Genomic DNA, 137,995 nt, shown 5'->3' with positions numbered 1-137,995 from the left:
CTCCCGAGGCATTGGCTGACTGATTGACCCAGTGATCCAAAGAAAATCGGAGAGGCCCGAATCGCCCTGCGAACGCCACGGGAAAGGGAAGTTGGGGAGTTGGCTTTCGATTTCCAGAGCTGGGCCTTTCAATTCAGCCTCCCTCCCCTGAGCTCTCCCCAATCCACGATGCCATAGGGGCTCAAAAAGTCATCAGGGCCTTCGCCAACGCTCGCCTGAGCTCTCCTTTCGCTTCACAAGAAAGGGAAGAGCAGTGGTTACAGCGGGGGAGAGACAAAGTTTTTTTTGTTTTGTTTTGTTGTTGTTGTTTTTGTTAGTCCTCGCCCGAGGATATTTTTCCATTGCTCTTTTAGAGAGAGTGGAAGAGAAGGGGAAAGACAGAGAGAAACATCGTTATGAGAGAAACACATGGATTGGTTGCCTCCTGCATGAGCCCTGACCAGGGCCCTGGCCAGGAAGGAGCCTGCAGCCAAGGTTGCGCCCTTGACCTGAATCGAACCAAGGACCCTTTGGTCCGCAGGCCAAGGAAGAGGCAAAGTTTTGATAGGATCTTGATCTGTCATTTTCCCAGCCTGCGTTCTCCACCCATATGCCTTAGGGTTTTGGGTTGTTGTTGTTGTTTTTGCAGAAGGGAACATGGCATTATAGATTATTTCCCAAAAATTTCAGCCTTTCAAGTATTGCCTGCATGATTTCCTTCCACAGTCCACCTATATTATATTTTTAATTGACTTTTATTTTACTTTACTAACTTTCCTTATTCTTTAAATTAACTTTAAATTGATTCCCTTTTTCTACATAGCCTTGCCCTAAGCAATAACATTAGCGAAACCACAGCTTTGATGTGCTAGTCACATATTTTAATACACTTGAAAATAAATTTATAACTATCCAAATAAAAAATGTACATGTTAGCTAAAAGTTTCTTGCTGCTGCATTTGGAGAAAAACTCCAGAGGTAATAACAATAATAGCTAACATGTGTTGAGTGACGGCCAATGTCCCAGGCACTGTTTTAAGCACTTTAACTATTCCACGTCCTTATGACACCTTAGAAGGTGGGTGTTCTTTATATTTTACAGAGGAGAAAAGTGAGGCACAGAGAGGTTAAATTACTTGCCTAAGATCACCAAGTCAGGATGAAAACTCTACCGAGACTAGAGCAGTGGTTCTCAACCTTCTGGCCCTTTAAATACAGCTCCTCATGTTGTGACCCAACCATAAAATTATTTTCGTTGCTACTGCATAACTGTAATGTTGCTACTGTTAGGAATCATAATGTAAATATCTGATATGCAGGATGGTCTTAGGCGACCCCTGTGAAAGGGTCCTTCGACCGCCAAAGGGGTCGTGACCCACAGGTTGAGAACCGCTGGACTAGAGCCTATACTGCTGGCCTATCAAAGAGGCTAAGTTACTGGGGAAGATCACCCAGGTGGTTAGTCAGTCTGCATTTGAACCCAAGTCTGGCTGACTCCAGAACTGAGCTCTAACTCCTTCCTGCTATTTTCCCAAATCTCACCTCATACAGCCTTTTTAATCTGTCTGCCTCCTTGGAATCCAAAAGATGCTTCCAAGTATTTCTCTCCTCATCCCCTACATCTCCCCTTCTCTCTCCCTCTGGGTGGAACAAAGGTTCTCATTTCTAGTGTTTTATTCTCTTCTCCAAACTAAGTACCCCATAAACCTCCCATGCCTACTTTGAAGGTCCTATCTACTTCCCTCCATTGGACAGAGAACTGCTTAGAAATTCCAACTATTAGCATCGCCAAACTACATTTCCCAGACTGCCATTCTCACCTGGAAAGAGAACAAAAATCCTATGTCAAACCATGTGGCTCCTATTTTGGGGTTGGAAAATCTGGTCACTAGCTTGGATAAAGATTGGTATGCCCATAGACTAATTCTTCTGGCTCAAGACAGACATGTATTTCCCAGGCCTCAATGATTAGAGGACGGTGGGGAGCGGGATGGGGGTGGGGGGGCGGCGTGGTGTGTGTGTGTGTGTGTGTGTGTGTGTGTGTGTGTGTGTGTGTGTGTGTTGGGGATTATTTCAGCAAACAAAACCTTCAATTAGAGGCATAAATGAAGACTTGGCCTAAGACTTCTAAAAGATGGCTGACCCATGCCCAGTAGATATATTTTCTGTCTTCAACAACCCCTACCACCACCACCCCTTCCCTCTCTTCACTTCCTTTTCCTTCCCCTTCTTCCAGATTCTTCTCTTAATTGTACCATTGTGCCACTCCTTTGCTCCCCGACCCCCATGCCCACACCCACTCTTTAACTGTTTAGTATAAAATCCAGCCCACCAGACTGAGGTTTTCTTCCATCCAAATGTTATTTTCAGAAGGAGCCATTGAGGTTGGGGTGTAATTGCAGCGTTGGGCCTCTGCAAGCCAAGCTGAAAATAATCATCGAGGCAGATGGGGTGGGAAGAGTGTGGTGGCCACTGCCCAAAGAGCGAGAGAAACCCAATGGAGTGAGTCAGAGAGAGGCAAGGCCAGGCTGGGCCTGCTGGGCTTATGGCTGGGAGTTCAGTTAAGGGGAAACTTCCCAAGCTGTTGGGGCCTTTGGCTGAGGTCCTATCCAAGGTGGTTCCTGCCTGCACATCACAAGTCCATATTTCCTGTGACAGCCACTAAGCTTCTCTTGCTCTTACTCAATTGGGCCATAGGCGAATTAGCCATCCAGATGGCTCACCCGTCTCTAGAGCAGGGTTCGCTCTATTGGCATGTTGGGCTGGCTAATTCTTTGTTGTAGGGGGCTGTCTTGTGCATTGTATGGTGTTTAGGAATATCCTTGGCCTCTACCTCCTAGATGCCAGTAACACACACACACACACACACACACACACACACACACACACACACAGTCCTGACTATCAAAAATGTCAGGCATGCCAAATGTTCTTGGGAGGCAAAATCACCCCTGGTTGAGAACCACTCGTCTAGAGTGGTTCAGGCTTCTAGAAGGGTCACATCACCTGTCCCAGTGGTGGCCTCACTGCCTCGCATAATATCTGAATGTGTCCTGATAAAAACTAGTGGCTAACTACCATTTCCAATGACAACCGTTGAGTACTCCGGACCCAGCATGAGTGCCAACTGTGCCAGGCACTAGACAAGGTCCTTAGAATAAAGCAGCGAACAGGACGGACATGCCCCTGCCCTCACGGAAATGACAGGTGGAGTGGGGGCAAGACGGGCATTAAACAACCCTGAGTGAGAGGTGTGTAAAGAAGAGAAGTGGGGTACTGAAAGAAAGTCAAAGAAGGTTTCTCACCTAGGCTATGGGGTCAAGAAGGGTGCTTGGGGGAAATGAGAAATTAACCAGTGGGAGATTTGAGGGTGAAGCAGTGTCCCTGAATAGGGACAGAGTGCTCAGAAGCCCTGAGTTAAGAGAGAATGTCGGACATTCAAGGAGCCCAAAGAAGTCTGTCATGGACCAGGCTTAGGAGGCTGGGAAGTCCTTTTGTCCTCTCCCCCCACAGCTTGCTTTCCCTCTACTCCTTCTCCGGGTTTCTAGCACAAGCATATAAACTTAGAATCATATTAAACCATATTTACAACCCCACTTGTCCTTGCTCAAACCCCCACCCCTTAGTCACCCAGTTACCAAGTTTTGTCATTTTACCACCAAAATCTCCTTGTCTCCATTCCCACCACCACAGCCCTAATGCAGGCTCTCTTCATTACTCAGCCGAATTTGTGAAATAGCTTCCTAACGAGTCATCTTCCAGGCTCTTCCTCAAAGGAAGACAGAGATCTGACCATGTCTCCGCTGGCTTGCAAACCCTGCAGGCTTCAGAGGTCTGTTGGAGAGGCTGCTGCCTCCGTGGCTTTTATTCACAAACAGCTCCCAGCTGCCTCCCACCCTCCCACTCTCTAGCCACACGGGACCACTAGCCACACCTGGTGGGCCTTCGCACCTCTGTGATTTTGCTGTTCTCTTTGTCTGGACTGCCCTTCCCCCACCAAAATCATTTGGGGAATTCCCACATATCCTTTAAGACCTAGACAAAATGAGCTCATGACTCTCTCCTATCTCTTCTTAGAAGGCTTCTCGTAATTCTTCCCTCTGTTTTTATTGGGATTTATATGTCGCTGCTGGTTTACCATTTGTCTTGTTCACCCTTAGTTATCTGTTTAAACCCATCCCTCCCCCACAGAGTGGGAGGGTCTCAGAGGCAGATAATGTAGTAGGCACGCTGGCTGATTACCCAACACCCATTGCCCCCTCCCCATTTCCAGAGAGCAGCCAAAGAAATGCAAGGCACAGTGTACTATTTAGTGTAGAAGCTAAACTGTTAATACAAACACACCCAGAGTACAGAGTCTTAGGCAAGCACGTGTGCCCCAGTGAAAGTTGAGCCCTTGCCCAGCTTCCGGGTTGGGCCTCCACCTTCTCAAGAACTGGTTCAGGAACCTGAGCCTAAATTAATCAGTGTGCAGTCGAGACTTCCTGGTTCCTACTCTCCCCTTCTTTAATAACAGAACTCCTGACTTTTCTAGCAGATGGCTATCTTGTAAGACTACACTTCCCAGTCTCCCTTGCAGCTTGATGTGCTTGCTGTTAGTCTAAATTCTCACCAGAGGATTATGAGCAGAAATAATTGTATCACTTCTAGGTTGTGCCCTCACAAGGAATGCGCGTGTGCTCCCCTGACCGTCCTCCTACCCTTCCCCCCAACTTGGAGATGATAAAAACTGAAGCAGTCTCCCTAGACCAGTGGTTCTCAACCTTCCTAATGCCGCGACCCTTTAATACAGTTCCTCATGTTGTGGTGACCCCCAACCATAAAATTATCTTCGTTGCTACTTCATAACTGTAATTTTGCTACTGGTATGAATCGTATGTAAATATCTGATATGCAGGATGTATTTTCATTGTTACAAATTGAACATAATTAAAGCATAGTGATTAATCACAAAAACAATATGTAATTATGTATGTGTTTTCCGATGGTCTTAGGCAACCCCTGTGAAAGGGTCATTCGATCCCCAAAGGGGTCGCGACCCACAGGTTGGCGACCGCCGGGTTGAGAACCGCTGCCCTAGACAAAGAGAAGGAAGCCACGTCTGGAGGAAGATGGAGCCCTCCTAGCAGTCTCTGAAGGTTTTTTTTCTGAACTCTTATATCATATGAAAGAAATATAAATTTCTATTTTGCTTATACTTCTGTATTTGGAGTCTCTTTGTTACAGCAACTTGCCCATACTCTATAAAATATGTAGCGCCTGGCTTCCCTGGGACTCAAACTTGTCCAGGACTGGGCCTGTGACCTAGTTAGGGCCAGCAAGATACAAGGCAAGGTTTGATGAGGGTTGCTGGGAGAGAGCTCTATTGTTTTTAAGAGAGAGCATCCTGGAACAACCTTCTCTTTTTCTCTTCCTCAGGACATCATGGGCCTGGAACTATGGCAGTCCTCTTACTACCAGCCTAAGAATGGGGCTACATATAAGTAGGGCAGAGCTGAGCGAATCTCAGGGAAATGGAGTCAGTTTCTGGACTAAACTCTGAAGCCACTGTCTTCGTCTGCTTGGGCTGCCACAGACTGGGTTGCCTAAACAACAGAAATGTACTTTCTCACAGTCCTAAGGACCAGAGTCCAAGATCAAGGTGCCATCAGGGTTGGCTTTGGTGAGGCCTCTCTTCCTGGCTTGTAGACAGCCACCTTCTCACTGTGACATCACATGGCCTCTTCTCTGTGTGTGCAAGCTCTGGTGTCTCTTCCTCTGCTTTTAAAGACACTAGTCCAACTGAATTAAAAGGCTCCACCCCTATGACCTCATTTAACTTTAATTACCTCCTTAAGGATGCTATCTCCAAATACAGCCATATTGAGAGTTGAGGCTTCAACTTATGAATTTGGGAGGGGGGGCGTGCACAATTCAGTCCATAACACTCACCCTACCTCTGGGCTTGCATTTATGTGATCGAATAAATAGACTTTTGTTGAAGCTAGCTTGAGTTGGTTTTCTGTCACATCTTACCCTACAGCGTTTCACTGCTCTGTATCCCTGCTGGGCCTGGTCCAGAAAGGGTCAATAAATATTTGTGGAATGAATGCCAGTTGCTATTTTCTTCCTTTGCCTGTAATAACTACCTCACAGATCAACTATAAGCATTTCTCTTTCTCTCTGCCCCAGCCAAAACACCTAAAGTAGTCATATGGGCCTCACTTCCAGAAAATTCTTCTTAGCACCGCCACCTCCCTCTCCGCCCCCACCCCCCCATACACACACACACATTGGCTACTTATATGGAGAGCTGAGGATGCAGCTATAAAATCAGGGTTGGGTTAGATACACTCTAGCACACCGTCCAGCAGAAGTGTCCCTGAGTCCCTCCAGCTCTCATGTGCCGTGGCGCTGCCTGAGGCTCTCTCTGAAGGAATCATCCCGTGTCCTTCAGGCAGGAAACCCATCGAGCACTAACAATGTACTGTCTATTGAGGGGCCCCTCTGGGCGCCTGCCCCAACTCCCTGCGGTTCCACAGGAGGCCTCTTCCAGCACTAACTGTCTGGGGTGTTGGGGTTTTTTATGTTCTTTTTTATTTTTATATATTTTATTGGTGTTTTACAGAGAGGAAGCGAGAGGGATAGAGTTAGAAAGATCAATGAGAAAGAAACATCGATCAGCTGCCTCCTGCATACTTCCTACTGGGGATGTGCCCAGAACCGAGGTACATGCCCTTGATTGGAATCGAACCTGGGACCTTTCAGACCACAGGTTGACGCTCTATGCGAGCCAAACCAGTTAGGGCTGGGGTGTTGTTTAAAGTCCTTTCAAACTAAAGTCCCAAGATACTGAAATACATGCTAAATAGACCTCCTGCCCCAAGCACAGAGGAGAACGCTCTGGGGAAGGCCTGGACGGTCACAACATTGTCCTTCCAGATGAGACCAGAGGTGGGCCCTGCTGAGAAACAGGCAGGCAGGTGCCTTGCAATGCTCAGACACTCAGCGGGTCCTGCAGCCAGGACACTCCGGTTCCTTGTGCCCGCTGCTCAACCATCCAGACTGCCATTAGTGCCCACAGTGGGGGCATACAGATCCTTCTTCCACTTGAGAACTTCGCTCATGGAGACGGGAAAGGGCTGCTGCATTCCTCAGCCAACTGCAATGTGGGAGAATGAGATCTCCAGGGAAATGACCAGTGAATGAACCCTGGTCAGCTAGGACCCTCACAGTCCAGAGGTCCTTCCAGGCTGTCCTTCCGTGCTTTTATTTTTATTTTTTTAAATATATTTTGATTGATTTCAGAGAGGAAGGGAAAAGGAGAGAGAGAGACGTAGAAACATCAATGATGAGAGAATCACTGACCAGATGCCTCCCGCAGGTCCCCTACTGGGGATCGAGCCCGCAACCTGGGCGTGTGCCCTGACCGTTTCCTCTTCTGTGAAATGGAGGTCATCACTACCCGTAGAAGCTCTTATGCATGTGAATGCTCCGCCTCTCTCCTTTCCTCCTTCCTCCTCTGGGTCTCCTTAACCTCCACTGACCGCCGTACCACCTAGCTGCGGACCCTCGCTTCCCAGAATCCTCCCACTGCGGCGGCCTCTGAGCCTCGCAGGAGACAGTGGTTTCACTTGTGGCCTGCCGTGGGCCAGCTCCCCTGAGAGCAAAGGCCTCAGAACCAAGTGACTGGGGCCCCACCCTCTTTGTAAACACCAGTTGGGCACCAACTGGCCTCAGGAGGAAAGTGCTCTGCGGGGACCCTCCTCTTCCAGCCCTGCCCGCCGCTGGATGTTCCAGGGGAAGTGCCAGGCAAAGCTGGCACCCGGGTGCCCAGGCCGCCTCCGTCCTGGAAATAGTCACTTAGAGCCAAACCTCGGCTGAAGGTGGAAGGAAGTTAAAAGTCCCCGAGTGCTCCTCTCCTGCCCTCCCACAGCACCGCCCTGGCCATCCCAGACAGGGCATGTTCTCTCTAATTTAATTCTTTAATGATTGTGATAGGCGCACATAAAGAGGACTTGACTGTTGTTCTTTGTTTCTTAAAAATAAAGACAGAAATTAAATGTAAAAAAAATATATTAATCATTTTAATTCTAGGCAATGGGAATGTGTGTTTTAGTGTTCTTTTTCCGTCTCTATGTAAAGACATTTTTAAATGAATAAGATGAATACAGATTTATTGGGGAAATTTTTGAAACTACCAAAAAGTATAAAGAGAAAAATAAGAACCACCAAAATCTCTCTTTTGGACCATTTAGATATTGGGTTATCTCCTTCTGGTCCTTTTCTAGCAAATATTTATGTCATTGTATTCTCTTATTTTTTAATTGAAATATAGCTGACATATAACATTGTATTAGTTTTAGATTTGTTTTATTCTTTCTACAAAAAAAAGGAATCATATTATTTAATAACCTTTTTTCTCCTTAGCAATGTATTTTGAACAGTTTCCCATGCTCTTTTTTTTTTTTTGGTATAGTAAAGGTGGAATGTTATTGAAGAACAAGTGCAGAGTCCCATGTGGGGAGGGGGAAAGAATCTCACAGCACAGGCTCCCACGTGGGGAGAGGGAAAGAGTCCCACCAAGTCCCTTTGTCCACAGGTTATAAAGGCTGCCGTTTTTTTGTGCCTCGATAGCCCCTCTGATTGGCCCATGCTCTTGAATGTTAATATTTACTTTAGAAAACTTTTCTCAATCTTTTTTCCGTGGAAGGATGAATAGATGTATATTTTTTTTATTACTGCGATCCATGTGGTTTTCATGAGGATCAAACCATTTATACCTTTCATTATTTGTCCTTATTTAAAAGGTACAACAGTTTGGTTGTAGAACGGTTAGAAAATACAGATAAGCAAACAAAAGACCACGTAAAATCCTTGTAGCCTCCCCACCCTGAAATAAACTCCGCTTACATTTTAGTTTTAAATCTTCCTGTCCACTTTTCTGTGTACATGTGCAAATATATAAATACACATTTTTTAAAACAAAATTGGAATCCTATCATTCATACCTTTTTTTTTTAAGTTTGATCAAAACTGTTCCTTTTTCCCCATTTGTATTTACTTTAGATGCTTGGCTTATGAAAGGTACTAATATTTTTTTTAATTTTTTTTGGAATTACAGTTGACCTACAGTATTATATTAGTTTCAGATATGCAATATAGTGATTAGACATTTATATGTGTTACAAAGTGATCACCCCAGTAAGTCTGGTACCCACTGGACATCATACTTGGTTGGTTATACTATTTTTAACTAGCTTTTTTTGTTTGTTTACTCAACAATATATCTTACATTATTAGGACTGTTTCAGCTACAAATGACAAAACTGAACGTAACAGTGGCTTAAACATGTTCATTTCTTTCTCTAGTAAATGCCGCCAGAGGTAAGCAGCCCGAACTGCTATGACAGCTCCCTGACCATCAAGGACCCGGGCTCCTTCCAACGTGGCTCTCCATCCTTACTCGTGCCATTCACTCACGACCGAAGGCGGCTGCTCCCGGAGGAAGAAACAAAGAAGAGAGTCACTTCTCTCAAAGGATACTTGCTGGATTTCAGGTGCATCACTTCTGCTTATACCCCACTAGCCAGAACTAGGTCCCACAGCCCTGGGAAATAGGACAGTACCTAAGTAGGGTCCTATTACTACAGCAAAGGGGAGAACAGATTTCGACTTCTCTGCCACATATGACAAACATCTTTCCATGTGTGTAGTTTTGTATCCTCTTTTTTTCCTCTCTTTTTAATGAACATTTGACATCATTAAATATTCTTTTTTTTAACAATTTTATTGATTTCAGAAAGGAAGGGAGGGGGGAGAGAGAGATAGGAATATCAATGATAAGAGAGAATCATTAATTGGCTGCCTCCTGCATGCCCCTTGCTGGGGATCAAGCCCCCTGACCGGAATTGAATCCAGGACCCTTCAGTCCATAGGCTGACGCTCTATCCACTGAGCAAACCAGCCAGGGTTCATTAAATAGTCTTTAAAATTCTTAATTTTAACGGCTGCTCAATATTCCATAATAACACATGTAGCACTGCGCATCCACCCAGTGCCTTATTACCTGATATTTGGATGTTTTGCTCTGATAAATACACCTCTTCTATGAGTAAAACTTGTCAGAGGACGAGATCCCAAGCTTTCTTCTATACCCTGTGGGTGGCCACATAACACATTTTGCTGGAGAGTCAGGGTATTATCTGCTTTAGGAGCTGGTTTATCAGACTGAGTTGGTTTCTACTAACAAATGGAGCTTTTTGGCAACAGGGGTAGCCCGCTACTTCCATTGTCAGGGAAGTCACAGAAGTGGGCAGAGCCTGGTGCCCAGGTTAGAGGGGTGAGGTGGGAGGGAAGATGTGGATAGGGGGGAGGTAGGAAGTAAATAGGAAGAGACCATGGAGCCCAATCCATTCTTCATTCAGGTTTAACAATGCTTTCTGGGGGCCTACTCAGGACCATGCCTGTGCCAGACCCTGGGCATGTCTCAGAAAAGACATGGTCCCTGCTCTCTAGGAGCTCAGTCAACACTAAACTCTCAAATGTTAGAGTTCAACCTGGAAAGTGGCCTGAAATGCACAATCCTAGGGACCACACCCAAAAGTCAAATGCAATAGATGGTGGGCCTAGATTAGAATCTGCAGTTCTTTCCACTCCACAGGTGACCTGATGAAGGTGATCAGGAACCATTGGGGGAGGGGGAGTTAGTCAAGGCTCTGGGAGGAAGTCTCTAACCAGGCAAACCTGGAGTCTCCATGTGCTCAGTAGGTAGCTTGAACCTCAACTAAGCCTTAGGCCACAACAAAATAATGAGGACACCTGTCAGACACACCTGCGCCCAAACCTCAGTTCCAGGCTTTGGTAACTGAGTGACCTCAGGCAACTGAGTTAATCACTCCAAGCCTCCGCTTTCCCATAAAATGGGAATAATTGCAGCGCTTCCCATGTGAAAATAAACAATTAGTGCTAAACAGAGTGTCTGGCACTCAATCAATGCTAGATATTATTATGAAATTACTTAAAATTAGTTTATTAATTGAAATCACCTCCAGGTAAGTAATTACAGCACAGGACTGGAGACAGGGTACGTAAAGGCTTTCATACACTGCCCAGCTCACGGTGGTAGGCATTCATTAAGTGGTTTTGATTATTGTTAACATCCTCGCATCCATTTTAATTCCACACTTTATCATCTCTGCAGCTGTATGCATCACGCAGTTTTATCCTCCCAAGAGAAACAGCGGATTGCGGCACTCCAAAATGCGGCCTTCAGTCTACCCCTGGCGCCTGCCCCAGCGTGAAAGAGATTTCCTCAGCTCCCCTGGAGGGATGCGCAAGCGGTGGGCAGGTAAAACGTGAGTAAGACCCTCATGTTCCTACTTTCAAGTCCCTGCTTTCTCAGGAGCCCAGGCCTGGCCCTGGGCCATTCACCCCACCCTGAGGATCAGGGAGCTGCGGAGGCTGAGGCCGGAAGCTGCTATGAGGTGAGAAGAGACAGGGTCGCTGTTGATAATTACATTTTCAAATGCTCGAGGCTGGCCACGTTGCCATGGTGATGTGGCTCTGAGCACGTGGCAGCCTCTCTTGAGTTGTGAGTCAGTTTCGGCTTTATTTATTGAAAACCAACGCCCTGACCTGTAAAGGACAAAGTGAGGCTCCAGGAGGAGGCCACGGTGTCCTCTGCTGGGGGTGAATCAGCAGCACAACCCGTGGTCTCCTTACGTCAGGAGGCCCAATCCACAGAGGTGACGGGGGAGCCAGCATCTCAGACCGCGGCCCAGGAGAGGAAGCACAGACAGAATCCACACAGCCGGTTGAAAAGCTCTTAATAAGAAGCAGATCTCATTTTCTCAGCGCTAGCCCAAGGGTCTGACTCCAAAAGACTGCTCCACTCTGGTATGGGGGTGTACAGGGCGCAAGGAGAGGGCATCCCCTGGCCCTGAGGTGACCAGCGGTAGCTGACCCACACACCAGTGTGCACACAGCAGCAATGCCCTCTGTGAGGGGCAGGGTCCTGGAAAGACAGGGGAAACTGCAAAAATGCTCTCCCAGGGCCAGAACTCCTGCAGGAAAAGAGGTAAAGGCCACGATGGCTCCAGCAGAGACCTCTGAAGGAGCCTGGCCTTGTCAGCACCCCGGGGAGGCCCACAGGATCAGTAACCGTGACATACTGGAATCTTCTTCCTGAGCTGACACACTGTCCCAGAATCCGAGACCTATCGCTGGAGGAGCCCTTGTGCCTGCTCATTTGTTTGGGTTCACTGTTGATGCCACTAATGTCCTGGTGGGCCCACCTTCTAACCAGCTCTGGGCTCCAAACCCTGGTCCCACCCACTGCCTTCATCAGTGAGCAGGGTGCTGAAGTCAGGGTGAGTGGATTTAAGTCCTCCTTCTGCCACTTGCCAGCCTGTGACTGAGCCTCCATTCCCCCATCTGTAATACGGGGGTGATCATCATACTAGCAGGGGAGCTATGAGGATGAAATGCGATGTTTGCAAATGTTTAATATAGAGCTTGGCTGGCACACAGTACGCGCTGGGTAACTGTAAGCCATTGTTAAGTTTGTTCAGGACCTTATCGTATCCCGCCTGGATAACAGCAGCAGCCTCATAACTCCACCTGCTGATTCTTGTCTTGCCTGCCTCCAATCTATTGTCCACACCACAGCAAAGTGGTTTATCAAAAATGCAATCCTGATCATGCTATTTTCCTCCATAAACTCTGCCAGTGGCTCCCATTTGCTCTCAGGATGGCTCTTAGAATTCCTTGGAGGGGCCTCCAAGGCCCTGCACCAACCAGCTGTAGGCTATCCTTTCCAGCTCTATACCTCCCCACACCCTCCCCACACCCTCCCCACACCCTCCCCACCTTGATAACTCTCAGCCATACCCACTGTCAGCAGTGTTCCCAAAGTGCCAGGCTATGCCATACCTCCAGGATATTTGCCATGCTGTTTCCTTTGCCCCAAAAGCCATTTCTTCTTTTTGTCCGCTTAGCAAACAACTGCTCATCCTCCAAGACTCCCCCTATACTGTGAAATCTCCCCCCCGCCCTCAAATTCAGAGCAGACCACACTCTCCTCTGAGCCACTTCGGTGCCCTCCATGAAGACATTTATCACTTTCATTGCAGTTATTGCAACCCACGCCTATGGCACCTCTCAGCTTCTTGAGAACAGCAGTGATTCTAATTAACGTCCGTATCCACAGAACATACCACGGCACCATAACATTCACAAGAGATGACTGGGAATGAATGAATAAATGAATATAGACAAAAAGCCCTGTTTATAGAACAGGAAACTGAGGTCCAGATAGGATCAGTGGCTTGGCTAAAGGGTCCAGAAGCCCTATAACTCCAGGCCCCTCTGATTCCAAGGACTATGGACTATTCATTCATACAACCATCATTTATTCATCGTATACCAGACACTGTGTTTCTCCCTGGGATACAAAGAACAAGGAACAATCCCAGCTCTCAGGAGCCCACAGGCAGGTGGGATAGAATGACAGGTACACAGACAGTCTGTACACCTTTCACTAAAAGCTGGGAGAGATCTAGAAGGAGCTATGGGAATTCCAGGGCCCCAGTATGGATGGGGGTAGAGCTAAGCCTCTGTTTCTATGTCTTCCACTTCATCTCCCAAACTGGGAGGTAAGTTCCCACAGACCGTCAGGCCAAGGCAGCTGCTCTCTAGGGGCTGTCAACACAGGTGAACAGACACATACAGGTCCACACATACCCAAGACAGGTGACATGGACACGCCTTGCCCCATGGGGCAGGACAAACAGTCACAAGGACACATTTGTGCCTGTGGGCAGTCATCTCAAGAGCCAGCATGGGTGTCAGGATAGATGGAATGAGACAGCAGAGCACTTTCTGACCTTCACACTGCGCAGTCCTTCCGCAGGCCAGGTCTCCTTGGATCCCCACCAGGTGGGGTCCTACAGACAAGGCGGCTATGGTTCTCTCCCCCATTTCCAGGTGGACAAACTGAGACTCAGACAGATGTAAAGGACTTGCCCAACCCCACTGCCTGGTCAGTGGAAGCGCCGGAACTGATCCGTCACTCCCCAACCATTCACTGGGCCTTTCGTCTGTGCCAGGCCCTCTGCTTCCCACCACTGTCCCACTGACCTCCTGGCCATGCCTGGAACAGAACAAGCACCTCCAACCTCTGACCTTTGCTCCTTTTCTTCCCTCTCCTGGTCACTTTCCAGATAGTCACAAGACTAACTCCCTCTGTTGACTCAGGACTCTGTCTCCTCACAGAGGAGAAGATACCACGGAGTCCAAAGCAAGGTCCCTGTCACTCTGGATACCTTTCTTCAAGATGATGTTTTTATTATATGACGTGATACTATGTGTATTGGACCATTTGTTTATGACCTGTCACCCCAGCTAGGACGGGGTAAGAATGTGTCCATTTTGTTCACGACTGCATGCTTGGTGCCTAGAACATTGCCTGGCACATAGTAGGAACTCAATAAATTTTTAGGAACATGAATGAATCAATAACCCTCACTTTTACTCCCCTTTAAAATGATCCCCATATTACATAGTTATAAGCATTAAACGATGTTATAAATGGAAGGTGCTTAGCCTAGTGCCTGGGATTCAGTGGGCACACAATAATGCTGTTGTTGTCATTATGTTCACAGTTTTATGAGGGGGAGACAGGAATAAAAATAAATCACACGGTGTGATAAAGTTCTTACTTCTGAGCCTTCTCCTCCACTTTGGAGTCCGGATAGCAACCCCTCCATTTGCCTGAAGATCAGAGCCCAGAGTTCCTGCCCTGTCTGCGAGGTCACCATTGGGGTCTAGCCCTGGCGGCTGGGAGACCTCTGGGCCCGCCCGGGCTGGGGGCAGCGGGAAGAGTCCAGCCCAGGCTTCAGCAACCCTTGATTTCCCCCTTGAGAGCAGGCCCCACATCAAAGCCAATCTCAGAGGGGCGAGGCCTCTAGATAGATGGAAGATTAAAGAAGGCGAGGTCTCCACAGGCCACAGGGAGAGGCAGTCAGCAGGCGACCACAGAGGGAGGCCTGACACAGCCCTTCTAGCAGCCATCTTGGGGGGCAAGAGACGAGAAGGGGACCCAGGCCCAGGCAAGTAGGACTGGTGGGGGGCACCGTAGCGCCCCATTATTACACAGTCGGCCTGTCCCTCCAGTCCAGGCTTAACCCTTTCTTTGCCGGGCAGAAGCAGAGAGGCCCATCAGAGGAACCCCTGGGTCTCTCCTAGAGAGAGTTTGTTTGGTCATTGGGTTTGGTCATTGGGGTTTGCGCCCTTGAGTGAGGGAGCCTGTAATGAGGACCTCCTGGCCCCAGCCTTCCTCCCCAGGGAAGGTCTGTAATTAGTGCAGGAGGCGAGGCTGGGGAAGCTCAGACAATGTCATTTGAACCAGGATGAGACAGGGCTCAATTGCTAGTCTGCACTTTTTTTTCTTCCTGGTGCCATTTCATATACAAAACTCTGGCAAGATTAACCCTTTCCTGGATGGACTCTGATGCTGGGGTTTCAGCATAGCAATACCAGCCATTCCCCTGCCTTCTTGCCTCCCGCCGCGCGCGCGCACACGCGCGCACACACACCAATTCAGATGAGCCATGGTTTCTGACTCCCCTGACACCCAACAAGCCATCCAACATCCACCATGCAACAAGCCTCCACTGAACATCATCAGATGCTAAGCACCAAGGGGAGGGGACCCAGGGGAAATCTCTCATCTTGCCACCAAGGAGACTTCAATCCTCCGGGCAGTGGAGGAATGCATGCTGGAAACAGGTAATGAGCAATGCAGGACCGAGTAGAATCGGACAGTGAAGACCAGCATGGGCAGGGAGGAGCCACGTGAGGACAGAGCAAACAAGGTGGGCCCCTGGACTGGCGTGCGGGAAGCACTCAGTAAATATGTATTGAGGGAGCCGTCTTCCTGGTTCAGAGCGTTTCTGTAGTCAGAGTCTAAGGGCTGAACCCTCAAAGCCTTGGCAGCTCTGAGCCAGCCCCAGGTGAGACCGACATCAGAGGCTATTGGGACAGGCAGAGACTATGGCTTCCTCCCCCATGCTACTGCAGCACTCGTTCTCGGTCCCTCAGCTACAGCTTGTTTCACGTTAGCCTGCGACTTAGTTGATTACAGATCTGGTCCCCCACCGGACGCCTTCTCGCATTCTGAGGGCTTTGTCTATTCACCTGTGGTCTCAGGTGCCAAAACACCGAGCCTGGCACCCAAGAAGTATTCAAAAATCCTCATTGAATACATGATTAAGCATAGGAAGGTAGCGGCATGGGGAAGAAATCTACCTCTACAGCCTCTCCCAGAGGGGATGCCAATTGTGGCCCCACTGCCCCTGCAAATCATATCACAATCTCCCTACTATATAAAGAGCTTCTAGAAATTGATAAGACAATGCCAGCCACCAATTTATCAAAGGGCAAAGAATAGGAAGAGAGTCTACAGAAAGGGAAACATAATATTCTAAGACATCTAAAAAGACTCTCAACTTCACTAATAATAAGAGAAATGCAAACCAGAAACCCTTCAAAAGTTTGACAATATGCTCTGTTGGAGAGACAGTAGAGAAAACGGCAGTGTTATATATTGCTGTTGGGGTGTAAGTTGATACAAAATATTTGACAGTATCTATCAATATTACAAATGCACATTCTCTTTCATCCAGCACTCCCACCTCTGAGACTTTATCCTATCAATACGCAGTGCTTGAACAAGGTTATCATTATAGCCTTGTTATATTGTTTGTTATAATAAAAATCAGAAACAATCCAATGTCCATCAGTTGGATACAGGTAAATAAATGTTACAATCCTACAATGGGTAGCTATGCACCAATAAAAAAAAAATGAGGAAGATCTCTATGTACTAATATGAGAAGATCACCAAAACATATTAAGGGTGTGAGGGAAATATAGAAGTATATATAAAATGCTCCTTTTCAGTTAAAAGAGAGAGAGAGAGAGAGAGAGAGAGAGAGAGAGAGAGAGAGAGAGAGGGAGGGAGACACACACACACACACACACACACCATAGAAAGATGCCCAAGAAAGTAATAAAATTGATTATATGTTGGTCAAAGGGTGGGAACTTAGTGGTTAGGATATATAGAGATGGGATGGTTACTTTTTGTTGTATTACATTTTTATTTTTATTTTTTGAGTCATGTGATGCATTATCCATTCAACAAATTAAAAAATACAAAATCCAAAACTCCTCTACCTAGCTCTTGGAAGTTCATTCTAGGTTTCTTCCCAACTTGCTGGATAGAGAGGGTTCCACCTGGCTGACTGCCCCTTTCTCGACTTCCCTCCCCAGTGCCTGCCACGGTTCCCCAAGGCCTTGGGTCCCAGTACGTAGCGGCTGTCATCCCAGCTCCTACCTCATGGACATGGACCATGAAGTCAGATCAAGTCACTGTGTGACCCTGGACGAGTGACTTCATTCGCCTCCCTGAGCCTCGGGAGAACAAGGTAATTGTGGCATCTGCCTCCAAAGGCTGTGGTGAGGCTGACATGAGAATACACATGGGAGGTACTCAGCATGGATCCTGGGACATGATAAATGCTGCTGTACAAATGTACCAAACCCACGCTTTATATTCTTTGCCCATATTTTTATTGGATTCTTGGTCTTTGTCTTGTGGATTTCAGGAGCTCTTTGTAGATTTAAAAGATTGAGGTCTGCGCTGCAAGCGGGTAGAGCCCTGGAGGGCAGCGGGGCCACAGTAAATGGCAGTTTGTAAAGGTCATTCTTTCTATGACTATTTCTCCTCCAGGCCACGTGTGCTGGTGTCTGGAGGAACCCCACATCGGAGAGCCCAAGGCTCATCCGGGGGGTCTTTCCCCATTGGCTCATGTCTCTCTGCCAGTGTCCCCGTGTTCTCATGTTGTTCTCCACTGCAGCTCTCAGAACACCCCCTTCCATTCTAGATTAGACGCCTCCTTTGTGCCTTCCCCAGGGGTCCCCGGGTTTGTAGAGCACATGTGTGGTGCCAGCCCCCGTAAGGAATGAATTCACTGGTGGGTAGGTGTAGGCCTACCTTGGGAACCCCTAAGTCTCCATCCAGGGGCTCCCCAGAGGAAAGAGTCCAGGTGGGGAAGCTCACAGGGGTACAACAAGAGATCAGGGCACAGAATATGCACCGCTGGGGGCCCCTCACCCTGATCTTTGGACCCTTATTTATCACAGAGCTTGGGCCCACATCCATTTATTTTCTCCAGAGAATTGGTCCACCCTTCAGCTCTGGAAGCTCCAGAAACGTTCCTCGGAGCATCTGGAATATATATTTGCTTTAACTGGTGATTGCCAAGGCCAGCTCTGCTGCTTTTCTGTTTGTTCAGCTTAGCCCGCGGGGTTGGGGCTGGTCCTTGAGGCTGGGGGAATGCCCAGGGGCCCCAGAGTCCTCTCTTTGTGCATGATATGGGATGGCAGCCCCCACCTAGACATGGTCTTCAAGGAGGAGAGCCTGGATGGGGGCGTTAAGAGTTAAAGGCTGAGTCTGCAAAGGCCCCAGGCTCCTCCTGACTCACCAGAAAGCCCCCTGATTACTGTGCAACTTATCCAGACCTAGAGTCTGGTGCAGTGGAAAGATTAGGTCGAACAGACCCAAGATCAAATTCTCATCTCTTGTTTAATAGCTGTGTGACATTGGACAAATAACATAACCACTCTGAGCCACAGAACAATAAAAATGTTTTTGTGTTTACACCTTGTTTCACTTCAGGATATACTGGTATTAAAGGTATTTGGGAAACCCTACAGACAATGGAATTAGATGGCTTTTCAGAGAGGAAAAAGGATATGGAGAGAGGGAGCTAAAAACATAAGACGAAGCTAGGAATGCAGTTAGTTTGTGAAATGCATCCCTGTTAGATCCTGTTGCAAGAGGTGGGCCCCAGAAAATTCATCTCTGAGCTTCCTGGCAGCTCAAGTAAAAGATGAAATTCAGTGAGCTACAAAATCCAGAGTGTCCATCAGATTAAAAATAGACCCACCACTCAGAAGCAGCCAGCGTTCTGGGGCCCTGAAGTCAAAGGAAAATTTCTCCCCTGGACCTTCCAACAGGAGCAAGTTGTGGAGGGGAAAAAGTGTGTGCAGGGAGGGTGACACTATCTTCTAGGGCAGTGGTTCTCAACCTTCTGGCCCTTTAAATACAGTTCCTCATGTTGTGACCCAACCATAAAATTATTTTCGTTGCTACTTCATAACTGTAATGTTGCTACTGTTATGAATCATAATGTAAATATCTGATATGCAGGATGGTCTTAGGCGACCCCTGTGAAAGGTTCGTTCGACCGCCAAAGGGGTCGCGACCCACAGGTTGAGAACCGCTGTTCTAGGGCCTTTATGTATCTGAAATAAAATAAATAAAACAAAACAAAACAAAATAAAATGTCTGATGGTGACTCTCAGAGTGGCCAGGACATGGTAGAGGTGTACCCACTTCCTCCTTCCTCCTACTTGGTCCTCCATCTCCTCCCAGGTAAGGAGTATCTGAGATTTGTCAACTATTCAATCATTCAACACTTACTGAACACCTACTATGTGCCAGGCCCTGGATGAAACAAATGTGAGAATCACCCTAAAACTAGCAAGTATCTCCCCTGCTGTCCCCAGATCCTGGGCCTCAGAAGCTCTCTCCCTCTCCCTGCCACCCACCCTTTGGGTCTCACGGCTCTGCCCCTCCCCAGCACGCCTATAAACCCCAGGGAACCCCGCTCCTGTGGCTTCCCCCTCATTCCCCACATAGCTTCAGGCTGCTCTCTCAGACCACCACATTCATGGAGCTCAGCCACGTGCAAAAGCATAATTAATATTCCACTCAGTCACCCCCAGCCCTGCTGCCTATTGGAAGAAGATGGAAACCAGATTTGCAGCCGCACGCGGTGGCATGGACGCGCAGGGAGGGGTGGGCCCGCTTCTGGAAGAGAGCTCGCACATTCTCCTCCAGCCGCTCGCACATGCACGAATGGCAGAAGCCCCTCATGGAGGGCCACACCTCCAGACACAGGAGCATCCACCCGAGCTGTGGGCACGCACAGTCACACCACCATGGTGCACACTCACCTCCTGGCCATCGATGCCCAGAGAGCACACGGGCTCCTCACACACAAGGTCCACATTTGCTTCTGGGCAGAGGAAGGCAGAATCATAGCAGTCCAGAGCTGTTAGGATGGGATTTGAGAGACCATCCTGTCTAAAACCCTCATTTTACTGTGAGGAATCTGAGGTCCTGGCCTAACCTGGACTGTCATCGGTCCCCGCTGAACTGAACGGTGCCTGCTTGCCTTTTAACAAAAGCCTTTGATTTCAATGTCTGAGGCTGCCTTTCTGATTCCTAGTGAGGAGCCACTTGAGCCTCATCAGCCTTGGAAATTGGGGAAACTGAGGCGTAAGAAAGAGGGACGGGGGAGGGACTTGGCGAGTCAGTAGGTCATAGACAGAATTAAGCCTGTGACTCTCCATGCCCCTGCCCTTCCTCTTAGTCCCCCACCTCTAGCTCTGCCGGCCCTAGGATTTACAGGGGAGCGTCCCCAACAACATGAGGACTCCCGAGGCAAGAGGAAAGACTGGTTTTGTCGATTTTTCTCCTTTGGCTTTATGCATAGAGAGCAAGGGGGATGGAGGGCTGTATGTCTGAGTGTATGACTTCAGGGTGGGAGCCAGTGGCCTGGGGTATAGAGGCATCTAGAAGTAGTGTTGGTGCAGGTGGTTTGAGGTAGAATAAAAAGGGTGAGTTCAGAGCAGGACTGAGAGCAAAGCAGGAAGCGGGCGGGGCTGTTCCCCAGGCGGCAGGCGGGCAGTGCCAAGGGGCGGACCAGCCTCCTGTCCAAAGATGGGACAGTAGAACAGAAATTCAGGGGAAGAGAAGCTAAAATAATTACCAGGAAAAGGAGCTGGAAGGGAGGCAAATATTTTCTTCGTCCTTAAGGAACTTTGGTCTTCAGAGAATTTGCAGGGGGGAAAGAAATCTATCTGTAAGGCCCTTCTCCAGGCAAGGTGGCTGGTGATTCACTGGCTGCTAAGGAAGGCCCTGCACCGCCCTCCCCTCCGCTCCTGCCTCTCCCTAGTGAGAACACGCAGTTCATCTGGGGTGAGTGGAAAGGGCCCTGAGTGAGGAGCCCGCAGGCCTGGATTTCAGAGTTATCTGTGCCCATCACAGTTGGGCAACCTGAGTCAAGCCTCCTATGGCCCTAGGCCTTGGTTTCCTGTGAAATGAAGGAGTGGTAAGTCCTACACTCTCTGAGCCTCGGTTTTCTTAGCTGCAGATTGGGGATGATGATAATACCGCGTTCCACTGAGTCTAAGATGCCTTCAGCTGTACGATGCTCCCTTCTTTTACGTACATTAGGAAGGAAAGAACGCTGTCCGTTCGACAATAACGTATCATTGATTGTGAGACACATTCTGATGTCAGAGACATTAAAATGGGCATCTCGGAATCAGTGAATATGGTACTAATCTCACAAGCTTGTTCCAAGAATTAAACCAGATCATATAAGTTCTTTACTGCCTGGCACAGAGCAAGTACTCAATAAATGTCAGATTTTCCTATGCTTCATGGTGGAGCAGGGGGGAAGAACCACAGGCCAAAGGGATGAAGATGTGTGAGAAGCCCACCTTCACCCTTCTGGCAAGGTGCCACCCCAGGGACTGGATGTTTAGCCCCAGTTGGAGGGGGGGACAGGGAGAGCAGCCCTCAGGCCATTTTAGGAAGCCACAAAAGAACAAAGGGCCCATCTGTGCCCCGGAAGTCAGCCTAATCTCCAGGATGGATATGTTTTCTTTTCGCAGAAGTTCCTGTTAGAGTGTGCCAAAGCCTTTTTCCCTCTACAAGCCAGACAAACAAGGCAGGTTTACTTTGGGCGACCTTCTCACCACCACCCGGGGCCTGCCTGCCGAGTGTAAACATCCACCCTTGCACCCTAGTGGAGGCTCCGGAGGGGAAGCTGGACAATGGGAGTGCCGGGCCTCCTGAGGAGGCAGGCCCTTGACCCCCAATTCCCCGCCACGGACTCTCCTGGGAAGGGCACATGTGGAAGGTCCTCAGAGAGGACAGGACCTTAGGGATCATTAACACTCTCCCCTTTTATAGATGTGAAAATTGAGACACAGAGAAGGACAGTGACTATCCAGGGGCATCCAAGTGTGGTAGTCCCCACCAAGCACCGCCCCCCCCCCCCCCCCACACACACACACACCTCACAAACACCAGCACCAGCCCTGTTCACAACTTCGCCTGGCAGGAGCCCTTCTCTCTACCCTGCCCTTGCGTCTGGGACTGACAGGAAGCTTATCTCTGTCCTTGTCTCCTGTGCGTCACTGCCTGGGTTGGGATGTCTATGCATTTCGCTTCACAGCTGGAGCAGCTGCTGGTGAGCAACAGCCAGATGTTCCTGGAGCCCATAGAGGAGGGGCCACAGTCTGTGCTGTTCTTGGCCTGGAGTGTTTGGGGTGTTTGCAGAACCAATCTTGACCTCCTCCCCCTGCCCTTCGGATGTAGAGAACTGGCTCGAGGGGGGCTGGGTTGTGGGACCGGGCCCAGGACTGGAGAGGGAGCAGACCCTCCCTGTTGACACCTCACTTCACTGTCTAATTTCCTCTCCTGGGAAATCATTCAGAGACAATATGGAAGGGAGGCGCTGCTACAGAAGGCTTCAGGTGGGCCATCTAACCTGAACTAGCACAATTCTTTTCTGCACATCCATGGAATAGAGCCTCGAGCTTCGGTATGACCATAACTACTGGGTCTGTGCGGAGCATGGGGTATTACATGCATCATCTCGCTCTCATGCCCCTTCCAGTCTTTCTTTCTCGCTTCTATTTGCTGTTCCCTCTGCCCTCAATGCTTTTCCCTCCATTTTACCCCATAAATGATTCCAGTTCATGATTCCGTTCTCAGCTCACATGTCACGTTTTCAGAAAGGCCTTCCTTGCTCACACAGCCAAATCACACTATTGTATCTCCTTCATAGTCCTTATCACTCTTTCAAATCATCATCTTAAAGTGCCCCGCAGGTTTTCTTCACTCATTCTGGAATGCACCTTCTCAATCACCACCGTGTCTGTCTCTAGTGCAGGGGTGGGCAAACTTTTTGACTCGAGGGCCACAATGGGTTCTTAAACTGGACCGGAGGGCCGGAACAAAAGCATGGATGGAGTGTTTGTGTGAACTAATATAAATTCAAAGTAAACATCATTACATAAAAGGGTACGGTCTTTTTATTTTTTTTAGTTTTATTCATTTCAAACGGGCCGGATCCGGCCTGCGGGCCGTAGTTTGCCCACAGCTGCTCTAGTGTCTGGCCAGGAACTGACCATAGGTGTTCATTAGTACCTGTAGGCTATGTGGGTAAATCCTCTGCATTCTCTTCTTTGCTGGACTTTGCCATCCCCTCATCCTAGAAAAACAATGATCATGCTCCTACCCCATGCCAGGCTCCGCACTGCCTAGTCCCTCTTCCTGCCCACCCCACCCCTTCACCCCCAGGATTGTTCTTGAAGATCCTGCCTCTCAGACTCCACAGGAGGTGCTGGAACCAGAATGTCTCCCCGGGATTATTTTCAATGGTTCCTGGGGTGTTCACCTGGGTAAGAATCAGGAAAGAGAAGACACTCTAATCCTATTTCTCTAAAACTGTATAATCTTCCCCAATCACTTAAATGGTGCCTGTGCCTGTGATTACAGAGCAGGCTGGGAGGAACACAGGCACAGTCTCTAGCCAACCTCGGGCAGAGGGGCACTTTTGTTCCTCCTGGGGGCCCGCGGGGACTCCAGCTCAGGAGCCAGGAATCCAGACACCTGCTGGCACAAGCTCCTCGCCACAGGCTGGCTTGTTCACAGAGACCACTGTTGCCCAGATATAACACATTTGAAAAAAAGCGCCCAGGGTCTCAGCACCCTAATTCTACCTGCCACTGTTACGATTTCCTTGGGGCTCAGCCTCACTTCTCAGAGTGGCCTTGCCGGTGAACTGGTCCACACAGCACGGGCTCTCTTCCCAGCTCCTCAGGAACAAACTCTCCAGGAGGCCTGAGAGCCAACAGCCATGTGACAGCCTAGAGAGGCAGAACTTCATCCTCCAGAACTATGTCAACCGGGTCAGGAGATGGGGGGAAAGCCACACGCCTGTCCGCCCACCCCAGGCAAGCAGACCCCTGCCATCTCAGCCTCAGCCTGTGCCCTCTCCCAGGCACTGAGAGAGTCATTCCAGTGACACCCCTGGCTTAGCGGCAATGACATCTCTGCCTCTTAAAGACCTTTTGGTTCCTGAGCTAATTAGAAGCCCCAGACAGCAAGGACACACTTAATCCCATTAATGACTTCTGCTCAGGAACCGTGTGCCCCACCCTTGGCGGGAGTGCCTTTCGGAACCACCTCCATTTGCTCAGGTGCCCGCTGATTGTTTATCAGCCCTTTCAAGAGATTAAGCTGTACTCTGAGCGGGACACTTAGGTCACGGATCCAGGGGGCCTGGGAGTGTCCCGTGGCCATGGGGCGTGCTGCCAGCCAGCGTCTGGGCTCACGCAGACTCCATGGCCACTGTGCTCCACGGTCCTGCTCTTCCGAACCATTCGGCGCAGTGGTTCTCAACCTTCTGGCCCTTTAAATACAGTTCCTCATGTTGTGACCCAACCATAAAATTATTTTCGTTGCTACTTCATAACTGTCATGTTGCTACTGTTATGAATCGTCATGTAAATATCTGATATGCAGGATGGTCTTAGGCGACCCCTGGGAAAGGGTCGTTGGACCGCCAAAGGGGTCGCGACCCACAGGTTGAGAACTGCTGCATTAGGGGAACTTGAGGATGGGTGAGAAGAGGGGTCCTTGCTGCATCTCTGCTGGTCACCTGGTCCTCCCCCCCTCCCCCGCCCCCGTCCCCCACAGGAAAGGTAGAGACAGTCCTTGCCCTGAGGGATTCAGAGTCCAGTTAGGGTGATAGACACAGAACAAACAATGACAGTAGCACATTATACGCATCCCCTGGAGAAAAGCACACGGTGTCCTGCGAGTGTAATGGTGGTAAATGCTTCAGCCTGGGGGTCAAAGAAGGCTCCCTGGGGGAGGAGACGGGAGCAACCTGCCCACTGCAGATCTGTGAAGGGGCCTGTGAGATGGGCTCCCCTGCCTTGCACTTGGCTCAGGTTCTAGCGGGGAGTGGGGGGGGGGGGGGGAGGATGGAAATAACTCGGCTTCCTCGTGAGCGTGTGGGAGAGTGGTTAGCGACGCCTTACAAGATGCCGAGGCTCCAGGACCACCGTTCGTTATTGGCTCCAAGACGACTTCGCTTTAGGCCTCTGTTTTGAGAGCCATCCGAGAACAGAGGTTGGCCAAGAAAACCAGCTTGTCTCTTTAAAAGAGGAGGGACGGCTCCCCAGGCCGCGCCCTCCTCATGACTATGAAATTATCGTGAATATTGATGCGGGGGCGTGGCGGATTGGCCAGCTGTGTCACCAGCCAGGGGTTCCCGGTTTCGCGGAGGAAAGTGACAGAAGCCCAGCCGAGGGAGACGCGGAGAGAGCAGGGCGCCCGACAGCCACCAGTCTCGGGGGAGCGCTCCGCTCCCCCGCCCCCGGCTCCCACCCAGTCCGGGGGGCTCCCCAAGCCCTCAGCCCCGCTCCCGGGCTCCCCATGGAAGCCAGCTGTGCCCCCGGAGGAGCCGGAGGAAGAGGAGTCGGCTAAATGCCCGCGGTGCGCCCGGCGCCCCGGAACCCTGCCTTCCGCGCGCCCTAGGTCCCCCGCGCCCCCCGCGCCCCCTGCCCGGGGCCGCGCCGCCCCCGCCCGCCCCGCCCGCGGGGTGAGCCCCGGACCTGCCCCCGCGCGCCCGCCAGCCTCCAGCACGAGCTCTGGGCCGGGCGCGCCGCCGCCCTGGAGTGAGGGAAGCCAGCCCCAGGGGTCCCCGGAGCCCGCCGCGATGGACGCCGTCTTGGAGCCCTTCCCGGCGGACAGACTGTTCCCCGGATCCAGCTTCCTGGACTTGGGGGACCTGAACGAGTCGGATTTCCTCAACAATGCGGTAAGGCGCAGGGTCTGCGCGCCCCTTCCACACTCCGCACCCCTCTGCGCCGCTCGCCTCCCCCCCCAACCCCCGCCCAGACGGGGCTACACATCGCTGGGCAGAGCGGAGGAGGGGGCTGGAGCAGGGGCCCCGGAGGGGCACGTGCTGAGAGCTCTGGATTCGGTGGCGAGGTCCCGCAGCACCTCCCTGTGCCGCGCCTGGACCCGAGCCTCAGAGCTCGCGCCAGGACGCGCCCCTCCTGGGGGCTCCGTCGGTGAATACACTGGCCTCCGCCGCCTGGGGAAGGGGACGTCGGCGCCACCCGACTCCCCGATGTGAGCCTAAAAGGCACAAATCCTGCCCCCGCCCGGGGTTCCAGGACCAGATTGCGCGCAAAGTGGACCCGCGGCTGGTTCTCCGCTGGGAGGCGCACAGGGGAGCCCTCGAGGGGCCAGAGACTCGACGCCCCCTGATCCAGACTCGGGTTCTGAGCCAGACCCGGACACCTCGGGGCGCTGCCGCCCCAGAGTCAGGAACGCGACGCCCCCAGGAAGGGACCTGCCGTTCCGCTGGTCAGAGCAGCACAGGGCGATCGATCGCCCAGAAAGAGGGAGGTCTTTCTCCCCATCTCTGTGTCTCTAGGTCTGTTTCTCTCTCTCCTCTCGCTGACTCTCTCTCTCTCTCTCTCTCTCTCTCTCTCTCTCTCTCTCTCTCTCTCTCTCTCTCTACTGTCTGTGTCTGGGCTTGTCCTTTTTCTCCTTTTTCTCCTTTTTCTCCTTTTTCTCCTTTTTCTCCCTTTTCTCTCTTCCCCTCCCATCCTAAGGAAACGTGGCTTCTCTCTCTTCCTCCCTCCCTCCCGCCCTCGTTCAGGCTCAGCCCAAAGGCCCTGCTGTGGGGGAGGGGTGTGGGCTCAGTAACAGGAAAAAAATATGTGGGTTCCGAAGAACCTTCCCGGTTAAAATGTGGGCAGCTTGGAGAATCTGGTAGTATGCCCCCCGTGTAGTGAACCTCCAGTCTGTTCTGCACACGTGTGTGTGTGCACACACAGGCACACACACACACCCAGAGATCATCCCAGGGCCTCTACTTCCTGGCCTCTACCTGCTGGGACTAAGATTAACTTGGCCAGACAAAAGCCAAGGGCATAGAAATGTAAAGGGTTGGGCATCTTAGACTTTCACCGACACTGCCCCTGGCTGCTAGACTGATGGTCGCAAAACCAGCCAAGGGGCAGGAACCTGAGCCTGGGAGGCATGGGGCTGAGGTCTCCCTGACCTTCATTTGGCAGCAGAGCTGGGTCGCCCTGCTCTCTGAGGAAGGCTCCTGGTCCCAGTCAGGGGGCGCACTCTTGGGCAGGGAGGCCACGTGGAGGAGGAGAGAGGACTTGAACCTGTAGTGGGGGAGACCTGGGTTCTAGTCCTGCCTTTGCTTCTGCCTCCTCCTGGGAACCTGGGCCACACCACCAGCTCCCCTCCTTGGGCCTCGGTTTCTTGTCTATAAAATGGGCACAGGTTGGATCAAATCTTTCTAAGGATGGTCTGACACAGATCCTAGGAATAAAGTAGCAGGCAGCTGGGGTTCCACGCACCTCTCTTGGAGTTGGTAACAGATACTGGTCAGAGGGAGGGGGTTGTTGTTTGCACCCTTGTAGCCAAGGGAGGTGGTAGAGCCCCTCTGTGAGGTTCCCTCAGAGCCCTCAGCAGCTGAGTTGGGCTTTTCTTCTGAATGAACTCTGCCGCCTACAGCCTCTTCCTGCTGCTCCATTCAGCCTTGCCTCCCCAGCTGCTCATCTGGGCCTTGGTCCAGCGCAGGAAAGGAGGCACGATCAGACAGTGGTATCCAGCACTAGGACTGGGGAGGGAAAGCCCTGCTAGAAAAGCTCTTGACCTTGGTCCTAGGCCAGGCCAGGAGAGGCAGGGCCAAGGCAAGGATTGCTGAGAGGAGAGGAAAACGAATTCCGGTGCTGGGAATCATGGAATTTGGTTCTAGCTGTGCTTCTGCCACCAGCCAGCTAGGCAGTTCAGACAAGTGACTTTTCATGCTCTGGTTTCCTCACCTGAAAAAATGGAGATACAGAACCTTCCTTCGCCATAGTGTAATTGTAGAGATTCAGTGACAGATTTAATTAAAGACGAATCAGGACTCTGCCTGGCAGGTAAGTTTCCATGGTTAACTTGCTCCAGAAACTTGATAGAGTGACAGTAAGAACTACTCAGGTAGGAGTTGTTGGGTGACCCTCTCTGGTGCCTCCATTTAAGTGTCTACGGTCCCTTTCAGCTGAAACTCCGTACCAACTCCTGCTTCATGCTGCATGAGGATAGGGAAATGTTTCCAGGGTTAAGGATGGGAAGGGATGGAGTCTGCATGCTTCTCAGTCTGGAAGATGGAGAGCAGGATATGCACTATCCTTTAAAATGCAGATAAAGGCCATAAAGCCATGCGGAAAGTGTATGTGCTCTGTCGCTCCGTGCAAAAAGCAAACATCAGAAGGTATGCTCACCCTGCACACTACCACGTAAGAAGCACACATTCGCTTGGCCAGAGACGGGAGAATGAGCATGCGGTCAAGTCCAGTGTGCTGGGAAGGTGGCGGGGGAGGGAGCTTTATTTTTTCTTTTGTGAAGATCCTGTCATGCAGTCTTGTCTGTGTGATTCTCAGACACCCCTCGGAAGGGGCTGCCCTTCCTGCCAGATGTGGGACTTCTCCTCCCCATACCCTCCACGGTTCCTGAGGTGGCCGCCCTCGAGCCCTCTTCCCTGTGCCCTGTGGTCAGCCCCTGGACAAGTATGAGAAAGGGTCTGGTGCTCGGAGAACTGGGATAAAGGACCAGAGGGAGAACAGGTCATACCTCCAGATGGAGACACTGGTTCTGGGTGCTTCTTGCCTCGTTCCTCTGGCTCAGGGAAAGGGGTGACTCTGATTTCTCCAGGGGAAAAGGGCTTTGGATCCCAGAGAAGGCCCAGCTGGGAAGGTGTTGGGGGGTGGGAGGAGAAGGAGGAAGAGAAGTTCTGTTGTCTCAGAGGGGAGCAGCAGGAAGCTTGGAGGATGTTTGCCCAGCACACTCATTTACCTCCCAGCAGCTGGGGAGGCCAGGTATGGGGATGACCAAACCCAGGGACCAGCCCAGGAGAAGGGAGGTGTGGGGCTAAGCCTGAGCACTGCTGCCCAGGCCCCCAGCCTGGCTTCTCCTGGCTTCTCTCTTCACCCCCACCCCCACCACCACCTCCAGGCTTGGGAGGACTTAAGGAGATTAGAGAAGTATGTGCGTTTGGGTGTTCCTATGTCTGTGTGTGGGCCTTTAACAGCCCTTAAAAGGGGAGGGGTATATGTGTGCGAGCCCATGTGCGTACATGTGTGCTTCTCTTTAAATTCTCACCAATGAGAACGAGGACCCAAGGGCCAAAGCACTCTGGTCTCAGAGTAGAATCCACGGGAAAAGGACTAATGGAGCAGCCCCAATCTTCGGGCTCCTATTCAGGAAGGGAGAGCTCCCCGAATGCCTACTCCTCTAAAACACTGAGTTTGTTTTAGGCAGGTTTTGTTGTTTTGTTTTGTTGTTTTGTGCTTCCCCTACTGAGATATGAGCTCCTTGAGGGCAAGGGTTTATCTGTCTTGTTCACTGTTGTACCCCAGTGCCATGTTCAGTGCTTGGCACAGAGTAGGCCTCAACCAACCATTACTGAATGACTGAAGGGGGGCCTAGGCCGGACCCCACATTTTTAGGGAGAGGGGGAAAAAAGGTGCTTAAGCTCATCTACTCCCAGCCATCAGTCCTGCAGCCTGCACTGTGTCTGAGATTCAGGCAGGTTCTCCATGCTTTCCAATGAGTTGTCATTGCCTTGAGCCATCCCCATCCTATGTTTGGTACAGACACTCGTAGCTCCTGAGACAGGATAGTCTAGAGCTGACTGAGCCACAGCAAATTTTAATTTGTAGTTTAGGCCTCAGCTTTGAGCATTGGCTCTAGGGCTTCCCTCTTCCCCATTTTCTTCTTGTTCAGGACTCCTGGATCCAACTTAAAATTAAGTATTTTCCTGGCCCTACCTCAGGGCCTTTGCACGTGCTGTTCCTGACATCTAGAATGCTTCCCCTTCAGTTCTCTCTGTCTCATCTTCTTCACTTCAAATGTCACCTCTTTAGAAAAGGTTCCCCCAACCACCTCAAGTGGGACTCTCTGTTATTTTCTGTTCCAGTCCTTTGATTTCTTCATAGCTCTTATCTCAGATTGCAATTATTTTATTGGCCTGTTGTCCATTTTCTCTGTGAAAAAGAAAGTTCCATGAGAACAGAGACCATGACAGTGTTGTCCGTTGCCATAAACCTAGCACAGTACCATGGCATACAATAGGTGCTTAATATAGTAAAATTCCACCAGAAGGCAATAAGCAGAGTCCAAAGTATTCAATCAGGTAAAATGTGAGGTTATGGTATTACAGGATCAATGAAAAACAATAGATTTCAGTGGGTCTGTTCTCTCACAAAAGGCACAAAAGTCAAGATTGTGAGATGTCACTTACCACATGCCACAGACCAAACTGAGAAGGTTCTAAAGGAGCGCGAGGCAGTCAGCCCTTTAGGTAAAAGTTTGCCCCCCTTTGTTTGAGATGGGCCCCAGGTGTAGGACAGAAGCCACGGCTTGGTCGCATTGTAGTGGGCTCTGCTCCATTTCAAGGATTTACTCTATTGGTAGAGAAAAATACTTCAAACCGGGGCAATCCCAATAAGGGAAGGGGGAGAATGTTTTTAAAAAGGAGAGGGAAGCCCTGTGCTCAACAATAAAGATAAAAACTAAAAAGACAGACCTGTGTGCTCAAGAAGTATACCCATAATTCCTGAAGGGGCCCTGAGGTTCTCCGGGTCCTGGCCTGCTCAGCCCTGAGGGTGATGGAGAAGCTGGATCCCAGGAAGATGCTGTCTGTACCCTGATCTGCTGTGAGGTCCCTCCGGCTTCCCTGGACCAGCTGGGGATTTGCTTGGTCGTCCCTCAATACATCTGTCCCCTCCTTTAGCAACTGGCACAGGAGGTCACAATGCAGAGGGACCTCCAGCCGCTCACAGCTAGAGACAGACAGAGGGAAAGAGACAACAGCAGCACTGTGGGGTGCCGTGAGGGAGCAGAGCATGGTGAGAGCCCGGGGAAGGGCACAGATGAGCCTCAGGCCATGGAAAGTTTCTCAGAGGAGGGAACCTCCACACTCTCCCTCCTCAGTGTCCCCATCTCTACTGGCAAAGGGATGACGGAAGGCATTTTAGCGGGGTGGACTGGGGCTGTGTATAGGCGTCATTGTCCCTATGCAGATGAAAAACAGAATCAGAGAGGAGGGGGACCTCGTAACTGTGTTCTCGGGCTGGGATCCCATGGAGCCCAGGAGGGGAGAGCACCATCTCTCTCTTGCTATTGCACTGGTTTGAACTTTGCTCTCCAGAGCAAGGGAAGTTTGGGATCTCAGGTCTCAGAGGAGCCCCACCTTCATCCTCTTTACTCCCATCCTTAGGGCACTGTGGGTGCCTAGAGCAGTAGGAGCAGAGCCAGCAGGTTGCCTGGCCAGTGAGAGGAGGGGCCCCACATCCCATGCTCGCTCGGAGATGCTGCTCCCAGCCTGCCTGGGAGCTCAGACCTTTGCTCTCTGCAGCTTCCAGGACTCCCTGGGAAAGTCTGCTATGTCTAGCCTAGCCTGACCTGGCTACTGTGCCAGGAGAGGGTAGGATGAAGGACAACCTCCCCCCCGCCCCCCCGGCCCCGTTGTGTCTTCCCTCCCTGTATCATGTGCCTCCTGCAAGTCTTGGTACTGAGGCCCTCCCCGAGCATCCCTCTCTGGGACCTGGCTTGCCCCTGAACCTCCCTCAAGAAACCAGCTCCAGATGCTGGAGAACAGGCTGTTCTTCTGGACGTCTCAGTGCTCCAGGGGGCAGGATGGAGGAGGAAGATTTGGGTGGAGTTAAGTCAAGACCATGAGCATTGCTTTGGCTGGAATGCTCTGTAACCCCCTCGGACAGACTAGGGGAAGCCAACGTAAGTGGCAGAACCCTTGACCAGGATTGGGAAGAAGGTAGGAGAGGGTGTATCTGGTTCAGGAGAAGCTGGGAGAGGCAAGAACTCTGGTCATCAGAGGAAATATCCTGATCCCCATGACCTGAACACAGTATCATCAAGGCCAACCTGACAAATAAGGCAATCATGGGTTCCCTGCTGCCGGGTTCAGTGTACCTCCTCTCCAACCCTCCTGGGAAGAGCCCTCACTGAAGCATCCTTGGCCTTGGCTCTTGGCCCAGGAACCACTTCACCCGTCACAGAGGGGCTGACACATCTGGGCTGGGCTCTGTGGTCCACATAACAGCTGGACAGCAGCAGCTGTCCGCCATCCCCTTCCAAAAGAATAACAAAAATGAAAGCAGCAGTGGCGTGAGCAGGCTCTTCAGGCCCTTGAGGAGAGCCAGGAGGCAGTTTTAAAGCAGCAATGGAGGGGACTTGCTTTGGAAGCAGACAGGCCAAGCCTTCGCCCATGTCCTCAGCCCTCCTCGCCTCACTGCCCTGATTTTCTGTGTGACCTTGGGCCTTGGCGTCCTCATTTGCTGAACTAGACTGTGAGTTCTTTGAAGGCAGGGAGTGTCAGGCAGTTATTTTTATCTATTGCCTAGTTATAGCCATAGTGACTGAGTGCTCAGAAATGTTTATTTATTGGAAGGAAAGAAGGAAGGAAGGAAGGAAGGAAGGAAGGAAGGAAGGAAGGAAGGAAGGAAGGAAGGAAGGAAGGAAGGAAGGAAGGAAGGGAGAGAGGGAGGGAGGGAGGAAGGAAGGAAGGAAGGAAGGAAGGAAGGAAGGAAGGAAGGAAGGAAGGGAGGGAGGAAGGAAGGGCAGAGATGGTGGACGGATGAATGGGTGGGTAGATGCATAATGGAAGATGGACACTTCTACACTACCAACTTTGATGGTACTTTTTAAAAAGTGGATTTTGTTTATTTATTCAAAGAGTAAATCTTAACCTAAATCCCACATCTACCTTTCACTTTACCATGATGGCCTTTTCTATTACAAAATAGATTGTGCACATAAAAGTATATATATATATGCATGTATATGAATTATAAAGTATAATAAAAATGGATACCTGGGTCCAAACTACCAGCTGAGAATAGACTCAGCTCTGAATATCTTGTATCTCAAACCACATGAATCTGGCCTGGCCAGTGTAGCTCAGTAGTTGATCATCGGCCTATGAACCAGGAGGTCACGGTTCAATTCCCAGTCAGGGTACATGCCCGGGTTGCGGGTTTGATTCCCAGTGGGGGCCATGCAGGAGGCAGCTGATCAATAATTCTCTTTCATCATTGGTGTTTCTCTCTCCCTCTCCCTTCCTCTCTGAAATCAATAATATATTTGTAAATATATATTTTTTCTTTTCTTTTCTTTTTTTATTGTTTTATTGCTTAAAGTATTTGTAAATATATTTTTAAAAGACCACCCATGAATCTGGGGAAGAGGTGAGCAGTAGACCATGAATCCACTCCACTCTGGGCAGATTCTGATCAAGAATCTCCTGAGATGAGGTGCCTACTCCCAGACCCAACTTGACCAGACAGCTAGTCCACAGGAGAGATGGCAGGTACCTCAACAAGCCCTGAGGAGCCGTTAATGGCTGCCTTTAGCTATTCAAACTTGGGAGCAAATTCTAGTTCTCACTGTTTGTCATCTGTGTAAGCCTGACAGGTGCCTACACCTCTCCCAGCTTATGTTCCTCATCCATAAAGGAGGGATGACCATAGAACACAGGTTTCTTGTGAAGATCCGATTAGATAACTTTTGGAGAATGCCTAGCACAGGCCTGGCATGTAGTAAATCCTCTGTAAACAATAGCTGTTGCTGCTGCTTTTCTGATTATTGCTGTTGTTGCCTGAACGGAAGGTCCCCAGCACTGGACAGCCCTTGGAGGAATGTCTTACCTTCTCCATCCCTGTGCTCACCCCGAGCATCGGGATTTTATTTTCTGATGTGTCTGACCTCTCTGGAGCCGGAAGGCTCTATGGGGAAAAGCCAAAAGATGCCGAGCCTGTGTTTTTGGGGGAATAAGGAGACGGTGGCCAGGTGTGAGCAAAACCAAGGCCTCAGTGAACAGCCAATACATGGAGTGGAGGGCCCATATTTGTATCTAGTACTATATTTGGGATAGGGCAGCAAGAAATCAATCGTTTCTTCAACAACTAGTGTTGTTGTGTGTGCTTAAGAGCGCAAGCTCTGCAATCAGAGCTTGGTTTCAAATCCTGGCTCAAACTCTGACCTGAATGAACCTGAGTAAGCTACTTCTCAATGCCTCAGTTTTCTCAGCCATTAAATGGGGATACTAATAGTACCGACCCTATCTTCTGAAACTTTAATGAGATAGATGCTGCATCGAAGGAGCTAAAACAGTTCCTGGGACATAAATAGAGGCAGTTATTGTCATTACTCTTAGGCATACTGTATGATGGGCACTGTGTGAGGCCCTGCAGAGCGTTTCAGGATGAACTCCATCCTAGATTCTACCTTCAAGGAGGTTCAAGTTTAGACAGAGAGATGGGCCCCATTGTGCATAACTGGAGTTCAAGGCATGATATCAGCCAGTGACCTAACAGTCGATAAGTGATTCGTTGGTACAAGCGGGAGAGGACTCTTCCAGCTGGGTGATCAAGGAAGGCTTCCTGGAGGAAGCAGCATTTGCATTAGGACTTAAAGGATGATAGGAGTTGGAATGAAGAGACAAAGGGCAAAGGCATTCTAGGCACAAGGAATGGCACAAGCAAAGATCCTGCAACAATGGAACTCACAGCAGTTTCAAGAAACTGGGAGCGTTCATCCAATGAGGCTGGAGGGAAGACAAAGATGAGTGGCTCCAGCTATCTGGTAAGTGGAATGCGGAGCTTAGGAGCTGGGAGTGTTATCTGTAGGCGGGAGGGAGCCAGTGATAGTTCTGAGCTAGACACAGTGGTGGTCCCAGTGCTGACTGAACTGCCTCAGTGCTGGGAGTCCATTGGAGGGATGTCAGCTGTCAGCCTGTCCAGATGAGGAAGGACCCTCTCCCAGAGGGGACAGAATTGTGGGCCCTTCCCAAACCCAGAGCAGCCCAAGGCAGCAGCTGATCCCAGGTCCCTTCTCTCCTCTTCCTTCCACCCTCTGCCCTGATGTGACTCTTGCACTGGGCCAGGAGTACCAGTCCTCTTCTGGCTCTTTCATCCCCAGTGCTGGGGACAGGCTGACCTGGGGAGTCCAAGGCAAGCCCACCCTTGCAGCAGGACAGGCTGTCCCTCTTCATGCTGACAACCCTAGGCTCAACCATGTCCTTCCTCCTGGCTTAACCCTGGGACACTAATGGGGTTCCCCCCACCCCTCCTACAGTTCAGGAGCCTCCATTATCAGGCAAAGCATGTCCCTATTGGCCCCAGGGGAATAGAAGGATCTGAATCCTCCTGAGCCCAGCCCAACCTGTCACCTCACCTCCTCGGCCTTCCCACCCATCAGCTGGGACAAGATGCCCAGAGCCCCTTTTGTCATCCTCCCCGAGAGGAAGTCCAGCCCTGCCCTCTGCTGCCCCAAAGCCTTCACCCCTTTCTCTCCCAGGGCTGTAAATCAGTTCCACATTTGGGATCTGGCATGTACTATCTGCCCAGAACTTTCCCCTCCGTTCGCTCAGGCTCCCATCTCCCCCACCCCACATGGTCAGCCCATAGGGTCTGCAGAAGGAGAAGGGCTCCTGCATTCAGTGACCCCCTTCAATGGTCTTGAGAGGAAGCTAGGCTGTCACTGGACCAGAGGTTCAGTGGGCCAAAGGCCCTCCCAGAGAGAGATGAAAGAGGAAGGGGGTGGGGTGAAGGCAGAGCTTGAGCAAGCGTATGAGGGGATGAGGGGTGGGGGGTGGCGAGGGAAGGAGGGAGGTAGTTCCCAGCTCAGCACATTCCTGAGACATCTGGACGTGCTGGAAGGGCCCCAGCTGGCCCGCACGGCTGTGGCTCCAGCTTCTCTGCTCTGTGATGTCAGGACCCAGCATTAACCCCTCCTCTCAGAGTCCCACTGGCCTAGGGGCTGAGTGCTGGGGTCTCCTGCCCTGACCCCTGGCCCTCAGTGAGCAAGCAAGAGGCCTGTGGGGCTGTGGAAGAAATGCCTGCCCCAGCGGAGGGCCTGGACTGGTGGTAGAAGGCAGACGCTGAAGACCCAGGGGTTTGCCCAGGGGACTGACTCAAGGAGGTTCCTTCTTTGGGCTGATGCCAGCCCCCTCCCTTCTTGGAAGGAGGATGAGACAGAGGAAAGACTCTGGAAATGGCGGCTTACCTTGAACTCTCAGTTTCCCTCTCTGTAATAATAACAGCTCCGTTTAATGCGAGCCTTCTCCGTGTCCCACATTGTATAAAGCTCTTCACAGCGGTTATTTCATCCTCACAGCAACCTGGCGGGGTAGACAGAATTACCCCTATTTTACAGCTGGCATGGAGGCTCAGAGAGCTTAAGTAACTGCGCCAGGCTGCTCAGCAAGTACCAGAGCCAGGATGCGGACCAGGTCTGTCTGCTTCCCTTGCTCATGACCATTGTACTACTTTGCCTCTGCAAATAAGAGAGGGATCTAATGATGCCAGAATTTCTTTCAGCTCTGCAGTTGTAATTGTTTCTTTTGGCTATCGTGGCACTCTTCAAGAAGGGCAGGGGAGGCATTAGTCACACACTGGGTGGGGGGAGGAGGGCAGAGGCCTCTGGCTGTGAAGCATCAGATGGGTCAGGAGCCTTTGGAGGTCCCCTCCCTTGGAGCCCCAGAGAGGGCCAGACCCCAGGAGCTGGAACCACAGCCTGATCCCCAGCCGAGCCCAGGGGTCCCACACCTTCCCTGAAGGAAGGAGTAAATAAGGAGAGAGGATGCAGCTTCTTCCAAAAATAAAACCTGAGGACAACTCAGACAGGCTGGGATGCTGAGGAAGCCAAAGGCCGAATGCTGAGTGTGCTGAGGAGAGGGAAGAGGCCAAGGGAATTCCAGCCAGAGCTGGGTGGCAGGTTCCAGCCCAGGAGGGCCTTCCAGCTGGCCAGGGGCCGGGAGAGCAGCTCAGCCGGTTGGCCACTGGGCTCTGTTTATACTCTTTGGCCTGGCCTAAGCCTGGACAGCTCTTCCAGCTCTGAGTAGGGGGCTGTGGTCCCCAGGTACCTGGTCTGGCTGTGGCTTAAGAACAAAAAGGCCTTGAGGAAGAACAACCCAATAGGGAGGAGCCCAGGGAAGGAGTCCAGGCGCATGGAAACTCTGCCTGGAGCAGGAGCAAGCTGGCATCAGAGTGGAATTCCAGGCAGTCATTCCTGGAGGCTCAGCTGCAGAAAAAAGGCCTCCGTCCGTCCGTTAGATCACTGGCACATTCCTTCATTCACCCACTGATTCAGTCAGGCAGTCACTCAGCGAACGCATCTACCATGTGCTGGGACCAATGCGAGGCTTTGGCGATACAGATGAGAATTGGACACAGCAAGACATAGTTTAGAGGCAACCTGGCTAAAGCATTTCGAGCTACACTAAGGAACTGGGAAACTATCCTAAGGGCAGTAGGGAGTCACCAATGGATAATGAATGAGCAGAGGAGTCTCACAGTCATATTGGTGTTGAAAATCCCTCTTGATGCAAGGTGGAGAATGCTCTGGTGACAGAGCAGAGTTCAAACCTTGACCTACCTCCATAAATGGGGTAGTCACACCACTGGTGAGAAGGTCTTTTCCAAGCAGGACCTGGGCTTTGTTCATCTCTGCATCCACAGGTCTGGGCACAGAGTAGGTACTCAGTAAATACTGAACAGATGCATGTGATGAATAAATGAATGTGAGTAGATGCCTCTATTCTCTAGCGGCCCCCAGTACCAGCCCTGGCACTTAACGCCAGTGTCCTGAGCTGTCCCGCAGGGCTCCTCTGGCCACTGACTATGGCCCAACATCCCCGGCAGCCAGACCGTGGGCTGCTGTGCCATTAGTGGTGCCAGTCACAGCTAATCCCAGCCCTGGGCGGCAGCACTCACTGCCATCACTTCCTCCTGCCCAGACAGTACCTGGCACCTTCCCCAGGGTTGGGCCACAGCTCATGGGCTGCCTCGGGGCTGGTCGGGAATCTGCAGGCTAAGGCTCCACTTTCCTGAGGACCCATGTCCTGCCCAGTGTCAGGAGGGGGAACTGGAGGGCCAGGCTAACAGAGCTGGGGGCTAGAAAGAATGCACCACTCCCCAGGACCCTGCTCTGCACAGAAGCAGCCTCCGGTGGGTGCCAGCCTGCCCTTTCCTCTGTCCCTTCCTTTCTCTAGTGCACATGCCCAGAAAACCTCAATCCCCGTGTTGCCCCAGAGGAGCCTGGGACTACCAAATCTCCCTTGCCGAGAGTCACATGACTCAGTCATCTCAGGCACGTGGCTTGGCACAGTCAGCATTTAGTTCTGTGGTCGTGTGAGATGTTGCGTTTGCTCATGTGAGGGTGTGCATGGCCGCATCTGTGACTTTGTCTGGGGTGACTGCCCATGTGTGCACATATGGGAGTCTTTCTGTCTAGTCACATCTGAGGACTGTGTCCTCATTGGGCCTGTTAGCGCCTGCCCATGTCAGCTGACTAGTGGACATGCAATACCCCTGTGCCAGGCTGTATACGGAACTGCCTAAATGTGTCCAGGGGATAGATCTTACATTGGATAGTGTTTCCCTGTGTAAATAGGAACCTCACAGCCCATATCTGTATAGCACGTGCACAGGAGTGTGTGTGTGTGTGTGTGTGTGTGTGTGTGTGTGTCCACCACCCATACACACACAGAAGTATTTCTGCTTATGTGGACTTGGGCTCTGTGGTCAATAGTTCAGCCGGGGGAAAATATGAAACCTCAGCAGCCGCCTGCCCTGGGCCTGTGATGGGGGGTGAGGTTGGAGGTTGGAACAGTGTGCTCCCCTTAATCCCATGCCCTGCCAGGAAGACTCAGAGAGAGGCCACCTCCTGGGACAGGGAGAACTGGCTCCATCCCTTCTCAGTCCTGGGAGAGGCCAGGAGAGAAAAGGAGCCCACTTTCTGAAGAGCCTCAATAGGAGCACAGATACAAGGAATGGGACACTGAGGCCTGAGGAGGAAACACTACCTGTCCCTGGGGTCTCCTGAGTCTGAGTCCAGGGCCTTTCCCCTTCACAGGACTGCCTTCAAGTCCAGGTCTGAGAAGGCAACCCCCAGTGCCTGAATGGTGAGGCTTAAGGAGGGGGGTTGGGGGCTGACTGACAACCCAGGGGCCCACCTCCCCTCTGCTAAGCCCCTCCCTGCTCTCTCTTGACCCTGCCCCGCACACATATACATACTCTGGACACAGTGGTGACTCAGACTGATGGCCCTTCAGCCTGAAATGGGGGCAATTTTCTAGTGACTACCAGGCAAGTAAGCGTCCTGGAATGTATGGGTCAGTGTGTGTATGGGGGGCGGAGAGTGGGGGCCCGGTCTGTGGGGAAAGGGAAAGGGAAATATAAGAAGATGCTCCTCCCCCTCTCCCCAGAGCTCACTCTCTCGGAAGGAATGTCCGGGCTCGGGGTTCCCCCCTCTCCTTATCCCACAGCTCAGCCTGACCCACGCTGGCCTCCTCCCTCTTTTCCCGAAGCACAGACTGAATCGGCCTGGGTCAGGGAAGGGGCAGAAACCAGGGGCAGGGGGCGCTCCGAGGCTGCCTCGGGTCCGGGGAGACCCTTCTCCCACACACACCCTCTGCAGACAGCTGCACCCCCAGAGCGCTTCCCTCTCTCTGCACTGACCCAATGGAGGAATTAGGGGTGGGAACAGGGGAGCTTCAGACGGTCCTCCTGCCGGCCCAGGAGGGTCCCCCTTACCCCACCAGGCACCACGACCTGGCTGCCCCTTCCTTGGGCCCGAGTAGGATTATTGAAGGATCGGCATAAGGAACTGAGCTGGAAACGCTGCAAAGACACTTAGGAATTGGGGGCTGGCCTCCCCTTCGGCCGGGGTCGTCGGAAGAGACGCTTCCTCTCCATTTCCCCCCACTCCCCTCTCCTCGGGTGGGGGTCGAGAGAGCGCAAAGGGGTCCTGCCTCCGCTCCAGGGGCAGAAAGGGACCAGGGCCAGAACCAGAACACCCTGCCTTCGGGTCCGCGCGGTCCCTGGAGCCCGGGACCCCCCTCCGCGCAAGCCCTGCCCGCCGCCCGCCCCCACGGAGGAGGGCTCTCGCAGCCTCCTCCCATTGGCCGGGAGCTCCGCGGAGCCCACCAATGAGCAGGCTGGGTTCCCCGGGGCAGCACGAGCGCGGGGCCCACAGGATCCGCGTCCTTATTTATTATTATTTTTTTTATAAATTTTATTGATTTTTTACAGAAAGGCGGGAGAGGGATAGAGAGTTAGAAACATGGATGAGAGAGAAACATCCATCAGCTGCCTCTTGCACACTCCCTACTGGGGATGTGCCCGCAGCCAAGGTACATGCCCCTGACCGGAATCGAACCTGTGACCCTTGCCAAACCTGTTAGGGCCCGCGTCTTTCTTTAAATTTAAAGGGCGGGAGCCGCGGGGAGGGATGCGCGCGGGGAGAGCCCGGGGCCGCTCCAGAATAGTGGGGCCGGCGCTGGCTGCGCGTGGCAGCCGAGAAGGAGCTTGTATTGGCACGACTGTAGGAAAAAGTCTTGAACGAGGAGGGAAACAAATCATAATACAGTATTTCCTTCTCTTGCTTCTCACCCCCCACCACCACCACCTCCCCACCCCAGTTGCCTGGAAAGGCACCTCCATAGAACGCTCACCCCGGTTAGAATCCGACCTCCCCCCCGCCCCAACTATGACCCACGACCCCCTGCCATTTATAGATTCCTGCCCTCCACCCCCAATCTATTCCGCCGGATAATCTGAACCCTGAATTTTCTGTGTGTAAACCGGAGGGAGAGCTGGGTGACCCCGGGGGACAAGAGGCGCTGCTGGAGCTGGGGAGATCTCCAGAGTGGGCTTCCCAGGGGGAGGGGAAGGGGGGGAGACGAGGAAGAAGTGAGAGGAAACAAGGAGAGGCGCCCCACAACCTGTCAGCCCAGAGCTATGAAGAACCCCTCCCTTCCCCCCACCCCCCAACATTACCAGTTCACTGTGTGGCCCTGGGTAGGTGGCCCTCCCTCTCTGGACCTTGGTTTCTTCATTGGCAGATAGGGGAGGAGGGCGTGGACCTTGAGCTTTCTCGGGTCCCTTTCTGCCTCCGACCTGAGGATAGAAACCAACCATAACTGAGCTCCAGGCACCAGACACAAGTGTGGCTACGAAGTTTTCTCAAGTGAGTCCCTCTGGCACGCTTCCAGGAGCTGAGAGTGGGCCTGGGGGTGAGGGGATGTGCCCATTGTTGCCACCAGAGGTGGGCCCAGCACACAAGAAAGCCCTGAGCCAAGGCTGGATTTTCTGTGTCCTCCACCCCCACCCTGCCCCTTGGCCGCCCTCCCCTTCTCCTTGGCTCCCACTCTCTGGAAGCTCCATCCTGCTGAGTCTTGGCTGCTGTTTCCAGCAGGTGGGGTGGGGGCTGCTCACAAAAGGGGGCCAACTGAGCTCCCTCAGCAGGGTCCAATGGGCACCCCAAAAGGGGTCTCCGAGAAGGACCCGGCTCATCTGCCTGGAGCCCAGGCCTTCCGAGACCCCAGTCCAGACTGGAGAGAGCATCTTTCTTCTCCCAGGCCCCAGGGACAGCTTGGCAAACCCTTATCGCCTGAGAAGCAGCTGCTGGAGAAATACCTTAGCAGCTGACTCACTGCCCTGTCCTCTCTTCACAACCCCCTCCCACTGGGCCCCACACCAGGCCTGACATGGAGGGAGGGAGGGAGGGAGGGGAGGAGGGAGGGAGGGGGGAGAAAAGAGAGAGAGAGAAGGGACAAAGCGACCCCAGCTGGTCTGGCCCAGACTCTACAGAGGGTGTGGCTAGCACAGTTCTGGATGGGTGGTTGGGGGAGGTTGTACCCTGTAAATGGTCTTCATCTGGGATCACAGTTATTCTTAGAGACTTGTTCAGCTGAGGCCTCTGACCTGCTGGCACTGCCCTCTGGGGTACAAGATATAGACCCTGCCTCAGGGAGTTTACAGTCTGGCAGACAGGCAATTCCTGAACTGGGGGAGGACTGGGTAACGAGGAGCTGTGCATGATTCCCAGTTCTCCTTGGCTCCCTGGGCCTCAGTTTCCCTGTCTGTCAAATGCAGATATGCAACTTCTTATCCATTGGGTAATTGTGAGGATTGAATAAAATAACCCATGTGGAAGCACAACAAAATGTTGGATGGTAATGATAAGCTCTGGCAAACTGGGAAAGGAGAGAATTCCTCAGTCAGTAGGGTTTCTGGACTCCTTTTGCCCTGGGTTCTCTGATCACAATTTGTTTGGGGGGAAAGACCAAACCACCTTTCTCCATGGGCTTCAAGCTCAGCTCACTTCAGGCCCAGAGTCAGGCTTTTCATTATAATAATGGCTAACAATTACATACTAGGCACTGTTCTAAGTGTTACATGTATTGACTGCATATGTGTATATGTGTGTTATATGTATACATGTGTTATATGTATTTACTCCTTTTGCCCTCATAATCTTTTGAGGTGAGTAGTAAGCACCTAAAAATATTTGGCTCTCAGGACAACAACAACACTATGAGATAGGAATTATTATTGACCCTAACAGATGAGGAAACTGAGGCACAGAGCAGCAAAGTAACTTAGCAAGTAGTGGAGTGAGGGAGCAAAAGGAAGTCTACCCAACTGCAGAGCTTGTGTTCATCCCCTGCTCCCCGCAGGCTGATGCTGGCGGCCCTGACCCTTATGCTCAGATGGGGCTTTTCTGCTCATCCCTCTGCATTGGAATGGGCTCCGAGGAGTCCACGCCAGAAAAAAGCAGACAGCTCCAGACTGCACACCAGCCCCCCAGAAGCCAGTCCTTGACCCTTTACCAGATGGGGCCTCAGGGCAGGAAGCAAAGCCCCCATCATCTCTACCAGCCCACCAGCAAAGTCAGTCAGTAAATAATGAATAAACAACAATAACATCCCCTTACATACATATAATTCTTTTTTAAATATATATTTTTATTGATTTCAGAGAGGAAGGGAGAGGGAGAGATAGAAACATCAATGATAAGAGAGAATCATTGATCGGCTGCCTCCTGCACACCCCCTGCTTGGGAGCGAGCCCACAACCTGGGCATGTGCTCTTGACCGGAATCAAACCAGGGACCCTTCAGTCGCAGGCCAATGCTCTATCCACTGAGCCAAATCAGCTAGGGCCTTATAATTCTTTAGAGAGAGAAAAATAAGCCTACTATGTACCAGCTGCTGGGTGCTTTATTAATAAGAGGTAACATTTGTTGAGTAATTACTATGTGCTAGGAACTGTTCTAAGTTTCTTTACAAGTATAAATGACCCTTGAACAGCACAGGAGTTAGAGGCACCACCCTGTGCAGTAGAAAATGTATAACTTTTGACTCCCCAAAAACTTAACGACTAATAGCCTACTGCTGACCAGAAGCTTTACCAGCAATATAAACAGTCAATTAACATAGTTTTATATGTATTGTATACTGTATTCTTACAATTAAGTAATCTAGAGAAACAAAAATGTTATAAGAAAAGCATAAGGAAGAGAAAATACACTGACAGCACTGTACTTATCAATATCATAAGGCCACGTCCTCTGATTACAAGATGAAAAAAGTCCACATATCGTGGACCTGTGCAGTTGGAACCCATGTTGTTCAAGGGTCAACTGTATTAACTTGCTTAATCCTCACACTAATCCTGGTGGGGAGGAACCATGCAAAGGTCCCTATGCCAAGGAAGAAATTAAAGAGAGAGGGGAGAATGCACTTTCCCAGGATCACAGAGACCAATATTTTTCAGGCTTTTTTGTTTATAAGAAATGTATTTTACATCATCACCACAAACATACACACACACACACGTAACTGAGGTAAAAATTGACACTGCGTATTTAACTTTTCTGGGTGCTGTGCACGCTGATATGCTGTACTCTATTTTGTTCTGTTTTATTTCTTCTTACATCCTAGTCGTGACCTACTACATTGGTTCCACAGCCCGTGGATGAGTCAACACCGGCAGTTTGAATGGCCCTGAGTCTGGCTAGAAGTCCCAAGGCCGAGGCTGGGATTCGAACCCAAGTAACATGGCTCCAGAGCCTATTCTCTTGGGATAAAGAGTGGCTTAGAGAAGGGGACTCTGGAGGCGTGTGGGCAGGTGGGGACTGTCCTAATGAGGGAAGTGAAGGCCTTGCACCCCAGCAGAAGATAACGCAAACGTCACTAATACTGCCACTGGGATGCAAACTTGCTGCCTAGACATAGTTATTCTGTTTTTTTCTTTTTAAATTTATTTTTCAATTACAGTTTACATTCAGTGTTATTCTGTATTATTGACTATAGTCCCTGTGCTGTAGTCTACATCCTTGTGGCTATTCTGCAACTACCAATTTGTACCATTTAATTCCTTCACCTTTTTCACCCAGCGCCCCCCCCCCCCAACAGTCCTCCCCTCTGACGGCTGTCAGTTTGTTCTCTGTGTCTATGAGTCTGTTTCTACTTTGTTTGTTTGTTTATTGTGTTCATTAGATTCCACATATAAGTAAAATCATATGGTATCTGTCTTTCTCTGGCTGGCTTAATTTCACTTAGCATAATATCCTCTATACCAGTGATGGCGAACCTTTTGAGCTCGGCGTGTCAGCGTTTTGAAAAACCCTAACTTAACTCTGGTGCTGTGTCACAGATAGAAATTTTTTGATATTTGCAACCATAGTAAAACAAAGACTTATATTTTTGATATTTATTTTATATATTTAAATGCCATTTAACAAAGAAAAATCAACCAAAAAAATGAGTTCGCGTGTCACCTCTGACACGCATGTCATGGGTTCGCCATCACTGCGCTATACCCTCTAGTTCAGCCGTGGGCAAACTATGGCCCGCGGGCCGGATCCGGCCCATTTGAAATGAATAAAACTAAAAAAAAAAGACCATACCCTTTTATGTAATGATGTTTACTTTGAATTTATATTAGTTCACACAAACACTCCATCCATGCTTTTGTTCCGGCCCTCCGGTCCAGTTTAAGAACCCATTGTGGCCCTCGAGTCAAAAAGTTTGCCCACCCCTGCTAGTTCCATCCATGCTGTCACTAAGACATAGTTACTCTTTAATTAGTCCCCGCCTGAAGGAAGTAGAGTGGACCTAGAGACAGACTCAGGCCATCTAAGTGATGTGACCAATGTCACTGAGCCAGAACTAGAGCCCTGTGTCCTGTTGCCTGGTCCAGGGATCCTTTCACGCCATCTCCAGCTTACCTTTGAGGATAATGACATTGAAGCTGGTGATGGCAGCAGAGGTGGGGCTGGAGGTCATGTGATGACTGGTGCTGGTGATCATAGACATGATCATGGTTGGTACAGGTGATGTGGGTGGTGGGAGGTGCTGGTGCTGGTGATGGCGGCATTAATGATGGCGGGAAGAGTAATGGGGACATTGCAGGGACAGTGCTGGTGATGTCAGGTCTGGAGGCACCACCACAGCAGTGTCTGTACCCTTCTCCCAAGCTAAACTGCCCCCCACCACCTCCTCCTTCCCTAGCACTTCCCTGAGCACCTGGACCACTTTGCGGAGAACATGGAGGACTTCTCCAACGACCTGTTCAGCAGCTTCTTTGATGACCCGGTGCTGGATGAGAAGAGCCCTCTACTGGACATGGAACTGGACTCCCCCACGCCAGGCATCCAGGCCGAGCACAGCTACTCCCTGAGCGGTGACTCTGCACCCCAGAGCCCCCTGGTACCCATCAAGATGGAGGACACCACCCAAGGTAAGAAGGGCGGGAGGGCCCAGGACAGCACATGCACATCAGGCCCAGGAGGGAAGGAAGCTTTTGCAGGGCCACAGGGGGCACTGGAGGCTGAGGCTCCCAGAGGCTGTGGGAGGGGGCACCCACAAATACCCCTCAGGGAGGCTGCCCACTTTTATCACTGAAGGGAGGGTTCTCTAAAGCGCCCCTCTCCCCCTGCCTTGCTTTTTAGCAAAGGGCCCTTTGAGTCTTTTCTCTCAGGTTCAACATTCGAGAATTCCAGACTGTTGCCCACCTAGAAATGGCCTTTGGGCATTTCCTCAACCCATCTGGCCCCATGGTATCTGGCTGGGTGATCATGGACACATCTCCTGGCTTCTATGAGCCTCAGGGTCTGCATCTACCAATGGGAACAGCAGTAAACATTTCTACAGTCCTCTCCAGTTTACCAAGTGCTCTCATGTTCATGTTCTCATTTATTTCTCACGACTCAGAGGTGAGGAAGGAATCACTTTTATCATAATCCTATTTGACTGGTAAGGACAATGAGCCTTTAGGAAAGCTGAGTTGTTTAAGTCACAAACTGTAAAATGCAGGTTAGGGACTTGGAAGCAAGCAAGCCCGCTGATTCTAAGCCTCACACCCTCACCGCCACCACATTTGCCAGCCTCAAGGGGGCAGCAAGGAGTACTGGGTTTGGAACCAAACATCCTGATGCTTCCACCAGCTGCTGTGTGGTCTTAGGCAAGTTTCTTAACCTCTCTGGGCTTCTGTTTCCTCAATTATAAAATGAAGATACTCTGTGGCTTGACATAGAATTCTGGACAAGATTAAAAATCCCAGCACATAATATATATCAACTAGAGGCCCGATGCATGAAATTCATGCAAGGGGCTTGGCCCCCATGCCTCTGCTTCGGCCTCCACAGCACCGCAGCTTAGTCTGGAAGGTCATCTGGAAGGTTGTCTGGAAGGTCATCCAGAAGGTCATCTGGTCTAATTAGCATATTACACTTTTATTATTATAGACTAGAGGCCCAGTGCACGAAATTGTGTGCAGGTAGGGTCCCTCCGCCTAGCCTGCGATCAGGGACACCTTCTGCCCATTTGCCAGTCCCCAGTCCCACCCTGCCGCCAACACCCATCACGGTTCCCCATTTGCCATCTGGCGATCTATCAGAGCCTGCGGGCTGGGGGAGGGACCAAGAGGTCTGCCTTCCACCCACTTGCCAGTTCCCAGTCCTGCCCCACTGCCACCCACCCCAGTTCCCCGTGCTTCCCCATTGGCCGTCCAGCGATCAGAGCCTGTAGGCTGGAGAGGAGGGACCAAGAGGTGGTCAATGCACCTCATGGCGACTGGTCGATCAGTCGTTCTGGTCGTTACCCTGTTATGGTCGCTGGCCTTTTATTATATAAGATAATCACTGGCTATTTTCACTGTGCCTATAAAAGTCCTCTTGATACTGTCGTGGTTCTTATTCCTTTCCCCTCAGAGGACAATGGTCTTGAATGGTTTTCTTAATATTCTCATCTATTAAATGGGGAAAATAGTGGTGTCTGTCCCATAGAATTTGGGGGAGGAATAAATGAGCTCATATGTGTCAAGGGCTTAGAGCTGTGCTCAGTGCAGAAAGTGTGAGGTGCTTCTTAGGGTCCTAGAGGTTCCCCAGGGGCAGAGACAGACCTGTGTACCACCCGCCTCCCCCCCACCCTAGCCCTGAGGGCAGGGACATCTCTTGAGGTTTTAAGTGGCTCCAGGACTGTGGTTGCTGAGGTCCCAGCCTCCCTCCGTGCCCTAGCCACAGGGAAGAACTCTGAGGTCACTCAAGGAGGCCTCGGGCAGGGGAGGGGCAGGGTGTGGGATGGGCACCCTCCCATGGCGGGCTCTCCCTCCACCCCCACATGCCCAGCCCAGCAACTCCTTGAACACCCCCAATCTATTTTTAGAGTAATTTATTTGTGGGCCCTTTGCAGGGGGCAGTTTCCCGGAGGCCAGCGGGCTAGGCTGGCCCTGTAATTTGGGAAGATTGTGGGTGTTCCTGGAGCCAGGGGCAGCCTGTGGCCCAGAGCTGGGGCTCTCCGGCTCCCAGAGGGTGGGGCCTGGCCTCTGAGGTGGGATCAGGCAGCCGTTGACCCCTCTCCCCACCCACAGTGGGTCCCCAAGGCCAGAGTCCTCTATAGTCCTTCCTTTGCAAGCTGGCCGCCCAGACCCCCGCCTTTCCAGTACTTCTCTGACTTCCAGGTGGGGCCAGCCTGAGCTGGGGTGGAGGACTGTGGGCGCCCAGCAGGAAGAGGGGTGATGCCTGCCATCCCTCCCAGGGGCACCCAGGTGAGGTCAGGAGGCCCCCTAGATAGGCAGGAGGTTCACGCTCCCCAGGAGACCTGAGCATCATCCCTCACCCCCCACCTGCCCCCAGTCACAGGTCCGGTGACTGCTTCCTTCTAAAGACGTCGCCAGTGTGCTCCGTCCTCTCCATCCCCACGGCCACTGCCTCTGCTCCGGCCTTGTCCTCTCTCGCTGGACCATTCCAACAGACTCCCGCGGTGTCCCTGCCTCTAACTTGCCTGCCCCAGGCCAGTCTTCACACAGAGGCAGTGATCTTTTTTAACATCACAAATCCTAACATACTTAAAACTCTTCAGTGCCACCTCATTGCCTTTAGGACAGTGGTTCTCAACCTTGGCTGCACATTAGAATCACCTGGGAATCTTTTTAAAATCCTGATTTCTGGGCCTCATCCTCCGGAAATTCTGTTTCTTTGTTACTAATGTTGTGGCCCCACCCCATAACAAAGAAACAGAATTTCCGGAGGGTGCGGCCCAGAAATCAGGATTTTAAAAAGATTCCCAGGTGATTCTAACGTACAGCCAAGGTTGAGAACCACTACTTCAGGACAAAGTCACAGCTCTGAGCGCAGCCTCCCAAGCCGCGCTGCCCCTGCCGGCCTCTCCGGCCCCATTTCCTTTCCTTTTCATTCCAACTGCTTGTGACCTTCACTAGATGCCCAGAACCTAGCACCGTGCTCAGCAAATGTTTACCGAATAACAATAATTATATGAACAATAGTACCATTTATTGGACATTTATTTACTTCTTTTTTTTATTTTTTTTATTGCTTAAAGTATTACAAAGGGTATTACATATGTGTCCATTTTTCCCCCCGCCCTAGACAGTCCCCTAGCCTCCCCTATCCCCCGGTGTCTTATATCCATTGGTTATGCTTATCTGCATGCATACAAGTCCTTTGGTTGATCTCTTACCCCCCTACCTCCTGCACCCCCACCCTCCCCGGCCTTCCCACTGCAGTTTGACAATCTGTTTGAGGCAGCTCTGCCTCTGTATCTATTATTGTTCAAAAGTTTATAATGGTCTCTATTATCCATGAATGAGTGAGATCATGTGGTATTTTTCATTTATTTACTTCTTAACAGACACTTTTATAGATGAGAAAACTAAGGCTCAGAGAGGTTAAACAACTTGCCTAAGGTCACACAGCCAGTCAGGAGGGGTTCTGGTCTGTTGTCCAAGCCCAGTCTATTAGCTGCTGAATGAAGAAGGTGCCCCCACGTCTTCTGGCTCCCCGCGGGTAGGAGGGGTGCCGAGCCCTGTGCTCCGGGAGCCACCTGAGCCTGGGTCCTGCCCCTTTCCCCAGATGTGGAACATGGAGCCTGGGTGCTGGGACACAAATTGTGCTCCGTCATGGTGAAGCAGGAGCAGAGCCTGGAGCTGCCTGTGGACCCGCTGGCCGCCTCCTCAGCCATGGCTGCCGCTGCTGCCATGGCCACCACCCCGCTGCTGGGCCTCAGCCCTCTGTCCAGGCTGCCTGTCCCCCACCAGGTGAGCCTGGGGACTGTTTTGTAGGGGCTGAGGGAGGGGCAAAGGGGGGGGGGGTCTGTGTGGGAAGAAGTGTCCAAAGCCCTGTGCACCCAGGGTTCTCTGAACAGGGAGCAACGTGACCCTCAGGACCAAGGGCTGGAACTCCCAGACGGGCCTCCGCCTCCCCCTTGGGCCGCCACGCGCCATCTAGAATGCGCACAGACCATCGAGCCCTCACTGTGAGCTGGGGCCCTCACCGTGTGTGGGCAAGGCTCACAGGACGCAGGCAGGGCTGGCGTTGGGCCACGTCCAGAGTCCCAGAGATGGAGACAGCCAGGCCACTTAATTTTCTCAAGGCGTCAGCATTTTAAAAAAGGAAGGCCAACGTGGAAATATAAAACTTGTACTGTCTTTCGGTTGTTTACATTCAAGAGATTAATATCTTCAACCCACATTCTCATACTACCCCCACGCCCTACGAATGTAGATATAACATCATTGGCTATAGGTCCAAGATGATATCTGAAAACCCTTCTGAGAATGTGAGGCCCAGAGCCCAGGCCCCTGGGAGAGGCCCTGCCTGGGGCCAACTTGGCTCTCACTTGTGCTCTGGGCACATGCCACTCCCTTTTCCTCCGCCTCCTGCTCTATAGAATAGGAGTGTGAGCTACAGGGTACCTCTAAGACAGTGGTTCTCAACCTTCCTAATGCCGCAACCCTTTAATACAGTTCCTCATGTTGTGGTGACCCCCAATTTCATTGTTACAAATTGAACATGAGTAAAGCATAGTGATTAATCACAAAAACGATATGTAATTATATATGTGTTTTCCAATGGTCTTAGGCGACCCCTGTGAAAGGGTCGTTCGACCCCCAAAGGGGGCGCGACCCACAGGTTGAGAACCGCTGCTCTAGGAGCTTCTGTCCCTGGGTCGTCTTAAATCCTTAGTCTGGATAGGGCCCCTCCTGCCCCCTGCTGGCCACACAGCTCAACTGATCAGAATGTGACCACAGGCAGACCTGTCAGCCCCTCCCAAACCCTCCACTGTCCACCAGGATCAAGGGTTGGCTGCAGATGGGGAGGATCTTTTTTTTCCCTTAAATATATATTTTTATTGATTTCAGAGAGGAAGGGAGAGGGACAGAGAGATAGAAATATCCATGATGAGAATCATTGATTGGCTGCCTCCTGCACGCCCTCTACTGGGGATTGAGCCCGAAACTCTGGCAAGTGCCCTTGACCGGAATCAAACCTGGGACCCCTCAGTCCACAGGCCAACATTCTATCCACTGAGCCAAACCAACTAGGACTGGAGGATCTTTTTTAAAAAAAATGTATGTTTTTATTGATTTTTTAGAGAAAGAGGTATAGAGAGATAGAAACATCAATGAAAGAACATTGATCAGCTGCCTCCTGCACGCCCCCTACTGGGGCTTGAACCTGAATACCTGTGACATCTTGGTTCATGAGTCCATGTTCAACCACTGAGCCACACCAGCTAAGCGTGGAGGATCTTTTGTGATCAGATCCAAGACTGACTCTGCAACACCTCGGGCCTTGCCAAAGCAGGAAGGGAAGGCAGGACTGCAGCAGCAGCCAGAGGTGGGGCATGTGCCTCAGAGAAGGACACTGAGGCTCAAGGGGTTAGGCAACTTTCCCCAAATCACACAGTCACAAACAGAGGAGCTGCACCCCCAACTCAGACGCCAGACCTGAAACGCACACCTTCACTCCAGTGAGGTCACAACACCCCAGCGGAGGCAAAAGAACCAGAAGGTGGTGAAGTGCCCTCACCCTTCTGCATCGCAGTCCCCTCATCTGTCACTTGAGGGCTGAGCTGGGATAGAGACACGAGGGAACCTACCAGGCCCCCTCCCCCCAACTTGAACCTTCTATGATTCTTACTCGTCTGCCTAAACTTGGGATTCTGTGCCCCACCCACAATATCATGGCCTCTCTCTGCTGGCCACAGACCAAGGGAAAAGGCAGTCCTAAAGTCCAGCACCCAACACAGCGCCTTCCTCAAAGAGAACACCACTCCCTGCGTGTTGACAGCCATGTGTAGGAAGCCACGCGTGTTCCTGAAATCCTATCTGGAACAGCAAGTTGGAATATAAAGAAGTAGGAATGCATGTTTGTTTAAAGTGTAAATCGAGCCCTAACCGGTTTGGCTCAGTGGATAGAGCATTGGCCTGCAGACTGAAAGGTCCCAGGTTCGATTCCGGTCAAGGGCATGTACCTTGGTTGCGGGCATATCCCCAGTAGGAGATGTGCAGGAGGCAGCTGGTCGATGTTTCTCTCTCATCGATGTTTCTGACTCTCTATCCCTCTCCCTTCCTCTCTGTAAAAAATCAATAAAATATATTTTTAAAAATAAATAAATAAAGTGTAAATCGAATTCTGTGAGTCCCTTGCTTAAAACCCGTTAGGGGCTCCTCACTGCTTCAAATTCTTTTGTCTGGATTCTGCTCCCATCCCCACCCCACTCCGATCTTCTGGTCTTATTTCCTACCCCTCCATCCCAACACACATTCCTATACACTGGACACCCTGAATACCCATTAATTCATGCTTATCCCTCCACTTGGCTGAGTGGCTCCTCCACACACAGGAACTTGCCTCTACTCCCTCTGGGCTGTGCCCAGAACTCTGAGCCCAGCCACCTCCCCAGTTCTGCAGGACAGGCCACCAGCCTCAGGGGGGGAGATGGGTGGATGGCATGGTGGGGACAGCCGCAGGGGCAGCTGATGGAGCTGGACCTGTCTCTTCCTCAGGCCCCGGGAGAGATGACTCAGCTACCCATGATCAAAGCAGAGCCCCAGGAGGTGAACCAGTTCCTCAAAGTGACACCAGGTAGGTGTGTCCAGGGACGGACTCTTCCTCTCCAGTCCTGGGCAGACAGCATCCCTACTACCTTGGTCCAACCTCCCTCAACAACCCCCCTTTCCCCATAATATCCTCTCCTCCATGCTTGGCCCACCCCCCACCCATCCAGTCCCCTTCTTACCCAGCCTCTGACTGTCAGCCCTGCTATCTGCACCCTCACACCTTCACTAATCCCCTGTCATTCACTCATCTACCCATCTGTCCATCCATCCATCCGACTCTCCATAAATCCGGGCATTCTGTGCTGCCCAGGCTTCCTCCTGGCCACCTGCAGAGTGTAAGTCATCCTGGTGCTGTGGCCATAGAGGGACAGCGTGGAGGGAGGCTGGGAAGAGCAGTGCTCCTGGCTGGTCGGCTGAAAGCCCAATGCCTGCTGCCTCGTTACCCTGAAGTCAGAAATGGAAACCCTGGGGTAGTTATAACTAAACCTTTGGGGTGGGAGGGAGGAAGGGCAGACTCCAGCCACCTGCTGGAGTTGTCGAACTAGGGACTCAAACACCCTGAAGCTGGGGATGGGGGAGGGCCTCCAAGAATCCGGCCTCACCAAGGATGAGGCTCAAAGGAGCCAGGCCCCTGGTGGCAGAGATGAGGTGGCGCTCAGGGATCAGCTCCTGGGATGTCAGCTCCCATCTCTCTGACACCACAGAGGGGCTTTGGATGCTGCAACTGGTCAGGCCCCAGCACGCTTGACCACAGCATCAGGGCTGGCTGATGGAGCTGGACCTGTCTCTTCCTCAGTTCAGCATCATGCTCTGCTGAGCTCTGAGGTCCCAGCAGAGCGGAGTGCAACCCTGCTAACCCGCTTCCCCCACTCTCCCCAGAGGACCTGGTGCAGATGCCTCCGACGCCCCCCAGCAGCCATGGAAGCGACAGTGACGGCTCCCAGAGTCCCCACTCTCTGCCCCCCTCCAGCCCTGTCCGGCCCATGGCCCGCTCCTCCACGGCCATCTCCACCTCCCCCCTCCTCACGGCCCCTCATGTAAGCCGCCGGGAGTGGTCTGGGGCAAATAATTGGGTAAATTCACTCTGGCACACCTCCAGTGGGGAAGGGTTTGGGGAGCCCCAACCTGATCCCATCCCCATCAGAATTCAGTGAGGTGTCTGCCTGGCAGATGGGAGTGAGAATCTTTTAGCCCTGCCTCGTGGTGAATAGGAAATAGGCAGGGAGGCCTGCCGAACCCACAGTGTGCTGAGCCAGGACTAGAACTGACGTTCCTAACCGCCCTGTGTGGGGAGCAGTGCTCAGGAGGCCCAGAGTACCCAGGAAACTGGAGCTGGACCCTGAGCCCTGGGGGGGAGGTGGAACCTTCCAAGCCAAGACTATTGGGACATGAAGGGGGTGCCATCTAGGGGGCCCTGGACAAGTAGGTTTTGAGTCTATGAATTTGAGGGTGGGATCTCAGGAGCCCCCCAACAATGTACCGAGTGCCTAATATGCTGGGCTCCCAGCACCATCCGAAGCATTTGATACATATTATTGGATTTAATTCAGCTCTACCCCATTTCTTAAAAATATTTATTTATTTATTTAAGAGAGGCAGGGAGAGGGAGAGAGAAAGAAACATCAATGATGAGAGAGAATCATTGATCAGCTGCCTCCTGCAGGCCCCACATTGGGGATTGAGCCCGCAGGCCAGGCATGTGCCCTGACGGGGAATCAAACCCCGACCTCCAAGTTCATAGGTCAACACTCAGCCCCTGAGCCACGCCGGCTGGGCTCCGCCCCTTTTGAGATGAGGAAACAGGCTCTGGGAGTTGAGTGCTTTGCCCAGGTCACACACAGAATAAACAGCAGAGCTTGAACTTGGACCCAGGGCTATCTGGTTCTAACCATCATGTCCTATTTCCCACAGAAATTACAGGGGACTTCGGGGCCCCTGCTCCTGACAGAGGAGGAGAAGCGCACCCTGATTGCTGAGGGCTACCCCATCCCCACGAAGCTCCCCCTCACCAAAGCCGAGGAGAAGGCCTTGAAGAGGGTCCGGAGGAAAATCAAGAACAAGGTAAAGCAAGAGCTGGATCCCTGCCCTGGCGCTTCCTTGGTGGGTGGGGGTGTCTGATCCCCTGGTGATGCCAGCTCTGAAATTGGGGGTCCCAGGAAGTGGATTTATGGCCATGGTAACCCCTCTTTTGGGGGCTTCCCCCTCTAGATCTCGGCCCAGGAGAGCCGCCGTAAGAAGAAGGAATACGTGGAGTGTCTAGAAAAGAAGTAAGGGTCCCATGTGGAGAGGGGGGCCTGGGTCACGGGGCTCCAGGGGCAGGAGGCACAGGGGCTGAGATGCTGGTGGGCAGGACTGAGGGGGCAGCAGCAACTCTGGGGCTGCCCCTGAGCCTGTGCCTGCTTGGCCCCCACAGGGTGGAGACATTTACATCAGAGAACAACGAACTGTGGAAGAAGGTAGAGACCCTGGAGAATGCCAACAGGTGGGTGCTGCCACCTGCATCCCGCACTGCCCCTGCCCCCTGCGGAGGAGAGGTAACTGAGTTCAGGATGAACCCCAGAAACAGGAACCCTGCAGCCCAGGACGCCAGCTTCCCATCCTTCTTCATCCACACATAGCTCTACACACGTGACAGGCTGATGAGAAGCTTTAAAGGAGATGGTACAGAGCAGTGGTTTTCAGAGCGTGGTTTCTCAGACCACCACCAGCAGCCTCCCCGCGAACCTGTTAGAAATGCTTATTATTTTCAGGCCTCACGCCAGGGCTACTGAGGCAGGAACTCCAGGGAGGGGCTCAGCAATCTATGTTTTAGTTAGCCCTGCAGGCAATTTGATGCGCCCTAGGGCTGGAACCACGGGCATAGGTGCTTGCCACTCAGAGCGAGCTTCTCAAACAGCAGCAGCAGCACCGGGAGCTCGTACGAAATGCAGAATCTCAGGACTCTCCCAGATTCACTGAATCAGAATCTGCATTTCCGCAAGCCCGTGGGGTGACTCACATGCACAACGAAGCTTTAAGAAACACCAGGGTACGCATAGCCTGAAGGAGCAGCTCTGGATTCGAATTCCACTCGGCCATTTTGGCGACGGGGCCCAGCTTCTTTGCCTAAACGGAGATGACAGAAGCACCATCTCACAGGATGTGTGTCATGATTCGATAAGATAGTGCAACTAAAGAGCCCAGCACTGTGCCTGGCATTTAAGGATGCTCAATTCATGTTAGTTTTTCTTTTTTCTTTCTTTATTGTTTTTATTCTGAATTCTTGATAGTGCCCAGCCATGAGTGCACAGTAGGTCTTCAATGATTATTTGATGGGATTAATTAAAATAAAGAGACAACAGCCTGGCTGGCGTGGCTCAGTGGTTGAGCATCAACCTATGAACCAGAAGGTCACGGTTTGACTTCTGGTCAAGGCACAGGATTGAGGGCTGGATCCCCAGTGTGGAGCACACAGGAGGCAGCTGATCACTGATGTTTCTATCTCTCTCCCTTCCTCTCTGAAATCAATAAAAATATTTTTTAAATATATTTTATTGATTTTTTTTTTACAGAGAGGAAGGGAGAGGGATAGAGAGTTAGAAACATCGATCAGCTGCCTCCTGCACACCTCCCACTGGGGATGTGCCCGCAACCAAGGCACATGCCCTCGACCGGAATCGAACCTGGGACCTTTCAGTCTGCAGGCCGACACTCTATCCACTGAGCCAAACCGGTTAGGGCAATAAAAATATTTCTCTTAAAAATAAAATAAAGCCCTGACCGGTTTGGCTCAGTGGATAGAGTGTCGGCCTGCGCACTCAAGGGTCCCAGGTTCGATTCCGGTCAAGGGCATGTACCTTAGTTGCGGGCACATCCCCAGTGGGGGGCGTGCAGGAGGCAGCTGATCGATGTTTCTCTCTCATCGATGTTTCTAACTCTCTCTCCCTCTCCCTTCCTCTCTGTATAAAAAGTCAATAAAATATTTTTAAAAAATAAATAAATAATAAATGAAATAAAAACAGCAGCTGGTACGTAGCAGGTGCTCAACAGAAGGCTTTTCCCTTCTTTCCTTCCTTCTCTCCCAGCTTCCCCAGCAGGATCCAGCCACTCCCCTGATTGATCTGGAGGATGCCTTCCCTCAGGGAAGGGGAGCGGGGAACCATCACCCCTCACTCCACCTCTGGCCCAGAGTCCTCTCTGGCCCCAAATCTGGCCAGGCCCTCGGTGCTATTTCGCCACCTGCTGTACATTATTTGAACTGCAACCCCCTTTGCCAGGCTGGGTGGAGGAAAGATGATTAAATGTTTGTTCACCAAGCATGGGCTGAGCACCCGCTGTGTGTAGCCAGAGGATTCCAGACCCGGCGGGACCCAGTCCTTACCCTCCGGGCGCCCACAGTTAACTGAGGAGGCTGACATGGAAATCCATAAATACACGTGTTACAGGTGTCGTGATCAATGTAAAAACAGCAATAAAAATTTTAAAAATGGTAGTTACCATTTGCTGGACACTCACTATGTTCCAGACAGCTGGCAGACATGGGCTGTGAGGTGCTGCAGCTGCCGTAGGGCCCAGGTGGGACAGCCTTCCTCCAACCCTCCTTTGGCCATGAGCATCACAGGGCCCCCCTGAGCTCCCCCAGGGTGACCCAGCTACCCACCAGGAGGCAGGCCCAGGTTCCCGAGCGACACCGCAGAGGGCCAAGCGGGAGGCGACCTCTTCTGTCTTGACTGAAGTGGGCACCTGGGGGGGAGCCAGGTCTGGAGCCAGCCCAGGTGGGCGCTGGAGAGCAGGAGGCAGAGATGCCCGCTGGGTCAGGGCCTCTGTGACCGCTGTGTCCCCCTCAGGACCCTGCTTCAGCAGCTGCAGAAGCTCCAGACGCTGGTCACCAGCAAGATCTCCCGGCCGTACAAGATGGCAGCCACCCAGACCGGGACCTGCCTCATGGTAGGTCTGCTCCCTCCTACAGGCCTCCGGAGGGCGTCTTCCCGGGTGGCTTTCTAGGGGGGTGGGCAGACCTTGGAAGGATTGGCAACGGGATGGGCAACATCGCCAAGGTCCACCATCCCAGTGCCCAGTGGCCTCTTTCACCAAGTTCCCTGAACCTTCTAGAGCAGTGGTTCTCAACCTTCTGGCCCTTTAAATACAGTTCCTCATGTTGTGACCCAACCATAAAATTATTTTCGTTGCTACTTCATAACTGTCATGTTGCTACTGTTATGAATCATAATGTAAATATCTGATATGCAGGATGGTCTTAGGCGACCCCTGTGCAAGGTCGTTCGACCGTCAAAGGGGTCGCGACCCACAGGTTGAGAACCGCTGTTCTAAAGCGTGGCCTTCCCTGGCCAGTCCTAACAGTGTGGCTGTGCACGGACTCCGGTGAACCCCGCTGCGGGGTGGCAAGGCAAATGCCACACCCTGTGGAGGGAAGGGCTGGGGGAGACACTCGGACCTGTGGACTTGGTTCTTTCTGGAATGAATGGTGGCAAGAAGGCCGAGCAAATCTCTGAAAACCCAAAAGAGTGCCCAGGGTGTGGCTCAGGCCTCTGCTTGTCCCTCTTCCACCCTCTCCTGGACCTGTCCGCCTGGACACTGCCCAGGGCATCCCCTCTGGGATCCCGGCTGCCAGGTGGCAGGGCCGTGTGTGGGCAGGGGTTGGTGTGCGCCTCGTGACTCCTAGCTCCTCCTGCTGCGAAGCTGCCGTGATACTGTGTCCCCTCCCTTGTCCCAGCCCGGATCCCTCTTCTTCCTTACTGATTCCTCCACCCTGGAGGTGATAACCCCATGGGCCACTTCCCTCTTTCTCCCAGCACTGCCTGGGCTGAGATGGCCTGAGCAGCCTCCTCCACCTTCTCCAGAGAGGGCGGGACACCCCACATCTAGTGGGGGTGCTGGCTCTGGGAGCTGCTTTCTTAGAGAAATACTGAGCCTTTTGCAGCCATTGGTGTTGGGGCAGGAGGCCCGGGAGAGGCCAGGGTTGCAGCCCCTCCCTGCCCTGGATCTGACCACTACTCTCTCTCTACTACCAGGTGGCAGCCTTGTGTTTTGTTCTGGTGCTGGGCTCCCTCGTGCCCTGCCTCCCCGAGTTCTCCTCCAGCTCCCAGACTGTGAAGGAAGACCCCATGGCCACTGACAGCGTCTACACAGCCAGTCAGAGTGAGTGCCCTGAGCCAGGCTGCCCTTCCCCATCCCCAACTTCTGGGCAGAAGTCAGGCACAGGGAGGAGCCAAGTTTTGGGTTGGCATCATCTCACTCTACGTTCTCTTTTTACAGATGGAAAATGGGGGCTCTAAAGGGTTATGATTTGTTCGATGTTAGTTGTGGAATTGGGGCTACAATGCAGACCCCCTGATTCCCAGCCTATCCAGAAGTGGCTGGGGGGTCAGTATAGGGCCGTGGTCGGCAAACTGCGGCTCGCAAGCCACATGCGGCTCTTTGGCCCCTTGAGTGTGGCTCTTCCTAAGCCTTAGGAGTACCCTAATTAAGTTAATAATAATGTGCCTACCTATATCGTTTAAGTTTAAAAAATTTGGCTCTCAAAAGAAATTTCAATCGTTGTACTGTTGATATTTGGCTCTGTTGACTCATGAGTTTGCCCACCCCTGGTAGGGGATAACAGAAATGTCCCCACCTTTGCCCCCATGTATTATGGCCAGTGGGTTATGGGGCCTCTGCTAAGCACCATCTGTATTTCACGACTGGGACAGCAAATGAGTTTCAGCTCAAGGGTCAGTTCCAGGAAGATGGTGGCTGCCTGAAGCTCTGTGTAAAGAAGGATTCTGAGGCACCACTCAGATCAACAGGAAGGAGTGCCAGGGTCCACTGGTGATGTCTACCACGGGCAGCTGAGGGGCAGTGGTGGTGTGGGCTCAGGTATCTACCGTCCCATGGGGGATTGTGAGGTACAGTGGTTAAGAGTATGGAGCCTCAGAGTCCGTCATACCTGCCTCTGCCACTCCGTGTCCTTGGGCCTGTGCCTTATGCTCTCCAGGCTTTCGTTCCTTCACTTGGAAATGGGAATTGCCGTTCCGCACTTACTGAGCAGGGTCGATGCGAAGATCAAATGACGTGGTGTGCGAACGCTCTCAACTGATACAACGCATGGGCGGCAAGGGGAGAGCTACTCTAGAGCGCAGCAAGGAGAGCATGGGTTTCCCCAGGCAGAAGATACTGCAGGAAGACCTGCAGAGGGACTTCCCAGCCATGTTTCATCACTTACCAGGAGCAAGTCACTGGGCGGGGGAGGAAGAGGAACCAGATGGGCAAGCCGAGAGCTAGGAGCTGGGGAGAGTGAGTTTCCAGGAGGAGAGATACAACAGGGAGGATGAGGCAGGCCTGCGTGGCCTTGAGGGGAGGAAATGGCGGCCGGTCAGGGAAGTGCTGGGGGAAGAGGAAGTGGAGGCGGGGAGTGAGAACCACTCCCTGGACATGTGCTGTGGCTGGGCCTGAGAAGAAGAGAGCAAGACTGCGACTAAGGGGGTATAGGTCTTGCGAGCCACATGTTGTTTTTCCAAGGCCAGAGGGGCCCTGGTGTATTTGGCGGTAGAGGAAGCCAGAACAGAGGAAGGACTGGAAGTGTGTGTGGGGGTGGGGGTGGGGGGCGGGGGGAGGGGGGGGTGTCAGTGTTGATGAAGGAAACCAGAGTCAGAGGAGGGAGAAGGAATGTGAGTGAATGCAGGGGTGCAGGTCTGGACATCTGGGGTAGGGGGCGCTCTGGAGCAGGCTGGCGCGCAGAGTGGGGCGTGCACCATTCCAGAGGGTGCCTTTCATGTAATGTAGGTCAGGGTCTGAGAGCCAAAAAGGTGGTGCTGGGTCAGACTAGCGTGGAGCAGCGTACCTGATCACCTAAAACTTCGATTGCCTGTTCTGTGACACAGGGCTAAAACACCTGGTTCCTGGTTTTCTGAGAGATGTCGATTTTGATATAGGCCAAAGGACTTGGCAGTGCCCGGCACACAGAATTCTCCAACAGATGGGTTTCCTTTCCCTTATCTTCCCTGAAGCGCACTCTAGGGCCTAGAATGGGGAAGAGATTTATTCAAGATCTTATGGAAATTAATAAGTGTTGGAAGTAGGATTCGAACCCAGCTCTCAGATGCCCCCCAGCCTGGTACCCTCTGCTTAGAAAGAGCTGCTTTCTCGGGGTGTCCACTGAACACAGTTTCAATCCCTTCCCCTATATGATCGCATTTAAACCTCACATCTATATGAAGTTGGTCCTAGTATCCCTGCTTTACAGGTGAACAAACTGAGGCTCAGGGGTTTAAAACAAAGGCCTGAGGTCGCACAGCTTGGCATTGTTGGAGCTGGAATTCAAGTCCAGGCCTTTAAGATTCCAGAGCCCGTGTCTGTAACTAACTATGCCATGAATGTGACTGGGGTGGCGAGGGGGCCTCTCGCCCCGGGGCTAACCCCGCGCTCTCTCTCCAGTGCCCTCCCGCAGCCTTCTGTTCTACGACGAGGGGGCAGGCTCTTGGGAGGATGGCCGCAGCACCCTGCTGCCCGTGGAGCCCCCAGATGGCTGGGAAATCAAGCCCGGGGGGCCAGCGGAGCAGCGACCCCAGGACCGCCTCCAGCATGACCCCCTGGACAGCACGCACGAGACCACCAAGTACCTGAGCGAAGCCTGGCCAAAAGACATCAGTGGAAATGGCACCAGCCCCGACTTCTCCCACCCCAAGGAGTGGTTCCACGAGAGGTGGGTGGGTGGCCCCGTCCCTTCCTGGGCTCCCGAGGCTCCACCTGCCCTCTGCCCGTCCCTGGTCCCCATGTCAGCCACACCTTGCCAAGGCCCCATCCCTCCCATGTCCAGATCCAGCTCGCAGGGTGGTGAGCAGGTCCTCACTGGACAAAGTCTCTGATTTTTCTTGTCTCTCCAGGGATCTGGGCCCAAACACCACCATCAAGCTCTCCTAGGCCATACCGAGACCCAGGACCCAGGACGCGTACCCCCTGGCATCCCTGAAGAGGGATTGTCTTGCTCGCTAACCCGGATCCGGCTTGTACCCCTGCCCCCTGGGGTGCCATCCCAGGAGAAAGGGTTCCACTTCTCCCCGGCCCTGCTTTGCCTCAGATCTTGGCTGGGGCCTCTCCTCGCCCCCTCCATTGGACTGTTCCCTTGGGCCAACCACTCCGATCTCACCCTCCCTCCACAACCGTCTGTCCTCAGATAAACCACTCACTGGGCTACCCCCTCCTTCCTCATAATGACCAACACAACCACTGCCCTCCCTGCCCCCTGGCCCCCATACACACACAAACACACGCACACACACACACACACACACACACACACACACACGTCAACACGCCGGCACACACACACGCTCCCCGCACCCCCACTGTACAGAGACCAAGAACAGAAATTGTTTGTAAATAATGAACCTTATTTTTTATTATTGCCAGTCCCCTAAGATATTGTATTTTACAAGTCTCCCTCCTACCTTGACCCCTCCCTTGTTTTATATTTTATGAAATTAGTGCGGGCTTTGCTGTTCCCTGTCCAGGGAATGAGGGTCCTCCCCGGCCCTCACCTGGCCCCTCCCCAAGCCGCTGGGCCTTTTTAATTGCCAAATTGCTTCATCCACCCGCTCAGCATATGCTTTCAGAAGGCAAAAGTTAAAAAAAAAAAAGATGCAGCATCAATTCCTGACTTTGTGCCTTTCATTGGGGGGAGGGGAGTGAGAAGGTAAATTTATTTTCTATTCTGTGGGGGGCTGACTGGGGTGTGGGGCCGTTGGGAAGGCATCTCTGTGGGGTTCCCTCTTCCAGCCAGATGCAGAATTCAAACTAGAAGCTCAAAGAGTTCTGTTGCAATTGCCCCACCCCAAGGCACCGGCTATCTCCTGGTACTGAGGACCGAAGCAGAGAAACAAATTGGCCTTTAGGGATGGGAACAGCAAGTATTGAGTGCCTACTGTTATGGGCCCTCAGAACTGGCCATCAGGCCTCATCCGCTATGCCCCTTCCTCTCCCAGCCTCATCTTGACCACTTGATGGGGACCTCGCTGCCTGCAGCTGGACATCAGTTTTAACTGCTAGAACATGCAGGCTTTTACAACAAGGCCATTAAAGGCTGGGCTCTGGGCCCAAGCTATTATTGTTATTATTACTATTATTATTAACAATAACTTTTAGCACACACCCTTTCAGATTGATTCATCAATTCCATTAGTCATTCAACAAACTGCCCTGGAAGGCCCCAGGCTGGGGAGTAAACCAGCCGTCAGGGCCGGAGTGATGAGGGGTGTACAGGATGTGAAGGGGACACGGAATAATGCCATGTAATTCAGATTTGGTGGGTCAGGGAAGGCCAGTCAAAGGAATTGGCCCTGAACTAAGTCTTAAGGGATGAGTAGGAGCTGGTAAGGTAGAGAGAAGAGATAGGAGTGTTTGGGGGTGGAGAGAATGTCAAGTGCATAGGCATAGAGCCGTGGAAAGCAGGGCCAGGGCTGGGGTGAGAAAAGGGGGCCGCGAGGATGTGAAATTTAAGGAAGTACTTGTACCCCAGACTCCGAATTTGCTTCACCCTAGTCCTGGCCCTGATGAAAAGTATGGCCCTTTCTAAAGAAAGAATACTTTACCCTGAAGGTGATGGAGAACCACTGAATATTTTTGAGCCAGAGAGTAAGATAATCAGATTGCCCTGTCTTGGGACTCTGCAGGGGTTATAGTGAGGATGAGACAGCTTCTGAAGATAATTAGAAGGAATTATCAACAGGAATTGACATCCAATTGGCTGTGAGGTGCAAGAGAGAGGGCAGAGCCTGGGGTGACCTTTAGGTGTCTGACTTGAAGGCCTGGGTGGATAATGAGTCCATTCATCAAGGCAGAGAATGCAGGAGGGAGAGCAGGTTTGGAGGGAAGGAGAACTCATTTTAACACACCTTGCATTTGAGTTGCCTGTGGAATGTTCACATTAACAGGTAAGCCTAGGGCTTGGGGAAAAGCGACCCCAGGTGGAGATTAGGAAATTGTCCACGTCCAGGTGGTATGTTAAAGTCTGGGTCTGTATATGGGGAAGGGAGATGGGGAGGAGCGCGGGGAAGATGGACATTGAGAGACACTGAAGGAAGACGAGTGAACAAGAAGGCTGAGAAGGAATGGGCTGAGAAAGGGGAAAACCTGGAGGGGTGAGTGTCCCAGAAACTGATGGAGGAGAGCTTCCAGGAGCCATGCTCAGAGGTGTCCGATGCCATCTGAGAGGCTGGGAAAGATGAGAAGAAGACAGAGTGTCCTTTCTCTTTGACAACGAGAAGGTTGCCAGTAACCTTGGTTGGAGCCCTGTTGTGGGGAGCCGGGGCAGAAGTGAGAGGATTTGGGTGAAAGTGAGAACAACAGGAACTGACATGAAGATGGGGAGGATGGGAGAGGAGGGTGTCGGTGAACTCTTGCAGGGTGCTTAGCTGTGAAGGAAGAGAAGGTGGTAACTAGAGGGGGCGTAGGTGAGATCAAGAGCAGTTTGGGGCTATTCTCTTAGACGGGAGAGAGTTGACCATGGCTTTTTCCAGAAGATAAAGAGCCCACAGAGAAGGAAAATGATGGATGGGGGTTGTGAAGAAGGGATCCAGGAAGCAGGTAAAGAACTCCACCTTTGCCCAGCCAGTGCGGCTCAGTGGTTGAGCTAGGCTTATGAACCAAAGGGGTCACAGGTTCGATTTCCGGTCAGGGTACATGCCCGTGTTGCATTGCGGGGCTTGCAGGAGGCAGCCAATCAATGAATCTCTCTCATCATTGATGTTTCCATCTCTCTCTCCCTCTCCCTTCTCTGAAATCAATAATATATATATATATATATATATATTTTTTTTTTTTTTTTTTTTTTTAAAGAACTCCACCTTCAACCTTAGAAGCCTGGAGAGAAAGGGATGGTATTCCTTGAGTGAAGAATGTGGGGAGACAGGAAAGTGAGGGAGCCCTCTCCCCATGGCTGTGAAGTTTGAGGATGGGGCAATGGGGAGGGTTAGCATTGGAGTTGAATTGGGGTGCAAGGGGACAGTTTGAAATTGTCACTCAGAGAAATGGAAAATGAAGCTGACTTCTGGTGTGACCCCCTCACCATTCATTCATTCACTTAATAAATATTTAAGGAGTGTCCCTTTTGTGCATGGCACATTGCTAACGTTAGAGTACAAATAAGACCTGGCTAATGATATCTTATTCCCCCATCCTCCCATTATTGACTAATCCTCGTACATCAGGCACTGAACTGATGATTTAACATATCCTAAGAGCTGGTATTTTTACAGATGAAGAAACTGGGGTTCAGAGAGGTGAAATGACTGGACCAAGGTCATGCAGCGAGTCAGTGGCAAGGTTGGCATTTGAACACAGGTCTGCTTGGCTTCGGAGCTCATACTGCCCCTCCAGTTCTCCAGTTCTCACCCCAGCACCCTTTCCTCTCTCCTCCAGATGCCCTTCCCCCAGGCCAGATTTTTATTCTTGCACATCTTCCAAGAACAACTACCCCTAGAGACTTCCTAGGGCAACTACCCCAGAGAGCCCAGGATTTAGTGAGCTGGCCAAAGTGTGGTCATCTGCAATCACCACCCTATGCTGTCCATCGAAGACAGTCTTCCCCGCCTAGGTTAGGATGCAAGGTTAATCCACGCAAGCACCTGTTGACTCTCCACCTCCTCAGGGCCAGGTGTCACTGTTCCTGAGGGGGCGTGTCCCTAATGCACCCCAGTGTTAGAGTTACAGCCTCCGCACTCTGTTGTCAGTTCTGGCCGCCGACTGGCTTCGTCACACATGTGATGGCTTTCACTGTGCCAGTCATTCTGCTCAGTTTGCCACAACAAACCCTTTGTTACACCTGGAAAGCAGAGCTCTGGAAGCCGGCAGAGAAGCTGTGGGCAATGCCTGGCGCTGGGATGGGCCAGGGCAAGGTTCCAGTTCCAGAGGCCAAATTGGGCAACTATCTGATGTGGGTGAAAAGTGCCCCTTGGGTCACGGGGAGGTGGGGTGACAGGCTGAGAACTGACCTCCAAAGAAGCCTGAGTTGCTCTGTCGTCAGAGTGTCAGTGACGAGCACTGATGTCTGTGCTGCACTTCACTGTGTGGCCTTGGCCAGTTACCTAACCTCATGGAGCCTCAGTGCCCTCATCTGGAAAATGGTACCCACCCTCATAAAATTGCTGTGAAGGCCCAGCCAGAGGGAGTGGCTCGGTTGCTTGAAGCGATGTTTCTCTCTCTCTCTCTCTCTCTCTCTCTCTCTCTCTCTCCCACCCTCCCTCTCTCTAAGCATGTCCTCAGGTGAGGATTAAAAAAAAACAAATTGCTGTGAGAGGTAACTGAAAGCTTGCAGGTAGAGCTCTTAGCACAAGGTCAGTTACGCAGTAAGCACTCAAAAGGCATTAGCTACTATTTTCTGAGCACAGAGACAATGGGCTGGAGGTGTTCTGAGGAGCAAGCTGCAGCTAGGAGAGGCAGAGGGTCCTCAGGCTGGTCAGGGGAGGGGGCCTTCATTTTTTCCCTAGGATTCTTGGGAAGAGGGCGGAGCTACAGCTAAAAAAGAATGCCCTTAGCAGCTGGTCCTAAATGGGGGAGGTGTGAAGACAGAGGGGAGAAGCTTCACTTTTAAAAGGACTGAGTGGGGAGGGCTCAGCAGGAAAGAACTGAACAAAACACCAACCTGGAAACCCAGCAGCTAGGCAGCTGGTAAGGGAATGTTAAACCCAGCCAGCAGTACCATAATTCATGGTGTAGAAGGCAACGCAGGGCCAGGCCGATTGGAAATTAGCAATCCCAAGGGCGATCCCAAGGGCAGCAACCCGAAGACGCAGCACCGGAGTGCCCTGTGCCCCCCCCCCCCCCCCCCCGCCCCGGCTTCTTTAGACTTGGCATTAGGGAAGAAACTCCCCCGTGGCTGAGAAGTTTAATGCAATTCCATTTATCCCATTCACCCACAGCAGGATTGCTGGGCCCGGAGCAGGTGGGAGGCAAAGCCAACGCAGACATCTTCCTGCCCTTTGGGAGTTCACAGATGAGGGAAACAGGCAAATTCATGGGGAGGTGGAAAAGGGTATGAGTTCTGGGGCCAGAAGACCCGGCTTTAAATCCTGGCTCCACCATCCACTGCCTGAGGCACCTTGAGCAAATAAATCACTTGAATGACACCCCAATGTCCTCATCTGTAGCACAGGAGAAGAGATTACACCCAAGACCGGGTCGTGGTGAGAATCAAATGAGATGTTAGTTATTGTTAGGGTGTGAAGGGGGTGCCCGGAGAGGGGCCCAGGAAATAGTTACTTATGGGGCTGAAGGAGGGAGGCAGTATCTGCAGTGGAGTTTTAGGGAGAGGGTCATGGAGGACGTGGCACTTGAGGTGGGCCTTGACGATGGGTAGAATGTCCATGGGTGGGATAGAGAAGGGCACAGACTCCAGGCAATAGCACGGAGCAGGACAGCCATCGCAGAGCTGGTGAGAGAGAGTCGGAGGAGCCCTGAGCAGCACCGCTTTCCTCCTATGTAGCCCATTCTCCACCTTCGTTCATCTGGCCCCGACCACCTTCCTGGGCTCACAGTCAATGGGGAAAGAGAAGATACAAACTAGAGCAGCGGTTCTCAACCTTCCTAAGGCCGTGACCCTTTAATACAGCTCCTCATGTTGTGGTGACCCCCAACCATAAAATTATTTTCGTTGTTACTTCATAACTGTAATTTTGCTACTGTTATGAGTCGTAATATAAACATCTGATATTCAGGATGTATCTTCATTGTTACAAAATGAACATAACTAAAGCTTAGTGAGTAATCACAAAAGCAATATGTAATTATATATGTGTTTTTCTGATGGTCTTAGGCGACCCCTGTGAGAGGGTCGTTCGACCCCCAAAGGGGTCGCGACCCACAGGTTGAGAACCGCTGAACTAGACTAAACACCAGGTGCAGAAGACAATGGGGGCTGGGAGGAGGATTCAGCAAGAGCCATTCAGGGAGACTTCCTGGAGGAGGAGGTGTGGAAGCAGACCCTCAGAATTTGAAGTACATCGATAGAAGGAGATCTCGGATGGAGGGGCAGCCTGAACCACGCTGTAAAGGCCTGATGCCCGTTCCCAGAATAAGGAGCACAGACGAGTGGAAGGAACTGGCTGGAAGCAGAGGACAGGGGGTGGGAAGATCAAGGCAGGCCTTGAATGCAGAGCTAAAGCATAGGCGGGGGGGGGGGGGGGGGGCATTAAACACTGCAGGGGGAGAGGAGATGCTAGTTCAAAGGTCAACTTCAGAAAGAAGGAGCGCGAGGCCTAACGCCAGTATGGCCGGCCATCCGATCCATCCCCGCGTGTGTCCCCTTGCTCTGCCCCTTCCCCACATCTAACTGGGCCCCTAAATTCCCGTGGCGCAGAGGGGGTTAAGCCGGCTCCTGCACCGCCGCCGGCCTCTCCACCTGCCCGCTGCAGCGGCGAATGCCCGGCCGGAAAGCGCGGGATGCGAGTGGGGGGGTGGCCGCCGCCGCCGCGGAGTGACGGGCGGGAGTGATTGGCAGCTGCCAGGCTGCGGAATCCGGGGGGGCAGGGGGGGGACAGGAGTGGGTCTGGCGGGCGCCCCGCACCCCTGGCCTCGGTGTCGGCACCCACCGCCGCTGGGCCGGCTCGCTCCTTCCGCGCCCCGAGCCCGGCGGGCTGGGCGGAGCGGCGCCTCCCCGGCCCGGACCCGGGGCCCGCGGGGCCTCTAAGGTGACACCCGGTGCGTGGCCGCGGTGGCGGCTGCAGGAGCGCGCTCGCCGCCCCGGCTCCGCGGCGCCCGGGCTCCCGCTCCTCCCAGGCTCCGGCTCAGCCGTCCGGGGGACGCCCCAGCGCGCACGACTCGGCACCCCGACACCCACCGAGGACAAACCCCACACACACCCCCGCGGGCGCAGGAGGAGCCCCGCCGCCGCTCCCGGGCGCAGCGCTCGGCAGCTCGCGGCTCCGGCGTCCGAGCCCGGCGTCGAGAGGGACGCGAGGGACCCGCGCCCCCGCCCTCCCGCCTCGCGCCCCGGGGCCCAGCCGCGGGGGAGACTGAACTTGAGCAGGGACCCCGAAAGGCCGCCGGGGCCGCGGGAAGAGGCGGCCGCGGGATGGCCGAGGGGCCGGGCGGCGGAGGGCCCCGCGGGGACGGGGCGAGCGGCGGCCGGGCCGCGGAGGCGGAGGTGGTGCGGCGGCGCTGCCGGCGGGGGGAGGAGGCCGGGGTCTCGCAGCCCTGGCCTGAGGGCCCCCGGGGCCTGGCCCCTGGGCCGCCGGTGGAGGAGCAGTTCTGCCAGATGCACCTACGGAAGCAGGTGTCTTACAGGTAAGGAGAGCGGGGGTCGGGGGAGCGCGGGCCCGGGACCACCCCTTGAAGTCGCCATGCCTTGTGCGCCAGCGGCTTGCCTGATGCTGAGAACTGAGAAAGACTCGCTAGGAGTCTCTGCCCTCCGGGGGCAGGGGAGAGGGGAGCCTCTGGGACCCCTTCTCTAGATGAACCCTGAAAGCCCTAGGCATTCAAGGTGGGTTGCTGATGCCAGCTGTGCCGTACTGATGCCAGGCACCGTCCTGGACAGTGAGGGGAGCCATGACCAAGACACGGTCCTTACCAACCTCCGACCCCCGGGGAGAGCTGGGAGACACGCCCTGCCCTCCTGGGGGGGAGGGACCTTATTCCTCCCGTAGTTCTTGGCTGAGCTTCCCTCTGTGCTGACCCTGTGCTGGGCAGGGCCTTGTGGAAGGGACCAAGATGCTCCTTGCCACCACGGCTAGCACCCTGCTGCCCCGGCATGGGGAAGGACCCCCTCCTGGACCCAGCGACCCTCATTGGCATCCTCTGTGACAGAGGAATCTCACACCCCGCCTGACACTGCTCCCTGGTCCTGGCCCCCTCTGCCCAACGCTTCCCTGGAGGAATCAGCTGGGCTGGGCTGCCCCTCAAACAGGGTAGGTCAGTGCGTTCTGTAGGAAGAGGACCTATGGAGGGGGTGGAGGCAGGGCAGAGGCAGCCCTTGCCTTCCTCCCCCTCTCTCAGACCACAGCCTCAACCCGGACTTGCTGACCCTGTATAGTTCCTGGCCCAGAGTGACCTCCCCGGAGGGTCCAGCAGGGACATTGAGGCACTTGCCGTCCTCGAAGCCAGCAGCCTGGTTAGAGAGGACAGCTTTCCTGTCTGTTTACAGCCATACGGACTCGGGTGTGTCTGAGGCTGCCTGGCTTCTCCCTGGGGTTTCTGGGAAGATGTTTCATAAAACCAGCCCAACCCTGGGAGATTGAAAGGCCCCAATATTCTTAATGGCTCTGCAGCCCTCAAGCTTCCATCACTTGGGAGAGGATGGGAGGGCAGGGGAGGGGACTGCACCATCATGAAGTGAGTTGCACAGAAGAAATGGGAAATGGGTTAGTTTCCCCTGGGCCCTACCTTCACTTTGGGAGGCACATAAGGAGTCAGAGGCCCATTGAGCTCCATTACCAAGTCCTCCCAGAACACCATGCTGAGAGGAGGGCGTTATCTGTGCGTGCCTTCTGGCGGCAGATAGAAGATCCCCTGAAAGTTCCCTGGGGGTGGAGAGAGTACAGAGGTGACTGCCAGGGAGCAGGGCAGAGAATGGAGAATCCTGGAAGAAATATTAGTCTGGGAGTCAGGGGACCTGGCTTGAATTCTCATTTCTGCCAGCGACTTACTGTGTGTCCTTGAGCTAGACAATATCTCTCTGGGCCTCAGTTCTTCACCTGTAACATAAGGGAGGGATTCCAGGATTTTCCTTGCTTGTGGGTCAGGGACATACAGCATCTACAGCTGCAAAGGAGGCCAGAGTGGGGTAGAGGCTTAGAGGATAGGCAGCAAAGAAAATTTAAAGAGCCAAGATGGAAGAGGCCACACACACACACACACACACACACACACACTCAGGGAAGCGGCCGCAAGGGCTGGGATTCTCTCAGGGTGGTTGCTTCCTGAATAGAGGCCCTTCCACAGCCCAGATTTGAGCCTCTAATCACTAAGAAGGCAGGGTAACCAGCTGTGACTCCTCTGTGGCTGTACAGGGATCCAGAGACCTCTGAGTCACCTGTGTGAGGTCTGCAGAAGATAGGCTCCAGGACAGGCTCCAGCCGTCACCCCGGGACAGATCAGGCAAGGCATGATCTTCACACCAGGGTTAGGCCGGGAGCCCAGTCTTAGGACCAGAGCCAGGCAAGGCATCAAGGCAAAGAGAAGCCCCTGTGGAGAGGGCAGAAGAAGCCCTGTGAAGGAGACAGCAGCTCTGAGCTGTCAAAACCCTTCAGGCCCAGGGAACGAACTGTGCTTTCTGGCTAAGCCCTCCCATGAGGCTGCGCTCTGAGTGGCCTGATGACGGATGCAAGCTCTGCCTCGCCCAGGCCGCCCGGGGCTGGCAGGAGCGTAGGCCCACCGTAGCCCTCTTCACGTCCTCCGCTTGCCACCGTTCCATGCTGCTCTGGCTCACAGTGGAACCTCCACCCCGCTGTGAGTTGCTAAGAAAAGCAGTTGAAAGCCCTTCACAGAGAGAAAAGGCACTTGGACAGAAATGCGGGGGCAGAAAAATCTGAGGGCGGCGAGGGGTGGAAGCGGAAGCAGAATTGAGGCCTGGCTGCCTCTGACGTAGGTGAGGACGTAGGTGAGGACGGGGGCTTGGAGTAGAAGCTTTTAGGGATGTGGGGGTTTCTGGAAAACAGATTTTCTCCGCCCCCACCCCTGGCAGCTGCTTTATGTGGATGGAAAGATTTGTGCCAGTAGAAACTCTTGCAGGGGAGGGGCGTGGGGAGCATCTTACATCCGCATCTGGGTGTGAGGAAAAGTATCTCCCATACATTTGAGGAAGTTCTAAAGTATCAGGGTTGGTTTGCCCTGTCGGTGTGGCTCGGTGGTTGAGCGTCACCCCAGGAACCAAGAGGTCGCTAGTTCAATTTCCGGTCAGGGCACTTGCTCTGGTTACCGGCTCAACCCCCAGTAGGGGGTGTGCAGGAGACAGCCAATTGATGTTCCTCTCTCCTTCCCCCTCCTTTCCTCTCTCTCTAAAAATCAATAAGAATATATTTAAAGTATCAGGGTTGGGCTCAAGAGTCCATCGGAGAGTTGTGTCCAGCCTGGAAAAAGCCAGAGGGGTGCCAGGAACACTGAGTTTGGTCTGAAAGGACCAGTCAGAAGATGCAGAGCTTGGACCTCTGGAGCTAAGCCCAGTGGTTCCCAGACCAGATCACCTGGGGGATTTCTTTTCAGATAATTTCTAAAGCCCCATCCCTGCAGATCCTGATATAGGTAGTCTAGGGTTGGGCCTGGGCATCTCGACTTTAAAAACCTCTCCCGCATAATTCTGATAATCAAGCAGATTTGTAAAACCGCCAGTTTCACCTGTGAAGAAGCTAAGGCAAGAGAAAGGGTAAAATGTGAGCTGAAGCATTCGGGTGTGGCTGGCAGGGGGCTTCCCGTGCTGGATGCTATTGTGGCCCCAGCAGGACCTGGAAGGAGGACCAGCACGTCGGTCTGGAATTCTCCCTGGGCCAGGCACTGTCTGACATGGAAGTATGGGACATGGTCCCTTCCCTTGAGGACAGGGCCAGACAGTAAATATTTTAGGCTTTGCAGGTGATACAACTCCCTGTCACTCTGCTCTGCCATTGTAGGCGACACGCTTAAGCAGCCATGGACAATACTTAAATGAAGGAGCATGGCTGGGTTCCAGCAAGACTTTATTTATAGACACTGAACTTCAAATTTCATATCACTGCCACTGTAGCAAATGTTATCCTTTTGCTGTTTTCCAACCATTTACAATTGTACAAATTAGCTCACGGCCCTACAAAAACAGGCAGCAGGCTGGATGTGGTCCATGGGGCATAGTTTGTCAACTTCTGATCCAGTAGAGGGAACAGGAAAAACCCACGGGAAAGATAGTGGGTGTTGAGACTCAATCTGGGCATTAGGCAAAGGACATGCATTTTACTGAGAGAGAAAGTGCAATAGACGTGCTTGCAGCCTTAAAGGTCAGAGAGACCTGGGTTCAAATTCCAGCCCTGCCCTTCCTCGCTTGATTAAGCCACTTTTACCTTTGACCCTGTTTCCTCGTATGGAAAACCGGGACACTAATACCTGGACAAAGGGTGGCTGCGGAGATTAGGAAGATAAGTGATGTAAAACTCCTGACTCATAGCAGGGCTGGGACCCAAGTTACAAGATCGTTTGCATCTCCCTCCTCCCCCAGAGATGGACCTCCTGTGGGTCTGGGGGGTGCAGGAAGGCCCCTGAAGGAGAGTGGCCCAGAGTGATGACAGGTGGGGTGGCAGAGCTTAACAGAGTCTAAGAGCAGGGAGGAGCCTGTGTGCATGCCTTCCGTCCTCTCCCTGTCTCCTCCACCCCCACGGAGGAGCTGGGGGGGACGCAACTGGGGGTGACAATTGGCAGGGGAGAGTGCCCCCTGCTGCAGGCACGCTGCATTGGGTACCCAGCTCCTCCAGGGAGGGGCACCTGATCCAACTTTCCCTGCTGCTATTTACCAGAAGCTAAAAATAACCCAAGAGTGACAGGGAGATGGGGCCGATTTGTAATTTAAATAGCAACAGGATAAAGAAAGGAGCTTCAAGAGATCACATTCTGTCCTGGATTAAAAATGCAAAAACCGGGCGAGAGCTGAGGTGGAGCGGGAGGAGGGGGCCCTCCGCCAGAGGAAGCCGGAAGCTGAGGGTCTATCCATTTTCCTTCCTTTGGGAAGGGCAGGGCCCAGGCCTAGTCCGGAACTCCTTCTTCCCCACTGGGACCTGAGGTTCTTGCTGACAAGTGAGTCAAAGGCCAAGGAGGGCAGTGGCTGGGAGTGCAGCCAGGCTCGTCCTGAAGGCAGCAGTGCAGGGATTGGGACCCCAGAGAAGGTCTTATCCTATCCTATGTGTCTCCGAGCAGCGCATGCTCCCCATCACCCACACAAGGGCAGGCACAAGCCATCTGGGCATGTGGAGGGCAGCTGGGAGGACCAAAGGCTTTCGGACAGGTTCTCTGATGTGCTGCTGAGAGCGCGGCCCTTAGGCCAGGCAGCCGGAAGCCTGGGTTGGAGTCTTATTTTTGCTCAGTTGGTACAATTTCAGAGGAGAGTGTTAGGTCGGAGAGAGTCCAGGATCGGATACATGCAGACGTGTGATGAGATAATGGACTCTCCTGGCATTTCTAACAGATCAGCATGCCAGACACAGATACTGGCTTCTCCACGACCCCCACACAGATACCGACTCCTTCCTGAATACCTTGCTGACCGCCTGCAGCTGAAACTTCCTCAGCTGAATACCTCAGCTCATGTCCCCGCCCCCGACCCAACCGCAGTATAAAAAAAGCGCCCCCTCCCTGTTGGCATGAATCCACGTGCCCTGTCTTTGGGGTTACGTGGGTCTCCCGGGGACGCAGAAATAAACCTTTTTCTTTTCTTTCCTTTTCTGATTCACTCCACTCTTTCTTATGCCACCTCCTGAGCCACCTAACCTAACAGAGAGCTCTCAGAGGAGCCTGTCAAGGGTCCAGTTCCCAAAGACGAGGGTTAGCACAGGCTGAGGAAGACCTCTCTTCAAAGACACACAGAGAGGTGTGGGAAGGCACTGGGACTACACATGGTTTCCGCTGGGCTCCGCTGTGCTTGACCTACAGATGCTCGTGGCCTGCAGATGCTTGGGGAAGAAAGACTAAGCAGGGTGCATACATAGGTGCGGATCTGAGGGCCCCTGAACAGCATCTTACGGACAAGAAACTAAACCTCAGAGCTGTTATGTAATGGGCTAAGGTCACACAGCCAGTAACTGGGAGAGCCAGGATCCAGACTCAAATGGATTTCACTCCAAAGCCCTTTTCACTCTGTCAGGCTTTCAAGGGTCTGGACTTGCATCCTTAATGAGCTTTCCTTTTGCCTCTGCACTAAGTGCACATATTCCTGGGAGGGATAATGGGACACAGGGCATGGCAGCTGAAAGGTGGTTCTGCATGCAGTCAGGGTTTGGGAGCCAACAGCTGGGGGTGGGAGGTTTGGAGGGCAGGAGGCCAGCTGATTCTGTCCTGGGGGGTTTGGTGCTACGGACCAGGATGGGGTCAGAGGAAGCCCTTTAGGGCAGATGAGCCAGTGTGAGGGGAAAGCCCCCCAGATTCCTCTCACTTCCAGCCTGGGGATTTGGGAGGTGCCAAAGGACAAGTTCCAAGAGAGATCATGGTTATTGGAGAGCCCATCTTCTACTGCTGAACTCCCATAGCTCTCTTGCCCCAGGGGGAGAGGGTCCCGGGCCCCTCCTCCAGATTTCCTCCTGCGTATGACTTTCATGAGGCTGTGCAGAAGAAGCCTAATCCAATTCCCATCTGTCACGAGCTCACAGCACCTGCAGTCCCACTCAGGTACCTCTGTCTCTTCTGTGGGGGGATAGAGGCCCAGCGCGTGGGCAGGGCTGGCGAGCAGCAGGTGCTCTTGGGCTTGGGATTGCTTCCAAGGGCTTTAGCAGGTCCTTGGATCACAGGCTTAGCTGCTGGGGAGGGGCTTAGATGAAAAAACTCCCCCATGTCTCACCACAGTCACTCGTGCAAACAAGAAGCCAATCCCCCTCCCTCTGCTCAGCTTGTTGGATACCTATATTCAGCTCATTTCAACTTCCATAGGAAGTCGTTGAGCACATACTTGCCTCCAGTACAGAGCTAGGAACAACATAAGGTTCAAGAATCCTGTAAGGAGACAAGACTAATGTCCACAAAAGGTCACGATATAGAAATATTGTTGGGAACAAACATGAGTGTCAGAGATAAATCAGTGGGGTGGGAGTGCTGGCTCTGCAGCAGCATTTGATGCTTAGTAGGTATTTATAAAATACTGTCAAACAAATGAGTGAGTGAAAACCTGCAGATCAAGGAAGGTGATTCAAATAAAACTGTCAGAGTTAAATGGGATCTTAAGTGACATCTGGTTCATCATCCAACCCTGAGATGCTAAGTGACTTGCCCAGAGTCACATAGCAAGAGCTGGAGTTTGAACCAATGGGCTCTGATCTGGGTCTCTTTTCACCTTTCACTTTTGCTGCTTGGGCTGGGGTTTTGAAAGATGGATATTTTGATTGGCCAAACATTATGGGCAGAAAAGGCAAAGAGAGCAGCATAGGCAGAATGGAATAGCAGGGGTGAAGGTGGCAGGTTAAAGGAAGTGTGAAAAAGAGGGAAGAAATGTTTATTGAGCACCTACTGTGAGGTAGGCACCAGCATGGTGTGAGCTGAGAGAAAATCTCCACAGGGAAAGCCTGGACAAAAAGGAAAAAAAAAAAAAAGGAACCAGAACATAAGGAGCCCCGAAGGTCAGGCCAAGGAGGCTGGCTTGGCGGGTTTTGAGAGCAGAGGCTGTCCAGGTCGTGGGTTGAGTGTTTGTGCCCTAGTACATTTCTTTTCCCCAGCTCCCACTTAACCATCCAGGTCACAGAAGTAGAACACCTCACCCTCTGGGGCCTCGACAAAGCCCAGAATAATTTTCTTACCCAGATTCTCTTCCTGTGCGTATCTGGATGGATTCTGAGGGGTCCCCAGCGCCCCAGTGCTGGCACATGTTGTCCTAGGAACTGCCAAGGGCATCCTCCCCAGCCCTGTGCACCTGTCCCTTCCAGCCTTGTCCTCCCCACCCTACCTGGAAGGTATTGACAGCTTCAAGGAATTCAAGCCCAAGAGGACCCTGGTCCCACAGTCAGGACTGCCACGCCTCTCAGAACCTCCAGCCTGCCCGCTTCCCCTCCGGGGCCACATTTCCTGCTCGCTGCTGCTCGCTCCAGAGCTGCCAGAAGCTGAGATGGAAAACAAGCCCAGCCCCATTTCCTCTGTTTAACTGCTCAAGCTACTTGCAGAATCCCTGGGAGGGAGCACAGGTCCCTGCAACGGCCTTCTTCTAGAATAGTCCTTGGCCTGGCTGGCAAGGTCTCTGATGAGCCACGGCATACAGAGATGGCGGGCTGGAAGAGAGAGCTGTTGGAAAAGGGGGTACCACGCCTCAGGGGCATCACCTGGCCGTGTCCCCAATTCTACAAGAGCAATTAGATGTCTTATTTAAGGGCACAGAGTCTTATTTCCAACCAGTTACCAGTTGGGTCATCTTTGACAAATGAATTTAGCAATTCTGTACCTCAGTTTCCCCGTCTGTGAAAGGAAAACAACAGGGTCATTACAAGGATCCAAAGGTTTCTGGCACAGAAGTGGAGAAGGAACATTAGCTATTGATGTATCATTACTGAGTACTAATTATTCATGGCATGGCTTGATTTGTTAAACAAATGTTTATTGAGAAATATTGTGTTCCGGTGATGAGGGACACAAAGGTGGTTCTATTACCAGGTAGAGGTTTCTCAGGGCTGGGATGGCATCGTGTGCATTTCTGTGCCTGTAGGTTCTGGAGCGCAAATGTCTATTGAACTGAACTGAACCGACACTGCTTCTGTCTTCGAGAAATTTACAGCTTTCCTGGGGTAACAAACATATATAGAGCTAAAAAAACAAACTAATTATAGAGCAGTGTGATCAGAGAGTGCTAGAGGAAGATACAATTTCCATCCTAGAAACAACCCTGATAATAAAGAATGAGTGTATGCCTTGCTGTGTATTTATGGAATCTTCCTGATGGCCTCAAAGTCCAGCACAGTGAGGCCTCTTTGCTATTCTTCAAACACACCAGGTACATTCCTTCCTCAGGGCCTTTGCTCTTACTGTCCCTCCACCTAGAATGCTGTCTTCCTGGATAGTCACATGGTTTGCTCTTGATTCATTCAGGTCTGTGCTCAAGTGTCACCTCCTCAGCGAGGCTTTCCCAATCCCCCTACCTACGTGGCAGTACCCCCCACACACAATCGTCATTCTCTTCCCCCTTCGTTTTGGCTTCATTTTCCTCAAAGCACATGATTTTATATATTGATTTTATATATTGCCTGACATGATTTTATATATTGATTATTTCTTCCACTAGAATCTAAGCTCTTCGAGTTAGAGCCCTGCTTCTTTGCTCAGTGCTATGTTGTCTGACACAGTGCCTGATGCATAGAAGGCACTCAATAAATGTTTATTGAATGAATTCATTTAAACCCTTTCGCCGCTTATTTAATCCTCGTAAAATGCCATGGGTTCAATTCTTACTACTGCCCTCCTTCCATTTTAAAGATGTGAAGACTGAGGCTCAGAAAAGCTCCCTGACACATGTATTCATCGGTTCATCTGTTTACATCCTGCCTTATTCTAGAAAGGTTTAAGGTGACTCAGAGAGGTAAACCTCTCTGGCCTGACTCAGGTCGCACAGCTGGTAAGTGGTAAAAACAGGACATGAGTCCGCATCTTCTAGCTCCATTCTGGTTCCTCTTTCTACTCTGCATTGTCCCAGGTGCCTGACCCTTGGTAGAAGGTGTGATGCTCACAAAGGCGTTAAGGAGAGAGAGCTGAGTGTGGGCTGGGCACCGCCCTCCCGCACACCCGGTAGTTGTGATGAAGTGGGAGGCCTCAGCAGGACCAAGAGGTGAAGATCAGAGGTTAAGTGGAGTGGAAGGCCAGGCTGAGGCTGAGGCTGAAGTTCAGATCCCAGCCTGGGCAGGCCTGGTGGCTGCCTAGCAGCCTCTGACTCTTGGGCTGTCTCCTGGCTGCTGGGCTGGGCTTGTCCTCACCTGCCTCTGGCTCTCCCGTTCAGCTCCTCTTCCCAGCTAGCCTCCTGCCCCAGCCAGCGGAAGGCAGGCGCCTAAGAGGACTCTGGTCCTGGGCTGGGGCAGTCAGCTGGTCTCTCGCAGGGCCCCCGGTCAGGAAGTGCCAAAAGAGGAAGAGAGTTGCCGGCAGGATGAGCGTAGTGGGCCGGCCACAGTACCCAGGGAGGCTGCGATGAGGCCACAGCTCTGGGCCCCGCGGAGGCGCTGGGGACAGAAGACGGGGAGCGCCTGGGGGCACTGAGGCAGATGTGGCGCTACCGCTCCTGGGACGTGCCACAGATCCCAGCCGAGACGCCCCAGACACAGTAGGTACTCAGGGTGGCCCAGGAATGGGCACCTCCAGCCCTCTCTGAATCTTTTATCTGGGACGGGGGATTGTGGCAGAAGTGGGGTCCCCCACCCGCAGGTCCAACAACTCTGCAGAGACTCAGAAACAAAAAAAGCAAAAGGGGTTCTTGGCAGGATGAGGGGAAGTCTGATGTTGAATTGCTGGGGGGCAGTGTGGTGGAGGGCTGACTTCACAGGCAATAACAGTAGGGGGACCTGGGAAGAGGAGCCGCGGCAGGAATGGGGCATTGTGTGCTGAAAGGCCTTGTGCACACTCAGTGGGGTCTCCAGCTGCCTCTGGTCTCCTCCCTCAGAGCTAGGTGTCAGAACCATCGGGAAAGCTTCAAAGGGTCCATGCACCCCAGAAGGACAGCATTTGGTCCACTTGGGGATTTCACTGCCCTCCTGGCCGTCCTGGCACCTGCTGCTGGCCCACGGGAAACTGTAAAGAAACTGTAAGGAAACTCTGAGCTTCTGGGTGCTGGCTCTTTCTCAAAACCACAGGATTTCCCACAGGCCACAGCCCCCAGCATTGGCTATATGTGGCTGCCTAAGTCTGGAAAACGGGCTGCTAGAACGCCAGAGGAGAGGGTAAAAGTGAAGGTGACACAGGATGTGGCTTTGCAGAGAGGAGTGTGAACAGAAACAGCGGGCAGCTGATGTGGGCATCTGGGTGGCAGGGCTCGGGAGGAAGAAGACCACGCTCTCCAGCTTCCTAGCCTCCCTTTGTCAGCCCTGCAGAGCTGCTGATTCCCAAGCATGTGTGCTGGCTGGTCCACCACAGGCAATGGCTCTGGTTCCCATTGCTTTCCTCACCTTTAGACGGGACAACCTCTGCTGCCCTTGGGGTGTGCTTGTGTGTGTCTGAGAGGTCTGTTTCTGGTGGGTGATATGTGTGCAGGAGGCAAGTGGCAACTTGTAGCCGTTGTCCTGGTAGATGTTTGTGCAGAGGAGAAAGGTGTGCATGTTCTATGTGGTGTGTATGTTGGTGAACGAGTGTGGTCCTTATGTGTATGTATTTATGGATGTGCAGGTGATTCCTGTAATGTAAGAGAGCTACAAGTTTTGCTGGATATTGTGTTGGGGAAATGCTATTTGTTAGAAGTATGTAAAAGGGTTAGAAGCAACGGAATAGCTGTGGAAAGATGAATTTGTATGAGAAACGCGTACGTTCTTTGTTAGGGTGTGCAAGGGTCACTTTGGTGTGAGTATACATTTCTGAGTGTAAGAGGCCGGGGTGGGAAGTGTTAGCGTAATCAGTGAACATAGTCGTGTAAGAGGCATGTTTGTTCTGTGTGACTTTTTATTCTCGTGGGTGTGATTTGGGAAAGCCAAAGGGGTAAGGGTGGAGATTGTGTGAGTGGCTGTGAGCGGGCACTGGGTGTGCGAGAGCGGTGTCCATTCCGTACGGCGGTGTCAGGCCGGAGATTCGGTGGGATCCGGGCGGACCCGGCAAGGGCTTGGGGGCGGGGACTCGAGCTCCACGCCCCCTGGGCCCCACCCCCTCTGGGAGGCCAGGAGGTGTGCTGAGCGGCCGGCGGCCAGCAGAGGGCGCCGCGGGCGGGTGCCACCGCGCACCCGAGGGGGCGTGTCCGGCGGCGGGCAGGCAGCAGCCTGGCCAGCTATGCGGGGTCCTGCGGCCCCGGCCGGCGGCACTTCCTGGAGCGGCGGCAGCTTCCCGGGCACCTGGGCGTGGGGCGCGGGGGCGCGCGGCGCGGGGCGGGCAGAGCGGGCGCGCGCCATGGCCCGGGCGGGCGGCGCCGAGCCGGCGTGTTGAGCCCCGGCCGCCGGCCCGGCATGGACGTCTCCCGCGGGCCCGCCGCCGGCCGGGGCTAGGGCCGATGGAGCCGCGGGACGGCAGCCCCGAGGCCGGGAGCAGCGGCTCCGAGTCGGCCTCCGCCTCGTCCAGCGGCTCCGAGCGCGACGCCGGCCCCGAGCCGGACAGGACGCCGCGGCGCCTCAGCAAGCGGCGCTTCCCGGGGCTGCGGCTCTTCGGGCACAGGTGAGCGGGCGGGCGGGCGGGCGCCGCGGCATCGGGCGGACCCGCGCCTGGCACCGGGAGGCGTTCCTCCGCCACTCGGAGCTGACACTGCGCGGAGGTCTCCCGGTACCGGCACCGGCGGCGCGGGCTGGGCTGTCCTGGCGTTGGCTCCGCGCGGGGGATGCCCCCTGGCGTCCTGGCATCTGCACCGAGTGGGGGTCACTCCCTGGCACCGGCCACTGAACGCGCCTCCTCTGGGGCGGAGGTGCCCAGGCAGGGTCAGCTTCCAGCTGTCCAGCGGGGGGACCGGATCACTCAACCCCTCACCAGCAGGTAGGGCGCCGGGACCGGCCACCCCTTCCAGGTGCTGATCGAACCGGCCCCTCCGCGTCTCCTGGCCGCGCGAGGTGGGGGCCTGGCCGCCCTCGGGAACTCAGGGGTGCCCGCCTGCCCACCACCGCACGACATCTGCAGGGCATGGCCTCGCCGATACCGCCAGGACCCGGGGCTGTCCCGGAACACGGTCCCCGAGTTACTCTCAACATCTAAGCCTCTCCTTGGGGTTGGGGGTGCCTGGCCACCTGTCTACCGTGCTCTTCATTCGCCAGGAGACCCCAGCCTCTATCTCTGGGAGGCACTCGGCGCCTCTCCCCCTCCCTCCCTCTCGGTCCTTCCCTTGCTGGGAGAGGGATGGGGCCGGCTGCAGGCCGGCGTCTGCGCCCCCTCCCGCTTGCCCCCGCCCCAGCTCACCGCTCTCACCCCCCTGTGCCTGTAACAGGGCTTTGACCGAGACCCTCGTGAGGAGCTGGGGGGAGGTGTGGAAAGACGGAGTGCAGACAGCTCATGGCATGTGTGCCGGGTTTGTCTGGGAGCCGCTTCCTGCCAGGGCAGCCCTGGGGTGAGAGGAGGGAAGGTGGAGAGCCCCATGCGGACCCCACCTGGCTCCCTGGGCTTTCTCCTGACTGCCCCCGGCCCTCGAGGAGCTTGCAGCCAATCAGCTAAGGACCCCAGAGCCAACACACTGGACTCTGACCACTTGGAGTCTGCCCAAGGCCTCTCCTCACTCTCCTTCAGTTGCCCAGGCTTCGTGGCATTTGGCCCCTCTGGGCTTTACCCTGTCCTTCCCCGGTAGACTTTACCGCCAGCAACATGGGCAGTTTCCTCCTGTCGAGCCGGTTGGCGCCCCGGTAGTGCCGACCTATGCCCTCCGCCTGCCCTACGCTCTCGAGGGCCCTGCTCTTTGCACCTGCAGTGTGTCGGCAGGCCCACTCACGGCTCCCGAGCCTCACACGGGCAGATGGAGCTCCGTGGGCTCCTAGGAAGCCAGGCGGGCTTCAGTGTCACATACAGCGGGGAAGGGAGCACAGCTTCCAGTCCCTCTGTTTTGTCACCCACAAACCTGCAAGATGGAACAGTTTACACCCAGCTCTGCAGGATGTAGCCTCCAATGTTCACACGGGCTTCAGAGGGGGAGGGAGGGGCTCCGCCAGAGGCTTCCTGTCCCTGCCCGCAGGGTACCAAGAGTTGGGCTATTCCGACCCGTTGCTCTGCCCCTACTGAAGGGCACAGGTTTGTGGATGGAGGGATGGACCTCAGGCACATTCAGGAGGAAGAACAAGAAGCAAGAAAAACAATAAGTACCTTTACATAATTGTCTAAAATAAGCAGGACAGGTTCAGAAATATAAGTAGTTTGCCCAGGGTCACATCGCAAGTAAGAGGCAGAGGTAGAGTTTGAACTCTAGTCTGATTCTAAAACCCACATCCCTTTCTCTGTACAGGTTCCCAATAGGACGTCACAGTGACCCAGGGAGCTTTAGGAAATACTGATTCCTAGATCTTATCCTTGGCATGTGTGACTGGAGGTGGGGCCTTTGCAGCTTCCCAAGCGTTTCTGATGTGCTACCAAGTTTGCAAACCACAGTATTACATCACTCTGGGGATGCTAAGTGATCCAATAGAATGCTTAATGAGAAGAAAATCAAAAGCTCTCTGGAAGCGTGTAAGGAGTGGCTCTCGTGCTGGGGCAGTGGGGCATTCAGAAGTGAATATATTTGGAAAACCCGGTAGAGTCAAGGGGAGGGCACTGGAAGGAAAGATTTTTCCCTGACAGGCCTGGGAGCTCAGAGAACCAGATGCCCACTGGGGCTGACCTCCCTCCCTTTGCTTTGTTTGGAGGAAGCCAGGACAAACATTTGGAACAGTGCACCTACCCTGGGCACTGCCCCTTTAATGATGTTTAATTAGTCATGCCACCTTTACTGATTGCCAGTCTCAGGTAAAAGTCCCCAGAGCCCCAGCTAAAACCAACCCCCCATCTTTTCCCCAGGCTCCGTACCCTTTTTTTTTTTTCCTCACCTGATATGTTTCTATTGATTTTTTTTAGAGAGAAAGAGACCATCTATGTGAGAGAAAAACAGTCAGTTGCTTCCTGTATGTACCCCAACTGGGGACCAAACCCCGAAACCTAGGCATGTGTCCTGACCAGGAATTTAACCTGCAACATTTCAGTGTATGGGACAATGCTCCAACCAACGGAGCCACCCAGCCAGGGCTCCGTGCTCATTCTTAACCTGACTCTTGCTTCTCACTGGGTGCCCACCTTCTGCATTCCCCCATCCTGATCCCCTCCCCTCCCATACACACCTCAAACCTTGGGGCTGAGGGGTGCTAAGTGAATAGACAGTGGCTGGAAGGAAGCATCCAGGATAACAGATGGGTGGTGGCTGCTGAAGCCCTGTTGAAAAGTCTGCATTCGTATCTTGGCTCACTAGTAAAGTTCTATAATCAACTAGCACTCTACGCTGGGCTGGGGAGGGTAGTGAGGGTGCCTGGGTAGCGTGCTAGCTTCCCTGGTCCAGGCAGGTAGCACAGTCTCTGAACGGCAGCCTCTTCGGCATCTTCTTTAAGAGGTTTTCCTTACAGCCCACGCACAACAGGCTTCACCCTCCTGGAATCTGGGGAGCAGTTTTCCCTCTCCCCTTTTTTGGCCCAGTTAAGACACAAAGTGGAGTCATGATTCTCTCCAGTTCCATTCCACCTCACTTGCCCTTGCTGGGAACTAGCAGCCCCCTCCCAGAAGAGGAGGTATAGGCCTGCCCTAACCCCAGAGTATCTGGTTTTTCCTCTTTCCTCACCATTCAGATTCCTTGGCCTAAGGGGTGGTCACTCAGAAGTGGAGGGATGTTGACTGTCACCTCCTTGTCCTCCAGAGCCCACCTGGAGAGAAGACTCGCTTATCCTTTGGCCTGGTCCTGGCAGCCTGGCCCTGGGCAGGTCACACAGCTTGTGGATTAGCTGATTTCGCACCCCAGGGGTGTCAGAAGTCCCCTGGCACTTTTCACATCTAGACATAAGGGGCCTCATCCTTCATAGTCCCTGGGAACCTGCTGGCTGGCTCTGCCACCCCTGCCCTTCATTAAGTGCTCAAAGTCATTAGTTCCCAGAGGGCAGGAAATGCACCCGTGGAACAAGTTTGAGACAATAGGTCCCATTTAGAGGTGCTGCCACATGGCCCCAAGGGAGCATGGTGGGAGTCCAGTTAGGCAGAGGGTGCAGCCGGGCAGCCTGAAGGGAAGCAGTCCCAGTTTGGGTTGGTTTTGCAATGATTGGGAGGGACATGTTGAGGGATGCCTCACAGACTATCTCTCCGTAGCACCGAGGTGTCTGGAGCAAAAGAATCCTCTTTGGGTGTTTGTCTTGTTCAGGCTAACACTGGGAGTGGCCCAGGTGGCCAAGGGAGGCAGGTGTAAGACAGAGTCCCCGAGTTCCCACCAGTTTGGGAAGACAGAGGGGCCTCAGTGGCTGAGCGTTAGTTCACTTCACTCGGCCTGTTCTCCATGCAACATTGTGAGCCAGTGTGGGGCTAGCCAAGGTTGGGAACTAGGGTAGGACTCTCGCTCCCAGTCTTCCCTCCTCTGCCACACACCCACCAGAGCCCCTGGCTTACAGACCCAGGAAGAGATGGGTAATTCTTACCATTTTTTTCCGTGCCATACTCCAGAAAGGTCAGTTCTCAGGATGCGGAGCTGCCCAGGACTCTCAAATTGGTAAATGAGAGCACAAGAGTGGGTGTCTTCTCAGGCAAGGATCGAGGAAAGACTGAGTGACCCTAGTCAGAGAGAGCCTAGGCCCTGGGCAGCTGGAGGTGGGGAGGAGAAAGCGGCCACAGGCCTGCCCTCCTGGCTTCCTGAGCCCTCTCCAGGATTCACCAGTCACCACCCAAGCAGAAGAGGAGGTGAGTGGAGATGCTGGCCCTGAGGCTGGATGTGCTGATCCCTAGGAGAAGCAGAATTTGGGTCCCTGTACCCTCACAAAGGTGAGGGAGTTTCAAACGCCAGCAGCTGTTGAGACAACTTGCCCTGCAGTACCCTAGAGTGACACAAGGGGGCGACAGCCATCATTGTGGGAAGGCTGGGGAGGAGAGAGTCTCCTTCCTGCTGGCTCACTTGCCCCAAAGACCTGCTGTGGGTGGATCCACAGACACCTCCTACTGGTGGCTTACCTGATACTCTGGCTGCAGGGGTGGGGCCAATCAGAAGGTAGCAGAAGGCAGTTTGGTGAGCTTCCACAGCACCTGGCCCAACCCTTTTCCTCTCTGAAGACTGAGTCCAGTGAGTTGGCCTTGATTGAGGCCAAGGTCTCACCACTAGCTAGGGGTTATGTGGGACTCAGTGCCAGTCCCCTAACTCCAGGGTTATGTCAGTGTGTCCTGCATCACAGGACACCAAAGCCTTCCCTGCTTCTGAGAAATCCTCATCTGGCACCCTTCAACCTGCCCTCTGCCTCCCCTCCTGGAGCTGCTTCTGACCCCTGAGCAGTTCTCTAAGTCAGAATGGGGTGTGGGGGACAGTGTGGGTAAGGAGGGGGAACTGCTACACCTGCATCCAGGCTCACCAGTTCCCCTGTTCCTGGGTGGAATTAGCGGGGTCCACCTCTGGGTGGCACCAAGCACTCATTTCTCGCTCCCTGGGTTGCTTCCTCTGTGTCTCATGTGTGGTGCTCCTCATATGCTTAGGGTGTCAGCCCCACATAGGGCCTGCAGTATAGTTCCCCACCCCCCATGGTTCTCCGCACAGGGCCTAGATGGCATTCGGTCACAGGTGGCAGCCTTGGGAGGCAGTTTCAGGTGGGGAAAGGGTAGGCCAGAGGAGTGACCAGATGCCCCAGAGGGGCCATCGTTCCTTTCTGCGTCCTTCCTTCGCTGAGACACCAGACACGGTTAGGTGATGGAGAACAGGCTTGAGTGAGACCAAGGGCTCTGTGGCCCAGGGAAAGGAGCAGGAGGCTGAGCTGGGCACTCCCACCCTCCCCTACAGTCCCCAGCATCCAGGTGAGTGATGCATCAGCTCATCTTTCTCTGTCAACTAACAGTTGCCAGAAACTTATAAATTCATCAGTTTCATGTGATCCTCACCACAACCTTGTAGTTAGTTTTTTTAATTCCCATTTTACAGATGAGACACCAAGGCTCAGAGAGGTCAGGGGTGTGGCCCAGGTCACACAGCTCTCACTGGAGCCCAAACCCAAGGATCTTTTCAGAATGCCAGGCTGCCCTACTTAATAGCACTCTTTTCTTCCATTCTTTTATTTTTCCATCTCTAAGATGGTGGAGCCTGAAAAGGGGTTTGAGGGCTCCTTGAGAGTGAATGAGAGAATTGTGTCTCGTGTGGGAGTAGAGTGAGACCCATGAAGTGATACACTCCTGGACCCTGAGGGAGAACTGTCACCAGGATCCTAACTTGAGAGGGAGCATGGCTGGGCTGGAGGAGACCCTTGAATAGGGAGACTGGGTTGTCACATGGCTCCCTGGCTGGATCTGGAGTGGAGGGGCAAGTCTGTGACCTTTTCTCTTGCTTTCAAAGTGCAGGGAGCAGAAGGCTCAAGGGACGTGTTTCAAGGAACCCCTGGTATCACTCTGGGGTCAGTGGGTGGCCTGTAGCCTGGGGAGAGATGCTTAGGAGGAGATCACATCCATACCCAGCACCTCACGGTGAGAGGTCTGAAGAGAGAGGGGGGCCCAGAGCCCTCCCCCTCCACTCTCAGCAGCCTCCCCCTCCCTTGCTCCTGGCAGAGCACCAGTTCATAGCTCCCACGTAGAGGCCTCTCCCCTGCTAGGGCTGAGCCCAATCATAGCTCATGTCAAAATAGCTGTCTGGGAGCCTGGGCCTGCTTCGCCCACGCCAGCATCTCCCGGGTTAACAGCTTGCCTGTCTCTCCGCCCCCTTCCCCAGCTTGCTGACATTTTACTGAGGCGGGGGCGGTTGTGAAAGGGGCAGGCTGGTTCCTGCTCCCCAGCCCACACCGACACCCCACTGATACAACCTGCCACCCACTCACCCTCCTCTGGAAGTCATCCTTTCGGGGGAGACCTTCCTTCCTGTCCCACAGACATGGGGCTTCTATTATAAGACAGTATGAGGAACACACTCGGGGTTCCATGCCATCCATGAAAGACCCAGGGCAATCTCAGAGAGCTGTTCTCCCTCTGAGTGTCTTTTTAAAAATGATGTAAGAATATTTTTTAAAATACATATTTTATTGATTTTTTACAGAGAGGAAGGGAGAGGCATTGAAAGTTAGAAATGTCAATGAGAGAGAAACATCAATCAGCCGCCTCTTGCACACCCCCTACTGGGGATGCACCCGCAACCAAGGTACATGCCCTTGACTGAAATCGAACCTAGAATCCTCCAGTTCACAGGCCGACGCTCTATCCACTGAGCCATACCAGTTAGGGCTTAAGAATATTTTTTAAGACACTAAGTATTTTGCAGTTAGAAAAGTTTACAGAATAATGTAACACCTCCAGCTAGCTTGGTCAGATCTTACTTACCATTACGCATATTTGCTTTAGATAGAGCTGGATGCCCCCACGCCCCTCTCCCCCGAGGAAACCACAGTCCTCATTCTGGTGTTGGTATTCCCATGCCTGTTTTAAAAATGTTCCCTACATAGGTTTGCATCCATAGCAACATATAGTACTGTTTTGCATGGCTTTGCACTTGATTTATATGCACTTGTACATATTCTGAGTTTAGCTTTTCTTGTTGTTGTGGACATTGAGCCATCTTGAAACTTGAGCTCTGTGAACACATGTTAACTTCCGTATACTGTTATTTTTTTGTAACTGTAATAGCTGCTTACTTGCCCAGTGTCCTGTCAGTGGGCATTTAGCTTGTTATCAGTGTGGTTGCCCTTGCAAGCCATCCTTCAGAAGCTGTGCTGGTGCACGTCTCCTTATGTGTTCTCCCCACCGGGGCCTGATTACAGGGTGATGTGTCTTAGCTTAGATAGTGGTTGCCAAATTGCACTCCAAAGTGATGATCCTAATTTTCTGTAGTTATTTTCTTTAAATTTTTGGTAAACTGAGGAGTTGGTTACCATGAACAAACACTTTCTCTTTCAAGTGTGGAACAGCCCCAGGAGGAAGACATGGTGGGTATTTCCCCCGCTTATCAGATGAGGACATGGAGGCTCAGATAGGGTAAGAGGTTTGGCTTGAGGTCCTGTAGCTGATCAGAGGCAGAACCCCTTTGGACCTTTGAGTCCAAATCCTCAGAAAAGACTACTCCGATTTTAGGCACACTTCCTGCCTCAAAGCCAGGGGAAACACCCCTGTCCCTATGTGGGTGCATGGAAATGGGGGGGGAGGGGGGGAGGGCAGGGAGGGGCCCAAGGGGCTGACAGCTGACTGTGAGAAGATCTATAGGAGGGAGGAGAGAGCAATGTGATCAGAAGGTTGAGGGGTAGTTAAATGTTGAATGAGGGGTGAGGGGGAATGGTGCTCCTGGCAGATGGGGAATGGGAGCCTACTGCAGACACAGGAGAAGGCCACAGGGGGACTGGTCACAAGAGAAGAGGGATGTGGGGCCAACAGAGGGCTGGTAACTCTCCCAGCAAGGGGTTGGAATACTCAGAGGGAGACTTATCAGCATTCCTATCAGGGATCGGTTTCAGTGTACTCGTCTGAGACACAAGAGCTTAGCCCAAACCAGCAATTTGCCCACCCGATGATGGGCAAGGCCTCAGGAGCTGGCCAGCTGCTGGGTCACTGTGCTGGCCCAAAGCCCTTTGCTCTCAGCTTGATCCATGAGGCTGAGCCTGGACCATTCACTTTTCCCTCCATTCACTCTTCCAACCACTTCCCGCACTTCTAGACTCTGCAGTTGTGAGCAATACATGGCCCCAGGGGCTCACAGTCTGGTGGAGGATACAGTCTTGTAAACCGGCACTGTTGGCGAATAACCAAGAGAGGGCCTGAGCGTGGGAGCAGCTAACCCTTTGGGAAAAGGACCGGGGAGAACGTTCCAGCAGAGCTGATGTCTGAGCCAACTCTGAAAAGATGAGAGGAAGTAGTTGAGGCGAGTTCACTAAGCAGAAGAGGGGCACTTTATTGCAGGTAGAGAGAGACTACCATGTGCCAAGTGCACAGGCATGAAGAGACCCACAGTGCTTTGTTTGACAGGAGCATTTAGAGAGAGGGTGCGAGCATGGGCCTGCAGCAGACTCCTGGGTTGGAATCCCAGCTCTGTGACTGCAGGCAAGTTATTTTCTTTCTTTTTTTTTTATGCCTGGGTTTCCTCATCTATAAAGTGGGGGTAATAATACTATTTTTCTGAAATTAAATGAGTGGATATTTGTAAAATTCTTAGAATGTGTGGCACAGAGGAGTTACATATTTGTCAAATAAAATGTATAAAGGATGCAAGGAAGATGGAAGAGGAGCTGAGAGGCCTAGTGACTGCCAGGCCCAGGTCTTTGCATTTTGCTCAGTCGAGGGTAAGTGGTCACTTTAGAATGAATCCTGGTAGCAGTGGGAGGATAGCTTGAAGGAGAGGCCCTAAAGGAATGAGTCAGTAATCCATTCCACAGACATTTCTCCAGGACCTACCGGGAGCCAGACCATGAGACCATGAGATGGGGACTCAGGACATGAAGGAGAGATGGGGTTCAGAGGGGTAGTTACATTTTGAATGAGGGATGAGGGGGGAATGGTGCTTCTGGCAGATGGGGAATGGGAGCCTACTGCAGACACAGGAGAAGGCCACAGGGGGACCGGTCACAAGAGAAAGAGGGATGTGGGGGCCAACAGAGGGTTTGTAACACTCCCAGCAAGGAGCTCAGAACTAGGATCCTTGCTCAGCTCCCAGGCATCTGAGGGAGCCCCTCCTTACCCACCACCCTTACCCTGTGACTTCATGTCACCAAATCCTGCTGTCTAGGTTTCATAAGGAAAGCCACAGAGAACATGGAGTGGCCGTGACATTCGGCCCAGAGAGGGGCCTCACCTGTCACTGTTGGTGTCCTTTGGAGAAGAGAGGAAGGTAGTTGTTAAACAAAGGCTGTTGCCATCCCCTTGTGCCCAACAAAGAGAAGTGGTCTGGGCCAGCCTGGTCTTGTGGTCAGCCCTTGGGTGTGGTACTCATGGTGGAGGAAGCTCTTCTCTTCCCTTATGGCTCTGGCCCCTCCTCCATGGAATTCCCTGTTCCTTCCTCCTGAGCTGGTCAGTAGTAAACACTGGACTTGCTGCCAGGACGTGCTGGGCATGCCCAGATGCACTAGACCTTGCCCCTGGTTCCCTGGGAGCCTGTAGTCCGGTGGGTGGAAGGAACGAGGCATATGCTTTGAAAGAATCAGGACTTTCAGGAGTCCAGTGATAGAGGAGCCAAATGGGTAGTGTGAAGTTCTCAGTGGGAGGGATGTATTCTTGGCTGGGGCAGCTGTGAGCAGGTGGATTCTGATATGAGTTGGGGAAGGAGGCCAATCAGTATTCCAGCAGAAGGTAGGCCATGTGCAGGGACACAGCAGTGAGCTCAGGCACAGCCAGATTGGGGGTGGGGGGTGGACAAAGAATAGGTTGGCTTGGTTAGAACCTAGGGTTTGAGTCGAGGCGTAGGAGGCTGAGTCAGTGCCACACTACAGAAGCCGAATTTGCCAGTTTGGAGGATTTGGAATCCATGCTGGATCAGTGTTTCCCAAAGTATGGTCCAGGGGCGGGGGCTGGACCCTTTCGAGGCTTAGTGCGGTCAAAACCATTTTCATAATAATACATTTAGAGCTGCTGTGGCTTGTGCCCTTTTACCATGTTAATATTTGTACTGATGGTGCAAAAGGAAGGGTGGGTAAAACTTCTGGAACCTTGACACAAATCAAGGCAGTGGCCCCAACATAAACTAGTAGCCATTGTATTCTTCACACCACACTCACAACAACGAAAAATGCAGTAAAAAAATGTATTGATTTTATAAAGCCTAGATACTTAAGTGTACATCTTTTTAAATATTCTGTGTGAAGAAGCATAAGTATACATAAGGACTCCAAGCTCTAATGGTTGTCTTGAAAAGCACTTTGCAAGCTGTACTAGTCACTTTTCTCCAGGAACACCATTTTAACTTGAAAGAACACCTGGCGGACAAAACGTCCAACTCGGTGTTTGCCAGACATTTTCTCAAAATGAATGAAGTGAGCTTGTCACTTCAAAAACAGTATCGGTATTTGTTGCTAATGATAAAATGTGAGCTTTTGAGCGAAACTTAGATTTTGGAAACCTTGTATCCACTAGAGGCTGACAGCTACCTTTCCAGGACTGAGAGTCTTCTAATGAGCTCAGTGGTGATGTTAGCAGGTGTGATTTTTTTTATGTTTATAATGAAAAATGTCAACATTTGGAAGATCTTCATAACTCAGGAAAGCAATATTTTCCAGTGACTGATGCTTGATGTTACAAAACTCAAAATGCAAGATAGACCAGTGAAAAGTTCATTGGTATGGTTTCAGATTCCACATAGCCACTAACCTTTAAGAAACTACCACTTGCCATATTTTGATGTAGTAGCAAAGAAGAATATCCATAATTGCTTGAAAAGGCTATTAAAATACTTCTTCCTTTTCTAACTACATGTCAGTGTGAGGCAGAATTTTCTTCATATACTTCAACCAAAATGACATGCCAGATTAATGACAGAGGCAGATAGGAGAATCCAGCTGTCTTCTATTGAGGCAGACATTAAAGAGATTCGTGAAATTAAACCATGACACCCTTCTTGCTAATGTTCTTGTTTTAGAAAATATAGTTTGCTTTTCATAAAAGTGTATTATTTATATTCACATGTAATGGGCTTATTGTTTTTAAACAAATTAATAAATATTTTCAACATTTCTCAGTTTTAATTTCTAATGTAGTAAATATTAATGGCTGTAACCTGCATAAGTAAAACCTTTTGGGATCTTCAATAATTGTTAAGAGTTATAAAGGGGTCCTGGGACCAGGACGTTTGGGAGCTGCTAGCCAGGAGTATAGGAGGGGTGGCATTCTGGGCAGGATGGGTGTGACATGGGCTGGCCTGTCCTGGACACAAGCCAGGACAGCTCTGACAGGCCCCCTCAGCAGGGCTTGGAGACCCAGCTCAGTCACTTCTGAGCTGTGAGCAGTCCCGGCCTCCATGAGCCTCTGGGGCCCTGTCCGTTCAACGTGGGCCACACTGCCGCCCTCGCAGGGGAGCTACAAGTCTCCTGTGTGACAGTGCTTGTCAAGTTCTTTGTATGTTGTAAAACTCTCCACAGGTACTTATTTTTGTGGGGTTTTTGTCTGGAGCCAGTGCTTAACTACCTCAGACACTTTCCCCAGACCCTTGAAAACCTGTCCAGTGGGTGGCAAAAGGCGTTAGGTGACCCCCGCTTCTCCCTCCTCAGGCCTTCCCCCCACCCACCCCTCAGCTGAGATAGGGGCTGCACTGTAACTAGTGCCTAGTGGAGGGGAGGCTGTCACTCGGGGACTGTGTGTGTGAATGCCTGCGCGTGCCACCTCCTTCCACCCACCCACTGCCTGTTTGCTGCAGGGCCTGGAGCCACCGCTGGGAGAGGAAGTGCAGTTGGTTACCAATGGGGTTATTTTCATAACGGCTGTCTCAAGCGGGGAGGGGCGGGAGAGGGGAGGGGCGAGGGGGAGGGTGCAGAGGAGCAGCCACAGCGGCTGGCTCTCCAAACTAGGACTTGCTCAGCAAGAGGCCAGCAGCCTGGAGCTGGAGCCAGAGCCAGGGTTCGCCTGCCCAGGGACCCCAGTCCCCACCCACTCGCCCATCTCCTGCCTGCCACCTGCCTTCAGATCAGGTCAAAGGGGGCTCCCCTAACCTTTCCTTGCCTTGTGCTTCCTCCCTCCTGCTTCTGTCTGGGTGGGTCTGGGTGGGGTGGATCAGGGTGGGCCCAGGCACCACCATCCCCAGAAAGGCTCCTGAAGCTGATGGAAATGGAAAGGGAAAGGGGAGGTGGAATGTTTGTCCCCAGCCAGGGCAGACGCAACGGAGGTAAACATTACTGGCCTGGTTGCCTCCTTTATCCTCCAGGCTCACCTGCTCCCCGCTGTGCATTTTTGTTTGTTTGTTTTGGTTGGCAGGATCCCCTTAGTGAGTAGAGGTGGGGAAGTTGGGACCCTGCCTACCAGTCCCCAGACAGGCCTTCCTTCTAGCCGTCCCCACCTGGTAGCAGAGCAGCCAGAGGGGCCTTCTGGGAGTAGGGCCCTGCCCACAGCATAGAGTGGGCACTCTGGCTGAATCCCATGGGGGGTTTTGTATGAGCACCTCTGGAGGCAGAGGAGTCCCTGGGGGCCAGGCCTGCGACCAGGGGCAGGGGACATTCCTCATAGCTTGAGCAGACACCCAGGTGGATCTAGCTGCCAGGCTCTGTTCCTCATATGGTGGATGGTAGCCACCCTGGGTACTCCAGCTTCCCTTTCTGGGTTCCCACTCCCACCATGTGGAGGTAGCACGATCCACATGCCTGGTGTCTGCTGTGGGTGTAGGCTCTGCCATGTTCCTGCTCTCTCCAGGTATTGTATCATCAGGTGCTTTATACCAACATCTCATCAGAATGTCCCCTTATGCCAACCTTCTGAGCTCGGGGGCATCATCCCATTTTGCAGATGAGAACATTGAGACTCAGAAGGTTAGTTGACCAGCCCAGAAAAACAATGGCAGATACAGATTTCAAAGCCTTTAGGCTTTTCCACTTGAAACCAGCATAGAGTGTGAGATAATCTGGCTGGGAGGCCAAGAGTCCTGTCCTTTCTAGCTGGAGCACTCATGCTGCTCCCTTGATACTGGCAACTGCCTGAGCCACACTCCTGTCATCAAGGGTGCGTGGCCAGACACCATCATGCATGTCTCTCCCTTAGCACCCTTTGTCCTCCTCAGGCCCCCAACAGCCAGCTGGAGGTTGAAGGGGCCCCTGAGTCCTTCCCATCCTGTCCCCTCTGGGTGTGACAGGCTTCCCCCGGCCTTCCACCTGGAGGCTGAAGGGCAGCCAGTTTGCTGTTGGGTCAGAACCCTGCGGGGCCTCCTCCAGCGAGTTAAAAAGTGACAGAGCATGAGGTGAGAAGAAGCTGCAGCTCAGAGCAGCGCTGTGGGAAAGGCTCCAGGTTGAGGCAGGGAAAAGGCTAAGCCAGGCCTGAGGCCAGCTCTGACCAGTCCCAGGAGAAGCCTCAGCAGAGTTCGGAAGTCAAGAGTCAGGCAGTTGCTGACCAGAGGACAGAGGTTTCTATGGAGATCAGAGGAACAGGAAGCGTGGTATCGGCCTGGGAAGGGGGGGTGAAGGGGGCTTGGGAGCATAGAGGCTTGGGTGCCTGACAGGAGAGCTTGTCATAAAATGTCAAATCAGCCAGTCTGATAGTCTCCTTGTACAAATAAGGAAACTGAGGCCTGTGAAGGGACAGCTTTGCAATGGTCACACAACGCTGGCCAGGCCTGCCTTGCTCCCCACTCGGAATGACTGTACTCGGATAGCTGAGGAGACGCCTTGACAGATGTGGACTTGGGATTGCCCAGCAGTGTGGGGGCCAGAGTGCTGTAGGAGCACCTGTTAGCGGCCCCCGTGTCCGGAGGTGGGTGTGCAGGTGACCTCTTCCTCCTGGCCCCTCTTGTCAGTGAGGATCTGGGGCAGCAGACAGGGCCTAGCCCTCAGCCCTCACCACTGCCCACAGAGCGCCTGCCGCACCTCCCCCACCCCCACTGACTGTGGCCTTTTGTTTTCTGGGTGACACTAGCATCAGGCGGTGTGTCCGGGTGACTAATCTCCAGGCTGGGCAGCTGTCACAGGGCAGCCTGACCAAGCGGGTGGGGAAAGCTGATACCCTGAGGGGTGCTGGCAAGCCAGTGCCCTGGCAGCAATGGGCAGCTGGGCCTTCAGGCTTCTCTTCCTGGGTGCAGAGCAGACCCTGAGTCAGGCAGACTGGGTTTTGGGTCCCAGTTCTGCCACTGGCCAGCTGTGTCACTTTGGGCATATTACTGCACTTCTTCAAGCCTCCATTTCATCATCTCTGTAATGGATCCATTGATCCTGCCTGCCTCACAGGCTTGTGGCGGGGATCAGATGAGGTGGTAAATGCAAGTGCTGAGCCCAGGGCCTGTCATATAGTAAGTGTTCAGCAAATGGGGCCCTTATGTTTCTATGGTTCCCTTTCCTACACATTCCACCTGCGTCCCAGCCCTCAGGCCCAAGAGGAAAGACCCTACTTCCACTGCACCTCGGGTGCAGGCTTTACCTTCACGTGGACTGGGGTTCCAACATTGGCCATACGCTAACTAGCTTTGGATTTGGGGCAAGTTACTTCTTGGAGCCTCAGTTTCCCATCAGGAACATGACGTGAAACTACATATAGTTTAAGGTAGCTGTGGTTCACAAAACGATGTATGTGTCTATAAGGGGCGTGACACAGTGCCTGACACAAATGAGCACTTAGTAAATACTAGCCGGGATGATACCGATTTCAGAAGGCAGCCAAGGGCTCTCTGCCCACAGAGCTCACCTCCTGCCCTTTTCCTACCACCTGCAGGGGCTGGTACTGTAACAGGCAGAGACCTGGAGCACTGCTTCCCCAGGCACGGCTGTCTGCGCTGCTCACTGATCACAGGACTCAGGCACTTCGACCCCAGTCCGCCTGCCCCTCAGTACACCTGCACCCGTCCAGGGCTCCAGCCTGACACTGCCTGCCCAGACCCACAGGACAGCAGCAAATCAAAGACTGAGTGGGTGGGTAGGTGGGTGGGAGGAGTAAGTGCTAGATGTGTAGCCAGGCCTGACTCCTCAAGCCCATCATTTCCCACCATGTGTCCAGGGCTCCCACCCACTCAGGCCTTCAGCAGGCCAAGTATTTCACCTGTCAGCCCCAGACTGATTTCTGAGGGCTGTGACTCAGACCTCCCTGAGGCTGTCAGGGCTCAGAAGAGCACCCCATGGAGGGACACGTATCCCTGGGCACTCTGGAGGTGAACCCACCCCCACCCCGCCCAAGCAGTGCCAGGCTTTGTGCCATTCCCCCTGTTAGGGAGAGACAAGGCGCAGGTGATCCCAGTGGCCTGTGAGGAAGGGGTGGCAGGAACAGGTGAGCTGGCAGAGAAAGTGGAGCAGGTGTTCAGGAAGGTCAAGAGAGGATGGTTTGAGCAAGGAAGGTCACCAAGGGTCCTGCCTCCCTGGAGGTGGCTCAGGGCAGCTCAGTGTTTGGAATTGAGTTGGGGCTTCTAGCACTTCTTAGAGCAAGTCGAGTTCACAGGCATCTTCACCAGAGGGCTGGAAGGGTTTTCAGACTCACCCCGAACTTGCACGCCTGGGCTGTCCATGCTGTGCCTCGGAGACAGAGCAGCCTAGTTCCAGACAAGTTCTTGCTGTCAGCCCTGCAGAGATACAGACACATGCACAAACCCAAATCCAGAAGGCTTTTCTCTTGGCTTCCACCGCCCACCCCCCTCCCCCACCCCAGGAAAGACTGGGATGGCCTCTCTCCCTGCATCTGCCTCCAGTCCTCTGAGGGCCTGAGCTAAGAACCCGGGAGTCTTGTAAGGACTGAATTTCGTTGTGTTATCATCATGCCTTGGTTTGTGCCATGTCCCGGGAGAGGATAGCTAACCTAACCCGTACCTTGCTGGTGGTGAAAGGAGGAGGGCCTTGCCCTCTGCCCTCTGTTGTCTGGGCCAACTCTGAACCGGAACCCAGGACTCCAGACTTCCAGTTTCCTTTTTATTTTATTTTCCATCAGCTTCAGGCAAGAGAAGTTCTTTAGACCAGACTTTGTGGATTATGGTGCCTGGACTGGGGAAGCCGGGATAGGTAGCTGGAAGTGCCCATTACTCCTGGGCAGCCTAGAGGTATAACTGGGGAGAGCATCAGTGCTCCCAAGCATGGGACATGTGGGCTCTCTTGAGGATTCTCTGGCACCTCAGACTCCTTATTTACTGAGAGGCCATAGTCATCCCTCCCCCCACCACCAAGTGTCTCCTCTGCTCAAAGGGCAGAGGCTGTGCTGGGCTTCTGGGCCCAGACAGGGCCATGGCCCAGCCCAGCTCCTGATGCTCCTGGTCTCTGTGCCCAACAGGCACCCGCCTGCCCCTGCATGGAGACCTTTTTTAGGAGACACTTCCAGTGGAAGGAGCCAGGCCCTGGAGAGGGGCAGCGGCGGCCCAGTGGCATGGGGCTGCCTACCGGCAAGGCTCGGCGCCGTTCCCCTGCGGGTCAGGCCTCCCCCTCGCTAGCACAGCGGCGCCGCTCCAGCGCACAGGTCCAGGGCTGCCTCCTGAGCTGTGGGATGCGGGCCCAGGGCACCAGCCGCCGCCGCTCCAGCACTGCACCCCCAGCCCGCAACCCCCGCTTCATCGTGAATGAGGTGCCCACCTCACATCCCGCCACTGTTGGGGCTCAGCTTCTGGGTGCACCTCTACTGTTGGCCGGACTTGTGGGCATGAGTGAGGAGAAGGAGGAAGAGGGGGTCCAGGAGGAGGACGTGACAGTTGCAGCATTGAGTACCACCCAGCGAGACACCAAAAGATCAGGGCCGTCCCCACACCAGGGTGCGGGGACCCCGCTGCCCGCATCCCGTTGCCTGCGTGGGCGCCGAGCCTCCCACCTGCTCCCTGCTGACGCGGTGTATGACCGGGCCCTCTGGGGCCTGCATGGCTACTATCGGCGCCTCAGCCAACAGCGCCCCCCGGGCCCTGGGGGCCGAAGAGCCTCAGGCACCACAGCCAGCCCTGTGACGCCCGCCCGCGTGCGCCCACTGTCCCGCAGGCGCCAGGTAGCCCTACGGCGCAAGTCGGCCGGACCCCAGGCCTGGAGCGCCCTGCTTGCGTAGGTATAGCTGCGGCTGGCAGGGCACGTGGTGCGGCCTCCAAGGGGCTGGTGTGGAGCCAGGGCCTCAAGGCCCTGCCTGACCTCAGGGCACCCTGCTTTGGAGCAGCACCCCCAGAAGGGCTGTGAGGAAGGCTGAGTCTCCTGCAGGAATCCTCTCAGAGTCTTGGGCTGTTGGGTGGGGGTCCTCTACTCTCCCTATTGCTGTCCCTATCTTGGCCTTGGGTTGAGGTCACGGTGAGAGCAGAGGTCCCAGGTGGGAGGGAAGGAAGCAGAGTCGCCAAGTGCTCAGCTGGCCTCAGCTGTCTCCTTTTCTATAGGAAAGCCATCACCAAGTCGGGCCTCCAGCACCTAGCACCCCCTCTTCCTGCTCTCGGGGCCCCGTGCAGCGAGCCAGAGCGGCAGATCCGGAGCACTGTGGACTGGAGTGTGAGTGGCTGGGTGCTGGGAGGGGCAGATGGGTACCTCTACTGTTGGCCGGACTTGTGGCTGGGTGCTGGGAGGGGCAGATGGGTACCTCTACTGTTGGCCGGACTTGTGGGCAGCTCCATTGGGCTCTGGGCCACACAAGCAGTTGGGAGTGGAGGTACTATGGGCAGCTGTGAGAGGAGCCCATGGGCCTATGGGGTAAGGGCAAGCCTCCTCGGTGGCCATGTTTGAGCCAAGTCTTCAGAGTAGGGACAGTGGAGAAAACAGGATGGAACAAAGTAGATAGAGGTGGCTGGAGCAGGTTTGTCTTGGGAGAGAGAGGTTGTCGGGCCAGAGCAGGGGCTGACAGGTGAGCTGGGTGGCAAGCATGCACTGAGTATGCTCATCCCACTTCTAGGAGTCGGCAGTATATGGGGAGCACATTTGGTTCGAGACCAACGTGTCGGGGGACTTCTGCTATGTTGGGGAGCAGTACTGTGTAGCGAAGATGCTGGTGAGTGAGTCGTGTGCAGCGCACTGACCCCTGGTGGTGGAGCCAGATCTAGAAGCCTGCAGGCCAACCCGTGCTGGCTGGACAGCTGCAGCCCCTCCTGGGGAAGGTGCAAACATGGCTCACACTGGAACGCCCCCGCTGTGGGCTACCTGAGGATGGTGAGAGGAATGGGAACTGTCCTGATGCCAGAGTCAGTAGTGGGGGCTCCCGGTGTACACAAAGGGCAGGTGTGCTGGGGAAGATGTGAAGGTTGCCTGCCCTTGAAGCAGCATCCTGGGTGGAGGTACCTGGTGCCTCAGGGGCTCTCTCTTTCCTATAGCAGAAATCAGTGCCCCGGAGAAAGTGTGCAGCCTGCAAGATCGTGGTGCACACCCCCTGCATAGAACAGCTGGAGAAGGTGAGTGTGGTTGTTCGACCTTTCCCGCCCCTCCCCTTCAGGTGCTGAACCCTCTCAGAGTACACGTGTCTGCACACACACATGTTACACAAGCATTGCCTGCCAGGGGTGCCACAGTGTGTAAGGTGGTGAAGAACCAAGGACCCTCAAGCTGCCATGCCCACATTTGAATCCTGGCTCCCACCTTTATTAGCTGCTGTATCCCCACTGTCCAGCATGGGACGCGTTGACTGTTATTCAACAAGATGAATTAATAAAGCATGGCCATGACACCATTTTATCAGTATCCCACCTAACACTTGGAAGGGAGAATTGCCTTGCTGAAGCCTCATAGCTGGCTCAGTCATGTGTAGTCCCAAAACCTGGCTCTACATACTGCTACTGTAGAGACCTTTTCCCAAAGTCCATTGTCCAGCATGTCTGCAGCTGGGCAGGAGGGTCCAAGCAGAGGCGGGAGGGCTGCCGGGGCTGACAGGGCTCCCCAGGCAGCAGAAACCCAGACCAGCACACAGGAAAGCCTGTAGGACTAGGAATGGCACCAACAAGGCGAACGTGGCTGCATCCCTCAGCCCTTAACTCGTAGAATAAAGCTTCCCTACACTTTGCTAGGGCTGAAGCAGGGACATTTGGGGAAAAGGAAGCAAATGCAACGTCAGGCATTATAGACCTGTCACCACCCCCTAAAGTGAAAGTCAAACCAGGGTTCCACAGTTTAGCGAAAGGTCTCCAGAGACTAGTCGGCGCAAGTCTGCTGGCAAGGACTGGGGTGCCTGCAGGTGCCTAGGCTGGGAGTGCTGGAGATGGAGGGAAAATCTAGGAAACCATGTGCTGTTCTAGTCCCTCCCCATCCCAAGGTGCTGGGCAGAGGAAGGAGAGCTTCCTTCTGGCCAGTGGAGAGGAGGCAGGAGGCAGGGTGGTGTCTCGTGTTCTGGGGGCTCCCGGGCTAATTGGGAGCTATCCTGTCTTGTGAGGAGAACGCTGAATGCCCTTTCCTGCAGGGGCTGGCCATATGCCTGACCCCAGGGCGGGGTTCTGACATTTTGGTGGACACTAATCTTTCACAGATAAATTTCCGCTGTAAGCCGTCCTTCCGTGAATCAGGCTCCAGGAATGTCCGTGAGGTAAGTGCTCACGGTAGTTTAGGGGCAAGGAAACCCCAGGTTTCCTGAGTGGACCTCTCTGCAGTGTCCCCAAGTGCCACCAGAGGGCTCAGCTCTTTCTAGCCAGCGGTTCTCAACCTGTGGGTCGCGACCCCTTTGGCGGTCGAACGACCCTTTCACAGGGGTCGCCTAAGACCATCCTGCATATCAGATATTTACATTACGATTCATAACAGTAGCAACATTACAGTTATGAAGTAGCAATGAAAATAATTTTATGGTTGGGTCACAACATGAGGAACTGTACTTAAAGGGCCAGAAGGTTGAGAACCACTGTTGTAGGCTGTTCGGAGACCCAGGGAAGTACAAGGGATTAGCTCTGAGAAAGCCAAGGGGAGGGTCTGGCTAGCCCTGCCTACAGAGGGAGTGGGGCTGCAGGGCTTCATCTCATGTACAGGACTGTGGAAAGCTTCCTGCAGCCCCCATTCCTCATCATTAATATATTGAGAGGTGCAGGCCGTGCTCAGGGTTCAATTCCTCCACCCCTCACTACGACAATATCTCTCTCCTCCTCCACCAGCCAACCTTTGTGCGGCACCACTGGGTACACAGGCGACGCCAGGATGGCAAGTGTCGGCACTGTGGGAAGGTGAGAGGCCTGCCCAAGGAAGTCACCTGGCCTGATGCCCACTGGACCTGGGCTGTAGCCCCTGAGCCCACGCTGTGTGTCCAGTGTGGCCTGTCCGTCACTGTGTCCCTAGAGTGCTGAGTCCCAGAGCTCACGCTCAGCAGGTCGAGTCACAGTCAGTTCCAAAATGCCCTGGCTCTGGGCTGGGCAGAGAGCAGGGAGGAAGGGCTTCTTCCAGCACAGTGTGTTGGGACAGCTCTGAGGTCAGTGAGCCCCCTGAGAGCCTGTGGTCTTGGGTGCTAACTCAGCAGGTGTTTGCTGAGCGCCTGGTGGGTATGGAGGGGATTCCTGCCCTCCTGGAAGAGGGGGTGGCCAGGGGCCTGGCTGGGTCTGGGGTCCGAAAGGAGGGATCTGAGTCAGGCAGGAGTTAGCTGTGGGCCCTCCCAGCAGATCTCAGGTGCATACTCAACACTTCGCAGTAACCTCAGAGCACGGGCCCCTGGCCAAGCCTCCTTGTTCTAAGGGCTTATTTTATAGTTTTATAGTTTTTATAATTTTAAAAAAATGTGCTCAATTTCCCTGGGTGGAGAGAGGTTGACAACAGAAGGGGGCCTGGGTCTGCTGCTCCAGGCCTGGCCCCTGGCCCCCCAACCACCTGTCCACCCTAGGGCTTCCAGCAGAAGTTCACCTTCCACAGCAAGGAGATTGTGGCCATCAGTTGCTCCTGGTGCAAGCAAGCAGTGAGTGTGCTCGCCCTGCTCCCGCAGGCCATCCCGTGCTGTGCTAGGTTGGGGTCCCAGGGCTCAGCTTGGCCCAGCTCAGCTGTGTTCCCCCCTCTAGTACCACAGCAAGGTATCCTGCTTCATGCTGCAGCAGATCGAGGAGCCGTGCTCCCTGGGGGTCCATGCTGCAGTGGTCATCCCGCCCACCTGGATCCTCCGTGCCCGCAGGCCCCAGGTGAGTCCTGCCTACACCCTTGACACCCCTCCACACTTGGGGTCTGCCAGCCACGCCAGCTCACCCACCTTGTCACCAATGCCCCTGCTTCCCTTGCAGAACACTCTCAAGGCAAGCAAGAAGAAAAAGAGAGCGTCCTTCAAGCGGAAATCCAGCAAGAAAGGTCCAGAGGTTAGACCTGGGGCCAGGCAGGCGGCTGGAGGGGGCAGGAGAGAGGAGCCTGTTTCTTGGAAGCTGCCATGGGCTCAGCCTCTGGTGGGTCATTGTGGACTCTGGGGCCCTGAAGAGGTCAGGCCTGCGAGTTGCCTCTCTGTGGCCAGGCCCACCATAAGCTCTGACCCAGAGGTGGTACATGGGGGGCACCCAGGGGTCCTGCTGAGCATGGGGCTAGGGTCCGCCAGGACTTGAGGGAGCCTTACGGGCTGTGTCTCCCAGGAGGGCCGCTGGAGACCCTTCATCATCAGGCCCACCCCGTCCCCCCTCATGAAGCCCCTGCTGGTGTTTGTGAACCCCAAGAGTGGGGGCAACCAGGTAAGCACAGCCTCCCCGCTCCACAGAGCCTGGGGGGAGGCATGGGGTCAAGATTCCTGCCCCTTCACCCAGAACCCACAGCCGTTCCAGGCTCCATATCAGACCTCTGCCCCGTCTATTTCCCAGGGATCCTGGGGGAAATCTAATCCTGTTTCCCCCTTGCCCCTTATTGGGCCTGCTTCCCAGGCCTTCTCCCTGTGCTTCTCCCCACCTCAGCCCACCACCCTGACCCTCTTGGCTCCTGGTCTCCCACAGGGTGCAAAGATCATCCAGTCTTTCCTCTGGTATCTCAATCCCCGGCAAGTGTTCGACCTGAGCCAGGGAGGGCCCAAGGAGGCGTAAGTATTGGCCAAGGCTCTGTGGGGACAGTGGTGAGGGCTTGCCTGGTGCTCAGGGTCCAGCCCATATGCCTTGACCCGTTCCTGTCGCCTCACCCCAGGCTGGAGATGTACCGCAAAGTGCACAACCTGCGGATCCTGGCGTGCGGGGGTGACGGCACGGTGAGTCCTCCTGCTTCTGGCTGGGGCTGGGGCTGGGCCTGGGCCTGGGCCCCGCTGGCCTGACCAGACCTCTTCTGCTCTGCCCCCTCCAGGTCGGCTGGATCCTCTCCACCCTGGACCAACTGCGCTTAAAACCACCACCACCTGTTGCCATCCTGCCCCTGGGCACTGGCAACGACTTGGCCCGCACCCTCAACTGGGGCGGGGTGAGAGCCCATGGGAGGTGGGCTGCTGGGGTGGCCGTGTGGTGGGGAGGCCTGTCCTCAGGAAGGGCTCAGTTTCTGCTTCTCCCACCAGGGCTACACAGATGAGCCTGTGTCCAAGATCCTCTCCCACGTGGAGGAGGGGAACGTGGTGCAGCTGGACCGCTGGGACCTCCGCGCCGAGCCCAACCCTGAGGCGGGGCCTGAGGAGCGTGAAGAGGGTGCCACTGACCGGGTGGGTAGGCCAAGGCGGGCAGTGGGTGTCTGGGATTCCCAGGAGACAGAGCTGGCCCCCTTTCCCATTCCATTGTTCTAGGACGTTGGTCAGTCTCTTCATTTCTTCATCTATACAATGGGAATAATGGTGCTCACCTCACAGGACAGTTGTTATTCAGCCACTTGGCAAATATTTACTAGGTACCTGCTCTCTGCCAGGCACCGTTCTAAGCAGTGAGCAAGACAAAGTCCCCCTTGTGGAGCTCCTGCAGACTGTGGCACATGGGGAAGGAAAGCCGGGGAAGATGCCAGCGGGTGAGGGTGCTCTTGTGTACAGGGCACCCAGGGGAGAGTACTGAGGCAGGCAGGTGGCGGGGAAGAGGCTCCGATGGACCTTGTGACCTGCAGAAAAGGCCCCTGAAAACGTGTGGCCGAGCAAGCACAGTGCCCCTGGCTGGGGCTGGGGCTGGGGCTGGGGCTGGAGCAGGGAGGTATCTGAGGCCTGACCCTCATGCTGGTCCCTTCACCTTTTCCAGCTGCCTCTGGACGTCTTCAACAACTACTTCAGCCTGGGCTTTGATGCCCACGTGACCCTGGAGTTCCATGAGTCTCGAGGTTGGCAGTCTCTTGCTGGGGAGGCAGGGGAGGCAGGGACACAGGAGTGTCCCTGAAAGGGTCAGACCTTTCCCCACCAGTGAAAGGCACCCACGCCCAGCCCTGCCTCTCCACCCCAGCCTGGTAAGCCCAGCAGGCCCAGAATGACTGACTGTCCCCCATTTCTTGTCGCCACCTAGAGGCCAACCCAGAGAAATTCAACAGCCGCTTTCGGAACAAGATGTTCTATGCCGGGGTGAGTCTGGGTCTGCCAGCCCAGCAGCACCCCTCTTCCCATGCCCACCCGTGTCTGCCAGGCCACGGGGCCCCTGCCAGAGGTGGTGAGGGAAGGTCTCTGTCACCAGATGGTGACGCCTCTGCCTCCCACAGACAGCCTTCTCCGACTTCCTGATGGGCAGCTCCAAGGACTTGGCCAAGCACATCCGAGTGGTGGTGAGCAGGCCGGGCTGCAGGCAGAGTGGACAGGCCCAGCTGGGAGGGAGGCTGGCTCGGCACCACACGTGTACCCCCAACACCCTCCCTGTTCCTGTCTCCAGTGTGATGGAACTGACCTGACCCCCAAGATTCAGGACCTGAAACCCCAGTGCATTGTATTCCTGAACATCCCCAGGTGAGGAGGGGCAGGCTCTGTGGCCCTGCTGTCTTCATCCTGCAGGACTGTCCTCTGCAGCCCTCGTGCTCCCTCCCTCCAGGTACTGCGCAGGCACCATGCCCTGGGGCCACCCTGGGGAGCACCATGACTTTGAGCCCCAGCGGCACGATGACGGCTACCTCGAGGTCATTGGCTTCACCATGACGTCCCTGGTGAGTGGCCCAGCACGGGGCCTGGAGCCCCCGTCTGCTTTGTACAGTGCCCAGCACAGCTCCAAGATGGAAGGGAGTGTCGCCAGACTTCCCTTCTCTGCTGGGCACTCACTGTCTCCTCCTCTCTCTGACTTAGAGTAGCTGTCAGCCTCTCTCTGTCTGAGGGGCACTCATCAATCCCCTCTGACTGGACAATCGCTTTATCGCCTCTGTCTGGCTCTTGCCCTTACCTCCCCTCTCTGATTGGGGTCTTACCCTCCCTCCACTCTCTGTTGGGGGTCACTCTGTTTGTTCTCTGGCCAGAGCCTCCCTGGCAGGAGCAGAGCTGGGGACCCCATCATGCTGGCCCCTGACCTGAGCCCTCTGCGCCCACAGGCAGCGCTGCAGGTGGGCGGACATGGTGAGCGGCTGACGCAGTGCCGTGAGGTGGTGCTCACCACATCCAAGGCCATCCCGGTGCAGGTGGATGGCGAGCCCTGCAAGCTTACCGCCTCGCGCATTCGCATCGCCCTGCGCAACCAGGCCACCATGGTGCAGAAGGCCAAGCGGCGAAGTGCCACCCCCCTGCACAGCGAGTATGTTCCTTCACAGCCTCCATGTGCCCTGGGCCCAAGGCCAGACTCTGCCCTTCGCTGAGCCTTGACTTCCCCAACTGGAAAGTGGTTAATAGTCCCTCTGCCCCAGGGAGGTTGGGAGGAGACCCTTGGCTAGATTCCTGGACAGGGCCCTTGCCAAGTCCCCTCTTATTGCCCCTGCCCTCAGCCAGCAGCCGGTGCCCGAGCAGCTACGGATCCAAGTGAGCAGGGTCAGCATGCACGACTACGACGCCCTGCATTACGATAAGGAGCAGCTCAAGGAGGCCTGTAAGCAGCATGCAGGGCTCGAGGGGTGGGGTGGGGGAGGGGCAGCTAAAGAGCCAGAGTCCCCTAAAGGAAGGGCAGTGGGATATAGCTGGCTGCTAACAACCTGTCTGTCTTCCAGCCGTGCCACTGGGCACTGTGGTGGTCCCAGGAGACAGTGACCTCGAGCTCTGCCGCGCCCACATCGAGAGGCTCCAGCAGGTGAGGACGGAGGCGGGGCCCAAGCTCGCCCTGTGCTGTTCCCTCCTGCTCCAGGTTCTGTCTTCACCCAGCCCCGGCCTTTCTTCTCACCAGGAGCCCGAAGGTGCTGGAGCCATGTCCCCGACATGCCAAAAACTGTCCCCCAAGTGGTGCTTCCTGGACGGTAAGTGGCCCTGAGGGCTGGCTCCTGGCAGCCCCAACCCACGTCCTGCCTCCTCCCTGGGGGGTCCTGGGTCGGGGCAGCAGAAGACCTGGGCCTGGACAAGGGCCCCTGCATCTTCAGCCAGCTCACTGTCTCCCACAGCCACCACTGCCAGCCGCTTCTACAGGATCGACCGGGCCCAGGTGAGCACTCGCCGTCCCGCTCCATCTACAGCCGTCTTCGTGTTCCATAGCATTCAGATCGCCCATGTCCATGGACAGGCATGGCCCTGCCCTCCAGGACAGGGTGTGCAGGGATGGTGCCAACAGGGAAAGGGAGCCAGTGTACCCAGAAAAGGCGTGCTGTGTGGGTGGGAGGGCCTCAAAGTGCAGGTGCCATCCAGGAAGACACAGAAGAAAAAGCACATCTGGCCAGGGGCCAGGTTGCCTGGGAAAGGTTTGCCAGTGGGGAGGGGCTGGTAGGCCCAGTACACAGTCAGTGCCTAGGCTTGGGGATGGGAAGGGGAGGGGTGAGTGGAGAGGTGAGGGGCAGCCACTTGCCTGGCTGCCTCTTGCCAGCGTTCACGTCCAGAGCAGAGGCTTCTTCAAGTCTGCTAGCCTGCGGCCCTTGCACCCCCACTGGCTGCCCTGGAAGGCTGTGACCCCCAGCCCTGACCCTGGGCCCTGGCCTCACTACCCACAGGAACATCTCAACTATGTGACTGAGATCGCCCAGGACGAGATTTATATCCTGGACCCAGAGCTGCTGGGGGCATCGGCCCGGCCTGACCTCCCAACCCCCACTTCTCCTCTCCCCACCTCCCCCAGCTCACCCACACCCCGGTGAGTCCCGGGCTCCTCCAGTCCCTGGTTTAAGTCCCACCTATAATCCAGCAGCTCCCGAAGCTCTGCCTTCAGCCCCAGCCACTTCCCTGAGTGCAGGCCTCACACTCAGCTAGCTGCCTTTGTGGCCCACCCCTCCTCCCACCCTTATGACCCTTCAGCGTCCTGTGGGCTCCCCCACATCTGATCACACCACCCATCTAAGCCCCTGCCTCCAGCTCTCCTGCTCCCAGCCTAGAACCTTTCGGTACCCTGTGGGCATTTCAGGGCACACGGCCTGTGCCTGCCCTCTCCTCTCCATCGCTGCAGGCCAGCCCCACTTGCCTCTCGGTTCTCTGAGGCCTCAAGTCTGCCCGCCTCCGCACTTGGCTTTGCTGCCTCAGACACTTCCTGTTCTTCACGGCGCCGCCCCTTCCGTTCACACCTACACCTGGGTGTTTCCTCCCCAGAGAAGTCTTCCTGGGGCACCTCATCTGAAGTTGCCGTTCAATTACACTACCCTGTCCTCCTGTGTTCTTCATAGCACTGCCTTCTCTCAAAAGACTTTATTTATTTGTCTACTTGTTTGTCTCCCTGGCTAGAATGTAAGCTCCCTGAGAGCCAGTTCTCCGTCTGCCGTGGTCACTGTGGGTCACTGTGGTATCTCCAGTGCCTAGGGCAACACTTGACTTGTAGGAGGCACGCAATAAACTGTTGAAAGAATGAAGGGTGCCCCTGCTTGGGGCTGGGAGGGGGACAAGCTGGCCTGTGCGGTAGCGGGGTCATGTCTCATCCCACTCTGTTTGTAGGTCACTGCCAGGGAATGCTGCACCCCCTAAAGGTGAGGCTTCTCCCTGGTCATAAGGATGAGGTGGTGGGGAGGTGGGCCCATACACAGCCTGACACAGACACAACTGCTGAGGTACACATGGTCACATCCACCACGAGCCCAGCCCTCGGTGCACATGCCCAGCACCCCCATGCGTATGTTCACCCACCAACACAAGCCCAGGCCTCCAGCCCTGGAGGTAACAGGCAGGTGTTCCTGCAGGTGAAGAGCTGGTTGAGGCTGCCAAGAGGAACGACTTCTGTAAGGTACCAGTGCCCTGGCTCCAGCGTCTTCTCCTCGGCAGCCCCCTCCGGCAGTGGGGAGTGGTGCCTCCGGGTGGGCCAAGAGCTGGCCTGTCCAGGCACAGTCATCTGTCATCATCTTGCCCTCAGCAGGGTCTCCGTGGTGATTGTCCCCTTCTGCCTTGCCCCTGTCCGCCCACAATGTGTCCCTTCATAAGGGCTTCCTAGCTCAGTCAGCCTGTCCCTGGTGCTCGGAAAGGAGCAAGTATTAGAGGAACCGCGGGCTCCAGGGCCTGGGTCCTCTGGGTGAGATAAGCCCTGACACTCCAGAACGACCTCCAGCGGCCCCTAGGGGGTGACCTGTGTGAGCACGCTAGTGCCAGGCCTGTAGCCTGTGAGTTGGGGGGCGTTTCTGTGGCTGGAAAGGCTGGGCCAGAGGAGCCCCAGCCCTGCTCTGCCTCCTGCCCTCAGCTCCAGGAGCTGCACCAAGCTGGGGGGGACCTCATGCACCGTGATGGTCAGAGTCGCACGCTCCTGCACCACGCAGTCAGCACTGGCAGCAAGGAAGTGGTCCGCTACCTGCTGGACCACGGTAAGCTGGGCCACTGGGGCCCTGGGCTGGGCCACGGGGAGGGAAGAGAGGCTGCCAGGCCTCTGACCTGTCCCTCCCCTCTCCGCCAGCCCCCCAAGAGATCCTTGATGCTGTAGAGGAAAAGTGAGTATCTGGCCGTGCTGGACCTTGGTTACCCTGGAAACCGCCCAGTCTTCATCCAACCCCTCATGTTTGGTCTGGTGGGAGCCCATAAACCCTTTCCGGCCAATCTGTCATCCTCTAGGCCACACCCCCTTATCCTAGGGCCCCAAACTTCCTGCCCTTCCTGATGGCCCTCGGGAGACTGATGGGGGTGGGGGGGCCTTAGAGGACTGGATGGGGTCCACAGCCAGCCCCTGTCCCCCAGCGGGGAGACCTGTCTGCACCAGGCAGCGGCCCTGGGCCAGCGCACCATCTGCCACTACATCGTGGAAGCAGGGGCCTCACTCATGAAGACAGACCAGCAGGTGAGCAGATCCACAGGGTGGGCAAGGAGCCCACGAGGGCCCCGACCAGCGCTCTCCCAGACGTGGGCCCTGTGTGAGGGAAGCCTCGGGAGGGCAGCCACCCCGGGATTGAAAGCTGTTCCTCAACCTTAAGAAACCTGAGCCAGCTGGGGTGGGGCTGGCCCAGCGCGGCCAGGCCTCCCTCCCCCACCCGCAGCCTGGGAAGAGCGCCTGCCCTCCCCGCAGCCTGGCCACGGCTCCTCCCTCCTCCAGGGCGACACTCCCCGGCAGCGGGCCGAGAAGGCTCAGGACACGGAGCTGGCCGCCTACCTGGAGAACCGGCAGCACTACCAGATGGTTCAGCGGGAGGACCAGGAGACGGCCGTGTAGCTGGGGCCAGTGCTGAGAGACAGCACGGGCCGGAGCACGGCCCTCCTCACTGCCACATTCCAGTCGGGCAGCCAGGGGAGCCAGGCCCCAGGGAGGAGCCCCGGCTGCGCCCTGACCGAGGGCTGGACTCTGAGGACTCGCAGCATCTCACCCACACCCCTGAGCCCAGGGCCGACCTGGAGGCTCACGGGGGAGTAGGAGCCTGGACTGGACTGGACAGGCCGTTGGGGAGCTGGGGCTGGGCCACGCAGGCGGCCCTCACCCTCAGTGGGTGCCCTCCCTAGTGTGTGGGAGGGGGCAGAGGAGGGCAGCTCTATCAGGGTGCCTCCTAGCCACCTGGTCCTTACGGGCCCTGCTCTGAGGCTCCTGGGAGCTCAGTCCCCACTCCTGCTCTGACCCCATCTTCCCACAAACCTGGAGCCGCTGCATCTGCCTGCCCGCTGCCCTGCTTGGCACCTGCCCCACTGACCTTCCCCAGTATTTCCTCGAGGACTGTGGTCTGGGGGTTGGGGTGGGGCTCCCATGGTGACTTGTTTACAGCTGGGTGTGACTCAGTAAAGAGATTTTTTTTCCTTTCTGCATTTCTTTTCTTGCGGGAGTAGTCTGGCAGAAGCAGCGGCGTCTGCTGGGGTATCCTCAGTGGGGCGATTGGACACCGGGGACCCAGAAACTTCTCTTAGGCGGTGGGCCCCAGGGCCTGCCCCGGACCTGACCTCTGCCGGGCTGCCTAGCTCGGTGGGGCGGAGGGAGGAGCTGAGTTCCGCCCCTTCCCGCTTCCCGCAGGGACGATAACAATGAAAGTGAAAGAGAAGTGGGGCAGGGGCAGGACTGGATTCTTAGGTCGCTCTGCCCCGTGGCCTCGGGCAAGCCCCCTCCCCCAGGCCTCAGTGGCTTCCGCTGATTAGGGGGGTCGGGGAGGTGGTCCCCAGCTCCCAGGGTGGGCATGTGCTGCTGCCGCCGAGGCCGCGTCTGGAACTTCTCAGAACTTGTCAGCTCCCAGGTCTTCCCCAATCCAGGCCTGCGGGTTCCTCCTCCAACTCCCCCCCCCGCCCCAAACCTGCGCTCCGGGAAAGGCAGCGCCACCCCCTCCCGACCCGTGAGCGGCCTCCGGGGCTCCCGTCCCGAGCGCCCCACGGAACCAAGCGCCTCCCTGCCCGCGAGCGAAGCCGTCTGCGGGCTGTCCCGACCGCCTCTCCAGCTGCAAGGGGGGCGCGGGGGGCGCGCAGGCCCGGGGGCGTGGAGCGGGACCCCGACGGGGCAAGCGGCACCAGGGGCGCGGGGGACGGAGCCACACGAGCTGGAACGCGGGCCCAGAGACACCCCGGGTCCGAGCTCCGTCCAGGTCCCCCTCGAAGGCTCGGCAGGGAGGCGGGCGTCCTTCGGGGGCGTGGGGCGGCCCCTGGGAGGGGGCGGGGGGCGGGGATAGAGCGCTGGGCCCGGGGCCGGGGACCGGGGGAGCAGGGCCAGGCGCAGGCCTGGGGTCCGGGGACCCTGGGCTCAGAAAGTGGGGGGCCAGGCCTCTGAGGGCGGAGGGCACCGGCGGGCGAACGAGGATGCGGGACGGGCGGCGGGAAGCCGGGTGGAGGCGCCAAGAACGCGGAGCGGGAGCGGAGGCGGGGACGCCGGGGGCGGGGGCGGGGGGGGGCGGCGCGGGTTTGTGGGGAGGGGGCGGGCCCTTCCTCGGTGGTGGGGGGAGAACGGGGGAGGGGGCGGGGGCCCATGTGACCGGCTCATACCGGTTCTGGAGACAAAAGGGGCCGCAGCGGCCTGAGCGGGACGGGAGCGAAGCATCGCGGGCAGCCAGCGAGTGAGCGCGCGGGCCGGAGGGGCGGCTGTCGGCCGAGGGCTGGAGGCTGGAGGCTGGGGGGTCTGAGCTGCGTCCTGGGGGCGCCTCCCGGCTGTACGCTCCGGAGGAGTCGGGCCCTTTGGGCCTGGAAAATGGGGAGGCTGGTGGGGGTCCCAGCGCGCGGCTCCCGAGGGGAAGGGCGGGCGCGTTCCCCTGACCCGTCTCCCCACCACCACCACCACCCCCACCACCAGGATGCAGCACCGAGGCTTCCTCCTCCTCGCCTTCCTCGCCCTGCTGGCGCTCACCTCCGCGGCGGCCAAAAAGAAAGGTGATGTCAGGCGTGGGGGGCGGAGGAGGCTGGAGACGGGCAGGTGAGGCCGGCCGCCTCGGGCTGGCCTCCTGGGCTCCGAGGCCGGGACCCCTGGAACGGGTGCCCCGGGTCCTGAGCGCCGCTCCCCGTGCGTTTTAGACAAAGTGAAGAAGGGCGGCCCCGGGAGCGAATGCGCCGAGTGGACCTGGGGACCCTGCACCCCCAGCAGCAAGGACTGCGGGGCGGGCTTCCGCGAAGGGACCTGCGGGGCCCAGACCCAGCGCCTCCGCTGCCGGGTGCCGTGCAACTGGAAGAAGGAGTTCGGAGGTGAGGGGGCGCGGCGGGGGCCGGGACGGGGCACGGACGGCCCCCCGAAGCCGGGCAGGCCTTGGCGGGAGGCCACGGGCAGCCCCGCTCTGACCCCGGGCGCTCTCCTGCCAGCCGACTGCAAGTACAAGTTTGAGAGCTGGGGGTCCTGCGATGGGAGCTCGGGCACCAAAGCCCGCCAGGGCACCCTGAAGAAGGCGCGGTACAACGCCCAGTGCCAGGAGACCATCCGCGTCACCAAGCCCTGTGCCCCCAAGACCAAAGCCAAGGCCAAAGGTCAGCTGCGGGGGGAGGGGGCTGCCCCCACCTTGAGGGGCATGGTTAAGCCTGAGGTGTGGGGCCCGGGTGCGTGAGTTCCCCTGTCTGTAGAGACGCCTTAGGGGGGCATGGACCCCGGTGCTCAGGTGACGTGAATTCCTTCTGGCCCCAGTGAGGGCGGTGACGCTGCCCCGTTGGAGCGTCTGGCTTCGGGTCCAGGGCGCATCCTGGAAGGGCTTTGTCCCCTGTCCAGCCAGTGGAGCATCTGGCCAGCTGTGCCCTTTGAGTGGGGAGGGGCTTCGCTGCTCGAGGGTCCTCTGCCCTTATCTGACCCCTGAGTCCCAGCAGCCCAGAGAGGCCACGGGGCAGAGGTGAGCGGGCCGCCCTCGGATGAGGAGGCGCGGCTGTCGCCCAGGGTGGCGGGGCTGGGACTTGAAGGTGATCTGATCCCCGGTGAAAGTTGAAGTTGGAGAGGGGGAGAGGTCCAGCAGCGTAATGGCTGCCCTGCCCCACCGGCTTTCAGGTCCCCTGACTGAGAACCACTAGGGGGCAGAGTTTCCTTCCCCCCCGAGGAGTAGAGGGATCACCTGAATTCTCCTAACACGGTATTTCTTTCTTGTTTTACAGCCAAGAAAGGGAAGGGAAAGGACTAGAGGCCAGGCCTGAATCCAAAGAGCCCCTGGCCCACATGCTCCCTCCCCAGCCCCAGTATAACCCACCAGTGCCTTTTGTGACTTCAGCTTTATCAATCATGCCCGGCCCTCCCCCACCCCCCAAGTGCCTGCAGTGGGGAGGGACAAGGGATTCTGGCAGCTGGAGCCTCCCCCAAAGGAATTTGTTCCCCTGCCCCTGTTCTTACCCACCATGATGCCATTGCTAAAAAACAAATAAAACTCATTTTCTCCCAATAAAAGCTTTTTTTTTTTTTTAATATATAAAAGCCCCTTCCTGGGGATTTTGCTGTGGTAATTTGTTGGGAGGGGGAGAGTGTGGAGGGAAAGGTGGTTTTTCTTGGGGGCTCGGTGCTCCCCGGAGCTCATAGAAAAAGACCAGTTTTGAAATTTCTTCCAAGGCCCCCCACTGCCCCGAGTCCTCTGAGCCTTTCAGTCCTTGTCCGGGGCCACACCACAGCTGGGGCAGGAACCCGCAAGACTAAGGCTGACACTCCCAGGCAAAGGTCCTTGGGTCTGGCCACTGCCAATCCGGAAGGTTCTATGGGTTGGGAGAGTAAAGATAAGGGTTGCTTGCCAGCCTTAAACCCCGCCTTCACTGGCACTGAAATCTGTGGGTAAAGTCCATCTCTTTGTCTCTGGTGACCCAGGCCTCCCTCCCTGCAGAGGCCAAGGGAACACTGCCCACCACAGCCCCCCCTTCACTGGGTCACATCCCCCCCTTCACTAGGTGTGACCTGGGATGAGCCTTCTACTTGGGGAGGGGAGGGCTCTTCAGAATCAGGTGGACTGTTCCCTGCTCAGGCTGGGACCATGGGAGGCCAGGCCTCAGCTCCTGAGTGAATGGAAGACATGCTGGCCCATCCTGACTGGCCAGGGCTGTGCTGCAGAAGGGGGTGCCCCAGAGCCCACTCTGCCTGGCCTCCAGCCAGCCCACCCATCCAACCAGTACCTGGCCGAGTAGCTGCAGCAAGGAGTGGGGTTTGCGAGAGGGGGCTGAGCCTTCATGCAGGGTGCAAGGGGGCAGAAAGCACCGATTACAACGGAATGGGGAACCCTACTCCTTCCTGAGCCTCCTTTCCTAAGCTTTGGCCTCTGCTCCTCCCAAGGGGGTCCTGGCTTCTGCTCCCCTCCAGATGTCCATTCTTCCAGCCCCGCTGGTTAGTCATAGGGCAGGTGCCCACGGAGGCCAGTGCCCCCAGCTCCCTGAGGCAGGACAAGAGAGATGGGTCAGGCAGTCCTGCTTCAGACCCTTCCTAGGGCTGACCCTCCTCTGAGCAAAGAGCTGGTCTCTCTGAATCCAGCCAGAGCTTCTTCCTGAGCCTCACAGGGTCTGGGACCTCTGTCCTCTTCAGCGACTGTGAACACGAGAGGTGCCTCCAAATCCTGCCCCTGCAGCAGCTGAGCCACGTGGTCCCCCAGCACACACATGCGACCGCCAGGACCTCCTATGACGCCCCTGCCTGTCTACCTGGCAGTGCCGATGTTCCGATACTGGCAGAGCAGCAGGTGCCTGAAGGTCTTTTTAAAGGTGGCATTGCAGAGGGCATAGCAGGCAGGGTTGATGGTGCTGTTGACATAGCAGAGCCAGTAGCCAATGGACCACACCGTCTCAGGGACGCAGCTATTGCAGAAGGTGTTCACCAGGACCATAACGTTGTAGGGCGTCCAGGTGAGAATGAAGGCCAGCAGAATGGCAAAGATGGTCCGCGTCACCTTGCGCTCCCGGGCTGCCATCTGCCGCTTCTTGCGCACCTGGTTGCGGGCGATGCTGGCAAATTTGCGGGCCACGTTGGTCGCTGGACGCATGCCAGCTGGCGTGGCAGGCACAATCTCGATGGCTGTCACACACTCGTTGCCTGTCTGCTTCGTCACAATCTGGATCTTGGACCATTTCGAGGCTGGGTGGAGGGCCCGGGGCTGTAGGCGAGGGGTAGGCGTGGCAGGCGTGGTGACCTCCGTGGTGGACAGCTCTGTGGGTGGCTGTTCCTTGGTATTCTGGGTGGCGCTGCCTGAGCTGGAGTCGTGGGAAGTGTCCTTGTCGGCCACCGGGCGTGGCGGGGGCCGCAGGGCGGGCGGAGGGGCCTCCTCCGGCTTCCCGTTGCGCAGCTCCTCTCGGGCCGCTGCTGGCGGGGCCTTCTTGGTGCTCTGCTTCATCAGGGGGCTCTTGAGGAAAGCCAGCGGCTTGGCCTTCTCCTTCGGGCCTTCCGGCCGGCGCTTGTGAACTCGGCTGCGACTGGCCAGGGAGATGTGGATGTACAGCACCGTCATGATGACCACGGGCAGGTAGAAGGCAGCGATGGCCGTGCCGAAGGTCACCGCCGGGTTGGACAGGAACTGGATGAAGCACTGGTTGTCGGGCACTGTCCGCTTGCCCACCACAAACTGCCAGAACAAGATGGCGGGCGCCCAGAGCACGAAGGACAGGACCCAGGCGGCAGCGATCATGAGGCCGGCCGTCTTGGTGGTGCGCCGGGCCGGGTAGGTGAGGGGCTTGGTGACGCAGAAGTACCGGTCAAAGCTGATGATGAGAAGGTTCATGACGGAGGCGTTGCTCACCACGTAGTCCAGGGCCAACCACAGGTCACAGACCACGGCGCCCAGAGGCCAGTAGCCCTTGATGATGTACACGGTGTAGAGGTTCATGGAGAACGCGCCGATGATGAGGTCGGCACACGCCAGGCTGAAGAGGAAGTAGTTGTTGACCGTCTGCAGCTGCCTGTTGACCTTGATGGACAGCATCACCAGGATGTTGCCCACCACAGTCACCAGGCTCAGCGAGCCCGTCACCGTGGCGATGAAGACCATCTCCACTGTCTCGTAGCGGTTAGGGGTTGCTGTGACCAGGCGCACAGACTGGTTGCCTGAGCTGCCGTTGACGGGTGTGAAGTTCGCCATTTTGGTTAGCAGTGTCTGGAGGAGGAAAGAGAGAGAGGAAAGGTGAGCTGTCGAAGTGGATTAGAAGGGGAACGTGGGGGAACGAGTCGAGAGGCCAGAGGAACCTCATCCTGCGGAACTTTAGGGAGCTCTGTCCCATCACCTCCTCATTCGCGTGTGCATCATTTATTGAGTGAGCGCTGGGCGCTGCGGCACCAGAAGTGAGTGAGACACACTCGGCCCCCACTCTCACGGAGCTTACAGTCGGATCAGGAGAGACATACAAACCGTGAGCAACAACAAAGAAGTGCCAGAAAGAAAGCAAGGAAGAGTGATGGCACAGGGAGTGGATCGGGGGACAGACAGGGCTGCCCCTGCTGGCTGATCAGTGACGGCCGGCCTCTCCGGGGAGGTGATGACAGGGAGGCAGCCACATGAGCTTCAGAAAGTGGCCTACTCAAGGGCAATGGCCCTGAGGCATGTGTGAGACAAGGACCGAGGGCCAGTGTGGGTGGGACCCAAGGAAGGAGAGGAGAGGGATGAGTGGTCCCAGATGTCAGCATGTGGGAAATATTCATTCAGTCCTTGGATCATTTATTTTCTTTTCTTTTTTTTTAATATATTTTATTGATTTTTTACAGAGAGGAAGGGAGAGAGATAGAGAGTTAGAAACATCGATGAGAGAGAAACATCGATCAGCTGCCTCCTGCACATCTCCCACTGGGGATGTGCCCGCAACCCAGGTACATGCCCTTGACTGGAATCGAACCCGGGACCTTTCAGTCCACAGGCCAATGTTCTATCCACTGAGCCAAACCGGTTTCGGCTATTTTCTTTTTTTAAAAATATGTTTTTATTGATTTTAGTGAGAGAGGAAGAGGGAGGGGGAGAGTAACATCCTTTGGCTGCCTCCTGCACTCCGCCTACTGGGGACTGAGCAGCAGCCCGGGCTGGGAATCAAACCAGTGACCTCTTGGTGCATGGGGCGACTCTCCACCACTGGAGCCACACCAGCCAGGGCAGCCTTTTGATCGTTTCTTAAGCAAACTACCAGGGGGCCTGCTCTCCAATCCCTTAGCAGCTAACATTTACTCTCCACTAAGTGCCAGACACTCTCAAGACTTTTTATATAAATATTAATTCATTTCATCCTCACAACAAACCTATGAGGTAATACTGTTATTTTTCACTGCTTATAGTTGAGGAAACCGAGGCACAGAGGTGTTAACCTGACCAGGGTTCCACAGCTCCTTGACATCATGTTGCTGTCCCGGAGCTACGAGTCTGGCTGAGGGAGGCCCAAAGACTCACCAGTGATCCAGCTGGGGGAAGGCCTCTCAGAGGACCCAGGAGGTGGCATGGAGCCGGGAGCCTTGAGGAGGAGGGGCGGGAGCTGTGCAGAGAGGCTCAGGGGAGCACGTTTCTCTCCCAGAGCTCTCACCCTGCCCTAGGGCATGGGGGCGAGGTGCATGGTAGTTGGAGTCTGTCAGCAACCAGGGGCTGAGACCCTTGAGGCATCAGAAGCCCAAAGGGCCATCACTGAGGAAAGACATACCTGGCTTCCCAGGCAGGCGTCAGGGTCAGCCCCAAGGCCTCTAGGAGGACCCAAAGGGTGACAGTGTCCCAGAGAGAAGAGAGGAGCTGCTGCAGGGGGTCCCGTGGCCTGCCCCTCAGGGCAACCCTGGGTCACCAGTGCACCAGCTGGGGTCCCCCAGCATAAGGCCCCAGCCCTGATCCTGTGCGCCCTCCCTCCCAGGCTCCTCTTGACCTCCCCTCCCCCTCTTCCTTTCCCAAACTTGTGAGGGAGGCCCACACCCTGTGCGCTGTGCCAGGGCAGCCGCCCTGCCCAGCTCCTTCACACCCGCCAACACGCGCACCATTACACACACACGCCTGGGCCCATCGCAGCACCACCAGTCACTGTCATATACGCAGTTCTGTGCGTCTGTGTGAGAGCGAAACCGAGGGGGAGAGGCAGCGGGTGTGGAGGGAGGAGGAAGAAGGGACCAGCACTCGCGCTGCTGCCCGGCTTCAAGGCCAGCGGGGGCTGTGTGGCCCTAGACAGGCCGCCTCACCTTCCTGCACCTCTCTCCTTTGCAAGCGAGAGAGGACTCCTCGGGACAACCCCCCGCCTGAGCAGCTATGGGGATCAGCAACTGAACTCCATCTCCAGCATGAAAATGCACTGGAGGCGGGAGCCAAGTCCCCGTGACCCCCAAGCCTGGCCTCAAACCCCCCCTAATCCACCGTCGCAGACACAGACCCAGCCTCCTGGCCTGGCAGTTTAAATTTGCCTGCCAATTCCTGGGTCCACTGCAGGGAGAGGCTCGGAGATGGGTGGTGTCACCCCCTCAAGGTCACAAATGAGTCAAGATAACGCCCCCTCCCCGGGGTCCGATGGCCCCTTTCAGCTCTGAGAGCATCTAGCGGTGCAGTGCGGTGCGGTGCTGTGGGTACAACCCTGGGCGGGACTGAAATAAAAGCTCAGGCGTCACCCTCTGAGCTGGGTGGGAGGGCTGAAGCACCAGCTTGGAGAGGCTGCCCTCTCAGACACAGGCAGGCAAGCAAGGTGGGCAGGAGTGATCTGTCAGCCGGCCCCAAGGACACCGTGGTGCTAGCCTCTCCGGACCAGGACACGGCCAGCGAGATCAGAATGGGACCCAAGGTGCTGAGCAGGAAAAACATAATCGCTCTTGTTTATTGAGTGTTAACAATGAGTCAGGAATCCCTCTGAGCTTTTTCTATAGATTACCTGGTTTAATCCTTACAGCAGCCTGAAAAGGCAGGTAATGTTAGTTTCCTTCATCTTACAGATGTGTCTTCTTACCGATAATGATCGTGTTAATTAAGTTGCCTAAAGTCAGCCAGTGTGTCAGTAGGCAGCGGGGCAGGTTGAGAACCCCGGAGCCTCATTCCCAACCCCAAATTCTGCCTCAGCGGCAATTCCCTGCCTCTTCTCTCTCCCCTTTATAACGACACAAGTAGGAGTGGGTTGGGGAGGCTTGCGCAGGGTCCCCACCCATTTCCCTCCGCCTCCCCCACTTAGTTTTCCCAGAGAGATCTCCTGTCTCCATTTGAGGACATCTTGTCTCCGGGGAGGTGGCGGGCGGTTTAGTCCCGCGCTGGGCCCGCTTGGGGAAGCTTCCAGCTGCAGACAGGGCGAAACGCCGTGTCTCCCCGCCCCAGTTGTCTTTTTGAACCCCTCAGTCTTCCGCAGACATCCTGACCAAAACTCTCTGTCTCGTTTCTCTAGGATCCAGGACGCCTGGGATCTGGCGAGGCGAGCAGCCCCGCCCAGGGTTGCACGCACCGCTAGATGGCGATGTCGGCCCCTGGGTGCCAGCTCCGGCCCTAGAGCGGGGAGCCACCACCCCCAACTCCAACAAGACCCAGAGCACAGAGGAGGCCCCAGGCAGGGATCCCCTCGCGGTCCTCGCCCGGGAGCTGCCCTCGGCTCCGCGCGGGGTTTAATGGTGGGAAAGTTAAGGGCGCCCGAATTCCGGCCGGCACCGGCGAGGAACGTGTGGGCGGGAAGGCGAGTTCGAGTTCGGTTTATGTGTGATGACTGGGGAGCGCGAGCAGAAGCGAGTAGCTGTCTGCATGTGCGTGTGTGCGCGCCGCTCAGCCACGCCTGGATACCAGTGCGCCCCGTGTGCGCGTGAGCATGCCCGCGCCGTGTGGACACGTGCGTGTGCATGCCTGTGTGCCTGGACTGCTGTGGCCTGGGGGTTGCACACGGTCGGGTGTGCCTGTGCCTGTGAGTGTGTCTACACGAATCAATGCAGGGCTGACAGTAAGTGCCCGCCAAACGCCTCTGCTGGGAGATTCAACGCAGACGTTGGCTGTCTGAGCGCGGATCCAGTCGGGCCAAGAGCCGGCGTCTGTGGGCGGGGAAGGGTTGCAGGACCAGGCCGGACTACACTCTGGGTTGCAACGGCCCCTGGCCTTGGTGCATTGTGTTAGCTGAGTGCTCAGTAGTGTTATGCCCCCAACGCTTCGGTGCGGAGTCCCAGCCTTGCACTGACTTCTGTCGAGGGGCCGCTGCTAGAGTCCCCCACTCGGCCTGCGGGACACCAGGCTCGGCTCAGTGTGCCCACTGCGTGTTCTCGACAAAGGGCGCCAGTGAGAGGGTGCAGGCAGCACCTCTATAACCGGAGGCCCAGACGGGGGATTGGGTTAGGAAAGTGTCGGATTCTTCTCCCACACTCCCAACCCTGACCCCCGCTGGAGAAACACGGCGAGCCCTCGTGTCGGGAGTGGACACCGGTTTCTCCAGCCCAGGGATTGGGCGGGCCTCTAGGGCCGGGTTGGGACTTACTAGGCCCATCTGGAGGCTCCTCCATGTCGCCCTGTCGGTCCATGGGTCGTGTCTTTCTAGGGCCCCGCCCTCCCCCACCCCTTAGCACGCAGTTCCCGAAGCCTCTGGGCGTGGGCACGGTGCTTTGCCGGGTCCCGAGCTCCCCCATCCCCTTTCCCGGGCCAAACGGGAGCGCGCGCTCTGGACACCTTGGGGGTAGGGGTGGGTTCTTAGGCTTTCGCGCTAGGGCTCCGGGAACGCTGGGGCCCTTGGATCTGTCCCTGGGGGAGGAGAGGGGACTCAGGAATCCAGGGGAGAGAGAAGGGGTGCAGGGGATTTGGTACCGACACTGATCCTGACACTTCAACCAGGTGGCTTGGGTTTAACGCTGATCTCCGCGGCTCCGGGCAGGGGCAACAGCGAGGGAGCGTCCTGGAGTGGGGGAGGGGCGCCAGAGAGGGCAGGGGTGCTTTCCGTCGGGGTTCAAGGTCGCTGATGGCGGACTCCATGGCCAAGAGTGGGCTGGCGGCGCCGGGGGGAGGGGGGGCAGGGAGGCGGGCGGGAAAAGGGCTCTTTGGGCTCCACAGCCCCACGCCCTGCAGAGCCGCCAGTGGGAGGGCTGGAGTGCGGGTCCTGCCCCCGACGGCTGCCCCTGCCTCCTCGGGGCTGGGAGCGGGCACACCCTGCCGACGTCCTGAATGCCCATTGCTTCCCAGAGGCGCACCTGCAGCCTCCGCGAGGCTCCCGGCCTCCCCTCCAGCCGTGCCCTCTGCAGCCCCCTGCCCCGCGCTCCCCCAGAGATGCCTGGGGTCCCTCCCGGTCGGACAGCCTCTGAGGAGCCTCAGAGGGTCCGCGAGCCCCGCGTCCTTCTCCCCCAACCGAGTCCCCCCACGCCCCCGCGCTGCCGCGGAAGTCACTTACCAGACACCTCCGCCCGCTCCCTTCGCACCTGACAGACGGCGGGAGAGAAGGGCGGCCCCGCGGGCCAGCGGGCGGGGCGGGCGGTCGGGCTGCGGGCCGGGGGCGGGGACGGGGTGCGAGGGGCGGCCCCTGCTCCGCCCGCAGCTCCCGGCGCTGTGGCTCCGACTCGCGCTCACGCTCGCACTTTTCCCGAGCCGCGTGATGTCACGGGGAGGCAGCCAATCCTGGTGGGGCCGCGCCGCCCGCCCGGGGCCGGCCACCCAACGAGGACGCGCGGGGGGCACCGCCGGGGCGTCGGGGACCCCAGCTACGCGCGCCCCTCATTGGAGCCGGCCGGCAGCTCCCCACTCGGGCATCGTGGGGACACCGCCCACGCCGACAGTGTGGCTTCGCTGGGGGCTCGGCCCTCTGAGAGGCTGGGGGGTGGGGTGTCCGCGTTGTCATGGGGATGCGGCGCCCCCTCGCGGGCTGGGGAGAGAGCTGGCAGCCCCGTCTGGCTGCGCTCCCCACCTCCGCTCTGACCAGGCCCCCGGGACTAGGAGATGGCCTCGCGCCCAGCTCGGACCTCCCTCCCTCCGTCGTCCCGCGCGCAGTTGGACTCCACTAGGAGGTTGATGAGTGGGTGGGGTCGGTTCTGCTGCCGCGGTTCCGTCGGGGCAGAGCCGAGGGCCGGCGGTTTCTAACCCCGCGGCTGCGTGCAGGCCGCCGTGCAGCCAGAGGAGGGGCGCCGTCGGGGCTGGGGAAGCAGCTGGGGAGAGAAGAGCGGCGACGGTCCGCCAGGGAGAGAGGAGCTCGCCCTTCGCACACACTCCCGCCCGCCCCACACCCCGCCGCTCGGCCCCCGCACTTCAGGCCGCGAAGGAGTGAGCGCCCTCCCTCCAGCCCCGGGATGGGATACGCAGCCCATCCAGCCGGGGCCTGAAGGTCGAGTTCACCGATTCCTGGGAGGGAAAGCCCAAGGTCACCTGGGCGGAGCCCTGAACGAGACCCCGGGGGAGGCCACTGCTCTCTCGAGGTCTCTGGCAACCGACCTGGAGGGCCGGAGGGCCGCGGGTGGGGCAGCCGCGGGCCAAGAGCCGGGCGCCTTCAGCACCTCGGAGAGCTCCCCCCAGCCCAGACCTTGCGGCTCAGCTCCGCGCGCCCAGGCACCAGCGCTCGGCCTCCGAGCGGGTTCCCGGGCTGACCAGGGAGGGATTCGCCCCCCACGCCCGGCCGCGAGGCCTGTCACACCAAACTCTGCGCCAAACACTCGCTTAACCCTAAAACACATGGTTCCTTCTCTTGGAAAAACAACTCAAGTCCCGACCCTCCTTCAGCCTCACCTAAGAGATGCTCAGAGGGCTCTGTGTGGGATTGGCGCGGGGTGGGGGGGGGGGTGGAGGCGGATACGCAGTGGAGAAAGGGCAAGAGCTACTCGAGAAGGGGCAGAACTCAGGCAACGCCAGCTGCAGCTGCGGGGGCTCTTGGTGAGGTCTCCACGCTGAATGCGGAGGTGGGGGTCGGTCCCCAGTGCTCCTGGAAGGAGAGGCCTGGAGCAGGCGGGTGGGGCTAGAGTGAAAAGCCGTTGTGCTTCACAAGAATGATTTGTTCTCCCATGATCCTCATCACCAAGGATGAAAGAAGTGCTGTTGCTCTTGTCCCCACTCACAGGTGAATTGGTTCATATAACAGTGATATGACAGTCCTGCAGGGTGTGTGCGTGAACAAACAGAATGCAGGAAGGCCAAGTACAACAGTCAGCTGGGAAGTCAAGCAAGGATAAGGACTGGAGGCCCAGAAACCAGAAATGTCTCCAACCACTGCTTTGGGTTCTTCCAGAAGCTGTCAGGCAAAGCTGCTCCAGTTCCTCTGAAATCCACGATGGGGAGGAGCCATTGGCCTGTCCAATCCCAGAACCCAAAGTGGAACTGTGTAGTGCTGAGTTGGAAACCAGAGACCTGGTTTAGTCTTTGCTCTCAGCCTTTGATCCAATTGGGTCTACAACTTGGGCCCATAGGACTACTCTGGACCTATTTCCTCATCTCCAAATGAGCTTGCCAAGCTCTTCTGTTGATCCCACAGCCTTGTTATGACGGGCAAGAGGCCCCCAAAAGGCTTTATCCTTGGGGAGGCTCTATCCACCAGGCAAAGGCTTTCTAAGTGGAGGGGTTGATGTTGTGACCTCCAACAGGTAGGGCTGGGCTCATCCTTGGCCAGGGAGGGCAGAGGTGAGGCCAGACAGGGCCAAATTTGGATCACCTCACCCACATGGCTGAATACCCCTTTTACAAATAGAGCAAGTTGGGGTCCCACCTGGATTAAAACTGTGCCTCCGCTAGTTATGTGGTCTGGGTATAATACCAGTGCTCACTTCAGAGGGTTTTTGTGAAGAGGACTGAGGTTACCAAGTCCTTGGCCAAGGTTTACACTTAACAAATTCATAGCCCCACTGTCAGCCAAGGAATTCTTCCCCATCTGACAATGCATAGCTCAAGTCCCACCTCTTCATGGGAGCCTGTCCTAACCAGTGCTGAACACGAAGGACTAGATTATAGAGGCAGAAGTAACTGAGAGGTTGCAAGCCCTGCATCTACTACAAGGGAGGAAAGCGAAGTAGAGAAAAGGCAAGTGGCGCCCTAGCCAGTTTTGCTCAGTGGTTAGAGCTTCTGCCTGCAGACTGAAGGGTCCTGGGTTCAATTCCGGTAAAGGGCATATGCCTGGGTTGCGGGCTTGATCCCTAGTAGGGGGCATGCAGGAGGCAGCTTATCAGTAACTCTCTCAGCATTAATATTTCTCTTCCCTCCTTTCTGAAATCAATAGAAATATTTTTAAAAAACCAATGGAATAATATCCTCAGGTAAGGATTAACAACAACAACAAAAGGCAAGTGGCTTGCCCTAGGTCACACAGCTAGCGGTTGTCCTTTAGTCGAGTCCACTGTTATAACTTTCTAGAAAATTCTGGTGTTCCTAACTATACAACTCTTCACAGTTTTGTATTACTTGCTTTCCCATTTAACCTTTTGGTTTTGTCTCTGTTGGGGTAACACAGTTATGCACGACCTATAGTGTCTGGGACACAAAAGATACTGAAGTACTTGCTGCTGGCAGAAGCCCGGGGGGGCTCTGATTGTCCTGTAGACCTTTGTATGATTTGGGGCAAATATCCTCTGCCACTAACTTGCTTGAAACTTAAAAAAGTTTTTATTGATTTTAGAGAAAGGGGAAGGGAGGAGAGAGAAACGTCAATGGGCTGCCACCTATATACCCCCTATTAGAGATTGAACCCGCAACCCAGGCATGTGCCCTGATGAGAAATCGAACTGGTGGCCCATCAGTGCATGGGATGACGCTCAACCAGCAGAGCCACATCAGCTTGAACCTTAATGTGGCCAAGGCCCATGAATAGAACAGGCCTTTCAGTCACTGTACTGAGGACACAAAGTAAAGGAAGCCTGAGGGACCAGCAAATGGCATCTTTGTGGGATGTCTGTAGACAAGGACAAGCTCCAACCCCCATTATGGGTGGTTTCCTAGGACTGGAGGGGTCCAACTCTTTGCCAGTTACATCTTCATTCCAGACCCATAGTCCTGGGTAGGAAGCAATCAAGATGAATGACCTTCTGTCATTCCTACCTACCCACCTGTCGCTGTTAAAGTTGCCCCAGTCCCTAGCAGGCTCACAGGAAGCAGGAGGTGGTGGTACAGAGACGGAGTGTAAGCACAGGTGGCAGTGCTTACCTGAGTGGCTTATGCTGAGGTATCAGGGCTCCCCATGGACGCCAGCAGCACCAAAACCAGTGCCTGGGAGAACCTGGGCCCAGCTCATTTCAAAGACCCCCGCTTTGTCCCCAACCCCTCCCCCCGCCCCGCTCCCACCATCCTCCATAAAAACAGAGCGGAGCCTGGTGAGGGGCATGTCATCATTTTAATGATGTAGATCTTTGGTGTTTCCCTCATTAGCAGTCAGACTATCCCCTCTTCTCCCACCACAATGTTTCTATGAGTTACAAACAGAAATCACATTTTCATACTAAAAACAAAATAATCAGCGCCTTGATTTTTCCACTAGAAACTACACGTACAGTTTAAGATTCCACATGCAACACCTTAAATCACAGACCAAGACCTCACATTCTGACCTGGAGTTTCACCCCCTCCCCCAGCCTCGGGCTGGCTTTGGCCTCGGCTCAGGGAATACTGATACCCACAGGCGCTGCTCTGAGGGCCTGGGGGACAGGGAGGGAGGGGCTTGGTGGACAGGCCCTGGGGGCTGGCCAGCCTACACCCCCCACTCCTGAGTGAGGACCTGCCCACCATCCCTTGACCCCATCCTCTCTCAGGCAAGCAGGCTCCCCCCACTCCATGGCGTCCCCATTAGCAAGCGTAGAAGCCGGTCCTCGGGAATCTGGGCCTGGCCTGCGACAGTGGCCTTCGTGGGGGAAGATAAGCTGAAGCTCTGGAGGCTCCGAGACAGAGATGGTTTCTGGGGGTCGGCTGCTCCTCTTGCTCTTCAAGTCCTAGTGGCTTGGCCCCTACAACAGGTGGACAGGGCACAGCTGTCTCACTGGCCACTGTGCAGGACGGTTTGGCCCTTCTGGGGTTCTCTGTGACTAGGGGAAACGGGGTTCATGGCAGAATACCCACTTCCTTCTCCATTCACTCAGCACAGCAGTGTGGCTCCGTGGGCTCCAGATCCTGAAAGGTTCTAGTCCTAAGGTGAGCCTTGCCCAGTTGACTGCCTCACGCCCACTGACTCTGATTTCCTCGAACCCCTGCCCTCTTGCTCCTGTTCCTGATGCAGCCTGCAGCTCTTCCGTGTCCAGTTCCCAGTCAGCTGTGAGGTCTGATTTCTGCTCAGCGGTTTGAGGGAGGCACCAGTGCACACTTGTCTCTACCTGTTCCGTGGCTCCCCACTGGGGCCTGCGGCTTCCCCCCTGCTGCTACCGCCACTGTCAGGAAGGTGGTGGTTACTGGTCAGGTCGCAGTGCGGGGTTGGTCCCTCAGTGCTGGGAAGGGGGACAGGAGGAGGGGCAGGGGAGGAAAAGGGCAGGGATGGCTGGGGGGGCTCCCGCCCAGGGGTACTGGGCTGGTCCCAGGAGGCTGTCCGGGGGCTTAGGCCTCGCTCTGCCAGCTGCCCAGGTTCCGGGAGCAGTCCCCGAGAGGTGGAGGGCTGGGGCGAGGAGGTGCGGGCGGCCCCAGGCTCAGTCCCTGTCTGGGAGCTGCGGTGAATGCGGTGGCTGACGATGATGTTGTTGCCAAAGCCGCCCATGGAGGCCATGGTGGTGCTCTGCTCCCGCTGCACCACGGCGGTCATGCCACCCTCGGCCATCAGCCGCTGGATCCTGCTGAGGGCGTCTTCCCCACCTGCGTACTCTGAGCCCTCACCTGGAAGGTAAGAAGCAGGAGAGGGAGGGAATTAATTGCTGGCCTGGTCCTCTGAGCCAGGCAGGCAACTGCTAGGGGGAACTGGGGGATTCTAGGCTAAAAGCAGAAACAAGGCCCACTCCCCCAGTCTATCTGAGAATCACTCAGACACCTGAGCGCGATGACTCCCGGAATGGCCCTAGCTCATACTTCTGTTTTACTGTCAGGGAAACTGAGGCCCAGCATGGCCTGCAGTACCCAAGGCTACTCAGCCACTACACACGCAGAACCGGACCAGAAGGCAGGTGTTTGGCTTTAGCCCTTTCAGGACCAGTGGCAGGCTGGTCACTAATTGGATGAAGGCAATGGGAAGGGCCCAGCCAGCTAGCTTGCTTTGCCTGTCTGCTCCCCGCCGTGGGTAACCTAACCTGGTAGTCCTGGGAGAGGGTATGCTGCCTGGTCTTCGGAAAGAGAGGGCACCCCACAGAGTGTGGCTCAAAGGCAAGCAGCCTGCTCTGCTTCACTTCAAAGCTGTGCTGTCTTCCCTGTGTTCTGTTTATGGTACTTCCTGAGAGTCCAGGAGGAAGTCTGAATTTTTAACTGTTCCCCCTTCATCCATCAGCCTTCCTACGTTATTTCCCACACACTGTTCTCCTGGGGCTCGATGCCTGACACTTCCTCTCACCTGCCCCACAGCCAGGCACCTGCCCGGGCCTGAGGTTTCAACCGCATCTTAAGAGGCAGAAGAGGTTCTAGGGCAGTGGTTCTCAACCTGTGGGTCGTGACCCTTTGGGGGTCGACGACCCTTTCACAGGGGTCGCCTAAGACCATCAGAAAACACATATATAATTACATATTGTTTTTGTGATTAATCACTATGCTTTCATTATGTTCAATTTGTAACAATGAAAATACATCCTGCATATCAGATATTTACATTACGATTCCTAACAGTAGCAAAATTACAGTTATGAAGTAGCAATGAAAATAATTTTATGGTTGGGGGTCACCACAACATGAGGAACTGTATTAAAGGGTCGCGGCATTAGGAAGGTTGAGAACCACTGTTCTAGGCCTTCCCCCAAAGGCCTGACCGTTCTCTAGTGTGGGAACAGACAGGCTTCGGCTCAAGTCCAGTTCTGTGATCTTGGATAACGCCCTTAACTTGCACATCCCTCAGCTTCCTGACTTGCACAGTAGGATGCACACAGCCTGCACAGTGCCGGGCGGAGCATGACAGCGCATGTGAGTGCGGCCCCCGGTGGACGCCCAGTGGTGATGAATGGGTCTGGAGTGCAGCTCTGTCCTGAGGGACCTTCCCTCCAGCCTGTGCTCAGCTATGACACAACTGCTACTTTGTTTTCTCTGGCTGCCTGCGGGCAGTTTGGGATTTTGCATATTTGGGGGCTTTGACAGTGGGTTTTTCTTTTGGGGTACTTGTCAACAGCTAGTTCTGCAAGGCTTTCCTTGCTTTCTCCCTGCCAGTCCCTTCTCTCTGCTTGCTGTTAGAACTGATTTCCAGGCAGCCAGTTTCACAGCTTTGCAGTGTAAGGCCACACTAGGTCTCTCCCTCCCTGTCAGTGCTTGGCACCCCCGGTAGTTCTTCCTCGGGTCTTACCGAGGCAGTGGGTGGTGGGGACTCCGCCTGGGCTTTCACTTCTCCAGCTCTCCTGGTTAACCCTGCCCACCCCCCACCCCCACCCCCACTCAGGCAGCAGCCCATCCACAGTCTCCCCTGACAGCTCAGCGCCAGCTCCCAGGGCAGAAGGAATGAGAACCTGCAGGGCTCAGAGTTCTCTACGGGACAAGCCGTTGGCAGGGGGACACAGGAAGGGTCAACTGAGAGCCTTGGTGCCAGCACAGTCTCTATCCTGTGAGCCAAAGGGCTGCCTGGGGAGGCGCGAGGGGACCTCCCTCTGCTCACTGCCACTCCCACTGCTTTCCAAGAACTCTGCACTGAGGGCTCCCCAGCCTGGCCGGGGAGGTGCAGTGGGCTGGCCTGAGGACTGCTGGCCCTGGAGCTCATGGTGCAGGGCTCAGGGGGTGAGATGGGACGGGACACCATCAGCTCTTTCCATGTGGCTCACTTCCGGGCCCTGCTGTGAGCACTCGGATCTGGGCCTTCTGTCCTCTCCCACTGCACCAGTGGCTCCGGTCCTGGCCACCTCTCACCATGGCTGGTCTTGCTTTTTATATCGTCCCTTTCCACCCAGCCTCCATGCTGCTGCTATTACCATCCCAATTAAGCTCTGATTCACTGAGTTCTGGTTAAATCCATACTTGTCAAAACCAAGCAGCTTCAAAAAATCAAGAATCCTTAGCTTGAGATTTAAGGGCCCTCTGGCCAGGTTCCAGCCGCTTCCTGACCAGGACCTCTTCCTGTGCCCTATGACCTTACCAAAGCCAGCCCAGCATGCTGTACGCCCGCCTGCCCTGCAGATGCTCCACCTGCTCTGTGCTTGCCCGTGGCCTCATGTCTAAGGTCCACTCTTTTTAAAGGGCCAACACAAGTACCGCCTCTCACCCAGACCTCCGATGGAGTGCCTGCTCCAATGGAGGGCACTCCCAAGCCCTGCAGTGCCCACACTTCTCTGTGTAAGTTATCTGTGGCATCGACCTTCTGCAAGTTCCTGAAGGCCTCAGACTAAGTTTTTTTTTTTTTTTTTTTTTTTTAAATACATTTTATTGATTTTTTACAGAGAGGAAGGGAGAGAGATAGAGAGCTAGAAACATCGATGAGAGAGAAACATCGATCAGCTGCCTCCTGCACATCTCCTACTGGGGATGTGCCCGCAACCCAGGTACATGCCCTTGACCGGAATCGAACCTGGGACCCTTGAGACCGCAGGCCGATGCTCTATCCACTGAGCCAAACCGGTTTCGGCAACAAACTAAGTTTTAATCATCTTTGCGTCTAACGTTGGTCTTGAACTTGGTGTGTATTTATCAGATGAATGTGTGGGTGAATAAAAGGGCTCCCGAGCTGATTACAGAGGCTTAAGTGGCTTCTGAACACAGATCACATGTTGCCCCTGCTGTGGGAGAAACACCTGTGTCTGTTTCTTTCCGGAGGGAAAGGACATGCTTCATCCCTGAATGTGATTCCCTCGGCAATACCTTTGAATTCATGGTCCCTAATATAATAACACACACACACACACACACACACACACACACTAACAGCTTCCTCAGGGCTGGGTGCTGACAGCTTTGAGCTATGAGCTGTGCTTCTCTCTTGGGGACTCTAAGCCAAGGCTACGCGCCACGGAAGGCAGCCAGCACATTCTTCCAGAGGAGAACGCACACACTGGGTCCCCAGGGAGATGGCAGCCTGCCCCAGGAGCTCAGCGATGAGCGGCAGGAGCGGTGGCCACAGGGTCAATCCTGCTGTCTCCTTCCCTGGAGCAAAGTGTTTCTTTCCATCTTTGAAAAATGGGAAACTGATTTCGTGTTGACATGAGATCTTTTCCTCGGTAAATTCTAAGATACAGAGGCCAGGATGGACGGACCAACAACTTCCCATAATGCCCTGTGACCTCCTTTAATTCTAGGGGTTCACTGCCCAGAAGGGGGAAGCAAGGCTGAGTGAAGGGAGAAGCTGCCCTTCCTGCCCTCAGTGGGCCTGCTGGTCTTCTAGCCCCTCCCATCTCACATTGCTCTCCCTGCCACCCAGGGCCCCGGTCACTGCAGCTGGTCTAGCATCTTCACTTGACAAGAAAGAGGCCAGACAACCTTTTTCAGCATCAGAGGCAGAGCCACGGGCTCCCCAAGTAGTGTGGCACAGCCAAGCAAGGGGCAGGGCCTTGCCTCCACTCCATTCTCCCCTCCCACACACTTCCTGGATGCCTGCTGTAGGCGGGGCAGGAGTGGGTCAGTGCTGGGAGCAAACAGTGAGACCAGGGAATGCTCCCTCCCTTTCTGACAGGGTAGGGAAGCTCTAAGTTGGATGAGCACTGCAAATTCCCACTGTGGAGGGCTCTTCCTGGAAGTCCTAGGAAGAGCTGAATGGACTTTAACCAATTTTTTACAGAACAAGAAAATGAGGAGCCACCTGGAGCCACCTGGTGCTAGCTGATCGGAACGAGAGGGGCACCACAGAACAGTGACTGCTACGAAGCAGAGGTGGTCTCCCATACTCGTGAACCTGGGCCCTGGTGTGTGGGGTGGGATGTGCAGGTGATATCCCTCCTCCCATGCCCCCGGCCCTGTCTCCTAGCTGAGCCCAGAAGAGAGGTTATGCAGATGGGGCCACCAGTTTGCCTACATGGAGAGAGGAGGCAGATACTGGGAGTGAGGTGCTGATGCGTAGAGCAGCTGTGCCTGCCTGTTGGGTGGGGAAAGTCTACACCCAAGGAGAACCCGGTGGCTGGCTCAGCAGGAGTGATTGCTGGTCAACGAGAGCAGCACCTCCAAACAGGGCTCCTGGCCCCAGACGACGGAGGCCGCCCTCCGCCCCCATGCTCTCCTCCCCTTACTTCTTTCTAGGTATGTCTCTTTCTGAGAGGATTAAGAGAGCTGGAGGTCCAGAGCTCCGGGCCAAGGTTCCAGGGCCCCAGACAGACGCACAAGCTGAAAGCCTACTGTGCCCAGGGGCCAGCTCCCGACTGCCACTCCTACTGAGGAGCAACTCCGGCTTCTGCAGGACGCACCCTCCACCACCCGCTCCCCTTTGTGGGACAAGACAGGGAGGAAATGTGGTTCTGGCCTCTTGAAACTGGGAGCAAGAGCCCCTTCCTCTTGCCGGGCTCCAGCCCCAGCCCAAACAAGAAGAAAGGAACTTATGACTGACCGAGAAAGTCTGAAATGGGCTGAGGCTAATCAAGAAAAGAGCAGAGGAATCACTTTGTAATTTATATAAATGTCTAACCACTACACTATACACCTAAAACTCATATAATATTGAATGTCAACTGAAACTGAAAAATTAAATTAAAAAGACAACACTAAAAAGCAGAGGATTCTCTGGGAGGTGAGGATGCCTTCTCCTCAAGCTGGCAGCTCCTGGCCCCAAGCCCGGTGCACTTGACCGCAAGGATGAAGTCCTCAGCCCCAACCAGTTCCTGGAATCTGCCTTCCCTACTCATCCAGCCTCAGTTCTCAACACGTGCTGATCAGGCCACAAACACGAACCTGCTCGTGGTCTTCTGTGTAGAGCAGTGGTTCTCAACCTTCTGGCCCTTTAAATACAGTTCCTCATGTTGAGACCCAACCATAAAATTATTTTCGTTGCTACTTCATAACTGTAATGTTGCTACTGTTATGAATCATCATGTAAATATCTGATATGCAGGATGGTCTTAGGCGACCCCTGTGAAAGGGTCGTTGGACCGCCAAAGGGGTCGCGACCCACAGGTTGAGAACCGCTGGTGTACAGTGTGACGTTTTTGAACTTGCAGGTGCTGTCCCCTCTGCCAGGAATGCCTCTCCCTGCGCTCCCCTGCCCGCTTTGCTTGACTAACTCCTACTCATCCTTGAAAGCTCAGCTCAGAGCCACCTCCCCCAGCAGCCTTCCCCAGCCCCATAGGCTGGGTGGGCATGGCTCCTCCTTTGAGTTTCTGAGGTCCTGATCACAAGAAGTCATTATTTTCCTGCCTCTCTAGAGTTCAAGTTCACTGAGGAAAGGCTTATTTGTCTTTGTAGCCCAAGCGGCTGATCCATGGTGGAAATCAGTAAACGGCCATGAGATCAGATCCAAGGGGCCGCCTAGGACTGTCTTCAGCACGGGGGCGGCTGGAGGAGCCTGCAACTCTCTCCTTGCTGAGGCCTGAAGCCCAGCCAGCACTGCCAGCTGCTTATGTCCACACCCTGGGGCTTTCCACCCAACAGAGTCACAGGCCTCCGATGTAGGTGTGGCCTGGGCCATAGTCCAAAAAGGGACTTAACTTTAAATTTTTCAGTTTATGGCAGCCAGAGGGACAGTGCCCTGGGGGAGGGGAGGGGGGGACTGAGTATAGAAAGCTTCCCTGGGGTGACACAGGCAAATTCGTTACTCTTTGCCTGATGCACATCACGTTTCTCCTCCCATAGGCTCAACACTGACCTACAGAGTGTGTGTCTGCTTCGAGGTTGGCTTGTGTGGAGCTGGGACCAGCAAGGGGCCGGGGTAGGGGGTAAGGAGATGACTGAGTGAGAACAGGCTGTTTAACACAGCTGCTAACAGACTCCAAAGTGGCTCAAGCTCTGCTGATGGGAAGTGCTAATTGGTTCTTAGACGTGTGAGGCCAGCACAGACGCCAGGGAGGCTGGCTGAGCTGCACCTTGAAATAGGTGACAGGATGGGGCTGAGGGTGTGCTGGGCTGCACCCAAATGGCAGTGATCCACGGGTGTAAGAGGAGCACAGTTGCAGGGGGACGGCTCCCTGTGGGAGGCCCTGGAAGCCGACAGCAAGAGGTCTCTCGTAGCCTTTCCCATCCAGCTACGTCCTGCCCTTTCTCTAAGCACAGCCTCTGTCCTCCAAGTTTTGGAGGAGAGGGCACTTGGGGGAAAGCGGGAAGAGCAGCTCCGCTTGCTGGAATCAGTGACAGATGAAGGAGATGAGGTTCCTGCCTGAGGAGGTGGTTAATGCCACCAAGAGGGCACTCTCCAAAGAGGGAAGGGTGCTCATCCTGACTGGAGTGCATTCTCTCAGTACCTGCCACCGTCCATGTGGAGGAGCCAGGAGTCCTGATGATGGTCCCGCCCACACCCCTCCCCGCCCCCTGCCATATTTGCCCACTAGCATCACAGGGCTCTCACCTTCCCCGGGACCCGAGGCTGCTGTCCCTGGCTCCTGTATCTCCCTCTCCGTCTGTGTTTCCGCATTCTGCAGCTGAAGGGCCAGAGTCTGGGTGCCCTGAGACGTCACTGAGGTGGTGGGGTTCCGGGGCTGCAACCCAATTGCATTCATCAGACCCATGTCTCTGTCTGTCCTCCATGTGGCTCTGCTGGTTCTAGGGAGAGAAAGGTGGACTGAAATCAGGCAGGGCTTGGGACAGCACCCCTCAGAGCTCTGCTGGCTCCATGCCAAGCCTCCGGCACAGGCTTGACCAGGGCTGCAGGCTAAGCAGCAGCCCTGCCCGCCCACAGCTACCTCCCAACCCAGTGAACTTGCCTGTGTCCCTTCTCCTTCCTATCAGTCCATGCCCGAGACAAGGAAAGGCGGCCACAGAGCCATCCAATTTTGCAAGCCCAGCTGGTTCAGCCACTCCCTTAAACAAAGGGGACTTTCTGATGAGGTGGAGACGGCTAACGTAAAAGACTTTTTTAGATACAGGAAGCCCCTAACTGAGATCCATGGGACAAACAGTGAGCAGTAGAAGGACCTTTCTCTCTTTAGCATTTCCTTCCTTCTATATGTTGACAAGGTTCCAGTTTACATCCGGAGTTTCCACTGGATCTCCACTGTGGAGGAAAAGTACCCAGACTCGTATGAAGCTGTTCTGGGACCCTTTAGGGCCTTCTGAAAAGCTGCCCTATGAGAAAGGCCCGGGCCCAAGGCCAGCACCCTCTCCCCTTGGGCATTTCCAGGCTCTGAGCCTTGGGGTGGCTAGCTGGCAGCAGAGGAAGCCCAGGACTTCTGAGAGGGTCACTCATATTTCTAGCTGTTTCTGGGGACGATTTCTGCAGCTGGGCCCTCTAGGAAACAGTGCTTACCTTTGTTTTCTCAAAATATTCATCTTCATTAGTGAGTTAAATGATAAGAGGGTTAGTACCAGGTTTCTACTCTCTAAATGGACCCTGGACTGCAGCTCTGGGCAGCTTGGTCCTGGAGGCCCTAGTCACCTGGGACATCACTGACAGATTCTCCCTGAGGACATGAGCACGCGTCCTAGGGACAGGCTCCCTCTCCAGTGCCCTGGCTTCTCCCCTCACCACAGGATGGGAGAGGACCAGAAGGTGTCCTCGCTTGTTCTACACCAAGACCCTAAGAGCAGAGGTTTTGTTCTTTCTTAGACATGGACATCAATATATTTTTACTGATTTCAGACAGGAAGGGAGAAGGAGAGAGAGATAGAAACATCAATGACGAGAGAGAACCATTGATCGGCTGCCTCCTGCACACCCGCTACTGGGGATCAAGTTTGCAACCCAGGCATGTTTGCAACTGGAATCGAACCCGGGACCCTTCAATCCACTGAGCCAAACCAGCTAGGGCAACACCATTTTCTTGAATGAAATCGCGTGCAAAGGCTCAATGCATGAAGCAGATCAAAGGGGAGCCGCTCTGATTGAGTGGTACCCAGAGAGCCCTGGGTACAGGCTGAGGGCATCGCTTGGGAGCCCATCAGAAGCAGGAGGCAGGGGCTGCACCCTCCTCCTTCAGACACTCACCCGGGCCTCTCACTGCTCCGGCTGCTGGAGTGGACCGTGAAGACAGTCTCGTTCAGCTGGTCCCAGTAGTACTCAATGCCCGAGTTCGAGGCCCTGGAAGTCAGTGGGGAAGGACAGAGGAGAAGGTGGAAGGCGTTAGAGAGGGACTGGCCAGAGCTCTTCACAATTCCCAAGCTTCGTAGACTGTGGCCCGGGAACCCTCCTTCCTCACCCTGGGCGGGGCCGAGAGGCACTCCACTGGGACGCTCAGCGCTCAGCGTGGAGCACTTCAGGCAAACGCCTGCAGAGCTGGTTTTAGCCTCTTCTTCCCGCAGACAAAGCCTGACTGGCTCCACCTTGGGGCTGAGACAGCTAAAAAAATGGCCACAGCAGACGCAGGCACTGGGTTCTGAGAGCTCTTCAGACACAGAGAAAGGAGCTCAGATGGCAAATGGGAGGCTGGAGAGGCCCTGGAGAGACAGGGTGCCACGACTGTCCTGCCTACAGGTCCTGCTTCGTGCTCAGAAACAGGCTCCACACAGAGGGCAGGTGCCCACTGCCATGGGCGGGAGGAAGGAACACGGGGCTCCTGGCGCTCTCCACTTGCCTGGAGCTCAGAAGTCTAAGCAGACAAAAGCCCCCACTGAGCTGTAAGAGCCCCCATTTCTTTCTATTCTGGACCTACTGCCTCCTGGGCCTGGGCAGGTTGGACAGCAATGGGGAAGATGCTCCTCAAGCTGAAGGAGACACGAGGCTGCTCACGAACTTCCGATGGGGAAGGAAGGAGAGAAACGCAGGTGGTGATGGCTGGACTGCTGGTGGCACAGCTGCCAGAGGGAAGCGGTGGCCTCTCATCCTTCTATATTGACTTGCACACAAGACTGCTTTGCTCTGCTTTCTTTCTTTTCTTTTTGTCAATCCTCACCCAAGGATATTTTCCCCATTAATTCTTAGAGAGTGGAAGGGAGGGGGAGAGACAAAGAGAAACATCAATGTGATGTTTCTATTGGTTGCCCCCCCCCCCACGCGCAGGCTCTACTGGTTGCCCCCCACATGCGCACCAACCAGGGCCAGGGATCGAGCCTGCAACCAAGGTACAAGCCTTGACTGGAATTGAACCCCAGACCCTTCAGTCCATAGGCCAATGCTCTAACCACTAAGAATCCGGCTAGGGCCGCTTTGCTTTCTGATTCCTCCCTGGAAGGTATTACCTAGACCCGTGCTCGGCAAACTGCGGCTCGCGAGCCACATGCGGCTCTTTGGCCCCTTGAGTGTGGCTCTTCCACAAAATACCACGTGCCGGCATGCATGTACAGTGCGATTGAAACTTCATGGCCCATGCGCAGAAGTCGGTATTTTGTGGAAGAGCCACACTTAAGGGGCCAAAGAGCCGCATGTGGCTTGCGAGCCGCAGTTTGCCGACCACTGACCTAGACCAGTCACTGTGGCTGAGAGTGAGGTGTGATGCGGGTGGTGAAAGCAGAGGGACAGAAGTTGGGAAGGAGGTACCTTTGATTAGAAGTCTGGCATCCCTGTAGAGATCCTACGCTACACACAACAGCCAGTTCTGATCCCAGATGGGGCAGGACATGCCCATGTGCATGAAGAGCTCTGCTAGTGCTAGGGGCTGAACTGCATGTTGAAGCTGGTCCCCCAATGTGGTTATGTCTGAAGACAGGGTCTTCAGGAGGTAATCCTATATAATAAAAGTCTAATATGCTGCCCTAGCTGGTTTGGCTCAGTAGATAGAGTGTCAGCCTATGGACTGAAGGGTCCCGGGTTCAATTCTGGTCAAGGGCACATGCCTGAGTTGCAGGCTCGATCCCCAGTGAGGGGCATGCTCCAAATTGAATATTCTCTCATCATTAATGTTTCCACCTCTCTCTCCCTCACCCTTCCTTTTTGAAATCAATAAAAATGTATTTTTTTAAAAAAGGCTAATATACAAATTATCCCCTCAACTGGGAGTTCAAAGGGGAGTTCAGCAAGGGGGTGGGGTCAGTCGCCAACCGCCCGTGGCCCCTCCCCTCAGCCAGGTGGATCCCACCTGTGCACGAATTTGTGCACCGGGCCTCTAGTTAAGGTCATAAATGTGAGACCCTAATACAACAGGACTGTGGCCTTCTCACCATGAGAAGACAGAGTGAGAACATGAACCTCTGCAACTCAGGAAAGGTCCTCACCAGAATGGGCCACGCTGGCTTCAGCCTCCAGGCTGCGAGGAGGAACAGTCATTGATTAAGCCATCCAGCCCATGTACTCTCTTAAGGAGGCCTGCGCAGACGATGACAATCTCCAATGAAAGCCAGCTTTTTAACCTATGGGCCCAGGTCACCTTCCTCTAATGACAGAACTTCTTCCATGAAGAGGAAACAAATTAGTCAGCAGGTTCTGAGGATCAGTCAGGAGGTGAGATTGTGAAGGGGAGCAGCAGGTTCTGAGGGTCGGCCAGGAGGTGAGACTGTGAAGGGTGATGTAGATGCTTCATTCTTAAACAAGAGGACTAGACAGTCCCTGATATGGGATGTGACAGGACTTGGATGAGGAGGGAATGTATGTTGGAGGCTGTGCTCCACAGTGAAATTGGCCTGGCACTGAGCCCCCAAGCCTGTCTTTAGAGCAGGGGTGGGGAACCTTTTTTCTGCCAAGGGCCATTTGGGTATTTATAGTATCATTCACAGGCCATACAATTGTCAACTTAAAAATTAGCTGCTATATTTAATTAACTCACCCTTAATGCCTTGCCAGGGCCAGACCAAATGATTTCTCAGGCCTTATACAGCTCGAGGGCCGGATGTTCCCCACCCCTGCTTTAGAGCAACGGTTCTCAACCTGTGGGTCGCGACCCCTTTGGTGGTCAAACGACCCTTTCACAGGGGTCACCTAAGACCATCTTGCATATCAGATATTTACATTACGATTCATAACAGTAGCAACATTACAGTTATAAAGTAGCAACGAAAATAATTTTATGGTTGGGTCACAATATGAAGAACTGTATTTAAAGGGACAGAAGGTTGAGAACCACTGCTTTAAAGGATCACTAAGATTCTGGGGACAGGGTTCACCTGAGGGCACACTAGTGATTTTGGAGGGAAAGTGCCCCAGCCTGCCAAAAGTGCTCTTCCTTTCCCTGCTCTATGTAATCCTCCCGACAACTCCCCAAGGGCCTGGGAACCCCTTTAAAATGGAGCATCTCCTCCCTCTTCCAGACACTCAGCTGCTTGGTGGGGTTGTCTGAGAACCACGGGCATGGGTGAGTGACGGTCAGGGGGGCAGATCTTGTATTAGGAAAAAGGCAAATGCCACAAGTCAACAGCAGAGGCCTTCCAAAACAAAGCCATCACTGCCAGCTGCCGGGGAGCCTCTGATTTGCAAACTTGTCAGGATTTATTGACAGGTGGCAATACCATGTGGGTCCCCTGCCAATCCTTCCTCTGTAATTCCTGTCAGCCAGGGCTGGTTACTGACAACAAATTGTTCACACCAAACCATGTACCAGAACCTTCCTTTCCATCACAGGAAAGAAACCACTGAAGGCCCACTCGGAGCTGGGACTGTCAGCGTGATGCTGATGGTCAAAGGGTCCCCCTTAAACTCTTCCCACCCATCTGGCTCAGAGCTGGGGACTCTGGCCACTGAAACGGAACAGGATGACAGGCTGCATCAGATGCACTGCTGCACCCTCCCCCTCCCCCCAAGCCTTTCTGTCCCCATCAACAGGTCTATTTCTAGTCCTGATATGGCTCCTTTCTGTGGTCGGAAAAGCTCAACTACAACGGGATATTCTGATATCTGTTCCCCAATATCAAATATTCTGATCTTGAATATTTTCAAGGATTTGAAAATTCCAGGTACCAAGGAACAGAGCTGAAGGAACATCTCTGGCCACAGAAACTCAGTCTTCAATGCCAATGGTCCTAACCACCTCCGTCTCCCTGGGGCTTAATGAGGATGAACGAGTCACTATTTGCTCCAGGTTCTTCCTGGGGGCTTAGCAAACACACAAAGGGATGGAGACGAATGGCAAGGCCAGTCAGGTCAGCCTTTTCAG

The 137,995-nt window shown here is 54.6% G+C and overlaps 5 protein-coding genes and 1 long non-coding RNA gene across 30 annotated transcripts in view; 3 read left to right on the top strand and 3 right to left on the bottom strand.

Moving 5' to 3' along the window:
* Nucleotides 1–25,428: 25,428 nt before the first annotated feature.
* On the top strand, nucleotides 25,429–62,055 carry CREB3L1 (cAMP responsive element binding protein 3 like 1). Of its 2 annotated transcripts, XM_059709528.1 has the most exons (12): nucleotides 25,430–25,997; nucleotides 45,576–45,804; nucleotides 49,436–49,620; nucleotides 52,375–52,453; nucleotides 53,308–53,465; nucleotides 54,340–54,489; nucleotides 54,637–54,695; nucleotides 54,842–54,910; nucleotides 57,255–57,354; nucleotides 58,440–58,566; nucleotides 60,841–61,108; nucleotides 61,290–62,055. In XM_059709528.1, exons 1-12 carry the CDS (start codon nucleotides 25,896–25,898, stop codon nucleotides 61,324–61,326), a joined length of 1,563 nt encoding a protein of 520 aa, XP_059565511.1. In that variant the 5' UTR covers nucleotides 25,430–25,895; the 3' UTR covers nucleotides 61,327–62,055. The 2 variants fall into 2 exon arrangements, with proteins under 2 accessions (XP_059565512.1, XP_059565511.1); XM_059709529.1 differs by lacking the exons at nucleotides 52,375–52,453; nucleotides 53,308–53,465 and having other exon boundaries at nucleotides 25,429–25,997.
* On the bottom strand, nucleotides 29,788–36,512 carry LOC132241219 (uncharacterized). The gene is made up of 3 exons (XR_009454463.1): nucleotides 36,281–36,512; nucleotides 30,783–31,038; nucleotides 29,788–30,240 (listed from the first exon to the last, which is right to left on the bottom strand). It is a non-coding gene; the product is annotated as an uncharacterized LOC132241219 (long non-coding RNA).
* Nucleotides 62,056–68,126: 6,071 nt separating the features above from the next.
* On the top strand, nucleotides 68,127–109,433 carry DGKZ (diacylglycerol kinase zeta). 13 transcript variants are annotated; one of them, XM_059709514.1, is made up of 32 exons: nucleotides 68,127–68,682; nucleotides 97,308–97,460; nucleotides 97,781–97,889; nucleotides 98,287–98,379; nucleotides 98,705–98,779; nucleotides 99,844–99,900; nucleotides 100,460–100,528; nucleotides 101,176–101,247; nucleotides 101,348–101,464; nucleotides 101,564–101,635; nucleotides 101,900–101,995; nucleotides 102,251–102,333; nucleotides 102,435–102,495; nucleotides 102,588–102,701; nucleotides 102,793–102,933; nucleotides 103,451–103,529; nucleotides 103,709–103,764; nucleotides 103,899–103,961; nucleotides 104,066–104,139; nucleotides 104,222–104,333; nucleotides 104,709–104,908; nucleotides 105,096–105,196; nucleotides 105,315–105,394; nucleotides 105,488–105,557; nucleotides 105,699–105,739; nucleotides 106,239–106,378; nucleotides 107,167–107,198; nucleotides 107,409–107,452; nucleotides 107,900–108,020; nucleotides 108,110–108,143; nucleotides 108,370–108,487; nucleotides 108,740–109,433. In XM_059709514.1, exons 1-32 carry the CDS (start codon nucleotides 68,471–68,473, stop codon nucleotides 108,854–108,856), a joined length of 3,006 nt encoding a protein of 1,001 aa, XP_059565497.1. In that variant the 5' UTR covers nucleotides 68,127–68,470; the 3' UTR covers nucleotides 108,857–109,433. The 13 variants fall into 13 exon arrangements, with proteins under 13 accessions (XP_059565497.1, XP_059565496.1, XP_059565498.1 ...); XM_059709513.1 differs by having other exon boundaries at nucleotides 68,128–68,682; nucleotides 98,287–98,382; nucleotides 98,702–98,779; XM_059709508.1 differs by lacking the exon at nucleotides 68,127–68,682 and adding an exon at nucleotides 80,010–80,370 and having other exon boundaries at nucleotides 96,712–97,460; nucleotides 98,287–98,382; nucleotides 98,702–98,779.
* Nucleotides 109,434–110,067: 634 nt separating this feature from the next.
* On the top strand, nucleotides 110,068–112,324 carry MDK (midkine). Of its 2 annotated transcripts, none has more exons than XM_059709526.1 (5): nucleotides 110,068–110,181; nucleotides 110,897–110,973; nucleotides 111,115–111,282; nucleotides 111,397–111,558; nucleotides 112,168–112,324. In XM_059709526.1, the coding sequence occupies exons 2-5, from the start codon at nucleotides 110,898–110,900 to the stop codon at nucleotides 112,191–112,193; spliced, it is 432 nt and encodes a 143-aa protein (XP_059565509.1). In that variant the 5' UTR covers nucleotides 110,068–110,181; nucleotide 110,897; the 3' UTR covers nucleotides 112,194–112,324. The 2 variants fall into 2 exon arrangements, with proteins under 2 accessions (XP_059565509.1, XP_059565508.1); XM_059709525.1 differs by lacking the exon at nucleotides 110,068–110,181 and adding an exon at nucleotides 110,566–110,663 and having other exon boundaries at nucleotides 112,168–112,323.
* Nucleotides 112,325–112,428: 104 nt separating this feature from the next.
* On the bottom strand, nucleotides 112,429–120,421 carry CHRM4 (cholinergic receptor muscarinic 4). The gene is made up of 2 exons (XM_059709524.1): nucleotides 120,307–120,421; nucleotides 112,429–115,124 (listed from the first exon to the last, which is right to left on the bottom strand). The coding sequence occupies exon 2, from the start codon at nucleotides 115,107–115,109 to the stop codon at nucleotides 113,679–113,681; it is 1,431 nt and encodes a 476-aa protein (XP_059565507.1). The 5' UTR covers nucleotides 115,110–115,124; nucleotides 120,307–120,421; the 3' UTR covers nucleotides 112,429–113,678.
* Nucleotides 120,422–124,193: 3,772 nt separating this feature from the next.
* Nucleotides 124,194–137,995, bottom strand: part of AMBRA1 (autophagy and beclin 1 regulator 1) — a 165,735-nt gene continuing 151,933 nt past the window's right edge. For 10 of the 11 annotated variants that reach the window (XM_059709499.1, XM_059709500.1, XM_059709501.1 and 7 more), the window contains 3 exons: nucleotides 133,963–134,055; nucleotides 132,388–132,581; nucleotides 124,194–125,672 (listed from right to left, as the gene is read on the bottom strand). In XM_059709499.1, coding sequence (XP_059565482.1) covers nucleotides 125,179–125,672; nucleotides 132,388–132,581; nucleotides 133,963–134,055 — 781 coding nt within the window. In that variant the 3' untranslated portion in view covers nucleotides 124,194–125,178. Of the gene's footprint in view, nucleotides 125,673–132,387; nucleotides 132,582–133,962; nucleotides 134,056–136,124 lie in introns of those variants that run through there. The other variant, XR_009454462.1, reaches the window with a different exon arrangement.

Source organism: Myotis daubentonii, chromosome 9 (assembly GCF_963259705.1).
Source record: "Myotis daubentonii chromosome 9, mMyoDau2.1, whole genome shotgun sequence".
NCBI classification, from domain to species: domain Eukaryota; kingdom Metazoa; phylum Chordata; class Mammalia; order Chiroptera; family Vespertilionidae; genus Myotis; species Myotis daubentonii.
This window is presented reverse-complemented; position numbering and strand designations above follow the sequence as displayed.

Coding starts and splice junctions, on each gene's coding strand:
- DGKZ (XM_059709508.1), top strand. CDS start 96,730: ATGGAGACCTTTTTTAGGAGACACTTCCAGTGGAAGGAGCCAGGCCCT. Junction 97,461..97,780: donor GCCTGGAGCGCCCTGCTTGC/GTAGGTATAGCT, acceptor CCTTTTCTATAG/GAAAGCCATCACCAAGTCGG. Junction 97,890..98,286: donor GGAGCACTGTGGACTGGAGT/GTGAGTGGCTGG, acceptor TCCCACTTCTAG/GAGTCGGCAGTATATGGGGA.
- CREB3L1 (XM_059709528.1), top strand. CDS start 25,896: ATGGACGCCGTCTTGGAGCCCTTCCCGGCGGACAGACTGTTCCCCGGA. Junction 54,490..54,636: donor GGAGGAAAATCAAGAACAAG/GTAAAGCAAGAG, acceptor TTCCCCCTCTAG/ATCTCGGCCCAGGAGAGCCG. Junction 58,567..60,840: donor CGTCTACACAGCCAGTCAGA/GTGAGTGCCCTG, acceptor CTCTCTCTCCAG/TGCCCTCCCGCAGCCTTCTG.
- CHRM4 (XM_059709524.1), bottom strand. CDS start 115,109: ATGGCGAACTTCACACCCGTCAACGGCAGCTCAGGCAACCAGTCTGTG.
- MDK (XM_059709526.1), top strand. CDS start 110,898: ATGCAGCACCGAGGCTTCCTCCTCCTCGCCTTCCTCGCCCTGCTGGCG. Junction 111,283..111,396: donor CTGGAAGAAGGAGTTCGGAG/GTGAGGGGGCGC, acceptor CTCTCCTGCCAG/CCGACTGCAAGTACAAGTTT. Junction 111,559..112,167: donor GACCAAAGCCAAGGCCAAAG/GTCAGCTGCGGG, acceptor CTTGTTTTACAG/CCAAGAAAGGGAAGGGAAAG.